Here is a 138964-nt window from a genome sequence, read left to right as displayed (position 1 = left end):
ACCACAGTGTGAGGTCATGACTACAGTGTGGGGTCATGTGTACAATGTGAGGTCATGACTATAGTGTGAGGTCATGACTACAGTGTGAGGTCATGACTACAGTGTGAGGTCATGACTACAGTGTGAGGTCATATGTACAGTGTGAGGTCATGACTACAGTGTGATGTCATGCCTACAGTGTGATGTCATGACTGCAGTGTAAGGTCATGACTGCAGTGTGAGATCACCATGTGTACAGTGTGAGGTCATGACTTCAGTGTGAGGTCATGACTTCAGTGTGAGGTCATGACTTCAGTGTGAGGTCATGCCTACAGTGTGAGGTCATGACTGAAGTGTGAGGTCGTGACTGCAGTGTGAGGTCATGACTTCAGTGTGAGGTCATGCCTACAGTGTGAGGTCATGACTACAGTGTGAGGTCATGACTACAATGGCCATGTCATGCCAAGAAGACAGCATTTCAAAGCCTTGCTCCCAATATTCTTTTTTTTCCTGTTGCCTAAGCACTGGTAACTTCTTTTTTAAATCTTCTCTTATACAACAGATCCAACCACAGTCTCCCTCCCTTCATTCCTCCCAGTCCTCCCTCCCACCTTCCCTCTCTCCCGGATCCACTCACCTCCATTTCTACTTTTTTTATTCTGATTTTGCAAGTTCTTTTTTTTAACATCTTGACTTCAGTTTCCTCTCCCTCCTCTCCTCCTAGTCCCTCCCCCTCACCTCCCTTTTCCCATCCACTCTTCCTCCTCTGTTTCTCTTCAGATAAGAGCAGGCCTCCAATGGAAAGCAACCAAACATGACATATTAAGTTGCAGTAAGACTAGGCACCTCCCCTCGTATTAAGGATGGACTAGGAAACCTAGTAGAAGGAAAAGGTCCCAAAGGCAGTCAACAGAGTCAGAGACAGCCCCTGCTACCACTGTTAGGAGTCCTACAAGAAAACCAAGCTACATATCTGTCACATATATGCAGAGGGCCTAGGTCAGTCTCACACAGGCTCCCTGTTTCAGTCTCTGTGAGCCCCCATGAACCCCGGTTAGTTGGTTCTGTGAGTTTTCTTGTGGTGCCCTTGATCCCTCTGGCTCCTACAATCCTTCCTCCTCCTTCTTTTGCAGGATTCCCCAAGTTCCATCTAATGTTCGGCTGTGGGTCTCTGCGTTTGTTTCCTTCAGTTGCTGGATGAAGCCTCTCTGAGGACAATTGAGTAAGACACCAATCTATGATTATAGCAGAATATCGTTAGGAATCATTTCAGTGACTTTTTTTTGCCAGTTGTGTTTGGTTCTAGACCTCTGCGCTATCTCATCTCTGGGTCCTGACCCTCCAGGCAGTGTCAGGGTGGGACTCCTCTCTTGGCATAGGTCTCAAGCTGGACCAGTCATTGGTTGGCCACTCCCTCAATTTCTGCACCACATTTACCCCAGCACATCTTGTAGGCAGGACAAATTGTAGGTCTAAGGTTTGTGATTGGGTTGGTGTCCCTATCCCTCCGCTGGGAGTCTTGCCTGGTTACAGGAGATGGCCAGTTGTGGTGATATATTGCGTATTTCAATAAAGTTTGCCAGAGAATCAGAGGACAGAGCCAGCCACTAGATTAGACACAGAGACCAGTCAGTGGTGGCACACACCTTTAATCCCAGTACTGAGAAGTACACATGCCTTTAATCCCAGGAAGTGATGACAGGGTAGAGCAGGGGTCTTTGGCCCAAGTTGTGGGGAGGAGTATGGAGCCCAGGGGAGGGGGTGCTGTTGGGAACTGCTAGGCAGGCTTTAAGGAGTGTTAGCAGGCAATGGGCAGTGTCTTACCTGAGGCTTCTAGTACCAGCATGGTCTCTGGTACAGCAGGGCATTGTGGGCCAGGATATGAAGCCCTGGGGAAGGGTCCTGCCAATATTCTTGCTCTTAAATTCTTTATCTTCTGGAATGTTCCCTGAACCTCCCAGGGGGAGGTGGTGGGAGTGTTAGATGATGCAGGAACTGTGGGAAACTGCTTGGCAGTTTCTTTGTAACATTAAGCACTGACTGTAACAGAACATGTTGTATGAATTTCTTTTTTCAATTAAAAATAAATAAATAAAAACAGGATTGCTGGGGAAAGAGAGATGGTTCAGCGGATAACAGCACTTGCTGGGAAGGCACAAAGACCTGAGTTCAAGTCCCCAGCACCCACATAAATAGTGGCATATTCACCTGTGTCTCAATCCCCAGCCCTATGGGGGTGGGGACATGGAGGAATCACTGGGAATCTCTGGCCTCTAGTCCAGCTCTAGGCTTAGAACCTACCTCAAAGTAACAAAATAGAAAGTGATAGAGCAGGGAACTCAATGTCATCCTCTGGCCTCCACACACATGAGCACAGATGTGTGCACAAACACCACACACACACACATACACATGTCTGCACACAGAAACAAGATTGCTTACAGTTTTTTTTATAATGTAAAAATTCCCAGCAACCCTGACACTAAGCCAGCCAGGAAGATGGCTCTGTGGGTGAAGTACTTGTCTTGCAAGCATCGGGATCTAAGTTCAATCCCCAGCACCTGTATTTAAAAACTGAGTGTGGTGTGGTGTGGTTGTAGCCCCAATGCTGGCAGATGGAGACAGGAGGACCCCTGGAGCTTGCTGTCAGCCAGCCTAGCCTAATCAATGAGTTCCAGGTCTGGGAGAAACAATGTCTCAAAAACCAAAGCAGATGACTTCTGAAGAACAACACCTGAGGTTGACCTCTGACCTCCACACACAAACTCACATGTACATTGTGACAGTTACTTTTTGTCAACTTAACACAAAACAGAGTCTCCTCCAAGAGAGAACCTCAATTGAGGAGTTATTTTCCATCAAACTGGTCTCTGGGCATGTCTGTAGGACATTTTCTTGACTGATGGTTGACGTGGGATGGCTTAGCACACCGTCGGTGGTACTTCCCTGGGCTGGTGGTCCTGGGGTCTATAAGGAAGCAGGATGAGCAAGCCTTGTAGAGCAAGCCAGTGAGCAGCACTCCTCTATGGTCTCTACTTCAGTTTGTGCTTCAAGCTCCTGCCTTGTGCCCCTACCCTGACTTCCCTCAGTGGTGAGTTGTAAACTCTTTCCTGCTCCAGGCTGATCTCGGCCAGTGTTTTGTCACTGCAACAGATAAATAAACTGGAACATGCACCCACTCACACATATGAGCCCACGTGAACATATACTCACGCACACCACACAAACACACTCTGCATACATTGAATATATTACATGTACACACCGAACCATACAGGACAGATGATCTATTGTCTCTAGGCCTTTCAGCATGTTTTTGAGCTTCACCCATTCGATGACATTAATCAATGTTTGGCCCTTTTTGTTGCTGAGTCTTATTCCATTGAGTGACTGAACCACAACTGAATTATCTAAGTACCTATTGATGGACGTTTGGATTGCTTATGGTGTGGATTAATATAAATTAAGCTTCTGTGAGTGTTCTTTTACAGTTTTCTGTTGCTATAACAAAATATTTGAGACTGGATCATTTATAAAGAACACAAATTTACTTGGTTCTGGGACCTGGGAAATCCAAAACCATGGTGACAATATTTAATAAGGGCTTTTATTAGAGTTATTTATTCATTTCTATTTGGGGGTTGTATGCAAGTTTTGTATACATATTTGCATTAATTAGGGTGTCCGTGGAGGCCAGAAGAGGGCATCAGAGTCACATGTGGTTGTGAACCACCTACTGTGTGTGCTGAGAACTGAACTCTGGTCCTCTGAAAGAGCAGAAAGTGATCTTAACCACTAAGCCATCTCTCTAGCCACATTTAAGGGCCTTTTTGATTCATGTATTCATCTGTTTTTTCATTACTCAAAATACCTAAGGCTGGACACATTCTAGAGAAAGGAAAAGGGCTGAGGTGATGTTCAACGAGTACAGCGTTCACTGTGTAAGCGTGAGGACCTGTGCTGAGATCCCCTGGGCCCACATGAAAACTAGGCACATCAGCGAACATCTGTATCCCCAGTGTTGGGAAAAGAGGATGGATCCTGGTGGTTTGCAGCCAGCCAGTCTAGGCAGAATGGCAAGATTCAGTTCAGTAAGAGACCCGGTCTCAAAAACTAAGGTGGAGAGGGGGTGAAGAGAACATCTGACATTGACCTCTGGCTTCCATATGCACCTGTGTGGAGAAGTGTGCCCATGTACACATCCAAACACATGTGTTCACTCACACATATACACTACCAAAAGGATAAGTAAATAGATACTAAAAATTGAAATTTTAAAATTTCCCCCAAAACAAAGAAGTTTGTTGGGCACATTTTGGGAAAATTAAAAGTCCAAAGAGCATGATTCAGCTCTGGTCAAAGTCCCATATCACATCATGGCAGATAGCATCATAATGGGATGTATACATTAGTTATTTTCCCATCGTTGTGACAACATACCCAACAAGCAGCTAAAGGAAGGATCTATTCTGGCTCACAGTTCAAGAGTTCAGTACATCATGATGGGAACACCATGGCGACAGTTCAGGCAGCGGGGACCACCAGCGATCAGCTCACTATGTTTTATTCAGTTCAAGACGCACTCCATGGAATGGTTCCACCCATATTCACAGTAGGTCTTCCTACCTCAGTTAACCTGATCTAGAAACCTTCTCACAGACATGCCCAGTGCCTTGTCTCTTGAGTGTTTCTAGATCCTTTCAACATTCAATGGCAACCATTATAGTCAGTGCTTGACTTTATAAAAAAAACTGCCAAACAGTTTCCCAAAGTTTCTTCATCATTCAACACTACCACAACCTCCCTCTTGGAGGTTCAGGGAACATTCCAGAAGATGAAGAATTTAAGAGCAAAATATTGGAAAGAAGGCTGTGAAATGCTGTCTTCTTGGCATGACACGGCCATTGTAGTCATGACCTCACACTGCAATCATGACCTAACACTGTAGGCATGACCTCACACTGTAGTCATGACCTCACACTGTACACATGACCTCACACTGTAGTCATGACCTCACACTGAAGTCATGACCTCACACTGTACACATGACCTCATGCTGTGGGATGTATGGCAAATGTGTTGCTGATTAATCAATAAAACACTGATTGGCCGTTGGCTAGGCAGGAAGTATAGGCGGGGCAAGGAGGAGAATAAAGCTGGGAAGTGGAAGGCTGAGTCAGAGAGACACTGCCAGCCACCACGATGACAAACAGCATATGAAGATGCCGGTAAGCCACAAGCCATGTGGCAAGGTATAGATTAATGGAAGTGGATTAATTTAAGCTGTAAGAACAGTTAGCAAGAAGCCTGCCACGGCCATACAGTTTGTAACCAATATAAGTCTCTGTGTTTACTTGGTTGGGTCTGAGTGGTTGTGGGACTGGCGGGTGACAGAGATTTGTCCTGACTGTGGGCCAGGCAGGAAAACTATAGCTACAACCTCACACTGTAGTCATGACCTCACACTGCAGTCATGACCTCACACTGCAGTCATGACCTCACACTGTGGTCATGACCTCACACTGTAGTCATGACCTTACACTGTAGGAATGAACTCACATTGTAGTCATGACCTCACACTGAAGTCATGACCTCACACTGTAGGCATGACCTCACACTGTAGGTATGACCTCATACAGTAGTCATGACCTCACACTGTAGGCATGACCTCACACTGTACACATGACTTCACACTTTAGTCATGACCTCACACTGTAGTCATGACCTTACACTGTAGGCATGACCTCACACTGTAATCATGACCTCACACTGTAGGCATGACTTCACACTGTACTCATGATCTCACACTGCAGTCATGACCTCACACTGTAGGCATGACCTCACACTGTAATCATGACCTCACACTGTAGGCATGACCTCACACTGTAGACATGACCTCACACTGTAGTCATGACCTCACACTGTAATCATGACCTCACAGTGTAGGCATGACCTCACACTGTAGGCATGACCTCACACTGTAGGCATGACCTTACAATGTAGGCATGAACTCACAATCTAGGCATGACTTCATAGCAACAGAAGTTATCTGCACTGAGTCTACATAAGACTTGGCCTGTCAATAGTCAATCATGAATCAAGGGGACACTCACAGAGCCCTACCACTCCCTGCTGAATTATTGGCTATTGTCCAGTTCTGGGAAAGAGGAAGACATCATCTTCCATGACATAACCACCTCTGAGGTCATCAGGCCCCAGCAATTAACAGTTCTGAACCTATGGGCCACGCAGATGGTCCTGGTTAAACTCAGCAGGTCACAAAATAAAACAAAAGCCACGCATGGGGGAAAGGGACTTGCAGGGAGGAGAGGGGGCTAAAGAGACTTAAGGAATTCAGAGACAAGTGACCAAAACACACCTGTACATGTTTGAAACTGTCAAAGAACAAAATCGATCTTTTATTATTTATTTATCCTGAGGGGGGGCACACCTTAGGAGGTTGGAGGACAACTCTGGGGAGTCCATTCTCTCCTTCCCCTATGCAGGACCCAAGGCTCAAACTCAGGTCATCGGGCTTGGTGGCAAGCACCTTTATCTGCTGAGGCATCTTGTCAGCCTTAAAGAACAAATGTAATGAAAGTAAAAGAAAAAATGAGGGAGAGGCAAACAAACCCTCCCACTGGCAGAGCATGGGCACCCCTGTTGTTCCAGGAGGAATTTTCTTTTATCCCAGAGTTAGTGTAATTCTGCAGCCCGGTGGAGTTGGAGTTGTTTGGTTTGAGACAAGAAGAAAGGCAGGAAGTGAAACCAGAAGTTGAAGCAGATAATGGGGAGAGACAGCAAGCAGTGGTAACGTGTGTTTGGGTTTGTTTGGGGTTTTGGTTTGGGGGAGGAGTAGGGGGTGTTGTTTGTTTTTGGTTTTCTTTTTTTGTTTTATTTTGTTTTTCTTTTGGTTGTTGATTTTGGGGGGGTTGATTTTTGTTGTTGTTGTTTTATTTGTTTGGTTTGGTTTGATTTGGTTTAGTTTGGTTTTTGGAGACAGGGTTTCCCTTTGTAGCACTGGCTGTCCTGGAACTTACTCTGCAGACTAGGCTGATCTCAAACTCACAGAGATCTGTCTGCCTCTGCCTCCCAAGTGCTGGGATTAAAGGTGTGCTTGACTATGCCCGGTCCAATAACATGTGTTTGATTGCATGTGTTTTTGTGGATTGCAGTTCCTTCTGCAGTTTTGGTTTTGTTATATTTTGCTTTTTTATTTCTGTAAGACAGGGTCTCATCTAAGCCCTGTGATGACCTCATACTATGTAGTCTGCCTTCAAACCCACAAATGTCCTGCCTTTGCCTCTGGAGTGCTGAGATTATGAGTGTACACCACCATTCTGCAGCTCAGAGCCCCTTAGAAAGAGATCAAAAGGTGTTAAGGACACTTAGCAGGTTACCTCCTTGCTTGTGTGAAGAGAGCAGCTGTTAACATGGACCGCAAGTGTCTCTGTAGTAGGATACAGAATCTTCTGGGTACATGCCCAGGAGTGGTTCCACTGGATCCTGTGGTAGATTGTACAAGTTTGCTTCTTTGCTGTGATAAAACACTTAGCAAAAGCAACTTGAGAAAGAAAGCGTCTATTTGGCTTGCAGATCTCAATCAGTTGACCATTGAGGAAAGTTGGGCAGGAACTCAAGCAGGAGCAAAGGCAGAAACCACGGAGGAATGTTGCTTACTGGTTTGTTCTCAGGTTCATGTTCAGCTACCTTTTTTATACCTCCCAAGACCAGATGTCCAGTAGTCTGTGTCCTCTTGTATCAATAAAAAAAATCAGGAAAATGCCACATATACATGCCAAAGGCCAATCTGATAGAGACAATTCCTCAAGTGAGGTTCTCTCTTCCCAGGTGACTCTAGTTTGTCAGGTTGATAAAAACTAGCTAGCACAACTGACCTCCTGTCAACCTGACACATAAACATAACACTGATAAACCATAACCTTTCCTTTCTTATTTATCCCCAAGATCTCATGTTAATATCACAATATAACAATTAATATAACTTTAAAAGTCCCATAGTATTTAAATTTTTTCAACTTAAAAGTCCAAAGTCTCTTTTAAAATCCAAGGGTTCTTAACTGTGGGATCCTGTAAAGTCCAAAATAGATTAAATACTGTCTTAGTCCAAGAGGGAAGAACCAGGTCACAATTACAGTATGATCAAAGAGGGTCAGTGCCCAATGTTTGGTAATCATGATCATCTGGGCTCCACAGGACTTGGATTGCCCCACTTCTCCACTTCTACCATCTGCAACATCCATAGCTTGTCTTGTAGGCTCAGGCCAACTCAGCTCCACACCTGCCACTGTCCTAGTTATTTATCCCACAGTTCTGACATTTCCAATATGTTGGGGTTGCACCTTCCTCAATGGCCTTTCTGGCTTCTCACAGTGCCAAGCTCCAGCCATTCTCCATAACTCTTCAGTCTTACTGCTTTTATACCATCAAAGCCAATATACATAAGAAATTCTTACACATTACCAAGTTCAGCTGCCTGCTTGAGATACAACCCTGGCCCTCTCTGGACCACAGCTTCTGTGTGCTGACCCTGAAGAAATGCTCCCCAAAGATTTCAGCTCAATGATGTTGGTCTCTTGTTAGTTACTCAGCCACAGCTAACAAGCAATAGAGTAAAGCCAACATTTCACTTCAGTGTTTCTGGTCTCCCCAGCTGACCAGAAATCACAGATTCTTAAAAGCATCACACAAACAGCCCAAACAGAGTCTTGGAAGACTCAAATGTCCTTCTAAAACTTCACTGCCAGGCCTCCATCATCTGCATTTCTCTGAGCATTCCCATCTTCCAGTCTCCAACAGGACAGCCCTTTAGATTCGGAGCACTCGATGGCCTTTCCAGTCCAGAATTCCAGAGTGCCCCCAAAAGAACAGCATGGTCAGACCCATTGCAGCAGGACCCCATTTTCTGGTGTCCATTTCCTTCCTAGCTTGATTTCTGTCGTTGTGATAAAAATGCTTACCAAAGCAACTTGGGCAGAAGAGTGTTACTTGACTTGCACGTTCTGATCACAGTTGACCATTGAGGAATTCGGGCAGGAGCTCAGGTAGGAGCAGAGGCAGGAACCACGAAAGAATGCTGCTTACTGGCTTGCTCTTGGGCCCATATCCAGCTACCTTTCTTATACTTTTCAGGCCCACCTCCCTCAAAGGGCTGGGTCCTCACACATCAACCAGCATTCAAGAAAAATGCCATACAGACATTCCGACGAGCCAATCTGGTAGAGGTAATTCATCAGCTGAGGTTCCCTCTTCCCAAGTGACTCTGGCTTGCATCAAATTGTAAAAACTAATGAGCACACAGATCTAATTTTAAGTTTTTCAGAAACATCCACATTGATTTTCATAATGGCTGAACAAGATCACATTTTTCCTCGCATCCCAGCAAGCATTTGTTGTCAGAACTCTTAAGTTTTTACATCACATTTATTTGTTTATTATTTAGCAGCAGGGAGGCACAGGCCACAATGGGCTTGTGGAGGTCAGAGGACAACTTGCAGGAGTTGGTTTTCTCGTTCTGCCACATAAGGCCTGTGGCTGGAATTCAGGTTGTCAGACGCAGCAGCTGATGCCTTTGCCCACAGAGCCTTTGCCAATGCCCTTGGTAGTCTTTCTGACCAGGATGAGATGTCATTCAACAGATGGATGAATAATGAAAATGTGATACATATACACAATGGAAATGTATTCAGCTGTAAGGAAATATAAAATCCTGAAGTTTGCAGGAAAAAAAAATGGAGGGATCTGGAAAGTGTAGCAAGTAAGGTGAGCCAGACTAGAGAGACAGAAACTGCATGTTCTGTCTAACGTGCAGATCCCAGCTTACAGTGTTTCTATGTATTCATACAAACAAGGTTGAGTGTGGGTGCAGGCTACAAAACAAGAGTGGAAACCATGAGGGGGAGGAGAGATTTCCAGGAATGGAGAGCGTGGTAGGACACATGACCCATGAAATAGGAAAAGAGGGGGTGGTAGGTCAGTCAGACAGGAGACAGAGGAGGAGGAGAATCAGCAAAACCAGCTCTAGTGTGGGGACCAAAATAATGGTTTCCAGGGAACAGAGGTTCAAAATGTCATGATGAAAACCAGAAATTCATGTGCTCATTTAAAAAAGGACGACCTGCGGGGGAATGGCTTGGCTGTGCAAGCCAGGGGACCTGAATTTGGATCCCCAGAATCTAGTGAGCACCTGGTGGGCAAGGCAGCCTGCCTGTAGTTCTAGTCTGGGAAGGAAGTCAGGAAATCCCTGTACAAGCAGGTGGTGAGGCTTGCATTGTGCAGGATGGTTCCCAGGAAGGGCCAAGAAATAGCTTCCTAGGGTGTCGTTTTGTGTGTTAATAAGTTTGGGTTACGTGATTCACAACTGGAAGAAATTTTGTTTGTGTGTTTCATTCTTGGTAATTTTTTAAACTTTTTATTTAACACATAATTTGTATTTCAAGTATTTACAAGTTTGGGAGATGGCTTAGCAGATAAAAGTCTTTGCTGCACTAGCATGAGGAGCAAATAGATAAATTTGTGGTAAGATAAATTCAGAAGCTATGAACTGCAGAATCTAGCAAAAGGCTGCTCATTGCAAAATTTAGAATTTCTGAAGGCTTGAAGGTGGTGTCCTAATGAAATGTTGGGGTTCTGGTAATGAGTGCTGCTCTTCCTTGGAAGGCAGGCCACAGTCCAGTAGACGAGGAGGGAGCAAAGATTCCTAGAAATGGTGTGCTTGTGTGCTGAGTTTGCAAATGGAAATTTCTAGAAAAGCAGATTCCCTTTGCCAGCATTTCTGACTGAGGGCAAAGAGGTATTGGAGAGTGAGGAGGGAGAGCAGAGTCAAGGAGACCACCTGCAGTTACCCCACCCCGTGCAGAAAGCGATCCCACAGCAGTCCCCAGAGTGCCACATGACCACCTTCTCTGGGGCTGAGTTAGTGAATCCTGGAGCCCTTGGAAGCCAGAAAGAGCTTCCTGCATGTGCCATCATAACACTGTCCTGGGAACGGCCTTGAGATAGGGCGGCACGACATTTCTAGTCTCTTAGCTCTGTCCTCTTGATCACAGGAAACCCCCTTGCATCCCAGTTTATTCTTCCCGGGAAGGCTGAAGCACCCGGGGAGGCTCCCAGGGGCTTTCCAAATGGAGCACTGGCTGCTCTCTTCAAGCTCTTGGTAGCCCCTTCCCTCATCAGACACATCCCTCTGTCCCCCACGAAGCCCAGATTCTTGCCACTCCAGAGCCCTGGCACAGACGTCTTGGATAAATGGATTCACAGAAAGCTAGGAGTCGGGAACCTGTGCTGGCTGCTGGCTGTGTGAGCTTGGACTCATGGCTTTGTCTCTCTGAGGCGCTTTTCTCCTATTCACCAGGGAGTATAACAGTAGCATTAACCTCCCAATGTGACCTAAAGGATACCCCTCTTCCTCCTCCCTGGAGCCTGTGACTGCTAGCTCATGGGGGGTGGGGGGAGATGGCCAATGACTGTTGCTGGGAGAGGAGCTGGTGGGGCCCTGCTCCATGGGCAGTGTTGCTCCAAGGAAGGAGAGCCACTTTCTTTAGTGGTGTGGCCATCGGTAAGATGCCGGAGCTCCTGGAAATAACCCTCATCCATGCTCCTGTAAGAACCCCAGTGAAACACACTGGGTCACCAAAAAATGAGTGCAAGTAGATAGAAGGGGGATTAGTCTGGAAGAAGAAGAGGATGAGAGGGAGCAGGGGTGAGAGGAGAGGGCTGTGGGGTAACTATGATCAAAATACACCCATACATTATGGAATGCCATAACGAAACCCTTTATCATATAGAATTAGCATGTACTAATAAAAACCTCATAAAGGCCTGGGGATGTAGCTCAGTTGGTAAAGTGCTGTCCCAGAATTTGCAAAGTCCTGGATTCTATCCCCAGCACCACATAAACCAAACATGGCAGCCCATGGCTCTCACTCTAGCACTGGGGAGATGGAGTAGGAGGATCAGAAGTTTGAGGCCAGCCTGGCCTGCGTAAGATCTTATCTTTAAAAATAAAATAAAACAAAACCTCTTAAGGAAAAATACATAGAACAAATTCATAAAGTACACTTTTGTGTACATGTGAAGTGCTTCAAATAATGTAACTTTTGTGTGTCTGTCTAAGCGGAATAAAAAGAAGAAGGTGAGCTGAGAACCAGCCGTCCTCTCTCTCTGCTTTGTGACGGTGGATACAATGTAACAGCTGCCTCAGGCTCCTGCTTGGGAGGGGGGACGACTTCCCACCTGTGTGTGTGTATGTGTGTGTGTGTGTGTGTGTGTGTGTGTGTGTGTGTGTGTGTGTGTGTGTACTCACAACTCCAGCTCCAGAGGATATGAGGTCCCTCTCTGGCCTCCAGAGTCACTTGCATGCGCACACACACACACAGAGAAAGAGTCTCTGGAAGTAAGCTAGGCTGAATACAGGGATGCAGGAAATCGGAGGAGATTTAGGGTGGCTGAAAGCAAGGGGTAATGAAGAGAAGGGATGAAAATGAAGCCTACAAAGCAGGGGGAGAGCTGGATGGAGCCAGAAAGTCCTCCATCACCTCCTCCTCCGAAACAGTTCTGCAGGCAGCCAGCAGAGGGCACACGAGTTTCGGTAACCGCTTGTCCTCGCTTGTGTCTGTGGCAGTGATAGGTGTTGTGTCTGCACATCTCTGAGTTTTGTGCATGTGTTCGTGTGTGCTCACACACATATGGCATGTATGTTTATCTGTTCATGCATTGTGTGTACGTGTCTGCCAGTACACTGCGTCAGTTTGGTTGTGACAAACTAACATAGTGCTATAATTGATCATGGTTGTGTACAATTGTGTGCCTCTGCTGTGGTGTGTGTGTGTGTGTGTGTGTGTGTGTGTGTGTGTGTGTGTACGTGCTCTGTGTGTACGTGGTTATACCATGATGTCTGTGTGTGGAAGTACACTGTGGTTCTGTTGTGTTGAATGAGTGTTGTGTAGATATCTGTGCATCACATCTGTGTATTCCTTAGCTATTGCTACAAGACACCCGACAAGAGCCACCTAAGGAGGGAAGGGTCTAAAATGGCTCACAGTTCGGAGTACTGTCCTCATGGTGGGGAAGTCCCCCCAGCAGGAGCCTGAGACGGTTGGCACATTGTACCCGCCGTCAGAAAGCACAGAGAAAAACTCTGGTGCTCAGCGCACCTCCTTTTTATTTAGTCCAGAACCCCAGCTTTTGAATGGTGACACCCACATTTAGAACAGGTCTTCCCACCTCAATTAACTTAATCTAGAAAATTTCTCACAGACATGTCAAGGTGTTTGTTTTCATGACCATTCATGTTGAGAGTCAAGACAACTATCACAATCTGTATATGTGAGAGTATTTGCACTGTGATAAAAAGAAATATACTTTTTTTAGTGTGAAATATGCTTGACTTGGTTGGGTCACATTTCTATGTATTTGCCTTTCTCTGTGTGTCTGTACGTATGAGTTATTTACCTCTAGGATCCTGCATGTAGACTTTTTTTATTGTGTGGTGTCTATGATTTGTGTTGTGTGGCCTCTGTCTTCATTCATATCCGGATAGATAGATAGATAGATAGATAGATAGATAGATAGATAGATAGATAGATAGATAGATAGACAGATAGTGCATGTGCCTCTCTGTGAAGTCTTAGTGTGCTGTGTCAAATCTATGGTTGGATTAGATTGTTCATCTGTATGCATTTATCCTTTTATACATGTAATGTGTCCCTTTGTGATTTTATTATGTGATGTCTGTGTATGTCAAATATGTCTGTAGTTTGGTAATACATTGTGGTTCCTGTAAGTCTCTCTCTCTCTCTCTCTCTCTCTCTCTCTCTCTCTCTCTCTCTCTCTCTCTCTCTGTGTGTGTGTGTGTGTGTGTGTGTGTGTGTGTGTGTGTGTGTGTGTGTGTTGGGGACCCTACACTTCACATTCCACATTCCTCACCCTGCGGATCATAGCAGCCCTCATGTGTGCCCCACATTAACTCCTCAGATTTTGCCTTTTCCCCAGGGAGTTCCCTAAGAGGTTATAAGTGTTTGGACCCTTCCTGGGTTAAGCCAACCAGCACACTTGGATATCTACAGGAAGAACTCCAGTGTCCTCCTCTGTGTGGAGACATAAATCTCGGGGGCACAGATAATGCTTGAACCACACCTGTAAGTTTGGGATAGAGTACACAGCCAGTAGCTTTTGATGTGGAGTATATGGTATCAGTGGAGGTGGAAGATACCTCATTTGTGGAGATCAGACATACCAAGTGTCTTTGTTGGGGTTTATACACTGTGATAAAACATCATGACCAAAAGCAACTTTTAAAAAATAGAATTTATTTCAGTTTTACAACTCTCAGGTCACACTACATCATTGAGGGAAGTTAGAGCAGGAACTCAAGACAGGAAGCTGGAAGCAGAAACTGAAGAAGAGGCCATGAAGGAGGCTGTCTACTGGCTTGCTCCTCAAGGCATATTCAGACCACTTTCTTATGTAAGTCGGGACCCCCTGCTTAGGGACGGTTCTGCCCACAGTGCCTTCCCACATCAATCATTAATCCAGAGAATGCCTGACAAACATGCCCACAGGCCAGTCATTGGAGGCATTTTGTCAGTTGAGAATCCCTCTTCCCGAATGACTCTAGGTTGTGTCAAGTTGACATAAAGCCAGCCAGCACACCACGTTCGTGGAAATGGGAGATATCATGTTTGTCGAGATTGGAAACTCCACAGCCATGGACCTGGGAGGGCCCATGTTCATAGATGTGGATGTCATGTTCATGGACCTGGGAGGTTCCGTGTTCATAGATGTGGATGTCATGTTCATGGACCTGGGAGGTTCCATGTTCATGGAGGTGGGAGGTACCATGTTAATGAACTCTAAGGGGGGCCTATGGTGACACAAAACGTTTAGGACAAGTCAGGATCCAGGACATGATGAGTGAGGCCTCCCTTCTGTAATTCCAAATAGGAAAGGAGAACCAGTATTCCCTGATCTGAGGCCAATGTCTGTACAACTTCTTGTTTTCTCCCGTACTGTTTGAGAGAGTAAGACCACAGAGGGGAGGGGATGAGGGCTGTCATGTGACTGTATCCCCTCCCAAAGTGTTCCCTTCTCTGAGGCAAGTCTTGGTAGGTACACAACTGTCTATCTGAAAAAGGATGGTATGGAGTCAATGGACACAAGAATAGCCTTGGGCTAAGATATCTGGTTCCAAAGAGCTCTGAGAAGCTAAGACACCAAACTCCCTCTGGCTCCACCCTGGATTAGGATTTCATCTTGTGTCCCCCACAAAGACCCATGAACTTATTAATAAGCTTCTTTTTCCTTTCTGGGTCCCCATCAGTACAGATGTGTCCCTGGGCCCCATGAGCCCCAGAACAGCTGTGAACATAGCCCAACACAAAACCATAAATTTACTTCAAACATCATGAGAGAGAAACAGAGAGGCTCAGTTGCGCAATTTTGAGAAAGAACTTTGTAGATGACCTCTGTTGTAATGTCAGAAGGCTATTGTGTTATGATGCTCTAGGGGAGACTGGACCTATCTACTTCTAGAACCCCGTATCCACATCTCATCTACCCTCAGGGAGAGTCTGTCCTTCTCATATCTGCTTGCCTTTCTCCTTCCTTCAACCACTCTCCAGGAGGCCTTCTCTACACCTAGCCAGGTGGCATTCCCCTCCTAGGCTCCTCCTGCCTGCAGACCCTGAGGACAGCCTCTTCCTTGGCCCCCATCACAGCCTCTGGCAGGGAGGACAACTCTCCTTAGAGTCCCCAAAAGCTCCCTAGATCCCTCACCCCACCTGACCTCCCACTGTCCCACCCAGCAGCCCCTGGCAATTGAAAACTGAAACACACATCCATAATCAAGAGCAGATAAATGACTGCATGCATGCTAGCACTCAGCTCCTTTTCTCTACTCCAATTTGACTTAGGGGCCAAAAGTAGAGGATGATGCTGGTCTCTACACCTAGCCAGGTGGGTCTTCCCACAGCATTAAGACCATCAGAACACTCTTCCACAGACATTCTACAGGCCAATCTGGTCTAGAAAATTCCCCATTAAGACTCTCTTCCCAGGTGATTCTAGGTTGTGTCAAATTGACACTAAAAACTAGCCATTACAGGGTCCTTGGATCTCCAAAGCCAGTCAGCCAACAGAGAGAGACTGAGAATAGCCTCATTCAGAGTGACTATGGTGGCAGTATGATCTCTGATTCCTGGAACATATCATTTGGGAGACAATTCATCCCAGTCCTTCCAAACATGGTGGATACAAAAGTTCAAGTGTTAGTGAATGGCCCGGCCTGACCCTGTGAGGAGGTGGGACATGGGGATGTCTGCAGGCATCTTCTGCAGCAAGAAGCATGGAGTAGCCTGAGCAAGGATGGGGAATGGAGAAAGAAACATTCCTCAACCAAGAATCAAGGGGCATTTAAAAAATACATTTATTTGTTTAACGTCATGTATATGTGTGAGAGAGAGTGTGTGTATATGTGAATCATGTGTTTGCAGGAGCCAGTGGAGGTCAGAAGAGGGCATAGGAGTTCCTAGAACTGGACTTACAGATGGTTGTGGGCTGCTGTAGGGGTGCTGGAAACCGAACCCAGGTCCTCAAGAACAGTAAGCCCTCTTCACGGCTGAGCTGTCTCTCCAGCCCTAAGGGACATGTTTTGGACAAGTACTCTAGCTTCATTTCTGTTGCTGTGATAAAATATGTTGGCAAGGCCTGACGACTTCTCTTTGTGAGGGTGCTGCCTATCACCATTCCTTTCTGTCAGCTGCTAGTCCCAGAAACATTTTCTACTTAGGATCCCCAGTGACTCCAAAGGACTGAGATTCTCAGAAAGCTTCCTGTCCCCCTTACACTGTGTCAGCACTTAGTGCTGCAGCAGCCTGTTTACAGGAACCCCCCACCCACCCAGCTCCGTCCACTTGACACTCCACCTCTTGGTGCAGACTCCACCCCTTTCATCCCTATCTCTCCAGACTTATTCATTATCTGACTTCAGGCTACTGGCAAGAGCCCCTCCCCCACCACACCTCCACTCTCTGGGAACTCCACCATTTGATATGGACCCAAGTCATCCACAGCCCCTCAAAGTCTTTTCTCCCAGCCCATCTCCACTCTTTTCTGCCACCCACAACCTGAAGAAGCACTCTCCACCAGGGACCTCACAGCCCCAGCACTTGCCAGGATCCAGAGATAGTAAGCGCAATCAAAGAAAGGAACACATCCCCAACAAAGACAAGACCCAGATGTCAACACCAGGAACACCTCAATCGTCATAACCATAATCAGATGCCTAGACACCAGCACAAAAAGACAGATATGAGCAGGCTAGACATCAAGACTCCACCAGAAGCCAGTAACCCTACTCCAGTAGCCCCTGAATAATGCAATCCAGATGAAGAATAAGATAAGAACTTCAAAATAGCAATATTGATTGTGAATATGTTCAAGGGCCTTAGAGCAGACTTCAGTAAGTTTTTTAATGAAATCCATGAAAACACAAAGAACAGTTGAATGAATAATAAAAACAGTTCAAGACATGAAAGTAGGGGGCTAGAGAGATGGTTCAGCGGTTATTGGAAAAAGTACAGAGACAACTAGCCAAACTAGTGGAAACATATGAACTGTGGACCAATAGCTGAGGAGCCCCCATGGTACTGGACTAGACCCTGTGGATAAGTGAGATAGTTGTTTAGCTTGAACTGTTTAGGGGGCCCCCAGGCAGTGGGACCAGGACCTGTCCCTAGTGCATGAGCTGGCTTTTTGGAACATAGTGCCTTGGTGTAGAGAGGAGAGGGGCTTGGACCTGCCTCAACTGAATGTACCAGGCTCTGCTGACTCCCCATGGGAGACCTTGCCTTGGAGGAGGTGGGAATGGGGAGTAGGTTGGGGGGAAGGCTGGGGGGGTGGGAAGAAGGAAGACAGGGGAACCTGTGGTTAGTATGTAAAGTGAATAGAAAATCTCTTAATTTAAAAAAAAAAAAAAAAGGAACACTGACTGCTCTTCCAGAGGACCCAGCTTCAAATCCCAGCACCCACATCGCAGCTCACACCCATCTGTAACTCCAGTTTCAGGGGACCTGACACCAATGCATGTAAAATAATAATAATAAATATAATAATAATAATAATTTTTAAAAGGTCAGGTGGCAGTGGCACACACCTTTAATTCCAGTACTTGGGAGGCAGAGCCAGGCAGATCTCTGTGAGTTCAAGACCAGCCTGGTCTACAGAGTGAAATCCAAGATAGGCACCAAAGCTACACAGAGAAACTCTGTCTTGAAAAACCCAAAAAAAAAAAAAAAAAAAAAAAAAGACATGAAATTAGAAATAAAATCATGAAATAAACCCAAACTGGGAGAAAAGTGGAAATGGAAAATCAAACAAAAAGCCTCACCAACAGGGTACAAGACATGCAATAGAGAATATCCGGCATTGAAGACTAGATAGGAAAAAAATAGATACATCAGTCAAGGAAAATGTTAAATCCATATTTAAAAAAAAAAGAAAAAAAGGAAATCTGGGGACAGTGTACAAAAATACATCTACAAATTATATGGAGAGAAAGGAGAAGAAACTTGGGTCTGTGGTAATATATTATGGACCCTAATAAAGCTTGCCTGAGCATCAGAGGACAGAGTCAGTCACTAGATTAGACATAGAAGCCAGACAGTGATGGCACACACCCTTAATCTTATCATTCGGGAGGCAGAGATCGGTCTGGATCTCTGTGAGTTCAAGGCCACACTGGAAACAGAGCCAGGCAGTGGTGGCACACACCTTTAATCCCAGTACTGGGAGGCACACACAGCATTTAATCCCAGGAAGTGAGGGCACGGCGGAGAAAGGTATGTAAGGCGTGAGGAAACAGGAACTAAAGCAGTTCAGCTGAGACCCTTTCTGGTGAGGACTCAGGCTTTCAGTCTGAGGAAACAGGATCAGCTGAGGAGTTGGTGAGGTGAGGTTGGCTGTGCCTTGCTCTGCTTCTCTGATCTTTCAGCTTTCACCTCAATATCTGGCTCTGGGTTTTTTATTAAAAAAAAACACCTAAAATTCGAACAACATGGGTCAGCAGCACAGAAAATATTTTCTTCAAAATCATAGGAGAAAATCTCCCTAACCTAAAAAGGAGATGCTTATCAAGGTACAAGAAGCATACAGAACACCAAAGAGACGGGACCAGGAAAGAAAGTCCCCTTGGTACATAATAACCAAACACTAAACATACAGAACAAAGAAAGACTATTAAAAACTGCAAGGAAAAAAGACCAAATAACATGTAAAAGCAGACCCATTAGAATAACATCTGCAATCTCAGTGGAGACCCTAAAATCCAGAAGGGCCTGGATAGATGTCCTACAAACTCTGAAAGAACACAGCAAAACTACCAACCCCAATAGGTCAATGATAAAAGCAAATTTAAGAAAGTTCTACCTACCAATCCAGCTCTACAGAAGGCATTAAAAGAGAACCTTTAGTTGCAAGAAGTTAACCACACCCAAGAAGACACAGGTAATAAATAGTCCCAGAACAGTAAATCAAAAAGGGGGGCCCACACCATAACAAGAAAATAACAGGAATCAATAAGTACTGTTAATTGATAACTCTCAATATTACTGGCCTTAATTCCCCCAACAAAAAGACAGAGACTTAGGCGGGCAGTGGCAGTACACATCCCAGCACTCGGGAGGCAGAGGCAGGCAAATCTCTGAATTCAAGGCCAACCTGGCCTACAGAGTGATTACAAGGACAGCCAGGGCTACACAAAGAAACCCTGTCTAAAAAAAAAAAAAGACACAGACTAATGAATTGGATATGAAAACAGGATCCATCCTTCTTCTTCACCCAATCAATATACCTTAACATCAAAGATAGACATCATCTCAGGGCAAAAAGGATGGGAAAAGACATCCCAAGCAAAAAGACCCAAAAATCAAGCCAGAGCAGCCATTTTAATATCTGACAAAATAGACTTCAAAACAAAACTAATCAGAAGAGATAGAGAAGGACACTCATCAAAGGAGAAATCCATCAAGAGGATACTGAAATTCTAAACATTTGTGCCCCCAACACAAGGCACCTAAGTTCATAAAGAAACACTGATACAGCTAAAATCATATACTAACCCTCACACAGTGAGAGTGTGTGACTTCAGTACCTCACCCTCACCAACAGACAGGCCATCCAGACAAAAACTAAACAGAGAAATGCTGGAATTAAATTATGTCATAAATCAAATGGATCTAGCAAATATCTACAGAACATGTCATGCAAACACAAAAGCATATACCTTCTTCTCAGCTATGTGTGGACTTTCCCCAAAATTAACCACGTACTTGGATACAAAACAAGTCTCAACAGACACAAGAAAACTGAAATAACACCCTGCATCCTTTCAGACTATTGTGGAGAAAAGCTGGATAGTAACAACAGAGACAACCGAAAGTTTACAAACTCATGGAGACTGAACAATGCTCTACTGAATGAAAAATGCAGGGATGATGAAATACACATGAACCTGTAAACACGATCCACCATATAAACAGACAAAAACCACATGAGCATCTCACTAGATGCACAAAAGGCCTTTGAAAAAATCCAACACCCCTTCATGACAAAAGTCCTAGAGATACTAGGGATACAAGGGACATTCCTCAACTTAATAACAGCAATATACAGCAAGCCGATAGCCAGCATCAACTTAAATGGAGAGAAATTCAAAGTAATTCTACTAAAAACAGGAGCAAGCCGGGCGGTGGTGGCGCACGCCTTTAATCCCAGCACTCAGGAGGCAGAGGCAGGCGGATCTCTGTGAGTTCGAGGCCAGCCTGGGCTACCAAGTGAGTCCCAGGAAAGGCGCAAAGCTACACAGAGAAACCCTGTCTCGAAAAACCAAAAAAAAAAAAAAAAAACAGGAGCAAAACAAGGTTGTCCACTCTTTCCATACGTATTCAATATAGTACCTGAAGTCTTCGCTAGAGCAGTAGACAGCTGAAGGAGATCAAGGGGATACACACAGGAAGGGAAGAAGTCGGAGTATCTTTATTAGCAGATGATATAATTTTATGCATAAAAGAGTCTAAAAACTCCATCAGGGAACCTATACAGCTGATAAACACTTTCAGCGAAGTAGCAGAATACAAAATTACCACGCACTGACCTTTCTGAAAGATATGCTGGTGCAATGGTGGTACAAAGTTCGTAGGAGTAACTAACCACTCTGTGGACTTAAGGCCAAGGCACACTGCATGAGATGGAACCCATGCCTGACATGGTTTGTGTGACCAAGAACCTGAGACCGGATAGGCCAGGGACCTAGGGGAAAACCAAATAATGTTCTACTAAAGGAATGCGGCCATAGTAGGACTCCTGAAAACATTCTGCTGTGCTCACAGACCAGTGCCTTGCTCTGTGTCTTCAGAGACGCTTCTTGCAGCGGACTGGAGTGAATACAGAGATTCACCACTGCAGTGTGCAGAGCACGAGAGACCTTGAAGCACTCTGTCTGAAATGGAATGTCTTCCTCAAACCTCTCCCCGCTGTGCAGAAGAGGAGGAGAAAGACTGTAAGAGCAAGAGGGGATGACCGACTACAGACACTGTCCTCCAGACACCACAGGACCGATGCACATAGGAACTCACAGAGACCGTGGCAGCACACACAGGGCCTGTGCGGGTTCAAGCCGGCTGGGGGTCTTGGCACTGAGAGTGGGAAGTGGGCATGGGCTCCCACCCCTAACGAGGAAGCTACCCGCAACTGATGCTCACTGGCAAAGGAAAATTTTGTTTTCTCCAATGGAGTCTCACTGGGTACATTACCCACACTTCAGGGCAGGCCCCGTGCCTGGGAGCAGTTGACCAACACACAACACACTCAATGGTATTTCTGTAGCCTTTTCATCTCATATTGCTTTGTTGGGACACTTGTGTTGGGCTTTTGCTTGTATGTTTTGGTTTCCATTTTTGTGGTTTTGTGGGGTGTGGTTTGTGAGTGTCTGTGTGCATGTGTTTTCTTGTGTCTGGTTTTCAGGAGAGAGAAAGGGCGTGGAGTTGGGTGATGGGAGGATCTGGGAGATGCTGGAGGATGGGAGAAGCATGATCACAATAGTTTCAATTTAGAAAAAATATATTGACAAAAATAAAACAGGGCTGAGCACTGTGACACACACCTTTAATCCCAGCACTCGGGCAAAGGCAGGTGGATCTCTGTGAGTTTGAAGCCAGGCTGGTCTACGTAGCAAGTTTCAGGACAACCACGGATACATAAAAGCCTCTGTCTCAAAAAAGAAGAAAGAAAAAAAGAAAGAAAGAAAGAAAGAAAGAAAGAAAGAAAGAAAGAAAGAAAGAAAGAAAGAAAGAAAAGGATCACAACTCCATCACTGTAGGGAAGTCCATCAAGGCAGGAGCTTCTTAGTCACAGGGTGCTCACAGAGGAGAGCAGAGAGAAACAAATGCGTTCAGGATTGTTTGCTTGTCGTCAGCTCCCTCTCTCCACGGTTCTACTGCTCAAGACTCTACCTAGAGCGTGACGCTGCCCACAGTGGGCTGAACCTTCCCACGTCAAGTAACAATCGACACAATCCCCCACAGACATTCCCACAGGCCAATCTGATCTAAATAATTTCTCATTAAGACTCTCTTCCCAATTGATTCTAGGTTGTGTCAAAAGACTAACAATCACAGCAAGAATAACAGGCTGGATGAAGTACCTCACAGTACGTGTTAGTGGGAGGCTGGGTAGGAAGTGCCAAGGTTAGGGATGTAGTATTCCATGCACACTGCCTGTGTTCAAATGCCAGCTCTGCCATCTAGGAGCTGTGCAAACTTGGGCAAGTTACTTATCTATGGACTTCCATTAGACAGCATTGATTTCCAAAGCATTGAGTTCCTGCAGTGGTTGTGAAAATTTAAAAAATTTAATATATAAGACACTAGGAATTTTTCCAGTCCTGTGTTGCTTCTAAATTAAGTGGTGTCACATGATTGTCAATATTTGAGTGTTTTATTATTTTAACTTGGAGTTTTCATTTGTTCTGTGATAAGTTCTTTCTGTGTAGCCTAGGCTGGCCTCAGACTCACTGTGTAGCCCAGGCTAGCCTTAAACTCACAATCCTTCTGCCTCAACCTCCAAGTGCTCGGATTACAGACCTTCATAAACATACCTCTGTGTATGTGTGTGTGTGTGTGTGTGTGTGTGTGAGAGAGAGAGAGAGAGAGAGAGAGTCACACCTCCTCCTGTCTCAGTGTCATGGTGTCCCCCCCTCCCCCTCACTCTCTCTTTCTCCTCTCTCTATCACATGCCCCTCTTCTACCCTGTCCCTTCTCTCTGTCCCTTTCTTCTGTCTCCTCTCCTCCTGTCCTGTGTCTTTCTCACTTCTCTCTCCCTCGCTGTCCACTTTCTCTTTCTTTATGTCTCCTTTGTATCTTTGTCTCTCACATCCTCTCTTCCTCTTTCCTCCTCTGTCTCTCTCCTCTTTCTTGCTCTGCCCTCTTGTATCTCTCGCACACTCCTTTCTATCTCCCTCTCTTCCCATCTCCTCCTTTTCTCTCTCTCATGTATCTTTCTCACATACTCCTCTCTTCCTCCCTCCCTCCCCTTCTCCTTCTCCATCTCTTATCCCTCCTCCTTCTCTCTCTCTCTCTCTCTCTCTCTCTCTCTCTCTCTCTCTCTCTCTCTCCCCCTCCCTTCACATAGTGATTCAGTCCACCATAGCTTTGGTCCAGATCTAGGTTACACCACTTCCTTCCTTCTGTATTTCAAGAGTGCTGGTTGGCATCACTGCATCTCCTACAGTTCATTTACCTGAGAAATAAAGGTAATAATAGCCTGGACTTCCCCGGGTTCTGGGGAGCACCCAAAAAAGGCATTGTGTGTGCTGTGGTTGCCCAGGTGGTGAGCCTATAATTAGGTCTGTGGAAATAGAAGCCCTTAGTGAGCTGCTCACAAAGGAGAAGTGTCCCCACCAGGCTGGCCTTGCTGCCCTCTCCAATTGGCTCCCACACACCTAGAGGACAAGGACAGACTCCAAGTTCAAGTGAGTTTGTGTCTATGTGTGGATTTTGTGTGTGGGTTTGTCTGTGTGTCTATGTGTAGTGTCTGTTTGTCTCTTTGTATCAGGAACTAGCTATGGGTACTGGACAGCAAAGGCTCCTTGAAAGAAACTACCTTGGACTAAGCCTTGAACAAACGACTGGAGAGCCCAGTTGCCAAGCAGGGGCAACAGTGTAGACAGAATCAAGAAGTGCATAGGCCTCAGCGTAGGAGAAGAGCCTCTGCCCCAGGGGTCAGGACCTGGGCTGAACCTGGCTTCTCCCTGGAAGAGTGACTTGGTTTATTCATTTACAAGAGCAGCGAGCAGCAATTTGACTGTTTGTGTGAAGGGGAGAAAGAACGTATTAGGTGCTCAGTGCACCACTGATTGATACTCGGAGAATACGGGGTGGGTGGGTAAACCAGAGGCTGATCAGTAAAAGCTATAGAAAGCCAGAGAAGGTCCTATCCAAGGGAGCGGCAGGGATACAATGTTCCAGACTCATCCCTGTGTGGGGTGGGCAGATGACTTGATTCAGTGAGAGAGGATGAACTCTCCAGGTATCAATCAGTGGGGTACTTAGCACTTCACACGCACTTTGCATACAAATAGAGTCAAATTGCTGCTCACTGCTTTTATAAAAGAGTAAACCAAGTCACTCTCCCTATGCCTAGGCTGATCCAGCTGCCAAGGAGTAAGTAGTGTACCTCTGGCCTCTTCCTCTAATGGCAGAATCAGTTTAGGATGCTCCCAGGCAGAGGATAGCTGCCCTACACCATCATGTTCCTAAGGCCCAGAGAGGGCATGTAACTTGCCCATAGTCACACAGCAAAGAGAGAACAGTTGTTGACAGCCAGGCTTCCTTGTGGTACGTGCTGCTTTAAAGTCCAAGTGGAAAGGGCTAGGGCTAAAGCTCAGTCAGTCGATGCCTGCCCAGCATGAAGCCTGGATTCCATCTCTAGTGCTGCATCAGCTGGACATGGTGGTACACGCCAGTGCTCCCAGCACTTGAGAAGTGGAGGCAGGAAGATCAGAGGTTCATTGGTCTGGGCCTCACAAGACATTCAAAAAGGAAAAAAACAAAAACAAAAAAACACTGCCAGCAAGAATTGAATGCAAAACGTGTTTTAAATGTAACAGTCAAAAAGTAGGGAGAAGAGCTGGAAATGCTGTCTCTGAGCGCCACACAGATGGAGCCCTTAACCGAGACTACAGTCAGATCCAGTGGCTCACGGTGGATGTTGTACATGTTCAAATGGGGCTGCCGCACTCCACAGCATTGCTAAGTGGCTCAGTGGGTAAAGCGCATGCCGGGCAAGCACGAGAAGCTGAGTGCAGATCCCCAGCACTTACACACACCCAGGCCTAGTGGTGCACTCCTGGAGTCTCAATGCTGGGGAAAAGAACATAAGAGGAACCCTGGGACTCGCTGGCCTTTCTGCCTCGCCATTTCCACAAACTCCAAGCCACTGAAATAAATAATAAATAAGGCAGGCCTGGTCACATACGAGCATGAAAGCATGCCTGTAATCCTAGCACTGGTGTCAGGAAGTGGAGACAGGAGGATCAATGGAGCTTGCTGGCTGCTAACCCAGCTCCAGGTTCAGTGAGCAACCTGTCTCAAGAGAATAAAGTAGGACGTGATAGAGCTGGACCATGATGTCTTCCTCGGGCCCCTGCACACATGTGTACAGGTGTGTACACTAACACACGTGCACAAGCTTACAGCACACACACGCATGAGCCACATGTACACACATACATGTACACCTGCACACACATGTACCTGAATGCATACACACGTATACACAAATGCTAAACATCCCATTTTTACAGATAAAAAAGACATTTCTAACTTAAACCAGTAGCCAACATTGCTCGTGTACTGAGCACCTGCTGGGTGCCTCCTGTTCCGGATGCTTGACTCATGGTGCCAGGCTTCTGAGGCTGCATTAGCCGTATCTCCCAAGCTCACTATGATATTCACTTTTAACTTCTGGACTAAACAAAATCAGCCTACACTCCTGGGATCTCCAAGTCTCAGATGCTGTCCTACACTTTCAGAGAGATTTTGACAGTTATCCTAACATCCATTGAAACCAAGTCACTTCCAGGGCTGTGACGAACTGTGTGGAGTGAAACCCACTTTTCAGACGGTGTGTGTACCATCCCTGAAAGGATCTAAGCGGGACTGCCATGGAGGAGCATGAATACTCAGGTAAGGAGTTTCCCGGGTGCCAATGCTGGCACTTATTCTGCCCAGGAGAGGTGGGGGCCTCGTCAGTCCTCTTTACCCAAGAGGGTGAATTTCCAGGAAAGGCCAGGAGGTAGGGTAAAGTGGGGAAGCACTGACTGATGCCAGGGGCACACAGCCAGGTGGAACAGGGAAACTCAGGGCCCTTCCCTTCTGTGACTCAACACCCTCTCAACAAAACTCGGTCCCAGCTGGGCGGCTCAGGGTCACAGAGTTGAAGGCCAATTTGAACAGGAACTTGGAATTCAGAATGAGTTCTGAAAACCCGGGTAAGGAAGAGCTGGGGGTGCTGCATGGAGAACATCAAGACAGGGTTGGGGAGCTCGGGTACTGGGGTGAAGCCTGGAGAGTGTGGTATCTGGGGACTGGAGTTCCATATGAGGCAAGAATTGGGACGAGGTGTCTTGCAACTAGGGAAGGGGCTCAGGATTGGGGGTAAACCCCAGAGTAGCTAGGATCTGAGGATCGAGGTACAAGCATGGAGAGTTGGGGGTCAGAACAGACTAGAAAAAGAAGTGCCAGCCCTCTAGAGGTGAGGCTGGGGGACCCAGCATTGCAACAGGGAAGGCTTAGATGCCCCTGGCTCTGTCTGTCTGTCTGGAAATGCCCTGGACTGGAGTCAGACTCGTTGCTTGCTGGAGTGTGGACAGACTGGCTGGACAGCCAAAACCCAGAGAGGCACACGGAGGAGAGACAGATAGACCGAGCTCAGGAGGACCTATGGACATGCACCACACAGATAGACACAGTGGTGGGCAGTTTGTACATCGAGAAAATTGAGAAAGAAGGAGCCTGCGGTCCCCTGAGACCCTCTGCTTTGGTAGGGTTTTAGATGAGCTCTTTGAGACTCTGAGTGATGGGAGACAGTTGGAAATGGAGCCCTCACTCTGCTGTACCCTTCAATACTCCGCACTCCCAACAGGATACTGGGAACCTCCTCCGAAGCGTTGCTGCTGTGCCCGACGGGGACCACAGCTCGTCCTGGTGGGGCTGCTGAGCACAGCAATGTGGGCCGGCATGCTGACCCTGCTTCTTCTGTGGCGTACGGACATCCCCAGCCCCCATAGCTCCCTGACCACTGAGGGTTCTGCTCCCATCCCAATGCCTGGGAAGCCCAGCACCCTCTTTGGAACCTGATCTCCCCATCTTCTGTTCCCTCTTAACATCCCTGTCCCCCAGAACCCCTGGTTCTACTTGTATTCCCAACCCCAGCTGCCAGATGTGGGGAGACAAGTAACTATCCTCTTGTCTGCTCCTCTTTCCACTGCCCCCCTAGACTGGGAAACCGAGAAGAATCTGAAGCAGCTGGGAGACACCGCCATACAGAACGGTATGAAGGGCTCAAGGTGGGCTAGCAGAAGTGAAGGTTGGGATGGCCAGGTATAGCCACCTTCCTGCCACTGGCCACTGTGGGGGCTGCATCAATGTCACCCTCTCTCGAGGGAATGAATGGACAGTCTAAAGAAAGCCTCAGGGGCTAGGGATGTAGTTCCGTTGATGAGTGCTTGCCCTGGGTTCCACTCCCAGCGCTGCATTAACTGGGCACTGTAGTGCATGCCTGTGATCCCAGTGGAGGCAGGAGCATCAGGAGTTTAAGCTCATCCTTGGCTACATATTGAGTTCCAGAGCATCCTGAGCTACATGAAACCCTGTCTCAAAACAATAAAGAAAAAGGAAGAAAGGAAGGAAGGAGGAAGGCCCTCAGAAAACATGGCTACTGCTTTCATATTTAATCCTAGAGGGAAAGGAGGACACAGCTGATTATTCCAGTTCTAGCCGGTACCTCATATGTCCTACCTCTCCCTTGCTCCATCCAAACTATGAAAAAAGCTGCAGCTAGTGTGATGACGTGAAGGAGCCCCTGCACTGAGGACCAGGCTGAAGGACGATGATACGCCTTAACTGGGTGTGGGGTGCATGCTTGTCTGTGATGTCAGGAGGTTGAGGCAGGAGGACTACAAATGAGCGAGCAGTATGAGCCGCACAGTGGGAAAGGAGCAGGGGAGGGAGGGAGGGGAAGAGAGAGCGGAAGGAAAGAGGGGAAGCGGGAAGGGATGGATAGAGGGTGGGTCTTGGCGGGTCTTAAAAACACCTCTCTTCTTCCTCCCTCTGTCCCAGTCTCTCATGTTTCCAAGGACTTACAAAGATACCAGAGTAATCAGTTGGCCCAGAAATCCCAGGGTGAGCCAATCACTTCCTGTCAGACTGGGATGGGAAAGTGGGGAGAGGCTGGGATGGCCTTGGATAGTCAGTGTGACCATGCCCGCTGCAAACCACACAGCAGCGAGCAGGCAGTCCTAAGGGCTATGGAGCAAGAGGCGGGTGGGGGTACAGGTGAGGAGTCTCCAGGCACCTTCTCATCACTGGGTTCTTCTGCTCTGTGGGCAGCTGCTCGGATGTCACAAAGCGTGCAAGAGCTCCAAGCTGAACAGAAGCAGATGAAAGTTCAGGGTAAGACAGGATGAGAGAAAGCCCCCCCCCACCCCTCCGCCCTGAGAACCATAGAGGCACAGGAGGCTGGAGGCCAAGATCAGGGTGTGGGGTGGGGACAAAAGGGAGGGAAAGAGTGGGGAGGGGGAGAGATGGTCCACATGCACCATCTCTGAGGCCAGCAACACACCTTTCAGACTCTGAGCTCTCCCAGAACCTGAACAGACTCCAAGAGAATTTCATTAACGTCAAATCCCAGAGTGAGACTTGGAACACCCAGGAGAAAGGGGCAAACTGATGGGAAGGGGGTGGGGCTGGGGGCTGCCGGTCAGCCTCTGAATGCTGCACCCATCCCTGTACCTTTCAGACTCTGAGTTCTCCCAGAGCCTGAACAGTCTCCAAGAGGATCTAATCAACATCAGATCTCAGGGTGAGACTTGGGATGGCCAGGGGAAGCAGGCACACTGGGTGTGAAGCGGGTGGTGCTGGGGCCTGTCAGTCAGTCTCTGAATGCTGCACCTGTCCCTGGTCCCCCAGGCTTGAATGAGAAGCGCACAGCCTCAGATTCTCTGGAGAAACTCCAGGAAGAGGTGGCAAAGCTGTGGATGGAGATGCTAATATCAAAGGGTGAGTCTCCCACCCGTGGTGGCCTGTAACCACGGACTGTGACATCCTGTTTGTGTCATGTGAGGAGGCTGTGCAGATACAACTGTGTGGCATGGTGTGACTGCCGGGTTTGTGTGATGTGGTTTGTGTGATGTGCCCGGATCTAAGTTTATGTTGGGACCAGAACAGATGGGGACACCCTCTGCTGATGGGGTGGGGTCCACACTGCTTTCCTCCTCCAGGGTGAAGCTAACCACCACTGGCTTCCCTCTGTTCCTGTAGTCTGCCTGGCAAGGCTTAGTGGGGGAATGTGGTCGTCAGCGGCTTGGGGGGGGGGGGGCAGGGACAGAGGGACAGCTCCGAAGCCTGAGGCATCTCCTTAATCCTCTAGGGACCTCAACTCAGGTAAAACAGGATCTTTGTCTTTGATTCAGAGAATTTCAGGACAAGCCGTGTGAAGGGGAATTGGAGTTTATCCAGAGAGATTTCAATGTGGATTTTTAAATTATTTTTACATTTTATTTATTTTATATGCCCGTAAGAGCAGAGGGAGTACACACCATGGCACATATTTGGAGGTCAGAGGACAACTTTCAGGGGTTGGTTCTCTCCTGCCACATGGGTTCTGGGAACTGAACTCAGGTCTTCAGACTTGGCAGCAAGCTCCTTTACCCACTGAGCCCTCTCATTAGCCCTAACACAGATTTAGCACTAGAGTTAAGAGAAAGAATGTGTCCTGGGAAGAAAAGACAGAGCCGGTGTGGGCTTCTCAAGCAGCTGCCTCTCGCTCTCTCCAATCATCTCAGGTGGGATTTAGTGAGTTTTGAGGTCATCTTCAAAGGCCTGCTGAAGATTTTATTAAGTGTGTGTGTGCGTGTGCACGCGCACGTGTGTGTGTGTGTGTGTGTGTGTGTGTGTTGTAGGTGTGGCGGGATGTGCACATGTACCATGGTGCATGTGTAGAAGTCAGCAGACAACCTCAGGTGTAAGCCCTTGACTTCCATCTCATCTGAGACAGGATCTCTCTTTGGCCACGGCATAGGCCAGGCTAGCTGTGAGCATCCAGGGGTTCCCTTGTTTCTGCCTCCCACCTCGCCACAGGGGTGCATGCTGCCAGGTCCAGCTTTAATCAGGTCTGGACATCGAAACTGAGGTCTTCATGCTTGCTCAGCCCAGAGAATGTAAATGAGGTCCCAGGGCAGTTCCCAAGATGGTTACAATTGATGAGGTGGAAGACCACAGGGGTGCAGGATGATAGGACATTCTTACTGTAACAGAACCAATAGTCTTGTCTGAGAGTCCTAGAATTTAGCTGGCAGAGGAATGAAGGCCCACCTGAGATCATACACCCTGGTCAGACCTTGAGCCTGGTTCATTGTTTTAATATAAAGTATCCACATATGGAAAGAATACAGAGCTATCCATGTCATTGTCTCTACTCCGGCAGCCTTCAAAGCACATGCTAACTGTGCTGAAACTCGCTTCTCTGCAGTTGAGAGGCTCCCGCCAGACTCCAGCATGAGGGGCTCCTTTCCTGTCTCCTGTTCCCATAATGTTCTCTCTCCTTCTGCCCACCTCGTCCTCACCATAGCAGCCTCCATAAACTGACCCACTCAGTGCTGAGGGACATCTCCACCAGGGAAGGTGCAGATGAGGCCACCAAGCTTGCCCACGAGCCGTTGCAGAGCCTGTAAGGTGGCCTGAGAATGAGGTTGTAGCGCTGCACTCCACTGCTTCCTTGCCCTTGACTTTCCTTCCACTTCTGGAAAGTCCCAGCCACCCCAGAGGAGCAAGAGAAGAGGAAGGAACTTTGCTTGGTTGGAAGGAGTCCCCATCCCTTGGGACATGTGGCTCTGGGGATCCCAACAGAAAACCCCTGTGGTTTCTTGTGGCTGAGGATGAAGAGACTCTAGGCCATGTTCATTGCTCACAGATTTCTCACCTCTTATCCTTTCTCTGAGTACACACATGCATACACACCACACATACCACATACACACACCACACACCTCACATATACACATATACACAACACGCAAACACAAAACAACACATACTTCACATATACACACATACACAAACACATCACATTACACACACATACCTCACAAACACACATACTATATACACTCACCACATACACACACCTACACAGATACACCAAATATACATACCACATACACCACATACACACACACCACATACACATATTACCACATACATACTAGAATTACAGGTGCATTCGTCCACAGGATCCAAACTCAGGCCTTGTGCTAGTCCAGCACTTCATCCACTGAGACATCTCCCACATACAAATCTGCTCCTGCACCCCGGGGTCTGAGCTCAGCTCTGGTGGTGTCCGTAGTGTGACAGCCAGGAAACTTTCCAGTCTCAGTCTATCCATCCATCTATCCATCCATCCATCTATCCATCCATCCATCTATCATCTGTCTGTCTATCTATCCATCCATCCATGCATGCATCCATGCTTCCATCCATCCATCTATTATGTATCTATCATCTATCTATCTATCTATCAATCATCTATCATCTATCAATCATCTATCTCTCCCTCCCTCTTTCCCCTACTCTGCTTTCATTTCTTTCCTTTTAAATATACTTTTGATATGTATTTTATTTTTAATGGGGTAATGTGCACTGAGTTTAAGGTGCCTGCAGAGTCCAGTCCATAGAGCTGGAAATATTAAAAACTGGATAACACCAAATATTTCATAATAAATGGCTTACCTCTAGAAAAATACCTTGAAATTTCTAGGTATAGCTTTAATAATAATATATATTCTTGCGGCCTGCAAGATTTAATGTGGGTGCTAGGAACAGAATTTAGGTCCTCTGCAAGAGTCATACATGCTCTTAATCACTCAGCTATCTCTGCTTTGACTGGGGTGTCTGGGGGATGGAGAGGTAGCTGAGGTGTCTGTGGGGTGTGCTGTGGCTGAGGTAGGGGTGGGGGTAGCTGAGGGGTATATGGGGTTGTGGCGTGGCTGAGGTGTCTGTGGGGTTGTGGTGTGGCTGAGGTATATGTGGGGTTGTGGTGTGGCTGAGGTATATGTGGGGTTGTGGTGTGGCTGAGGTGTCTGTGGTGATAGTGCTGGTAGTTGAGGTATTGCTAGCCATGGAGGTGTTAGTAACTTTGGAACTGGAAATGTTTCATAATGCTGGTTGAGTTGTGGCTGGCCCTGGCTGTTGCTGGTCCCACTGGGTATTTATGGTGAGGTTGGTGACAATGGCCATTCTGCTAACCACTGAAGTGAGACAGCCTCACCAAAGAATTGGCCAGTTTCGGAGATCCCATGAAGAAAGCAATCTGCAGACCGGCTGTTAGGCTCTCAGCTTGGAGGGACAGATCCCTGGGCGACTGTAGGAGAGACATTACCGTGTACATGCATACGCTGCCCATGGGGGCCAGGGGCAGCCACCACATGCTCCTGAGTCTCTCTTCCATATGCAACCCAGGAGCTGCATGCAGCTGAGCCTCTCTTCAGTGTGTGGCCCCAGGAGCTGCATGCAGCTCAGTCTCTCTTCAGTGTGGCCCCAGGAGCTGCATGCAGCTGAGTCTCTCTTCCATGTGTGGCCCCAGGAGCTGCATGCAGCTCAGTCTCTCTTCAGTGTGGCCCCAGGAGCTGCATGCAGCTGAGTCTCTCTTCCATGTGTGGCCCCAGGAGCTGCATGCAGCTCAGTCTCTCTTCAGTGTGGCCCCAGGAGCTGCATGCAGCTCAGTCTCTCTTCAGTGTGGCCCCAGGAGCTGCATGCAGCTCAGTCTCTCTTCAGTGTGGCCCCAGGAGCTGCATGTAGCTGAGCCTCTCTTCAGTGTGGCCCCAGGAGCTGCATGCAGCTGAGTCTCTCTTCAGTGTGGCCCCAGGAGCTGCATGCAGCTGAGTCTCTCTTCCATGTGTAGCCCCAGGAGCTGCATGCAGCTGAGTCTCTCTTCAGTGTGGCCCCAGGAGCTGCATGCAGCTGAGTCTCTCTTCAGTGTGGCCCCAGGAGCTGCATGCAGCTGAGTCTCTCTTCAGTGTGGCCCCAGGAGCTGCATGCAGCTGAGTCTCTCTTCCATGTGTGGCCCCAGGAGCTGCATGCAGCTGAGCCTCTCTTTTATGTGTGACCCCAGGAGTAGCATGCAGCACATGTCCCGAGAACTGGCTCAATTTCCAACAGAAGTGCTACTATTTTGGCAAGGGCTCCAAGCAGTGGATCCAGGCCCGATTCACCTGCAGTGACCTCGAAGGGCGGCTGGTCAGCATCCACAGCCAGGAGGAGCAGGTGGCTTGGATGACAGGAGGGGCGGGGGTAGGATCCCACCCTGGCCTTCTGGAATGGACAGGAAGGACCGTAAGCATCTCCTCCTAGGACTTCCTGATGAGACACACCAACAAGCAGGATTCCTGGATTGGCCTCCGGGATCTCGATGTGGAGGGAGAGTTCGTATGGATGGACGGAAGCCCTGTGGGTTACAGGTAAAGGGGCCAAGGAGGGAGCAGAACCCTGGACGAGCACCTCATGGCGGAGTCCAGCGCCCAGAGAAAGGGTCCTACAGGCTACACGAAGGAGAGCGGGCCCTGGGGTCTGGACTTCTTAGATCGCTTAGCCGTAGGGAAAGGATGAAGGGCCGAGGAAGCGAGCAGCAAGCAGATTGGAAAGGGGGATCTTGGGCGCATGCGTAGGAGTACATTGATGGGGGAGGCCCAGGTACAGATCACCTGCATGGGGTAAACTTAGCTGTGAGGGGCGTAAAATGGGGAAGGGCTGACTCCGACGGCCTGCAGAGAAGGGACCCCTCCCTCATCATAGCCTACGTCTGGAGGTGTTTCTTGTTCCAGCAACTGGAATCCAGGGGAGCCCAACAACGCGGGGCAGGGTGAGGACTGCGTGATGATGAGGGGATCCGGCCAGTGGAACGATGCCTACTGCCGCAGCTACCTGGATGCCTGGGTGTGTGAGCAGCTGGCCACATGTGAGGAGGCATCTGCCCCTGTAGCCTCTGTGAGTCCAACAGGACCCACTCCAAAAAATGGATCCTGACAAACCCCTGCCCACCCTCTTCTGGATTTCTCATCCACTTTCATCATGGAAACAGCCAGGCCCTCAGGATCCCCTATCAAGGCCTGGGCCTCCGTGATTATGCTCCCAACCGTACTGAAGCAGCTGGTAGATGCCAGCTCCCCAAATAGCCTCTACTGCTCTCCAACTAAGCTGACCATCCCATTCCCTCTGCCCTCCTGAAACCAGAGCCCCAGCCATGCAGCAAGCTCCCTCCTACCTGCACGCACGTACGTGGGCAGCTGAGCCATCCGGGGAGCTGAGAAGACTCCTCCGATCTAGTTTGCCCTTCCTCCCACTCTCTGCATCACACAGAGGTTCCCTCTCCCCGGGGCCTGGGAGCAAATCCTCCCACCAAGTTTGCATGTATCAGTGACAAGGGACCATGGCTGGTCCCCAGCATTCCTCCCCTCCTTGGAGGCCACACCAGGTGCGCTCCAGGTGTGGCAGGTAGAAGCTGACAGTTTCAGAGACTTGGTGCCCAAGACCCTCTTTGAGAATGCAGCGCAACTGATACGGAATTGTACACCTTGTCTATCTCAGTTATTTCTTTTCCCGCGTTATTACAGTAACAGGCTAGGGAGGGGTGGGGCTGAGGCTCAGGAGCATGTGATCCCTAGCCACGTGTGTTGGTACTTGGAACCGTGGCTTTGGGCCAGCCCGGCCCAATCAGTGAGACCCAAATAAAACTGAGAGGCGGGCAGCGATGACCTGAGTCTCGTGCAGTGGAAGGAAACAAGTCCTGGAAGTTAATCTCCACACTACCCTGTGGCATGTGCAACCCACACACTTAAAATACATAAACACATTGTTTAAGATGTTTAAGGTAGAGTGCAGCTGAGGAAGACATCTCACATCTCTGGCTCTACATGTACACACAAAATAAATAATAATTTTAAAAACAAGGTAGAGGGCTAGAGACACGCCTCAGCAGTTAAAAACGCACTGCTCTTCCTAACGATGGAGTTCAGATTGCAACACTCACATCAAATGACTCACAACCACCTTCAACAGCTCTAGGGGGTCTGATGCCCGCTTCTGGCCTCCAGTCACCTGCATTCATGTTCATAAACCTACACACATACACATAGTTTAAAAAAAAAAAAAAAGCCAGGGGTGGTGGTGCACAACTTTAATCTCAGCACTAGGGAGGAGGTGGGCAGACCTCTGTGAGTTTGAGGCCAGCAAGATCTCATAGTGAGTTCCAGGCCAGCCAGGACAACATAGTTAAAACTTCCTAAAATAGTAACAATGTAACAAGCCACTAAGTTAAAAGCCCAACCTCAGGTAAAGTTAGACGGGTTGGGAATTCATGGTCATCATGAAACATATAGCAAGTTCAAAGCCAGCCTGAGCTGACAACAACTTGTCTTAGAATAAATTTTAAAAATATTAACCTTAAGCTGGGCGGTGGTAGCCCATGCCTTTAATCCCAGCACTTGGGAGGCAGAGGCAGGTGGATCTCTGTGAGTTCAAGGCCAGCCCGGTCTACAAAGAGAGTTCCAAGACAGCCAGGACTATTACACAGAGAAACCCGGTCTTGAAAAAACAAAGTGCGTGCGTGCGTGCGTGCGTGCCTCTGTGTGTGTGTGTGTGTGTGTGTGTGTGTGTGTGTGTGTGTGTGGTGTTTTAACCTTGAAACCTTTCATTTTCCAGCTGATCCTGGGCTCTTCCCCCTTTGAGAGGCTGGTGTGCCACTGTTCTCAGTGTAATCCCTGGGGCACCCAGCAGCTCTCCAGAATGTACCAGAAACAAATTCTTAGGCACACCTCAAAACCGCAGAATCTGACTGTAGGGGTAGGGCCCAACCACTTGAGTTTTAAAAAGTCCTCCAGGTGATTCTGATGCCCTGAAGCACTGCTTCTCAAATTAAGAGACCCAAGGATACCTCTGGGAATGCGGCCAGAATGCAAATTCTGGTCCAGTAAGTCTGGTGGACCAGTGATTCTGCATGTGGGACAGTGATGCTGATGCTGCCTTAGATGCTGGTGCTGATGCTGATAACTGACGCTGATATTGGTGCTGATGCCGGCAGTCCACAAGCCACTTTGAGTAGCAAAGGTCTAAAGGGAGAATCGCCACTCTCCACATATTTTTAGGCACAGCCACCCTCTCCTTCACTATCTATTTTTTTTCTTTAGAGCAAAGGTAGATTAAGGAAAAGTGAGTTTCAAGAGAAGAGTACCCCTCCCTGAAACTTGTTTAAGAAAGAGTCCCGTGCTGCCAAAGCTGGTCTCAGACTTGCTAAGTAGCAGAGGATGGCCTTGAACTTCTGATCCTTCTCCCTCTACCTTCCTAGTGCTGGGATGAGACAATTTGCACCACTATGCCCGGTTTATGTGGTATAAGAAATCAAACCCAGGGCACTCTACCATCTGGGCTATAGCACCGGCAGTTTGCCAGGCCTTGGTCCCTCTTACCCTCATATCCCTGCCCCCACCTCTCCAGCCTGCAGCCCCCTATGATAATTCCACAGGTGCCCTATCTCCCCAGTACACCCAACCCTCCAACACCATCTGAAAGCCAGAAGCTGGGTCAGCCCGTTGTCCACTTCTTCACTCTCCACCTGTGCCTGACACACTTGCCTCCAGACTCCCTCAGCCTGGGACTCAGGACCCGGATCAGGGTGTGGGCAGATCTGGCGCCCCTACACAAGACACAACACAAGCTTGGGAACAGGATCTGCTCATCCTTTATCTCCTGTGGGGTCAGCGTCCCTCCAGGGCCCGATCTCGGGCGATAACGGCCTCTTCGAACTTGATCATGAGTGTGGTCCCCTTGTGCCAGTGTGCTGTAACCTTGGCGGGGAAGCCGCTGTGCGTAAGCACGGCCTCCACGATGCCCGCCGTGAAGCTGGCACAGTTCAGCGTGCTGTTCTCCTTGGGCACTGAGATGTAGGTGTTGATAAGCGGCTCCCTCTCAATGATGTAGAACGTGCGAGCGTCATCATTGGCCTGCTCCAGCTTGTCGGCCTCCTTGCCGAAGAGCGCCTTCCACACCGCACCCTTGACGAACAGCAGCGCACCCAGCACCTTGGTCTCCCGCCGGGCACCCTTTTCGCGGGCCACCAGGGCATCCAAGACGCGGGCACCCACCTGGCGGCCTAGCGCGGCCAGGCGTGCCTGAAGCTCAGCCACCGAGAAGACCCGGCTCTGGCAGTGCTGCACCAGCTCGGAGAAGAGAAGGGCAAAGGCGCTCAGGCTCACCTCGGTGCGTGGCCGCACCAGCGCGCGCTCCAGCAGCGCCGACTTCCCGCGCGTGAATCGCGCCTCCATGCCACCACCCTGCAGGGAGACCAAAAGTCAGTGTGATGATGGACGAGGCCTGGCACCAAGGGCCAGAGGGAGAACCAGGAGGGGCTCCGGGACATCCACATAACCCATCTGCACCAGCACTGGGCACTACCGTGCCAAACATGAGAAGGAAAGCCAGCACTCAGACCGCTGCAAAAATGCACCCCATGAGGTTTAGCAAGTAAAGCATAAACATCAGAGAGCTTTATAATCTTTTTTTTTTTTTTTTTTTTGGTTTTTCGAGACAGGGTTTCTCTATGTAGTTTTGTGCCTGTCCTGGAACTCACTTGGTAGCCCAGGGTGTCCTCGAACTCACAGAGATCCGCCTGGCTCTGCCTCCCGAGTGCTGGGATTAAAGGCGTGCGCCACCACCGCCCGGCTAAGAGAGAGCTTTATAATCTTGCCAGCCAGTGAGGAAAGGAGGAGGACGAGATGGAGAAATGGCCAGCACCAACGCGCATGTACTGATCTTGCAAAGCACTGGAGTTCAGTTCCCAGCACCCAATTCGGGTGGCTCACAACCACCTAGAACTCTAGCTCCAGGGAGTCCACGCCTCTCTGCCTATGCTGGCACTGCACTCACGCGCAGAAACCCACACTCAGACACATGGGCATATACATAATTAAAAATAAAAATTAAAAAGGAATCCTTACACGGGACTAATGGGGGGCAATGGAAACGATCCCAAAGTTGGAGACTCAAGAGATTTCTTATGGCTGGCTGGTGGTGGCGCACGCCTTTAATCCCAGCACTCGGGAGGCAGAGCCAGGCGGATCTCTGTGAGTTCGAGGACACCCTGGGCTACCAAGTGAGTTTCAGGAGAGGCGCAAAGCTACACAGAGAAACCCTGTCTCGAAAAACCAAAAAAAAAAAAAAAGAAGTCAGCACAGAGCAGGAGAATGAAACTGGGTGTGGAGGTGCACACCTGTGACCCCAGCACTCAGGGGCTGAGGCAGTAAGAGGCCAGCCCGGGTGAGTTCCAGGACTACCTAGGTCACAGTGAGACCCTGCGTGATGGCTCTTCATCTTCACTACCTAGAGTTAGAATCACCATGAAAACACGCCTCCGGATTTCCAGGTAAGTTTAACTCAGGTTAGACCCACTCTGAATGTGGGTACCCCCCCACCCAGGGCTGACTAAAAAGGATGAAGTCATCTGAGCGCATCACTCATCTCTCTGCTTTCTGACTGTGGACGGAATGAGACCAGCTGCCTCACACTCCTGCCACGTCCTGTCGACGGCCAAATAAACAGACCTTTCTTCTTTTAGTTGCTTTTATCAGGTATTTGACTACAGCCCAGTGCGGGTTGAGGAACGGAGAGGAGACAGAGGACAGTCAATGATGTTTTCCCTAGCTGGCGTGTGCTCCAGCCCTGACTACCCTGCAGACCTTCCTGCTCAACCCATCCAGGAAAGCAAGTGACTGACAGAAAGGGGCAGGGGTGAGTCAAGGCCACGCCAGAAGAGTGCAGGAAAATCCTCAACCCTATATCCTAGCGGGGGTGGGGGGCGGCGATGAAGGTGTCTATTTGTCAGAAAGGACGTCGCCTCCACGGCGACCCTTAACTACAGAAGAGATCCCCGCTGGGAGGTCGCACTTCCCCAAACTCTCTAGAAAGCTGCACGGACGGTGGGGGAACTGGTGGGGGAGCCGGAGGGGGCGGGGGAGGCGCCGGGAGCCCCAGCTGTGAATGGAGACCGGAATGGAATCCGGAGGTGGAAGGAAAGACTCCCCAGCGGAGCGGGGCCCTGTCGCGTCTCCAGGTGAAGCCTTCGTCACTCCTGGATTGGAGCCGACAGCCCGCCCTACACGGCGGTCCTAGGGACCGGGTCTCGGATCGGGATGGACCGTCCTGCTCCCCAGCCAGGGAGGAGACCGTGCAGAGCGCGCCACACGGCCGCTCGGCTGAGCTGTCCAAGAGCCGGGACCCCGAAACCCGCATCACCCCGGAAACCCAAAGCAGACTGACCCGGGAACGCTGCTCGGGACGCACGGAGAGAAGACCGGGCCCCTGGGCGCGGAAGCAGGGTCTTGAGCCCGGCAGGGTCTCAACCGGAACTGGGTTGCCGTAGGTTCAGCCGAACTTCTTGACGGCGTCGTAAAAGGCCCCGAGTGCGCAGGCGTCTGCGGGCTGGACTCAGTGCACGGAGGGCGGGGTGGTGGGTGACCGAGAGCGGCCGCCAGGGGGCGCGCGTGTCCTCCCGGGCCATCAGCCTCAGCAGCAGGCAGTTCTGCGGAGCCATCGGACCGTGTTTGTATTTCCTTTGTGTGTCTGTGTCCGGTGTGCCCACACTCCTGTGTGGAGAGGCCAGAGGTTGACACTGAGGCTGTCTCTATTGCTCTGGGGCTTGTTTTTAAGACAGGGTCTATCTTACTGAACCTGGGGTAACCATTTCCGCCAGCTGGCCAGCGTCTCAGAGAATCCTGTCTGCCACACAAACACCATTGGCAGCAGTTCTGGGGTTACAGGTGTGCGCCAACACACCCGGCTTTTTTCTTGTAGGCATTGGGGATCAAACCCAGGTCGACATGCTTGTACTTTATCCACTGAGACTCCTCCTCAGCCCCTTAATCTTTTTGTTCTGTTTGGTGATTGGCTGTTGGTTGTTTGAAAGAGCCTTGCTGTGTAGTCCAAACTGACCACAAAATCTAGATACCCTGCCTTGGCTTCCTGGACACTGGGATCACATATGTGTCCAGCTCTTCCTGTGTTTAGCTGACCTTGATAAGAGGAAATGCAAAAGGCAGAAAGAATGTAGGTCATTGTCTCCTGAAGTCTATTCATATCTCCAACAGTCTTGTGTCAGCTGCATGTTTAATTGATTTATTTTACATGCTGGAGATGAAACCCAGGCCCCCCCCCCCCACATGCTAGATAAGTGCTTTACATCTGAACCATGCCCCAGCCCCACATGTTTAATTTAAAACCTCCTAGCAGCCACATTTTAAAAGGTATAAAACAGTAAGCGAAGTTGTTTTTTCTGTGCTAGGTATGGAACTCAGGGCCACACACCCTCAACTCTAAGCTCATGTTAATTGTGTGTGTGTGTGTGTGTGTGTGTGTGTGTGTTCATGAGTGCAGAAATGTGCATGTAACCAGGCATAGGGGCACACACCTTTAATAAATACCAGTGTTCAATAGGCAGAGGCTGGTGGATCTCCATGAGTTCGAGGGCAGCCTGATCTACATAGGGAGTTCCAGGCCAGCCAGGACCACATAATGAGACACTGTCTCAAAGGAGAGGAGAAGGAAGAGGAAGTGGTCATGTGCCCGTGAGGTCAGAGATCAACTTTAGGTGTGTAGACCAGGCTGGCTTCAAACTCCACCTTCCTTTGCCTCCTGATTGCTGGGATTAAAGATGTGCACCACCACACCTGGCTTTGGTTTCATTTTTGAAATAGGGTCTCTTGCTGGTACTTGCAGCTCCCCAGATCAGCCAGGGTGGCTGACCATGAGCCCTGGGGATCCCGTCTCTGTCTCCTCAGCACCAAGATTACAGTTGTGCACCAACATATGGATTCTGGGAATTGAAATCAGGCCCTCATCCTGTGCAGTGAGCAACCCAAAGAGTGGATTATTCCTAGAGGGACCCTTGTACTGCGGGGTGCTCCCCTCTGGACCCCGGATTAGGTACAGACCACACCCAAACACGAATTTCCAAGCACAAACCAAACACAAAGAGATCCTTTCTTAAGCAAGGCAAAGAGACAAGAAACAGCAGCAAACAGCTTTGCAACTGTTAATTTTAGGAGGGAAAAGGGGGAGGTCTGTGTTTGAATGAGCTAGGATGTGTTGGTGAGTTCTGATTGGGTATAGTTAGCCAAACAATAATTTTGATTGCTGGACCTTGATGTTTTGATAGTTGGATCTCTGTGATCAGCCTCAGGAATGAGTTAGTGGCCAAATAAGGGAATAGACCTTGGAGGCTGCTTCAGGGATGTCATCTAACGGTTTAGCAAGGGAGAGAGAAGGGCAAAGGACAAAGCTTGCTGGTGCCATGTTTGCCGTGCTCAGGCGTGTGTTTGCCGTGCTCGGGCATGTGTTTGCCGTGCTCAGGCGTGTGTTTGCCATGCTCAGGCGTGTGTTTGCCATGCTCAGGCATGTGTTTGCCGTGCTCAGGCGTGTGTTTGCAGTGCTCAGGCATGTGTTTGCCGTGGTCAGGTCTACTAGAGCCCTTCAATCCCCTGGCCTAAAATACCATTTTTTAAATGTTTTATTACGTTTGGGGGCTGGAGAGACGGCACAGTGGTTAAGAGTGAAGAGGACTCCCACACAGTAGAGGCTCCCTCCAGACCGGGATTAGCCACAAACCACATCCAAACGCCAGTGTCCAGAAGGAGATCCTTTATTAAGTGGGGAAGAAAAGTTAAGTGGCTGCTTCTGACTCTGGCCAAAAACAGCAGCCAATGACCTCGCAGGTGTCATTCTTCAGAGAAAACGGGAGGTCTGTGTTAGAATGGGCTAGGGTGCCGTGGGAAAGGAGATAGGGGGTGAGGGAGAAGGGGACGGGAACCAGGGAGAGGGGCAGGGATATTTGTCTCAGAGGGACAGAGGACTGCCTCTGGATAGAGAGGACACAGATGTGGCCCATAGGAAAATGGTGGTTTATATAGGTAAAAGGGGAAACCCCACGTTAGATGAGGTGTTTAATTTTAATTGGGCATGTTAATTAGGTGAGCCAAAGGAGGCTTCTGATTGCTGGACTTTGGTAGTCAGCCTCAGAAGGAGGAAGTGGCCAAATAAGGGACTAGACCTTGGTGGCTAGCTTTAGCTTTGGGTAAACTAATGGTTTTTAGCAAGGCAGAGAGAATGGGGGAGAAAGGTAAGCCCTGCCAGAGCCACATGCTCAAGTGAGCTAGTGTCCCTTCAAAGAGCACTAGCTGCTCCTGCAGAAGACCAGGGTTCAATTCCCAGCAGCCACATGGTGGTTCACAGTCATTCCAGGGATTCAATGCTCCCTTCTGACCTCTACAGGCACGAGGCATGCATGTGGATATACACACATGCAGTCAAAGCACCCATAGTTTAAAATGAATAAATCTAATTTTTAATAAATTTATTACATTTTTATTAATTTTGTATACATGTATGTGTGTTTGTATGTGTGTGTGCCATGGTGTGAGTAGAGGTCAGAAGACAACTTTTGTGATTTGTATTTGAGTCCTGGGATAGAATTCAGGTTAACAGCCCCAATACAGTTTTTAATTAGCAATATCTCCCATATTGTCCTGGTGGGTTTTTATCAACTTGACACAAACCTAGACATACTTAGGAAGAGAAACCTTGATTGAGACAATGCCTCCATCAGATTCCCTAAGACAAGCCTGTGGGGCACTATCTCAACTGGCGATTGGTGTGGGAGGACCCAGTTCACTGTGGCAGGTGATCCTGGATTGTATAAGAAAATGGGCTGAGCAAGCCAAGAGGAGCAAGCCAGTAACTAGCGATCCTCCATGCCTTCTGCTTCACTTCCTGCCTCAAGTTCCTGCCCTGACTTCCTTAGAGGATGAGTTGTGATGTGAACATGTAAGCCAAATAGACCCTTTCCTCTCCAAGTTGCTTTTGGTTGTAGTATTTTATCATAGCAATAGAAACTCTAACTAAGACACAAAATATTATCCTTTCATCACAAAAATGCTATTTTAAAATCATTAAAGGAACTGGGCATGAGCTGAACAGTAGTGGTGCACACCTTTAATCCCAATACTTGGGAGGCAGAGGCAGGTGGATCTCTGTGAGTTTGAGGCCAGCCTGGTCTACAGAGCAAATTCCAGGACAATCAGGGCTACACAGAGAAACCCTGTCTCAAAAACAAAAAAAAAAAAAAAAAAAAAAAAAAAGAAAGAAAGAAAGAAGAAAGAAACTGGGCATGATAGTATATACCTGTAATCCCAGATACTCAGAAGGCTGAGGCAGGAGAATTGCTTGAATCCAGCCTAAGCAACACTACCAAGACTCTCCCTATAAATAAACACTATAATAGATACTGAGATCACATTCTTTGTTTTCCTTCCCCTCCTTTTCCATTTCTGTTTCCTCTTGTCTTTGTTGCTGCCATTTCTTCCCAGTATTAAAAATCAAGAGTGACCAGGGCAGAGAGAAGACAGCCACAGGCCTGCCTGGTGCAGGGTGGACAGAAGACAGCCACAGGCGTGCCGGGCGCCCTCAGCCTGGGCAGACGGGCACCACCATAATGAATAGGTATGTGGTGGAGAAATGGGAGAGAAGGAGAAGTGGAGTGGTTTATGAACTGTGGAGAAAATCGAAACTGAATCGCAATGGTGGTGAGGAATGGGCTGCCACCTGTGGCCGTGTGATATCCAGACTTGTGCTGCTGCTGAGGGCCATGTCTGGGTCCGTGACCCTATTGCAGGTGGGTTCTGTGGAACAATCCTTTTCTACACTATGAATGTGTATTACTCTCATTGGTTAATAAAGAGCTGACAGGCTGGTAGCTGGGCAGGAAGTTAGGTGGGAAAGCAAAACTGAGAAGGATGGGAAGAAGGAGGCTAGAGTGAAGAGAGATTCCAGCCAGCCACTGAGCAAGCAGGAAGGGTAAAAAATGAAGTAAAAAGCCATGAGCCAAATGGCAAAGCATAAATAGAAATATGGGTTAATTTAAGTGTAAGAATTAGCTAGTAACAAGCCTGAGCTATTGGCTGAGCATTTATAATTCATATTCAGCCTTTGAGTCGGCTATTTGGAACTGGGGTTGAGATAGGAAATGTCCATTTGCAGGTGGGGTCTGTGATAATGTCTGTGGCCCATGTTACCACTGAAGGCTGTGGGAGTGCTCAGGGTCTAGGCCACCAACTGAGGCCATGTTGATATCAGAGGGCCATGCTACCCATGCACTAAACTAAGCTACACAGGTGTTGGCTGACGTAGCAGTTTAAGACTTGTCTCATGTGATCAAAAAACAATACAGATGCTCAGTAAAAACAGATCCAGATGGAAAAAAAAACCTCTAAATGGGTCACAATGTGTTTTAAAATATATCTAGGTTTGGGAGAGAAAAAAGAAAGGATAGAGACAGTCATAGATTAAAAAATAATTTAAAAATATAAAGTCCTTTAAAAGGTATAAAGTAAAAAAATATAGTAAGCCATGTAAAGATGGAAAATACACAGAGAATCTGGATTCTGTATGTTATTGTGTTGTCTTTAGATTTTTCTGATTGCTAATAAAGAAAGGACAGCTGCTAAGCCACATTGGATTATGAAAACTACTAGATTAAATCAACCTATATATTTTAAAAAATGTCTTGACTTCAAAATGGAAGTCAAAAGATGTGTTGCTGTGGGAGAGAGGTTATGCTTTTATTTCCACAGGAAATGAGAGGCTGTGGATTTATTCCAGATTAAAGATGATCGGGTTTGATCAAGGAACACCCCTGAAAATCCTTACTACAGACATAAGGAAATAAGCCTTAAAAAAACTACAAAACATGTAATGTATATTTTACCTGCTCAAACATAAAACAAAAAATCATCTTTGGGGCTGGAGAGGTGGCTCAGAGGTTAAGAGCACTGGCTGCTCTTCCAAAGGTCCTGAGTTCAATTCCCAGCAACCACATGGTGGCTCACAACCATCTATAATGAGATCTGGTGCCCTCTTCTGGCCTGCAGGCATACATGCAGGCAGAACACTGTATACATAATAAATAAATAAATCTTAAAAAAATCATCTTTGGCTAATTTGTGTATAACATACAAACTATACTTGTACTAATACAGATATATATGTTGCCTTTTAAAAGTTTATGTATTTTCAGAGCAAGGGAACTTACATCAATGAAAACAAATGGCCCAGGTGATTCAGCATCTCAGAGTGCCTCTGTTGCAGTTTCCTGAGAGTTCTGCATCAAATCAGCTTCAAGGCTGCTGGCTGAGATGGTCCAGCCTCACAAACTACTCCAGCCAAGACTTAACCGTTATCCTGAATTTACTCAGGGTTTCCCAAAGTTTCCAATGCCCCCAAACATCAGGAAATAGTCTAGAGAACAATGCCCACATTCCCAAGAAATGGGTTATGGATATTTATTATCATCTAAGTGGGGGGGGGGGGTTTACAAATTGTTATTGGTCTTAGTTTCTTGTATAATATTAGAGGAACCAGCCTTAGTATTATACATCCCAGGGGCTCAGGAGACAGAACTACTAACGGCGAGGACTATTTTCAGGAAATAGAATCTCAGCACACCGAGCTCCATAGTCCACTTGCTTTAATTCCTCTGGCATAACATCCTTTATACCCAGCTTCAGTTCTGTTCTCATGTCTAGCTTCTTTCTTGGCTAATTTCTCTCTATATTTATCTACTGCTTCCTCTAAGTTCTATCTTAATTCTCTCGTCTTAACTCTGCCTCATCTAGGTCCTTTTCATCTTGTTCTTACCCAACTAGTACTTCCCCATCTGACTCTTCCTCATCTTCCATCTCGTTCCTCTGGTGCTCTCCTCTAGCCCTTCAATCTAATTCTTCCCCATCTCAGTTTGTTCCTCTCAAGTTCTTACCCGTCTAGTTCTTCCATTCTCTTTTCTCTTCTCTGTCCCCTGTGCCCTGGAAGTCCTGGTATATAAAGCCAGGCTTCCAGGGTCAAACGGAGGGGTGATAAGAATCACATAGGGAGGCAATAACCGTTAATTATCATTTGCAACCCCAAAGGGAAGTGACCAATGGGCAAATGAATTAACTAAAGGCTAAATTCGGGTAATATCTAAGAAGAGGGATCTTATGTGCTCAACTATAGTCTTAAACATGATTGGTAGAAAATGTTAAGAGTCTATAAGTTGCTAGGTCAATGGGAGAAAATAAAACTGCCTTCTTTTTTTCCTGTGGCTCCTATCTGTCCGAGCTATCTGCCATTTTTCTGCAGGGTGGGGGAAAGTGTGCTCAGTCGCTAGGCAACCTGTGTACAGCTAGATGCCTCTGGTGATAGTTAAAGGGAGATCTGGAACCAGAGGTAAGGTTTGGGAAAGGAGGAAGTAAAGCTTAATTGGCATATCTGCCAGGCCTTCTCAAATGGGTAGCCTGGATGCTTAAGTCTGTTCTTAGAAAGCACGGAGGTATCTTTGATAAGGTACTTTCCTCCATCTGGGGATGGACCTGGCCGGATGCTGCCAATGATGATAATTAGAGGGAGGCTTGAACTGGGGTTCTGGCTGAGCATAGCTGTCAGTGCAGAAGGTTATCTAAATATTCCTAGAAGTGGTTAGGTAAGGAGTTAGCAGTCTATAAAGTTAGTAAGGCTGTAAGAAAGGAGGGTCCAGTTACCTTGTTTTTTTGTTTTTGTTTTTTTTTTTTGGTCTTTTTTGTTTTTTTGTCTTCATGATCTATGTATATGTTAATATTTGCCTTCTCATTCTTGATTTTTTTTATCTTTCTAAATCTAGAAAAATAAAACAATTTTGCTAAATTATGGAAATAAACAAGTTCTTATTCCATAAGTTTCACTTGAAAAAAAAGAAAAGAAAAGAAAGAAAGGAGGGTCCGAGCTGAATTGTGTAAAGCTATTACTTAACGTCCACCTGACCTAGGTGGTGTCTCCTTGTGGAATTTACCTTAAATCAGGAGACTTGCATGTGGACTGTTATTACTGCTAGTCCTTGAAAGTGGCCAAGGGATATGTCTGATTCCAGAGAAAGCCTTTCCTGAGGCTGTTCTCCAAATACCTGGAATGTGTATGTCCAGAGAGTGATCAGTCCACACTGTTAACCCTTCTTGGGGAAAAGTCAATTGGGAAAACTATGAAGGCACACATGACTTTCATAACAGAATACAGCTGATATATAACAAGCCAAGTAACACCAAAAATTCCTTGGGATTTGGCTTCCTCTGGAGGAATTCCCTGATTCCTTATGTAGTGACTTTGCCATAACTAGCTGAGTTCTTATAATATATTCCTGCGGCCCACAGCATTAGTTGAAAAAAAAAGACTAAACAATAATTAAATTAAAAAATATCTAAAGGAAAAAAGAGGTATATGATAAGGAATGATAGGAAAAAAGGGTAGATTATTGAATCTCCTTTAATCCAAAAAACAACTATTAATCTCAAAATATTTTACATTGGTGGGGATTTTGGTTTATTGATACAAATTTAAAGTTATTTTTTATACTATATGTATGTTTCTACTCTTGTTTGGTGTATTGTGCTTATACAGCTCATTTAAAAATACAATGTATAATTAAGAAATACAGGTTAGTAGTTCATCATCTATAATAATCAAACTTGTAGTCATGTTAGATGTTTTCAAGGTCAAACAAATATATTTTAGATAAACAGGTTGTCTTCAAACACTTCATAGATCTAAAGAGTATGGCATTTAAAATGTTTTAATAACATAAGGCTTTTTATGACAATGAGACATGTCTGCTCCTGGCAGCACCAATATACTTCAGTGAAGATGATGGGCATTGAAGAAACTCCATATGGAGTTTGCTTTCTTTGTGACAAAAGTTAGCCACTGGGCAAGAAACTGCCCTTGCCTGGACTGCTGACAGTGTGCTGTCCAAATTGGACACAAAAAGCAGGACACAAAAGAAAGCAGCTGTTGAACTTTGCCAAGACAAGGTGGGACAGTCCTTCAAAATTCCTACTTGACAGAAAAGTCTGTCAGATATGCTAGGCCTGTAGGCCAAAGATGGATGCCCTAACATTGCAGAGGAACCTTAGGTGACTGTCCAGGCAGCCAGCTCTTTCTGTCATTTCTTAGTTTTGTAAGTTGTTTGCTCTGTACTTCCTGTTTACTCAGGTAATATTACACCCTTCTGGGGTCTTTGATGGAATTAACAAAGACTTAGTAATTAAGCTTATAGTTTTCCTTAGTTATGATAAAAAGTAAATTAGGTATAAAACTTTGGACTCACAAAGATAAGATAAATAATAGAGTGTTTTCTCTAATTTTTCCAAATACAAATGGACTGGATGTTGTTATTCTTACTTGATAACTGTCTTTGTTGTATATAGTCTTACTATGTTAAAGTTAAAACCTTCTCTTTTAATTAGACCAAAAGGGGGAAATGTTATGGAATAATCTTTTTGTAAACTGTGAAGATGTGTCTTTGCCAAGGCACCTTCTGATTAGTTTAATAAAGAGCTGACTGGCCAGTAGCTAGGCAGGAGGTATAGGCAGAACAGCAAGACACAGAGGATGCTGGGAAGAAGAGGAGCAAAGTCTGAGGAGTCAAGAGGGACACAGAAAGAAGCAAGATGAGCGTGCTATGTTGAAAGAAGGTACCACCATGTGGCATAGGGGAGATAAAAAAAATATGGGTAATTATTTGAGAGCAACTACTGGGACACAGAGAAACTCCACCTACAGAGCTCAGATCCCCTGAACTCACCTAAAAGCCAGGCAGGCATGTGTGGGGTCACCTATAATCCCAGCATCTAGGACTCAGACAGAGTTAGGGTCCCCAGAACAAGCTGGCTAGACTACCCTAAGCCCACAAGCCCTGCTGGTACCCGCAGCACACTGGAGGCTGTGAGCAAAGGAATTTGCACCTTTTATGGAACCTTCTGCAAGGCTGATCCACTGATAGAGATTCAGTGATTGTGGAGAGGTTGGAATGTTACAGGTCCAGAACCTAACTACAATTTATGTTGGGTTCTCTTTGTCTGACCTTTTGGAATGTATCAACTGGCAGAATACTAGGGTCCAGGAACTAAAACGCTGTCCTCATATGACACTTGAGACCCGTAGCAGAGATTTCTCCACTTCCTCTCCTGCCTACCTGAAGTTTCTGCCAGTGTACTTGACAAGCATTTTGCATCCACCGCCATCTAATAATCCCCCCCCCAAATAACCATAATTACATTTTTTAGTGTGGCTATATATATCCCAGGATGGTTTTGAACTTGCAGCAATCCTCCTGCCTCTGCCCTATCAATGCAAACTCTCACTTCAAAAGAGATCAGAGATAATTTATTCTGGAGGCAAATTATCAATGGCCGTGGCCCAGGGAACACAGATTTATGTCACCCCTAATTCTATTTGGGATACAAGTCTATAAAGTCTCCATAGCTCCAGAACGAAAAGTCAGAATCAAGACACTGAGGCGGGAAGAGTTGACTCAAACGGAGTCTAGAGGGCAATGTATTCGAGTTTAAAATGAAAAGCCCGGGGAGGGCAAACTCAGGCGAGGTCCCCAGAGGAGAACGGACACAATAAGCTGTCGTGGAGGTCACACGTGGTGGGGACTGGAGCTTTAGAAAAAAGACGAAGGACGCCCTAGCCAGACGACTGTTGGGGAATTTAAAGACATACTCAGACTATAGCCATCACCCTAAAAGAAAAGGCGGGGGGATGGGGGGGGCGGGTAGCTTATAGACTCGGCAGATAGAATGGGAGACACGGCTGAGATGCAGAGAAAGGACGACGCCGGTGCAGGGCGGGGGTCTCACCGAAACTGCACCGGGTGATTCACCGGCGCTTTGAGTGGTAAAAAGGGTGCCAGGCGGGCTCATGCACGGGGAGGGGCGGGGAGAGGCACAGCCAGGCTGTGCGGGAGAACAGCCGCAAGGGGGCGCGCGTGTCTACCCGGCTCAGCTGCCTGCTGAAATCTACCCTGAGCATTTTGCTATTTTGAATTAGCTTACTTTATGACATTTTCATAGGTATCTAGTTTGTGTTGATTCTCCCCTCAATTCTCTGCTCCTCCATCTTCCTGGCTCCCAATCCCACTAGGACCCTACCGCCCCAGTATCCTTCCTTCCACTCTGTGTGTGTGTGTGTGTGTGTGTGTGTGTGTGTGTGTGTGTGTGCGCGCGCGCGCGCGCGCGCGCGCGCAGCTAGACTCCACATATAAGAGGTAACATATAGTCTTTGTCTTTCTCGGTCTGGCTTATCTCACTTAACACAATGATTTCCAGTTCCATCCATTTTCCTGCAGATTTAATTTTTCTTTTGTGCTGAATAAATTCCATCGTGTATACGTGCACCACATTTTCATAACCGTCAGTTGATGGACATCTATGCTGTTTCCATTTCCTGGCTATTGTGAATAGAGCAGCAATAAGCTCTATTCTATCATCCATTGCATGGGTGAGCAAATGTTTCTGTGGTACACTATAGTGCATATGCCACGGTATGCGTGTGCGGGTCAGAGGTGGTTCTCTTCTCCTACTGTGGGGGTCCCAGGGATGGAACTCAGGTAAGGCTTGGCCAAGTGCCTTTTACATTCTGCGCCAGCTCACTACCCACCCCAATTCATCTTTTGTAGCCAGAGCTGGCCCTGAACCCATGATCCTCCTACCTCAGCATCTCAAGTAATGGAATTAAAGCCCAGCTGCATCATGCCTGGCTTACAGGGCTGAGTGTTTTGTCTCATCCCCAAATCCAAGTCCTAAATCCAGTGTCCCCTCCAGGTCCTGAAGTTCTGTCCCACAGACGACCCAATAACAGCTCTAGAGTCATCATTTCTCTTGGCATTTATCTTGATGAATCATAAAATACAAGTGCAGAAATTAATGGGTGCATTTGTGCACATGCTCTGAACACACAAGGTGACACAGCCAGGAACACCAGGAATGATCTGCACCACAGTACATCCCCAGAGTGGACATCACCCACCACTGCAGTCAACACACACAAACAATAGCCAGATGCACACATGCGTGCTCAAGCTAATGGGGAGGCACATCTCACATGTTACCTACACTCACAATGACGTACTTGGGGGATTCACAGGAACAGCTGTCTTCCAGGACAGGCCTATCCTCATATATGTCTGGCCACACACCCATAAAGAGTAACACATGCGGTGACTTCCATGTTCTCTTTCCACCATAACTTAACCTTCTCCTTGGATGCATGGAAACTCCATATGCCACAAAATGTTCACTTTCACAGGCACACTCTTCAACACCCATCCCCCCGGATGGATAATTTTCTCTGTGAGGATGAATGGCAGACTCACTCCAGCCATCTTCACTAGCAGGTGCAATCCCGAGGCCTTCCAGGTGTGGCTGCGATGTCCTCTTATTTACTGGGCTCTGTCAGAGAGGAGAGACGTGAGGTCAGGCAGACCAGCACTAGGTCTGGAACTCCACCCCAGCCCACCTCTGGCTCTGGCTTACGAGCAGGTGTTTTCTTCTCTAGCCTCTCAAGGATTTTCTTGATTTCCGTTATATCTGGTGGGAGGAGAGAAGACAGCCACATCTGGGGTGGGACCGCAGGCAAAACCCTGATATCATTAGCAGTTTCCAGTTTGAGTGAAGCAGATTCGGGTGTTGGAGGTTCACAGTAGTGGAATGGTGTGTGTGTGTGTGTGTGTGTGTGTGTGTGTGTGTGTGTGTGTAGTGTGTGCATGTGTGTTTGCACTTGTATATGCAAATACATGAAGAGGTCAGAAGCTGATGTCAGCCAGCTGTTTTCCTTTAGGACTATCTACCTTATTTTTTGAAATAGGATCTCTCATTGAACCTGGGGTTTCACCCATTTGGCTAGACTGGTTGACCAGTAAGCCACATATATCTGCCTATCTCTACCACTACCACCCTTGCCCAACCACTGGGCTTATGGACCCATGCCACCATGCCCAGCTCCTACCTGAGTCCTGGGAATATAAACTCAGGTCCTCATGTTGTACTTTACTGACTGGGCCACATCCATAGCCTCACTAGTGTTTAAACACCCTCTCCTTGAACTCAGAGGAAACATCTATTGCCCCCTTCCAAGTCCGGAGAGCAGGACCCACCCATCTTGCCTGAGTAACCAGCACCCTGTTTGTCCAAACACGTTCACCCAAGAGGGCAGGCCTGCAAGGAGTACCTGCTGGCACCGTCTTCAGATTGTCGTTTCCACTCTGCACTTTGCTCAAGACCACACCAATATTGTTCTTGGCCTCCTGGATGCCCTGCTGGACCACTTTCCAATGATTCCTTTGCTGGTCCTGGCAGTTCAGCACTGTGTTTGAGACTAAGGGCGTGGAGTTTGAGATGTTCAGATGGCCACGGCTCCTGTCCCCGCCAGCACCACGGTGGGCCTCCTCTGCACCTCCCACTCACCATTCGAAAGCTCCCCTCTCAGGCTCCACAGCTCCCTCGACATTTCCGAATCTGTTTAGGAGAGGATAGGAAAGCTTTGAAGTCCCCATGCCCCCCTTTAGCCTTCTTGGAAACGGGGTTGAGAGCAGGGAGAAGAACCGGTGGAAATCCCGGAATCCCAGCTCCCAAGATCACTTACTTTTGACCAGGACCAAAGCAGAGAGGATGATGCATGACAAAAAGATCAGAGCGAGGAGGACATACAAGATCATGATGGTTCTGTGCAACCAAGGGGGGACCTGGGGTGTGTCCAGTGACGGCTTGGGCTGGGCTGGGACAGAAGCACAGGACACATGAGCTGCGGAGCCCAACCCCCCCCCCCCACCAGCCAGTTACTGTCTGTAACACCTGTCACCAGCATTGAGACCACCCAGGACATCCCCAGTCAGTCAGCATCAGTACTACCAATTTGTATTCCTTACATTTTGACCATCACATCCCTCTCAACCAATTCTGTCACTCAAAGACAAAAGCAGAGCCAACAGCACTGCCAGAAGCGTTTTCAGAAACCCCACCTCCATCATCTCAGCAGCAATGCTACCCCCACCGGAGTACCATCACTGCAGTGTGTGTGTGTGTGTGTGTGTGTGTGTGTGTGTGTGTGTGTGTGTAAGAGACAGAGAGACAGAGACAGAGAGAGAAGGAGAAGCATAGGGTATCCTCCTCGGTCACTCTCCACCTATTTCTTTGAGGCCGAGACTGTCCTGTCTGTTCAGTGAGGCCCCAGTGACCCTCATCTCCACTCCTCGGTGCTGGGGTGACAGGCATGCACAGGACACCTGGTTTGCTCTGAGGGTACTGGAATCTGAACTGGTCCTCATCCTTGTGCGGCATTACTTTTAATCACTGAGTTATCCACCTCCCCAGTTCCACAGTCTAGTTAGTCAGATAAGGTTTCCCGTATCCCAGGCTAGCCTCCACCTGTCTATATAGCCTAGGATGACCTTTAACTTCTACTTTGACCTCCCAAATGCTGGCATAATAGGTGTGCACCCACACCCAGTTTATACAGAGCTGGGGATTGAACCCAGGGCTTTGTGCATACTGGGCAATCTCCCTACCAACTGAGCCAAAACCACAGCTGTATCACCATCTCTAATGCCACCAATACCACACTCCCCAGCACTCACCCTCTCCACATACTCCTTAAGTTTGGGGTTGGGGTGGGCAAGCAGGTGTCCACTCACCTTGTTTCCTTGGTGCTGATTCACTGAGTTTGAGCTGGTCCTTGTTTCTGAAGGGCAAGGTTATATTCTCATAGTTAGGATCGTGAGTACCTGTGTATGATTTGGCGAGAGGAGATGTTGAGACTCATCCAGATATTTGGGGAGTTGGTGGTTATAATAAAGCAGGCATGAAAGACAAAAGTCAGCTTTATAATTAAGCAGTGCAGGTGTTGTGAGCCCCCCGAGGAAGGAGCTCTTCTCTCCTGACCGCTCCCACTTCTAACTTCTTCATTTCCTATTCCCACCCAAGTGTCCTGACCTTCATTGTGGCCTGGCTTCCTCCTGTTCTTATCCTGGAAGGCTGATGCCTGCATTCTGCTTGGTTGATTCAAGCAGATTACCACAGCCTTGGGCCCTGGACCTCCAAGTGTCCACACATCCCCACCTACCGGAAGAAATGGGGAAATCTGAGGGTGGAGGGGAGGGAAGAAGGGTTCATCTCCTTTCAGGGATCCACACCAGATCTCCTACTCAGAGGTGTCTTCAGCTTCCACATCGAGTCTTTAGAGCAACGGAAGTTTCTTGGATGGCCAAGAAGGGACCCTACATGTAGGGACAGAAGAGAGGTTTTTAAGGAAGCCAGGGGGTCTGGGTGGAAGACAGACAGATGGAACAGACAGATAGAATGTGCCTGACTTCATCTCCCTGACTTTTGTGTATGGTGGAGGGGGGTGTGCAGAGGACAACCCCAGCTATTGATCCTCAGGCAGTGGCACCTTGTTTTTAAGGCAGCATCTCTCACTAGCCTGGAGCTCACCAAGTAGGCAAGGCTGGCTGGCCACAAGCCCTAAGGATCCCTCTTTCCACCTCCACAGCTGGGATTACAGTTGTGCCGCACATGACCAGCTTTTCTGCTGTTTTCTGTCTCCACAAAAAAAGCTGTATCAACTCAGAATCGGACTTTTAGAACAATGGCTGAGTTTCCTCTCCCCACAACACCTTCCTCTCAGCCCCACTCCATAGTTCAACCCCACCCCATCCAAGTTCTACTTCTCATATAAGTACCACGTGTTAACTGATTGCGCCACGGGAGCCAAGGTCGCGCTCTCTGAGGCACCACAGAGAGCAAAGCGGATGTGAGGCAAGGAGGGAAAACCACTTTAACCCCCCCACACTTACATCCAAGACTAAGGGCAGACCCATATCCTGAAAAATTGCTCTGATGGAATCTCCAGGGTATTCTCCCCTCCATGTGGACACACCAGAAGAAAAAGGCACTCACTCCATCTATCTGCTCCGCTACCTGGCTCACACACAGGCATGCACATACATGCACATGCCAACCTCCAAATGCCTTCAGTCACAGTTCACCTATGTATGCCACATGTTCATTTGCATTCTTTTGTAATATGATGCCCACATGAATATGCATGCACATTTGCATGGAGTATCTATATTCTGTCTAAGTGATGTCTTAAATTTTTTGAGACTTTATTTATTTAAAGAACTGTTGGAAGTATCACCATCACTGACCTCAAATTGTACTACAGAGCTATAGTAATAAAAACAGCATGGTATTGGCACAAAAGCAGACATGTTGATCAATAGAATTTAATTGAAGATCCAGACATAAATCTACATGTCTATGGACACCCGATTTTCCACAAAGAAACCAAAAATACAAACTGGAACAAAGATAGCATCTTCAACAAGTAGTGCTGGTCGAATGTGATGGCTGCATGAAGAAGTGCGATAATGTTCTATTCGTGCTCTAACAAACAAAGCTGGCCTGGGGGATCAGAGGACAAAGCCAGCCACTGTATTAAACATAGAGGTCAGGCAGTGGTAACACATGCCTTTAATCCTAGCATTCGAAAGGCAGAGATTCATCGGGGCGTGGTGGCACACGCCTTTAATCCCACCACTAGAGGTCTGGAGGTCTGTACAGATAGACAGGAAGTGATAGAGCTGGGCAGAAAGAGGAAGTGATGTAGCTGGGCAGAGAGAGGAAGTAAGATGGCAGGGCACAGAAAGGTATATAGGCATGAGTATACAGGAAGTAGCTTTCTCTTGGGCTGAGGATTTCCTAGCTGTAAGAACTTGTGGCTGGCTTGTTCTATTCCTCTGATCTCTCAGCTTCATCCCAATATCTGGCTCCAGGTTTTTTATTAATAATACCTTTATAGATTCATGTTACAAAGAAGAATGCAAATAGATCCATATTTATCACCTGGCATAAAACTCAACTACAAAAGGATCAAGAACATCAACGTAAAGCCAGATCCACTGACTCTGAGAGAAAAAGAAAGTGGGGAATAGCCTTGAACTCATGGGCACAGGAAAAGACTTTCTGAACAGAACACAGGCACTAAGATCAACAATTAATAAAAGGGACCTCATGAAACGGAAAAGCATCTGTAAGGCAAAGGACACCATCATTCGGACAAAGCAGCTGCCTACAGAATGGGAAAAGATTTTTACCAAGTACGCATCTAACAGAGGGCTAATATCCAATATATATAAAGAACTTTAAAAACTGGACAGCAAGAAAACAAATGACCCAATTTAAAATAGGATACAGAACTAACAGAATTCTCAAAAGAGGGGACTGGAGGGATAGCTCGGTGGTTAAGAGCACTGGCTGCTCTTCCAGAGGACCTGGGTTCAATTCCCAGCACCCACATGGTAGTTCATAACTGTCTGTAATCCAGCTCCAAGTGATTTGACACCCTCATATAGACATAAAATGCAGCAATAACACCAATGTTCATAAAATAAAAATAAAAAAAAATTCTCCAAAGAGAAAACTCAAATGGCTCAAAAACACTTAAAGAAATGTTCAATACACTTAGCCTTCAGGGAAATGCAAATTAAAACCACTTTGATATTTCATCTTACACCTATCAGAACAATCAAGATCAATACAACAAATGACAGCTCATGCTGGGAAAGGGGAACACTCATTCATTGCTAGTGGGGCTGTAAATTTGTATAACCACTATAGAAATCAGTGTGGCAGTTCCTTGGGAAACTGGTAATAAATCTACCTCAAGAACAAGCTATACCACACTTGGGCATATACCCAAAGGACTACTAAAGCATAGATGTCCATCAACAAATGAATAATCAGAATCTGGTACATTCACACGATGGAATATTATTTAGCCATTAAAAGAAGTGAAATCATGCCAGGCAGGGGTGGTGCCTTTAATCCCAGCACTTGGGAGGCAAAGTCAAGCGATCTCTGTGAGTTTGAGGTCAGCCTGGGCTAGAAAGCAAATTCTAGGACAGCCAGGGCTGTACAGAGAAACACTGTCTCAAAGGGGGAAAAAAGTGAAATCATGAAATTTGCAAGTAAATGGATAAAGCTAGAAAAAAAAATCATCCTGAATGAGATAACCCAGACCCCAAAAGACAGATACGGTATGTGTTCTCTATGTGTAGATGTTAGCTTTTAAACCTTCAGCATATATACTACAATCTGTAAAACCACAGAGGTTAGGTATAGAGTAAGAGACTGGGGGAGGGGCAATCTTCAAGGAAGAGGAAATAGAAGACGTAGTTATGGGGAGACCAGAGTGGGAGGATTAAGTGGGAAGGTGGAAGGAAGAGAGGGTAAGGGAGGGGATACAGGGGGGAAGAGCTAACAGTAAGAGCCATTTGAGGGGTCATATACAAACCTGCTCCTCTTGAAGCTTCCATGTATATATATATAATATATATAATATATGTGTGTGTGTGTGTGTAATATATATATATATAAGAAATCTAAATAGCGTCACCAAATAAGAGGGCGACAGTGCCCCAGCTCGACATCTTTCACCACCAAGTGAACCCTCCAGTGCCAGGAATGATTTACGTCTACTTGAATTGTCGGGAAAAGGGACCCCCATGGGAACCCCCAAACAACCCCAGCTACTGCCAAGGCTATTGGTTGCTCTCCACAAACTGATAGTAAGGCCCTGTTGCTGAAGACAACACCTACATAACTCACTGAACACGGAGAATTGGAGCTGGTGCCTACCTAGAACTTTCACCCCTGCTGACTAGTGTTCATGGTACTGGAAGGGCAACCACTAACCCAGCCACAAGCCCTGTGACCCACAGCACTGCCCTTCCTGAAAGACATGCTGATGTAATAGTGGCACAACATGGTGGGAGTAACCAACCTCTATCTGATTGGATTTGAGGCCCACTCCATGAGATGATACCCTCGTCTGACACTGCTACAGTGCCCAGGAACCTGAGACTGGACAGGCCATGGGCCTATGGGAAAACTGAATACTATTGTTATGCTAAAGGAATACAGCAATAACATGTCTCCAAACAACATTCTGCAATACCCAGAGATCAGTGTCTTGCTCAGCCGTCATCAGAGGAGCCTCTTCTTGTAGTAGATGGGAGCTAACAAAGAGACCCCAAACTGGACAGTGTGCAGAGAGAGATTTTGGAACACTCAGTCCTAAATGGACTGTGTTCGTCAAACCCTTCCCCTTCAGGACTCAGGGAGCCATGCAGGAGAGGAGAGAAAAGATTGTGAGAGCTAGAGGAAACAGTGCCTTCCAGACCAAGCAGGACTCAGACGGAGTCCCAGCATAGAGAGGGGGAAGTGGGCGTGGCTCCCACCCCTAACCGAGAAACCATCTCCGCTTGATAATTGCTTGCAAAGGAAATTTTGTTTTTCTCAAATTGAGTCTCGCTGGTTTAATGAACCATATTTAGGGGCAGGCCCCATGCACAGAAAGAACTCAGTGGTGTTTTTGTAGACTTTTTGTTTCATAATTTTTTTTCATCTTACTGGCCTTTTGCTTGTACATTATACTTTCCAATTTTGTGTTTCTATGGACTTGGGGTTTTTTTATTTTTTGTTCTTTTTTTTGGTTTGTTTGGTTTTGGGGTGTGTGTGTGTGTGTGTGTGCACATGTGCACATGTGCACATGCATGCACACAGGCATGTTTCTTGTGGTTTTTCTTTATTATTATTATTATTATTAGTTTATTCTGAGGGTTTTTTTGGTTTTGGTTTCTTAAGATATGGTTTCTCTTTTCAAGAGAAAGAGAGAGAGACAGACAGACAGAAAGAAAGACAGACAGACAGAGAAGGTATGGAGTTTGAGGGGTGGGAAGGTGGAGAGGAGATGGAAAGGGGAAGCCCTTATAGAATATATTGCATGAAACAACTTTCAAAATCAAAGACACTATATAATATTTTATTCATTCATTCACTGTGACAGGGTCTTACTATGTAGCACTGGCTAGCATGGAACTCACCAGATAGACCAGGATGGCCTCAAACTAACAGTCCTGTCTCTACTTTCCAAGTACTGGGATTAAAGGTATGAGGCCACCACACCCAGCCTGATTTGTTTTATTTTTAATTCTGTGTACTTATGTGTGGGTGTGTGCACATGAGTGCAGGTGCCTTCAGAAACCAGAAGGCCTCAGACATCCCTGGAGCTGGAGTAACAGGTTTTTGTGCTGGGAATTGAACTCAGCTCCTCTAAAAAAGCAAGGCATGCTCTTAACCATTGATCCATCTTTCTCCAGCCCCCAATTTTTTATAATTTATTTTTATTTTATGTGCATTGGTGTTTTGTCTGCATGTGTGTCTGTGTGAGGGTATCAGAAGCCCTGAACTGGAATTACAGACAGGTGTGAGCTGCCATGTGCTGGGAATTAAACCTGGGTCCTCTGGAAAAGCAGCCAGTGCTATTAACTACTGAGCCATCTCTCTAGCATCCAGCCCCCAATTTTTTTTACATTTTATTTACTTATGTATTTAATTATTTTGTTTTGTTTTTGAGACAGGGTTTCTCTGTGTAGCCCTGGTTGTTCTGGAACTGGCTCTGTAGACCAGGCTGGTCATAAACTCAGAAATCCACCTGCCTCTACCTCCCAGATTAAAGGTGTGTGTGCCACCACCACCTGGCTCTCCTAAGTTTCTTATTCGTGTAGGCTTGTTGTTACTGTTATTCCTTTTTCTTAATTCTGTTTTTTTTCCCCAAAATAGGCTCTCACTATGTAGCTCTGAATGTCCTGGAACTCACTACATAGACTAGGTTGGAATCAAACTCACAGAGATCTGCCTGCCTCTGCATCCAGGGTGTTGGGATTAAAGACATGTGCCACTACACTTGGCTTATCTTTGTTATTTTTGATTATGGGTAGGGATGTGTGTTTCTAAATGTGGATATTTGCACATGAGTACAGGTGCATGCACAGATCAGAGTTAGTTGTCAAATCTCCTGGAGCTGGAGTTACAGATGGTCGTGGGCCATCTCATGTGGGTGCTGGGAAATGAACTTGGGTCTTCTGGAAGAACAGCAAGTGCTCTTACCCTCTGAGTCATCTCTGCAGGCCCCATTGCTGGTGTGTGTGTGTGTGTGTGTGTGTGTGCACACATGAATTAGAGGTGGTTGTCAGCTGCCCAACACAGGCACAGGGAAACTGACTTGGGTCCTCTGAGGGAGCAGCAAGTGCTCTTAGCCTCTGAACTCTCTCCAGCTCCCACTCTCTCCTTTCTGTTCAATCAGGACCTCGACAGTGAAATGGTAGCACCTTCAGGTTCTTCACACCTTGATTAACTCAGTTTCCCAACCCCCTCACAGACATGCCCAGATGTGTGTCTTCTAGGTAAGCCTCAGTCCTGTCAAGCTGACAATCAACCATCATAGAATTATTAATTCAACAAATATTTTTATTGCGCGTATTTATTATTTATGTATCGTGTGTGAACACATGGTGCACAAGTGCCCCAGTGCACACGTAGAAATGAGAAGACAACTTGCGGGGTCGGCTCTCTCTCTCCACCATGTAGGTTCCAGGAATCAGATCATCAACCCTGGCGGCAAGCATGTTTGCCCACGGAATCGTTCAATAGCTCAAGATAGAAGGAAAGAGATATCCTCTGCTCTGGGCTTTTGTATTCTAGTGTTCATGGGGGTGTAAGTGTCCTGGGTGCCTCTGACACTGCATCCACAGAGGTGGAAAATGGACTTGAGAGCTATGGATCCCAGTCTTGACAAGGTCCAGGGTCATCTGTGAGGGTGAGGATTGTTTAAGGCTAGCCTGGATTACATGAGACCCTGTCAGAAAGGTGGAGTAGGAGGAAGAAAAAAAAAAAAACAGAGTGACAGACAGGGAAAAAAACTTTCATAAAATTGCCATACAGCAATTCCCATACACCTCCTTCTCCACTAAAGAAACCACACAAGGCTCATGGCCACTTCACCATGCATCTTTATCATCACTATCAGCAGCAACATCACCATCACCTCATTCCGTATTTCCAGCCCCTCATCTTGGACCTGCTCCCTGCCCTCTCACCATCCCCATCCCCATCCCTCTGCTCCAGCACATGATCAGCTCTCAAGACCTCAGGCACCAAGCCCCAGGGCACAGCAACGGGCTGCCGTCCAGTCTATGCCTGCACACTGGCAGTGACATATTGTTCCCTCTCGAACATCCCACGAGCCACAGGCAGAACCACAGGAGCAGCTGGTGACTGCTAAGCCTGCAAGAAGAGAAGCCCTTGAGAAGCTGGGAGACCTGCAGGAGTGGGAGGTGGAGATGGGCTGAGGAGGCTGGAGGCTGTTGCCCAGGAAGCAGAGTGCAGGATGACTGGATGAGGAACTAATGGAGACCTGGAGCAGGGCTGGGAGGCAAGAAGTTGGGAAGGCTGGGGCAGAGCCCTAAGGAAGTTGATATTGAGGACTGAGACGAAGAAAGCAGAGGAGTCTCGGGGGATTTCCGGAAAGTCTGAGCAACAGTGTGCACTCACCCTCTGGACAGGAGGCCAGCTCCCCTCTGGAAGAGACTGTCCGGCACTGTATGCCAATGTTCTTTACTGCTTCGGACACTGCAGAAAGGAGGATGGAAGGCGTGATACAACCAGGCTGTCCCAACTGCATCCTTGCACGGGGACATCACTGGGCTTGGCACTAACAAAGGAGTCCAATGCTTCCCAGCAGAGTGTGAGGACGAGAGTTCAGATCCCCTGAACCTACCTAAAAGCCAGGCGGGCATGTGTGGGGCCACCTATAATCCCAGCATCCAGGACACAGACAGAGTTAGGGCCCCCAGAACAAGCTGGCTAGACTATCCCAAGCTCACAAGCCCTGGGCTCAACTGAGAGACCCTGCCTCAACAAAGTAGAGAGTGATCTGAGATGATGGTGCTACACCAACTTCAGACCTCCGTGTGCCTATGCACACACATGACCTTCACACTTGTGCGCCACATATGTACACACACATGCACAGCACACACAAATACAGTAAAATATTTTGGCCCCAGAGAGTCCAGCATGGTGGCTCACACCTGGACTCCAAACACAGAATGAGAAGACTTTTGGGGTGAGGGGAGGTTTGGGGGTGATGGTGGGAAGAAGTTAGGTTGTGGGTTGGAGCTGTGGTTGAAGGTAGGACAGGGTGAGGTTGGGTCGGAACTTGTGAACAGGGTGAGTTTGAGGCTGAGTCTGGCAGCTGGGTGGGTCTGTGTCCCCATCAGGGATGAGAGAAGCCTGGGAGGCCCTCAGCAAGGCTGGGGGGAGGGCTCCTCACACAGGAAGCTGAAGCCTTGCTTCATCTTCTCGTCCATGGCTTCATCCATCGAACACAGCAACCCCGGGACAGGGAAGAGGAGGAAGAGGAGGAAGAGCGAGAGGTTTTCCATCCTGAGGTACTGCAAGAGACAACCAAGAGCCCCACCTTAGACCAGACCTGCCCCATGCTGGAGAGAGTCAGACCATGATGTCCTTCCATCCCTGCGGGACACAGGGATGGACATTCAGTGGCCCTAGGTCCCCCACATCGGAGCTCTGACTAGGGGAGGGCTGTCACTTACTGTGGCAGTGGACTTAGCAGGACACAAATCAAGTCTGGACAGGAGCTCCTGTCCCACTGCTCCTTCTTGTAGACCTCTGGATGTGGCCCATCCTGCCTTGGGTAATAAGTCCCTTGGCCACTTGCCCTCCATTGCCACATCTGAGTCAAGAGAAGCAGACTCTAGAGGCACCAGAGGAGGGGCTTCCCTCCTGCACAGCCCTTCCTGCATCAGGTACTGCTCAGAGGTGATGTCTGGGGATAACTCCAGGGACCATAGTGGGAGAGGCCGGAATTCAGGGAGGGGCTGGAGATGCAAACTGAAACACTGTCCCTGTATGACCACAGCTCCATGTACATACATTTCTTTGGTTGCGGATATACACTGTGGTCAAGCCCTACCACCTAAAATCTAGGCAGGTGCTCAGTTGCTGAGTCACACCCCCAGTCCCTCACTAGGGGATTCTAGGCAGGCCCTTACCTCTGAACCATGTCCCCAGGCCCTCACTGGAAGATTCTGGGCAGGTGATTTCCCTCTGAGCTACACCCCAGCCCTTCAGTGGTGTACTCTATGCACATGGTCTACTATGGAGCTCCAGTCCCAGTCCCTCACTGGGGGAGTCTAAGCAAGAGCTCTACCAAGGAGCCAGGCCCTCAGCCCCTTCCTGGGAGATGCCTCTCAGCCATCACCAGAAGCACCCCAGTTGGGGATTCTAGACAAGAGCTCTACTCTCTGGTGTAAGGAGCAAGGGACCCAACCCTCTGGATCCTTTGGAAATCCCTCTTTCTCACATGTAATTTAAATGGTAAACAGTGGATGGTCATAGTTGCAGCCTGAATACAGAATATTCATGTGTGTAAATGACTCAGTGGAACCTGGTTTACCTTCTCTGCCTTTAAAAGTATTATTCAGTTGTTCTTATTACATGCATGTGATGTGTGTGGGTCACACACTGTGCCTATGTGGAGGTCAGAGGATGACTGAATTCAGGTTGGCAGGCTTGTGAGCTGTTACGCTACCATTTTTCCATCTTTCTCTTTCTCTTTTTTGTTTTTATTTGGGGGGAGGGGTTCCAGGCAGGGTTTCTCTGTAACAGTCTTGGCTGTCCTGGAACTTGATTGGTAGACCAGGCTGGCCTTGAACTCACTGAGATCCACCAGCCTCTGCCTCCCGAGTGCTGGAATTAAAGGCGTGTGCTACCACCACCCAGCTCTCTCCATCTTTTAATTAGATAGTGGCTGATGCAAAATTGAGATCAGCAGAGGAAATTATAAGTTGGACAAATGAAAAGACTTTAATATGCCAGCAGTAATGGCACACACCTTTAATTCCACATCTCTATGAGTTCAAGGCCAGCCTGGTCTATAGAGCAAGTTCCAGGATAGCCAGAGCTACACAAAGAAACTCTGTCTCAAAAAAAAAAAAAAAAAAAAAAAAAAAAAAAAAAAAAAAAAAAAAAAAAAGGAGGAGGAAAGAAAGAAAGAAAGAAAGAAAAAAAGAAAGGGAGAAAAGAAGATACTTTAATATTTATTGATTTAGTGCAAGATCTTATATAGCCCAAGCTTAGCCTACATAACAAGCAGGAGGACCTGAATTCTTATCCCCAGCCACCACATGAAAAGCCTTTTGCATGCCAGGCATAGTGGCACATGCCTCTAATCCCAGCACTTGGGAGACAGAGGCAGGTGATCTCTGTCAAGTTAACCTGGTCTACATAGAAAGTTTCTGGCTAACTAGGGTTACATAGAGAAATCTTTCCACAAAAAGAAAAAAAAAAAGTGAAAAACTGATTAAGGAAGATGCCCAGTGTTAACCTCTAGACTTCATATGCACAGGCGAGCTTGTGTGTGTGTGTGTGTGTGTGTGTGTGTGTGTGTGTGTGTGTGTGTGTGTCCACGGTGCATGTGTGGATATCAGAGGACAATATTCAGGAGTTGGTTCTCTCCTAGCATGTTGGTCCCAGGGATTGAACTTAGATCCTCAGGTTTGGATGCAAATTCCTTTACCCAGTGAGCCATCTCGTCATCCACAGTACAGCATTATTAAGCAGGGCAAGGCACACACTTATAATCATAACACTTTAGAAGTAGAGGCCTGAGGCGTGGGAGTTTAAACTTATCCTTGGCTACACGGTGAATTCCTGGCCTGCCTGAGTTCATGAGACCCTGTCTCAAAGGCTTGATGTTGGAGTGAGGTCCATTATGACCATAGCTGTTTTTCTATGAGGACTGCTACATTACTACAATGCAGCTATCAGTTAAAATGTTAGCTGAGGTCAGAGATGGCTCAGCGGTTAAGAGTGCTTACTGCTCTGGTGATATTCAGTTCGAGCAGCCACATCACGTGGCTCACAAACACCTATAAACTCCAGTTCCAGGAGATCTAACACCCACTTCTGGCCTGTGTGGGCACCTGCACTCACGTGCACATAAATGACACAGAGGCATGTCACAGAGGTATAAATGGAAAAGAAAAACCCTTAACTGGTAAGCCCATCACCCTAGCGGTTGAGCCCAGTGACATCATCATGTCAACGCCAAGACCCAAGGCAAGGACAGTGTCTCCCCAGCCCCAATCAGCACAGGCTGATCTTTGCCAGCAAGAAGCTAGAAGATGGCCATGCCCAGTGTGACTATAACATCCCAGAGGAGTCTACCCTGTGCCTGCTTCATCTCGAAGGTGGGGTGCAGATCCTTGTAGAGAACCTCACAGGCAAGCCCATCACTCTGGAGGGGGAGCCCAGTGGTCTTCAAAGGGCAGCAAGATGAACACATCTTTCTCAGTACACGCAGAGAGTCCTCTGTGCACTTCCCTTGGCCTGAAGGGAAGGGAACCTTTTTCCCCCTCTTTAGTGTTTAACAGTTTTGTTCTTTGTACTTGAAACAAAATGCTTGCATTCCCCCGCCTCTGAATTATTACCTATAGCCCCTATGCTGCTGTTGGTTTTAAAGATTCTTTTTTTAAATAATGAAAGGCAGAAAAGAAAGATTTATTTAATGTGGCCACATTGGGGAAAGGGACAAAGAGACCCAGTGCTGTTTTTGTTTTATCTTCTAGTTATGTATCTGTATGTCTGCTACATGAGTACCGTGCCCATGGGAGCCAGCAGAGAGCACCAGGGTCCTTTGCACTGGAGTTACAGGTGCCTGTGAGCCACCATGTAGGTGCTGGGAACCAAACTTGGATCCTCTGCAAGAGCAGCCAGTGCCCATTTTTGGATTGTTTGTTTGTTTGTTTGTTTGTTTATACAAGGCCTCATGAATCCCAACCTGTCCTTGAACTCCCCATGTAGCCAAGGGTAGGAGGAGAGTAACCATGAGCTAATTTTCTTTCTTTCTTTCTTTCTTTCTTTCTTTTTTTTTTTTTTTTTTGGTTTTTCGAGACAGGGTTTCTCTGTGTAGCTTTGTGCCTTTCCTGGAACTCACTTGGTAGCCCAGGCTGGCCTCGAACTCACAGAGATCCGCCTGGCTCTGCCTCCCGAGTGCTGGGATTAAAGGTGTGCGCCACCACTGCCCAGCTGAGCTAATTTTCTTTTAATTTATTTTTTGTTATGTGTATTTATATTTTATTTATATGTATAGGGGGCTGTGGCCTCAGAGGCTAGAAGAGGGTGTCAAATTCCCCAGACCTGGAGTTACAGGTCGTTTATGAGCCACCTGACATGGGTGCTGGGACCCAAACACAGGTCTTCTAGAGTAGCAAGCATTCTTAACCACTGAGCCGTCTCCCCAGCCCCAGCCTTGAACTAATAACCTTGCTGCTTCCACCTCTCAAATGCTAGGATTCCAGGCTCCTTCCCCCAAGCTCCATTATGCTGCACCGTGTTACGCCTGACACCTTGTATTCTCCAAGCTACATTTCCACCTCCTCTTCACCTTAGTTAACAAAATATGCCAATGTTAAAAGGAACCCCCAAATACACAACTTTATGAAACACTCCCTTAAACATACCTTGTGTGTGTGTTGTATGTGCAGGATTGTGTGTGATGTATGTGCATGTGTGTGTACACAGGTACATAGATGCAGAAGCCAGAGAAGGATGTCAGGTGCCCAGATCCATCACCCTCAACCTGATTCCCTTGACACATGATCTCTCATTGGACCTGGACCTAGACTGATAGCCGGCAAGGCCTGCAAACCTCCCGTCTCTGCCACACTTACTGCTGAGGCTAGGGGCAAGCACACAGTAAGTGGGCGCTAGAGGTTCACACTCAGGTCCTCATGTTGAGCAGCAAGAGCTCTTACCCACTGGGCCAACTCCCCAGCTACCTTCCTTGCATTTCTACTGCCAGGAGTAACCAAAAAAAAAAAAAAAAAAAAAAAAAAAAAGGCCATGGACTTATGGAGCAACTCAAAACTTCCTCCGAAAGAAGACGTGTTGAGGAAGGGGAGGAGTGGGCCAGGACCGTCTGGTCACCATTCCGGGAACAAAGTTGAGCCATCCTCCTCCCATCTTCTGCCTCTACCATTAACCCCGTGTCTCCACACTACCACAGCGCTCCCTCTCAATTCTCGCAACAGTCCTGTGCAATCTCACAGATGTCATAACTGATGTCACGTGGGGTGGACGCACACTCAGAAGGTCACTGGGACAGCTGGGGAGGTGGCTCAGTCAGCAAAGTGCTTGTTCTGCAAGCATGAGGACCTGAATTCGAATTCCTACCACCCACATAAAAACAACTGTACGCCTGTCATCCCAGTGATGGGGAGGCAGAAACAGAAGGATCCCTAGGGCTGGCGAGCCACAGAGTCTAGCTTGAATCAGCAAGCTCCAAGATCAATAAAAAGACCACCCTGCCTCAAAAAATAAAGAAGGTAGAGAGCTAGGACTGTGGCTCAGGGGAAGAGGCCCTGCCTAGCATCCCCCAGTGAGGAGCTGGGGTGTGGCCCAGGGGTAGACCTCCTGCCTAGAATCCCCCAGTGAGGGGCTGGGGTGTGGCCCAGGGGTAGACCTCCTGCCTAGAATCCCCCAGTGAGGGGCTGGGGTGTGGCCCAGGGGTAGACCTCCTGCCTAGAATCCCCCAGTGAGGGGCTGGGGTGTGGCCCAGGGGTAGACCCCCTGCCTAGAATGCCCCAGTGAGGGGCTAGGGTGGGCCCAGGGATAGAGCACCTGCCTATCCCCCAGTGAGGGGCTGGTGTGGCCCAGGGGTAGAGCACTTGCCTAGAATCCCCCAGTGAGGGGCTGGGGTGGCCCCAGGGGTGTGCCAAGACCTTGGGTTCCATCCCAAGCACCACACACAAATACAAAATAGAACTGCAGACAGCCAATCACCAGGCGTTGCTAACACTAAACTCAGGGAATGTCATCCTTGCCCCAGAGAGAACACCCTTTCCCCTAGCAGGCCACTCCCTCACCCCAGACACATTTTCACAATGTTTTTGGCAGCCAGGAGCTGTTGGTCAACTAACTTGTGTTTCCAGGTTTGAGCAACTTCACACAACACAAAAATGTTCTGGATGGAGAATTTGATGGCTACTTTTCCTTTAATTTTTTTCTTTTTTTTTTTTTTTTAAATTTGTGCAGTATCGAGGATTGGATCTAGGGCCTTAAACGTGCTGCTAGGCCAATGCTATACTGCTGTGGAATAATCTTTTTGTACACTGTGAATATGTATTTCTCTCATTGGTTTAATAAAGAGCCAAATGGCCAATAGCTAGGCAGGAAGGAGTTAGGCAGGAGAATCAGACTGAGAGAAAGCTGGGAAGAAGAAGGACAGAGTGCCTAGCCAGATACAGAGGAAGCAGGACATGTAGAAAATGAGGTATTAAGCCATGAACCACATGGCAGCATGTAGATTAATAAATATGTGTTAATTTTAAGTTGAAAGAGCCTAAGCAGTTCACGTGGTTATTTGGAAGTTGGCAGGACAGAGAAAGTCTGCCAACACTATACTGCTGAGGCACACTCCCACGCTCACTATTGGACTCTAGGCAGGGGCTCTACCCCTGAGCCATGTCCCAAGCCCCTTTCTGGGAAATTGTAAGCAAGCACTCTACCACTAGGTCATGCCTATAGCCCCACCTAACATGTTACCTGGAGAGTTACTGAGGGCTAAGGACATCCCGAGACAACAGCACAGGCCCCTGATGTGAGGCAGCAGGAAGGATCCAGCAAGCTCAGCATTCTTCTGGCTACTGACCGCTAAATCAAATTAAAATGGATGCTGTTTGCTTAGGGAAGATGGGAAGGCAGGGGCGGGAGTCCAAAGATGCTGGGGAACCCATTATGGATGGTGCCAAGGAAGCCACCAAGCAAACCCAGAATGTGGGACATTCCACAAGACAGGACAATAAGCACAAAGAACAAGCAACGATGCTGTGGTAACACTGACCTAAGGGGAGGCAGCAGGTGGAGAGCTGCAGGCGCAAGGACACTGTGGCGAGAACAGTGTCACTGGCCAGAGGAAGGTCCGAAGTCCCCTGAGGGGTGTACCCACATAACACAGAGAGCAAGAGCAGACATTCTATTCTCAGAGAGGGTTCTAAATATTCTTTGTAACGTGGGAGGTTTGCCAAGATATCACATGATGACATTAGCCATGGGGGCCAATAAATACTCGCACAATCAATATTTGTGTTTTGGTACAGACACTGTGCTGGCTGGTTTTATGTAAACTTGATACAAGCTACAGTCATCCGAGGAAGGAGCCTCAACTGAGAAAACGCCTCTACTAGGCTGGAGGCAAGCCTGCAGGGCATTTTCTTAATCAGTGATTGATGGGGAAGGGCCCCGCCCATTGTGGGTGGTACCACCCTGGGCTGGTGGTCCTGGGTTCTATAATCAAACAGCCTGAACAAACCATGAGGAGCAAGTCAGTAAATAGCACCCCATCATGGCCTCTGCATCAGCTCCTGCCTCCAGGTTCCTGCCCTCACTGCTTTTGATGATGAACTGCTATATAGAACTGTGAATGAAATAAACCCTTTCCTCCCCAAATTGCTTTTGGTCATGTTTCATCACAGCAGTAGTAACCCTAAAACCGACAGGTCATTTGTTGTATCATTAGAAGTAAAGGTGGCCAGGGGTATTTAATCACAGCACTGGCCCCCACCCCGGTCCACACGGTCCCACAGCCAGGACTACAGAGGGTGACTTATTTATTTATTTATTTAGGAGAGTCGAGAGTAGTTTAAGCAACAGTTTTGTTTCTGATGAGCACCACCGAATAATCCTTAGCCCACTTTCCAGGCTTCTCTTATAATTAAGGTCTACCCAAGCCCTGGTTACAATCTGGAATGAGCAAAGAAACCGGAAAATTGAGCCGCAGCGTCCCCTGGCGCTCGCCTTGCTTAACTATGCAAATATATTCCAGGAAAGAAACCGCAGTTTTCCGCCAGGGATCATAGAGTTTACATTTAAAACTTTAGGTTACCTCCCATGCCAGACAACCCCAACACTTCAGAACCTGAGGCAAGAGCATAGCGAGTTCCAGGCCAGCCTGAGCTATAGAGCAGGAAAAACACCCTTCATCCACTTAGCCACGATCCCTTCAGCACTGAATCCAGGACAGCCCGTCTCGCGGATGGGGTGGGTCCGCCACGACCCACGTCCTCCCACACACTATTATTCATCCTGCGAGATTTCATGATGTTTCTGTCCTGAGTTGGGGCGCTCAGTACAATCTGGTTAGAATCCTAGGGGCTTGTGTTCTCAACTGTTCTGGGAAATGTCTTTAGGTTCCCTCGAGACTTACATGAACTCAAAATCAAGAGGGTCCTCCTTGCTGTCGGCAATTCTGCAAGCATGGTTCACATTCCCACAAGGGACCCAAGAGAAGTAAACACCGCACCGCCAGGGGGCGCTACGTTCGGCGCCAGCCCAGGCCACTATCAAACCTGGATCACGTTTCTTGGGTCTCCCTGCTCAGGAGCAATCAAGGTATCCAATTGCCCATCAGTAACCAAAATCTTCGACAAGCCTACAAAGTTCATGTAGTTCTTACCTTATGCTAAGGATGGAACCCAGGGCTTCCGGTAATGCTAGGCAAGCTCTATAGCCCCGGAGCTCTTCTCATGGTCAAGAGCTCACCATGTGGCATCCTTTCACTTCCTGCTTTGAAGCCTTGAGCCTCCCTATGCCCTTCTTATATCACCTCCAGATGAAACACTTTGGGGTGCCTCCCACCCCCGTGGGCCCTTTGCCTGTGACACCTGCCTGGCTATGTGCCCAGAGAGAAGGACCCTTCCAAACTATTTACAGTGAAACACACCTCCTGTCACCCAAACTAAACTGTATCTGTTCCCCATAGTTCATGCTCATGTCCCAAACCTTAGTATCTCAAAATGACTATATTTAGAAACAAGGTCTTTTAAAAGATAATTAAAAAAAAAAAAATGAGGCCACAGGGTGGGCTCTAATCCAATATGTGCTGTCATAAGAGGAAATTGGGACACCTGTCAGGGGCTATGTGAGGACACAGGGAGATGGCTGGAGATGTGGCCTGGAGAACTGTGTGCATTCCCTGCACTGCATAACCCGCACGGTGGTGCTTGGCTGTAACCCCAAAACTCAGGAGAGCCAGGCAGAGTCAGTTCAAAGTCATCCTTGGTATCCTGGGGTACAGGATACCGTTTCTTGAAACAAAACAAAAGATAGCTATCTACAAACCAACCAAGCCAACAACCTGGATAAAGATCCAGCTTCCAGAGCTGTGGAACAACAAATTCCTGTTAAGTTATGCAGAGTGCATTTATTTATTTGTGTGTGCACGTGTATGCGTGTGGCACACACATGCATGTATCCGGGTTCCCACTGAGGCCAAGAGACAGCACTGAATCCCCTGGAGCTGGAGTTACAGGCAGCTGTGAGCCACCCAGTATGTGTGTTGGGAACCAAACTCTAGTCCTCTGTAAGCATCAAGCACTCTTCAGCTCTGAGCCATCCAGGCCCTGGGGATACTTAAGTTGGCCCTAATGAACAAATATTATCTCCACTAAAAGCTCTGATAAGTCCTGCAATTAGAGTTCTACAGGCATACCTTGGGGCTGGGGTTAGGGGGTGGGGTGAGTTTGCTGTGTGTTTTGGATGCTGGCTCTGATACCTAGGATTGTGGCTGCAAGTTCCACTTGCAGCAGCTTCTGGAAGGTTGCAGGGGAAGAGTCAGGATTCAGACCTACTCTACCTGCTATTTCTGGGGCTGGAGAGATGCCTGTGCTTAAGAGTACTGGCTACTCTTGCAGAGGACCCAGTTGTGATTGTTAGCACCCACATGGCAGCTCACCACCATCTATAACTCTGGTCCCAAGAGATCCAATACCCTTCTTCTGACCTCTGCAGGCCCTGCATGCATATGCACAGGCATACATGCAAGCAAAACACCCATACACATAACATAAAAATAACGTTTAAAAACTGTTCCACAGCTCTGAAGAATTCTAGTAACAGTGGAGGTCCCAGCCCAGCCATCCTCCCATCTGTACCTGTCTGCTCTCTCCTCTGCAATCTGTCTGCTAAAATCGGGCCCTGGGCTTTGGATGGGGCTGCCAGCAAGATAGCCAGGGCCTTACAAACCTCAAGCCAATAGAGAACCTACAGCCCAGGTTCGGCTTCAGGACAGAGCCGGGGAGAGGTGTGAGCAGGACAGTAAGGTATGGGAGGCCTGCAGCACAGGTCTGGCTCAGCACAGCTCCCTCTGGGAAGCAAATGAGGTGAGCCCTGAAGGAAAGACAGGAGGAGGAGTTTATTTCTCTGGAGCAGGAGGAGGGCACAGAGGCAGGGCTGAGTCAGGGCAGGGCCATGTCCTCCAGCTTCTGATCCAGAGTCTTGAGGTCATCCAGGAAGCGAGTTGGAGTAAGGATGTGCGAAGAGCCTGGGCAGGAAGGGAAGGTTGCGGAGGTAGAGGTCCCGTCTGGGAGTCGCTCCTCCTGGTGAGAACAAATTCCTGCCCCTCTGCAAATCAAGGCCCTGTCTTCTCAATGATTCAGGAGTCTCGAAGCTTAGGAACATGGGTGTCCAGCCCCAGGTGATTACTTCCCTGGGGACTCAAGCCCCAGCCCCTCAGAGACCTCCAACTCCTGTCCCAAGGCCAAAACTTTCCAAGTCTAATCCTAGGCCTTTAGGGACACTCTTGAGTTCAGCCCCAGCCCCTCACAAACTACAGAGTTCAGCCAGACCCCAAGGGGCCTCAGAGTCCAGCCCTAGATTCCAAAAGACTCCAGAGTCCAGCCCCAAGGTTTTAGGGACCCAGAATCTAGCCCCAGGCTCCAAGGAAGCCCAAATCCATCCCCAAGTCTTAAGTGTTCCCATGTCTCAGGCTTTTTGGGATACCAAATCCAACTGTAGACTCCAAGGGACCCCCAAGTCCAGCCCTGAACCCCAAGAATCCTCCGAGTCAAGCTCCCAGGGACCCCGGTTCTGGATACTCACCTATAAGCACCTCCCACTTGCCTTCAGTGGCCCTGGTCACCTCATAGGCAGCCCTCATTTCAGACATAGCCACGCCACCCACAATGTACACGATGAGCCTGGGCCCAGCCCGAGCCTCGACGCCAGCTTTGTTTTTATGCCAGTGGCCAAAGCGAGCACTGATGGGGTGACGGGTAGAGGTCAGTTCAGGCTGGTGGCCCCCGGCCCCCAGCCAGGCCTCTCCAGGACCCTCACCTGACAGCTGCCTGGGAGCTAGACACAGGGGCCGGGTCAGACACGAAGGGCCACAGCTTCCGGTCCAGCCGGTCTTCTACCACATCCTGGGCGGCCAGACAGGAACCGTTAAAGAACCCAGGCCAGTGGAACCCAGGAACTGAAATGGCCGTGGACTACAGCACCGCTGCCTATACCTCCTTGTCTCTTGGGGACCCAGGAGTCCAGGACGCCAAGGTGCAAGGTTGCTGGGCCCCCAAGCAGGAGGTACTAGGACCTCCCAAGGATCCAGAAGAACAGAGCCCCCGATACACTACTATTTGATGTTGAGGCTTTGGGGTGCCAGGGTGGCCAGGGACCAGCATCAGAGAGGCTTCTGGGGTAGCGAGGTAGAGATTAGAGGGGAACACAGTGTACAGAGAAAGCGACAGTCTCTAGCAAGAAGCTCCTCTGCAGCCCCAATTCCTGGAGTGCAGTTTGTGTGCCCCCCCTCCCCACAGAGCAGACAGGGTGCCAGGGGTATGCTGATAATGAAGGATTTTCCACTAAGCCCCAAGGCTTAGCACTGAGAGCCTGGAAGGGTGGGGTGGAGGGCTTAGTGGCTAATGGGATCAGTAGAGAGGAACAGGGGCCCCCAACATGTGTACCTCCATCACATCTTTGATGACTGGGGACCAGCGCGACAGCTGGTAGGTGGGCTCCAGGCGCTCCCTCCGCTCCAGCCGGCTGGAGGTCCCTGAGCCCTACAGAGGGGGCCAGGTGGGGACGGAATGGGGTTGGGAAGGGAAGGGAGCCCATCACCGATGGGAAGGGGCTATATGGGTGCACAGAAAGACGGAGGAATAGAGCCAAAAGATACAGGGAAGCAGTAGCAAAAAGACAGAAAAACAGAGATGTGGAGATACAGAAAGACAGGGGAGCAGACAGACAGACAGAGGATTCGAGAGATACAGACAGGCAGAGGCAGAAACAGAGGTAGACAGAGACCAAGACACACAGAGAAAGATGGGAAGATTGAGGCCGACAGAGATGGGAGATAGAGACAGAAAGATACAAGATGCAGCCAGAGAGAGATAAAAAAGACAGAGGCACAGAGATGCAGAGATGGACAGAGAGGCAGGGAGACAGAGAGGTAGGGATGGAAAAGGAGACAGAAGAAACAGAAACGGGAAGGGAGAAACAGAACAAAGAAAAGAAGGAAGAGGGAAGTCAGGTGAAGGATACGGAAACAGCAAGAGGCACGGGACAAGCCAGGCATGGCAGTTCACATCTACAATCCCAGGTCCTGAGGAGGCTAATGCAAGGGGATGGCTATGAACTTGAGGCCAGTCTGAGTTTAACATCAGCCTTAGCAGCCGGGTGGTGGTGCACGCCTTTAACCCCAGCACTCAGGAGGCAGAGGCAGGTGGATCTCTGTGAGTTCGAGGCCAGCCTGGTCTACAGAGCGAGATCCAGGACAGCCAAGGCTACACAGAGAAACTCTGTCTTAAAAAAAAAAAAAAGACCAGCCTTGGCTACAGAGTGAGTTCAAGGCCAGCCTGAGCTACAAAGTAAAACCTGCCTCAAAACAAAAAGAATGTGTGGGACAGACAGATAAGGATGGGGGGAAGGACAAGGGACAAGGTCACAGGCCTGTGGTACAGCAGAATCAAGCAAAGCTGGACACTTAGGTCAGGGAGAGACAGACTACAGAGTAGAGCATAAGAAACTACCATGTGTGCTGAGTGGCCTCCAGAATCCCTCGTGTGACCCTGTCTCCCATTAATGGTGGCTCACTCTCCCACTTGCCCGAGGGCACAGGCCATAAACCCATACTGTACCAGCACCTAGGGGGCCCATTTCAGCTCCACTGCCCACCATGTTAGGGAACTGGGGAAGGCCTTGGTGCTCTTGGTTCCCAAAAAGCCATGCCATGCTTGTACACCGGGGCTGGGCATGTATCATCCCTAATCCTGCAAGGGCCAAGCTCCAGGCTCATCAGCTCGGCACATACCGCGGAGTTGGTGACGGTGCCCCCCAGCTGCTCCAGATTCCGGATGAGGTTGCTGTAGGCCTGCACATTAGCATGCTGGATCAGCTTGGCCAGGTTTTCCTCACTCACACCTGGGGAGGGCAACAGGGTAGGAGTGAGTGAGTGGTAACGTCCTAGGTGAAGAGATTTGTAAAGAGAGTCTCACAGCTAGGGTGCCTCCAGGACCCAGAAGCCTCTGGGGTTGATAGAGAAGAGGAATTGTAGACAGCTGTCCCTGAAAAGGTAGAATGGGGGATTTTCCAGAATTAGCTGAAGAAAGCTGGAGAGACGGCTGAGTGGGACAGAGTGTCTGCACCACAAGCAAGAGGTCCTGAGTTCAAATCCACAGCACCCACATCGGAAGAAACAGGAAGATCACTGGGAATGTCTGGACCCCAGCCTAGGTCAGGCTCAGGGAGAGACCCTGTTGCTGAGACTTGAGATCTGAGGCCTGACCTGACCAGGCAGTGAGGGAACGAAGAGGCAGACAGTAAAGAAACGATAGGCACATGTACAGAAAAGCGGGGTCACGTGGGCCGTGCACACTCGGATGGAGGGGCACAGTCGCAGGGTTTTGCCCACATTGGTCAGTCGTTTGAAAACACTCATCAGCGGAAGGCTTTGCCATTCCAAGCCTGACCCAAGGAAGGCTTTGCCACCCCACGGGGCTGAGGCATTGGGTCCTTGACATGGCTATGCCCGTGTCAACACACATCCACGCACGACTTCCTCGGCTTCCCCACACCCTGTCTCAAGGGAACAAGGCAGAGAATGTCTTGATATTCAACAGAACACGCAATGTCATACTCTGATCTTCCCACACGCATACAAAAAGACCCGAGTTCAAACCCCCGGCACCCAGGAGTCATGTGTGCCTGTAACCCAGTGCTTCGGGGACGGGGACAGGATGATCAGACTTACTGGACTCCAACTTAACACAATATTCAGGGAGAGACCCTGTCTCAAAGGAGCAAGAGAGGGATTGGCAGAGCAAGGCCCAATGTCCTGCTCTGGTCTCCCACATGAGCACACAGGACACAGAGCTGCACACACGCGTCCCCACACAGAATCAGCTGAGGGAACACCAGCTCTACAGAAGCCACAGATGGGGAGTCTTTTCTTGGCCAACCTTTCTTCTTTTTGTATGTGTACGTTTACGTGTGTGCGTGTGGGTGTTTACCTGTGTGTGTGTGTGTGTGTGTGTGTGTGTGTGCGTGCGTGCATGTGGATATATGTGCATGTAGGTGTTTACCTGTGTGTGTGTGTGTGTGCATGTGGATATATGTGCATGTGGATGTTTACCTGTGTGTGTGTGTGTGCATGTGGATATATGTGCATGTGGGTGTTTACCTGTGTATATGTGTGTGTGCATATGGATATATGTGCATGTGGGTGTTTACCTGTGTGTGTATGTGTGCATGTGGATATATGTGCATGTGGGTGTTTACCTGTGTGTGTATGTGGATATATGTGCATGTGGAAGCTGAAGACCATCACTTTTCACCTTGATTTTTGAGTCTCTCAATTGCTTGCAGCCTGCCAATTCAACTAGACTAGCTAACCAGCCATCTCCAGGGGTCCACCTGTCTCTGCCTCTCCAGACCCAGGATTACAAGTGGGCATCACATGGGCTGGAGAGATGGCTCAGCAGTTAATAACACTGGCTGTCCTTTCAAAAGACCTAGGTTCAGTTCCCAGCACCCATGTGGTGACTCACAACCACCTGAACTCCAGTTCCAGGGGATCCGATACCCTCTTCTGGCCTCCACAGGTACCAGACACACACATGGTGCACAAACATACATATAGGCAAAGCACTCGTTCATATAAATAAAATAAACCTTTAAAAAAATAATTAATTAGAACAGGCTAGCCTGTGGGCATGCCTGTGAAGGGGGAAGGCCTGCCCATTGTGAGCGGCATCATTCCCTGGGGAGGGGATTCTGAACTGTGTAAGAGTAGAGGGATAGGGCCAAGCACATGCAAGCATACATCCACTGCTCCCTGCTCAACTGTGGACATGACCAACTGCTTCAAGCTCCTGCCACTCAATCTCCTCTTGATGGTGACGGCAAGTACACCCTTTCCTCTCTTAAGTTGCTTTGGTCAGGGTTTGTGTTTTTTTTTTTTTTTTTTGGTTTTTTGAGACAGGGTTTCTCTGTGTAGTTTTGGTGCCTGTCCTGGATCTCGCTCTGTAGACCAGGCTGGCCTCGAACTCACAGAGATCCGCCTGGCTCTGCCTCCTGAGTGCTGGGATTAAAGGCGTGCGCCATCACTGCCAGGCTTTATCAGGGTATTTTATCACAGCTACAGGAAACAAAACTAAGGCAGCAGACTAGGGCGATGAGGGCCTTGTACTGCATTGTTTCTAGGACGGAGACCGCCACCCCATCACACACCATTCCGGAGAAGGATGTAGAGCAGCAGAACGCGGATCTTGTCGTAGGGTGGCACCGAGGCATCCAGCAGCACCGGGACGATCAGCTTCATGGCATCCTTGATCTTCTCACCCTCGGCGTCAGAGCCCATGGCCAGGTCCTGCACGGCATGAGAGTTAACTGTCCAGCCAGCTGCTGGGGGAGGCAGTGGGCGGTGGCAGAGCAAGGGCACGTCAGGGACTTGGGTAAGATGTTCCCACCCTGCCTCATCCCAGAAACTGGTCTCCTGAAGCCCATCGAACTGAGCACAGGCCACGCCCTCCCTGTCCTCTCTCTCATTCAGGTCTTGTCTCTAAGCACAACTCTGCCCACCTATCCAAGCCCTTCACCAGGGCCCACACCCCACCAAGACCCCTCCTTCCCAAATCGCCCTCCAAAAGCTGACTATAAAGTTTCCACGCTCTATCTGAGGCCCTGCCCTCCCCAAGTTCTCCCCCCAGAGGGCCCCAGCCCTTGTGTAAGCCCCCCACCTTGCTCCCCAAGCTTTGCCCCCTGAAGGGCCTGTCCACCTCTTTCAGGCTTCACTACTCCCCAAGCTCTACCTCCTGGGGAGCCCCACCCCTCCATAGGTTCTGCCTAGGGCACCCCTCTGTGGCCCCACCTGTTCCACACCGCACAGCTTCTCCACCGAGCCTTTGAAACGTTTCATGCAGTCGTCTGCCAAATGCAGGTGTGTAGAATACTGCGGGGTGGGGACTGAGTTAGGAGAGACGGTCAGACACCCAGACAGAGCCTGGGGGTTGACGGTCCAAGCTTACCTTGTTCAGTTCCTTCTGATACTGAGGCATCTTTTTCAGGATGTGGGACAGGTCTTTGATGTTGGCCTGAAGCAGGGGTAGGAAAGGGTAGAGAGGGAAGGGGTGAGGCCAGGCCCCTGCACTAACTACACCAGGGGAGGTTCCACTCTGGGCTGAGGACACAGGCTGAGGCTCTGTCCCACCATGGACCGCTACCTTGTCTGTGGTCAGCCGCTTGCTCTCACAGAATGTTTTCAGGAGCTCCGTGACCTTCCTAACCATGAGCAAGGGCAGGGGGAGAGAAAGGTTGAGGAGACAGTTGAGGGCCTCTTCCCACCAGCTGGTGGGGGACACCTAGATGCATGTACCAGTCCCAGCCGTGGGGATGCACTGGGGTAAAGTGCGGTCAGCGGCAGGTCACGGGTCCCCCTGAAGGATGTAACTTATATGGGGCAATGGTGAGGAAGGAGGCCTGGGTGCCAGGGCCCCCTCCAGCACCCATGCTACACCCTCACTTGGAAACATCCGCTATGTGCATGTGTCGAAGCTCCACCCAGAGATCGTCATCTTCATCCAGGAGGACAGCCTTCTCCCGGGACTCACTCAGTCCTGTGGTCTCATACCTGGAGGGACAAGACATGTTGGAGGACAGAGGACCGAAGTCGGCACAGGACGGGTAGAAGGCATCTTCCTGGATCTGTCCACCTGTATGTGTCCTGTTCGATGTCCAGAAGATCGTAGGCCATGGCTTGGAATGTGAGCTCGTGTAACAGGGGAGACACGGGGTCTGCTGCCCGGTCCATTATGAGAAGCTGTGAGCGTGTTTTCTCTGGGCCCTGGACAAGGAGAGACAAGGATGAAGACACTCACCGGGACCCTACAAAGCCTCCCTGGCACCGCCCCAGCATCCCCCTCACCTCGCCCAGATTGGGAGTGTCTGCCTTGAAGGCATTCAGCTTGGCCAGGACAGCATGGGCCAGCTGGGCTGTGTCTTCTGGACCCCTGGAGGTGATGCAGTCAGACACAGGGGCATCAGGATGTGGAGGCTGGGAGGACTGCTGGGCACAGACTGGGGACATCGAGGGTAAGGGTGAGGACGGGAGTTAGGGGACAGGGTGGGGATCAAGGCTGGACACAGGAGCCAGGGAGATGGCCAAGTCAGTAAAATGACTGTCATGTTAGCATGAGGGCAGACTTCAATCCCCCAGAATCCATGCTTTAAGGTGTGCTTGAATCTGCAGCTCTGGGAAGGTGGAGACAGGGGGTCCTTGGGCCTGGCCTGCTAGTCTAGTCAAATGCAGAAGCCCTGGGCCCAGGGAGGAACCTTGTCTCAGAAACATGGCTAAGTGGTTAAAGGCTCAAACTGCTCTTCCAGAGGACCTGAGCTCAGCTCCCTGCACCCACATCCAAAGGCTTACAGTCACCTATAACTCTAGCTCCAGGAGGTCGGCCACCCTCTTGTGGACTATGTGAGACCCCACACATGCACACACACAAACATACACATAATTTTTTTAATCTTTAAAAAGAATAAGGTGGATGGTGACTGAGGAAGACACCTGAGGTGGACCCCCGACCTCCATACATACACACGTGCACACACACACATGAACACATACAAACACGGGGAAAATGGACACAGAATGAGAGTGAAGGTCAGAAGGTAGCATTGGGGTGGGGTGGGGATGGGTCCCCACTTGCGGTAGCGAATGGATGGGTATTCCTGAAGGGTGGCACACAGTGTGGCTATCTGCTGGGCCAACGCGTCAAGCTGCCGTGCCCGCTCCCCGGCCCGGAACGGGCAGTAAAGGTTGTAGGTGCTGTGTGGGGCATCCAGAGAGAACACCTGGGAGGACAGAAGTGTCATGACCACGCTATGGGGGTACCCCACTCCCAGCTGCTGTCCCTGCCTCTCCCAGGGGCCTCCACCATCTTCCGGCACCTGTTTTGCCAACTTTGAAGCAGGCTAGGGTAGCCTCGGCTAATGGCGAAAGGGAACAGAGCTAGCTCCTTGTTCCCTCCCACTTCAGGGAATGAGACAAGTGTGCCCTGTGCTCCACGCTGCCTGTGAGGAATGCCCAAAGGCTAGCACTCCAGGCGAGGGCCTGCTAACTGTTCACTCCCTGTTGGTGCTGTCTGTTCCGGAGGCAGCTTGGACCACCTGGTCAAGGACGGCCCACCCCCTCCCCAGCTGGGGCTGCACCTGGGCCTCGTAGGGAAGGAAGGCGAGGTGGATCTCTTTCAGCGTCTTCAACACCTTCGCCAGGCGAGAGCGGCCCAGCTCACTGAACAAGGGCTCGGGGCATGCTGCGGTTGGCAGGGAGGGTCCATCAGACCAATGTTCCGTCAACACACTCCCCACCCCATCACAGCACCCAACACCCCTGGTTCTCCTCACTCACTGTCAGTGAAGAAGACATGGGCAGCTTTGTAGGTGAAGGTCGGTGTCCCCCGGAAGTCTGCAATCAGGGCCTGGACCGACTGGGGAGTGCAGATTACTGTTGGAATCAGACCCTGCACCCGGACCTATCTTCTGCAGGGGATCCTCATCTGATGCATATCCCCTACCTTGTGCAATTGTGGGGGGGCTCACATGCATACATACATTGACATGTGCATGCGTTCTGACATGTACACTCATGCACACATACACACATATACGTTTTGACATGTGAATGCACAAATGCCTGCAATCTGATATGTGCACACATATACACACACAAATTCTGGCATGAGTACACACATATATGTACAAATAGCATTCTGATGTGCACACACTGACATGTGCATGAATGCACACATGCATTCTGACATGTACATATGCATACTCAACATATATATGCACTGGCACATGTATACACATATGCACATATATACACATGCATTGACATATGCATACACACACATGCATTGTGACATGTGTGCATGTATGCATCGTGCATGCACACACATGCATTATGGCATGTGTATGCACACTCAGATACATGCATTGACATGTGCACCATGCAAGTCCACACAAACCCAGGCCCACACAGTCTAACTCCTGTAGGCACCTTCTCCGTGGGGCTCAGCAAATAAATGGCCTCCAAACTGGGAATGGGTTCTCGCCGTTTGTTGATGTCTTCCACAACTAAAAGCAACCGAGGAAGAGACACACATGGGCAGCATGGAGAAAGAGACAGGGGAATCTCGGGTTTGGGGAACTGGACTCATGGTGGGGGTGTTTTAAAGGGCTGTACTACTCCCCTGGATTCCTAAACAGAAATCTATACCTAAGGTCCCCCACTTAAAGAGCTACAGAGTCAGGGTTCTGCACATGTGGAGGAACACAGCCATATTCTTGGGGTCTATATACTCTTGAGAACCCAGAGTCGCTGGGCGGTGGTGGCGCAGGCCTTTAATCCCAGCACTCAGGAGGCTGAGGCAGGTGGATCTCTGTGAGTTCTGGGACACCCTGGGATACACAGAGAAACCCTGTCTCAAGAAACAAATAGAAATAAATAAATAAACAAAATAAGAGAAAGAACCCAGAGTCCACCCACGCTCCTTACAGAGACTGCTGGGATTACAGACATTTGCTACCACGCCCATTTCATGTGGTGCTGGGGATCAAACTCAGGGTTTTGTTCATTCTGGGTGAGCACTCTGTCAATGGAGCTGCACTCTCAGCCCAGGGGTTTGAGCTGGTTACAGTCAATGAGGCTGACCCTCTAGGGGCTGCAATCAGGAAGTCCTACAAGGACTTGAATGCACAGAGGATGCACTTGGCCATACGCTCTGCACTATGTAGGGAGAACTATGTACTGAACCAATCTGAAGGGCTACACCCAGAGGCCCCACATCAAGGGGTCCCACACTCAGGTTCGATCTGGGGAACATGGGCATCCACTCACTGGTGATGCCTTCTGCCAGGATGTCTGACATTTTACAACAGGATGACAAGATCCGCATGCTTGGGTGATCCATGATGAGCACCTGTCCAGATGGATGGACACACAGATGCATAGAAAGGTGAGCCATGCATCTACCCAACCCAACTCCTGTGGACCAACAGATTCTTCGAGGAATTACTGAGGGAACCCTCACATTCTGGGATCCCTGCAGAGACTTGGGTAAAAGACCGCATCTGAGTACCCAGACATTTGTCTCAGCACCTACCTTCCACTCGCCATCCTTCTTAACGCTCCGGATGACACCGCTTAGAATTTCTACAGGGAAGGAAGAAGGGGAGAAGAAAGCTTGTGACACTTGTCCTCTCAGCTGGACCCCAACCCAGATCCTGAGTGGCAGCTCCTGGTATCGCCTCCAATTTACAGAGAGTCAAACTGAGGTTCTGTGAGGTCGGGTAATTTACCCAAGCACCCTCACGTCTAGATGGTCCAATGCTCAGAACACAGGTACATCTTAGAGCACTGAGTGGATGGCAGTGAGGGCCTCCTGGTGTCCCTTAGACTAGAACGCTTGGTTCTCAGCCCTGAGGGTTCTTAACTTCCAAGCCTGTTTCCCCCATCTCCCACTAACCCTTGTGTAGGAGAGGTTCCTTTCTAACACCGAGGTACTGGGCCTTTCCACAAAACCTGTTCTGCCCAGAGGTGGGAGCAGGGGAAAGGGGAGAGAAAGGTAGCCTTGCCCAGAGCCTGGCCAGTGCACCAGAGTGTCCAGTCCACTGTTATCAGAGCGGAAGAAATAGCTGAGGCCGGAACTACTGGAGGTGGGGGAGGGGAATCCTCAAACCCTCTTCTCCCCACCAAGAACTTGAGCCTGAAAGGCGGAAAAGCCAATCCTCGAGCTGCAAGGAGCTCCTAGGCATGATGCAAAAGGGAGAGCGTCCCCTTCTCCACCTCGGTGGGGAATGTGCACACCACCTGAGTGCTCACACAAAACTTGGTGTCGCTGACCAAGGCACTGTAGGACCTCCGGAGTCCAGCCCCTCAACATTCCGGGTTCAGACACTCGACAGGCTGCAGCTGGGGCAGGCCCAGAGGTCTAGACTCGAACCCGTGCCTCCCTCCCCTTGCTCCTTTGAGTCCTCTGCGTCCCAACTCTGTTCCGCGGGCTGCATTTGAGGGGCAGGCAGCCCAGCTGGGCCCGAGTTCCCCGCCCGTCCCCTCGAGAGTCAGGTGCTCTCCCCACCGTCAGGGTCCTGGGGTCCCAGGATCCGTGCACCGCCCTCTCCCGAGGCCTCCAGCCCCCCATGGGACAGCCGAGGGAACGCCCCGCCCTGGGGTGACACTCACTTTCCCCCACCACCGCCTTCAGCCCCGAGGGCGCCATCTTCCCCCAAGGAGTACGGCCGCTTCCGGGTCGGTCCCAAGGTGGGGGCGTGGCCCGGCCCGTCATCCACGTGGGCCCCACCCCGCGGGCTCGGGTCCCGCCCCCTGCGCACCTGGTCCCGCCCCGCGGTCATCGGTTCGCCGCCTCCGGGAAACTGGGTCCCAGCAACAGCAGTTTGTTCCACTTCGAGGGCAAGTGCACTGACAGGGCCCCAGACGGCTATCCCCAGTCGGTGTGCGCCCTCGAGGAGTCCCTCGTGGGAACTGAAGTGCTCTCTTGCTCACACACTTTGAGATCAGTTTGCTCAGCGCGATGGCAGAGCTGTAAAAATACCCGTCTCACCTGGGTACCAGTACCACCGTGTCCAGAAGTTCCTCCCTCCGTGATATAGTGTGCCCACTCAAAGGACAACGGGGCCTTCGAGATCTGGAACTGTTACAGCCGCCCTCTGTCATCCAAAGACTAGTAGCACAAGATTGGGCAACATTTGGTAGACTCCGGAGGCCTGGAGACCCCAGCAGGTACTAGGTACTTTTTCTGTGCAGTTTTCTTACAGTCTTAACCTTCTGTGAGAGACCCGTGCTGAAACAGGAACATAGACTTGAGAACTGTGACCATATATCTGTGCCTGTTCATGAAGAAATGCTTTCCAGTCTTTTTTTACTAGAATATATTAATTGCACACGATAGTGAGTTTCATACATTCATATAATGTATGCTGATCATATTCACCTTTATTCCTCTCTTATGCCCATTCTGGATGGTCCCCTTCCCCTTCCCAACTAGTCCCAGAAGGAGACCCCCCCAGCACAGCAGGGGCTCCCTCCCAGACCTTGGATTAGGCACAAACCACACCCAAACACCTGTTTCCACGTATCCTTCATTAAGCAGGGAAAGAAAATTAAAATGACTGCTTTCTGACTCAGGTGTAAATTTTCAGAAGAGAAAAGGGGGAATCTGTTTTAAAATGGGCTAGGATGCAGTGGCTTATTTTGATTGGGCATGTCAATCAGGTAAACCAAAGGGGCTTTTGATTGCTGGACTTTGGTACTCATCCTCAGGAATGAGTCTGGCATAAGAAAGTGTCCAAATAAGGGAACAGACCTTGGAGGGCTAGCTTTAGGGATGTAACCTAGTGGTTTTTAGCAAGGCAGAGGGAATGGGGGAGAAGAGCCAGGGCCACATCTCAGGTGGGCTGGTGTCCCTTCACTCCCCCTTCTACCTGCACGTGTATGTGTGTCCCGATGGGTTTTAACCGGGGTTGCTTACAGGAGCGTAGGCAATTTACCAGTGGCTACATCACTGAAGAAAATGTCCCCCTCTCCTTCAGTAAATACTAACTTCCATTAGTTCAGAAAAGAATGAGGCTTTCTGAGCCTGTGACAATCATATCCACCCCCAATTCCTCCTCCCACTCCCAGATACCTCCCAATGCCTAGCCCTCCCCACTTCACGTCTTCTCTTGTTTTATTTTGTTTTGTAACCCATTGCGTCAGTTAGTGCTGCCTACTGGAATTTTGACAGATATTGTTGGCCTGATCTTGTGCAGGTAACACCATAGGTGCAGGGAGTTGATGAATCTAATGGCTGCGTCATGCCCAGAAGACAACATTTCATATCACTCCCTCCTCCTTCACATCCCACCCCCTCTTCCACAATGTTTCCTGAGCTTTGAAGAGGCTCCTAGTTCTTTAAAAAGTGTGTGTGTCAGGAGGGGGTGGGAGGTTGGGGGGGTGGGGGGACCCCGGGGACGACTGAGGATCAAACCCAGGATCTCCCATGTACTAGGCAAGCACTTTACCACTGAGCTACAACTCCAGCTGTTTGTTTCACTCTTACTATCTCAAGAACCACACACACAAGGTGACAATTGCATATGTGTGCTGATATATCTGTGTGCAGATTAAATGATTACACACACACAAATGGGGCGATCAAATTAAACTCAGAATTTTGGAACTTGGTTCCGTTGCTTCTCTAAAGAGGAGCTGACACCCTGTGACAGAGGGTGCATCACCCATAAGTGTGAGGTTGCAGATCTAACAAAGATCTAACAAGTGATAGTCGTGGATGTGAGCTTGCTCATCTGAACCAGTTTTTTGATGATGCGTAAGTCTTCCAGGTGGGGCTAGGAATGGAGCTCGGTTGGTAGAGGACAAAGTTATGGATTCCAAACCCAGCACCATATAAACCAAGCATGGTGGCCTACACATGTAATCCTAGCAACTTCTAGAGGCAGGAGGATCAGGAATTCAAGTCCATACTTGGTGGCTACATAGCTGGTTAGTGACCAGGCTAGGATCCATGACACCCTGTCTCCAAAAAAAAAAAAAAAGAAAGAAAGAAAGAAAGAAAAAAAATCCTAAGGGAAAGAAGGGTAAGGGTGTGAGGTAAGGTAAGGGTAAGGTAAGTGTGAGGGTGATTGACAGGAGCAGGAATGGGAAGTGCCAGACTGTGGACAGCGGGGGCAGGAAGTGGATGGCAGGAAGTGGACGGCAGGGGCAGGAAGTGGACGGCAGGAGCCGGAAATGACCAATGACCAGAAGTACTTACAGAAGCAGGAAGAGGCAGTGCCAGACTTCCTAGGGAGGTCAAACTTGAATGAAAATGAGGACATGACTGCTCCAAGGTTGAGGATTTTACTGTAGATATGAGGGAGAGCACCGACAGAGGCCTCTGGAAGAGTCCAGAGCAGGAAGAGAAAGTAGTAGACTAGACATGGCCAGTAGACTGAACCAGGCCATGAGAGGAGAGAGAGACAGGAAGAGCAAGAGAGGAAGAGAAGAGGAGAGGAGAAGGGAGGGGAGGGGAGAGGAGAGGAGAGGAGGAGAGGAGGGGGGAGGAGAATCAGACCAAGAGAGCCAAGAGTGAGTCAAAAGAGAGGGTAGGAATCAGAAGCTGGGGTGGGAGCAGGAAATGAAGTCCCTGGGCTGGAGAGGTTTACTGTAGGGGTGAGGTGAGAAGAACAGGGAGGAGCCAAGCGTGCTGAGAAAGTTTGGCAGGAGAGTGTGCTTTGGTGTGCTAATAGGCACCTGTTAACCGGTTTGGGACCTAACACTGAGTTTCTTTGAGACCTAACAAAACTAAGCCATCCCTCCTTGATGGATTTCTCAGGTCACAAGCCAAGATTACAGCAAGAAAAGTCTTTTTTCTTTCTCTACTGAGCAATATCTCTGGTCCTCTTTTTAATTTGAAACGCCTTGTGAAATCCTCCTGTTGTAGCCTTCTGTAACTGGGGTTACAAACCTGCATCCCCAGGACCAACCCACAAGATCTGACAGTTACAGATGGACAAGGATGGCCAGCCACCCTATGTAGGACTTGGGGACCTTCCTTTCTTTCCTTTCCTTCTTCCTGCTTCCTTCTTAACATCTTTGTTGAAAAGTCATTCACTGGGCCAGGGAGATGGCTTGTCAAGGAAAGACGCTCTCTACCAAGGCTGACAACCTCAGTTCAACCCTGGGACCCACATGCTGGAAGGAGAGAACTGGTTCCTGAAAGCTGTCCTCTCACTGCCACATATGTGCCATGACACTCACCAAAAGTATACAAATTAACGGCTTTTGGAGTATTAAAGGGCATACATCTATTACCATAATCCATTTATTTGTTGTGTTAAACCTGAGAATTACAAGGAGAAGAAACAAGCCCACGATTGTCTGTGCTAGGTTTCAACCCTGCAACAAATGACTGAGGTGCCTATTTAACACATTAAAGTGGACCTGGCCGCCAGGTTCTCCCTGCATCCTTCAGCCCCTACCTGTTACAGGGTCCTCCTGGCTGTCATACCCCACCCCCTACCCAGCACTCTCCAGGCCAGGGGGCTGGGCTGCTCTTCCCTCTATAATCAACCATTTCGGTTACCTGCCCTCTTTGGACCTTTGGACCTCCTGGCTACTGTACCTGGTTCACTTCTCTCCTCTCCCCCTTCCCCTCCACCCTCTCCTCCTCACATGGCAAAGTTCAGTCTGGTCATGTCCACCCTGGACTCTCCCAGACGTCCCTGCCTCTGCCTCTGGCTATGCTCGCCGGCCTATCTACAATAAACCTTCTCCATCATACATAGGAGAGGTCATGTTTCCTTCCTTTTCCTTTTTCTTTCTTTTATTTTTTTTTCATTCAGTCGGATTAAAGCAAGCTGTATTTTGGGGTGCACCGGGGATTGGCTAGTCCAGCTGCTTCTCCCTAAATCAAGATTCTAGAGAGCAACCCTTGCCTGTCTCTTGAAGTAACTTTTACAGGAGAGATAAGGTGTTCACAGGGGTGAGAGTGGCTGTTACACATTGTTAGAAAGATACGATGAAAGGGAAGGAAAGGGGAAGAATATACATCATGTGAACGGGGTCACAAGTTTACTGTAGGTTTAAAAAACATGTTTTGCAGTTTACATCAGATCTAAGAAACAGGAACTTATTCTTAATTATAAATAGAAGGACTTAAACACAGGGCAAACAGAACCCTTAACCTGCAAGGTGTATTTTCCTGTTTGGTTTCACATTAACTTTCTAGGTATACTGTTGCTGTTTTATTCTCACAGTGGTTTGAGGCTGGGTGTCATTATGTAACTCTGGCTGGCCTGGAGCATTCTATAGTCCAAGTTGACCTTGAATTTGAGATCTTCCTTACTCAGCTTCCTGAGTGCTGGGTTGACAGATGCGTGTCTCAAAGGAAGTGGACGTTTCTGAGAATGACAAGGGAGTTGTCCTCTGGCCTGCACACTCATGTATACACACATGCACCCTGCAGATACACACGGTTTTTAAAAATGGCCTTGAGGTGGCAAGATGGCTCAGTGGGAAGCGCTTGTTGCACAATTCTAACAACTTGTGTGAGATCCCTAGAATCCACATGAAGGTGGAAGAGGAGAACTGACTCCAGGAAGTTGTCCTCTGCATATGCATTCACTCTACACAACAGTAAATGCATACAAATTTAAATGGCCTTATAGCCGCTGGGCATGATGGCACCTCAGGTGGCAGAGATAAGTATCAGTGCAAGTTCAAGGTCAGCCTGATCAACAAGCTCTAGGCCCCTGGGGGTGTATTGCAAGATCCTATCTCAAACAAACAAATAAAAACCCAAAGCTGGTAGCTATAAAGATGAGGACACACAGAAAAAGTGCTGTGTGTCTACACAGGCAGGGACCCAAGTACAGCAGCTGCCAGCTAAGGAACCCCAAGACCGAAGGTATGGAGAGGCAAGGCAGAATGCCCAGAATCCTGGGTTTCAGAAGGAATATGGCCTCCCTGACACCGTTATCGATCTAATAAATTCCTGCAGCTTTAAACCACCTTGTGAGAGGCACTCTGTTCCGGGAGCCCTTAGGAAATGTATACATTCTACAACAAATAGGACAGCATACTGTTTACTGAGGATTGGGGCCTGGATGGTCATGTGAGAGCTGGGACAGGTGGCAGGAGTGCTGATTCAACAATATTAGGAGGGTATGAGGACTAGTCTCGGTTGTTGACACAGGTGGAAAAAGAGAACTTCAGTTAAGAATTGCCTCCCATCGGATTGGCCTGTGGGCAGGTCTGTGGGGCATCTTCTTGATTGCTGATTGATGTGGAGTGTTCAGCCCACTGTGGGATGTGCTATCCTTGAGCAGGTGAGCCCGGACTGTAAAAGAAAGAGCTGGTTTCAGGGTGGTAGCATCAGAAGCAAGAGAGAGTTGTGAATTCAAGGCAGTCTGATCTACACAACAAGTTCCAGGACAGCCAGGGCCACATTTCAACATTTCAAAAAGGAGGGAGGGAGGGAGGGAGGGAGGGAGGGAAGGGGAGAGAGAGAGAGAGAGAGAGAGAGAGAGAGAGAGAGAGAGAGAGAGAGAGAGAGGGGCACTGAGGGCTGGAGAGATAGATAGCTCAGTGGTTAAGAGCACTTGCTCCTCTTCCACAGAACCAGGCTCAACTGCCAGCACCCACATGGCGTCTCACAACCATCCATGACTCCAGTTCCAAGGGATCCAGTGTCTTCTTCTGACCTCCATGGGCACATCACACATGTGGTGCACATATATACATGCAATATACATGCAGGAAAAACACTCATACACATAAAATAAATTTAAAGCCAGGATGCTCAATGCCCAGACAGCTTAGCTGAATCCAGGAGCTGGAGGTTTAATTTTTCAGAACGTGTCTCAAAAGAAGGCAGAGCGCAGCAGAGGGAGATACCTGATGTTGACCTCTGGTCTTCACACGAGCGAGCATGCATGCACCACATGTGCACACACACACACCACACACACGTGCATGAACCACAAGGGCACATACACCACATGTACACACATACACTACATATACAAACCCCACCCCACTCACCCCAAAAAGAAAAAAAGTTACTTTTTAACTCTATTTATTTCAACTTTTTAAAGGTTTGTTTTATTTTATGTGTATGGATGTTTTGCCTGTATGTATGTCTGTGAACCATGAGTGTGCCCGGTGCCCAGGAAGGCCAGAAGAGAGCAATATGTCCCCTAGAACTGGAGTTACAGATGGTTGTGAGCTGCCATGTGGGTGTTGGAAATTGAACCTAGTACTCTGGAAAAGCAGCCAGTGCTCTTACCCAGGAGCGGTCTCTCCAGCCCTGGAAAGGAAGCTTAACTGGTTGGTTTCCTGAAGGGCATCTTGGAGACAAGACCAGGCTCTCAGGGCGTGGTCAGAAAGCCACAGCTATTGCTGGGGTGGACAGGGACTTCCTCTCCTCTTCCATGTGGCAACAAGAGACTGAAGACACTCAGCATGGCCTTTGAGGGGCAGATGGACAGGAGCTCCAGAGTTTCTTTCATGGAGGCCCTAGGGGCGCTACAGGGTCACAGGAGTGGTGAGTAGCAGGAGCCAGTTTGGCTTGTGTGTCTGTGGAGGATGCAGGGATTTCAAGGAGTCCTAGACCCCAACTCCCTCCTGGCTATCGCCCTGTAGATGTCACCTGTGCTGCAAGGGGATGAACATATAGACGGGAACTGGATGTCTTGGGGAGGGACATCCTGCAGGCCCTACCCTCTCGTTGGTTGGTCAACATCACACTGGCTTCTTCCTGGCCCCATCTGAGAGTCCTCAAGGCCCTGTGAGCATGGCTGTGCCCAGAGAGGTCAAAACCTGGACTGCCCTGCCCCCTCCACCCACCTCATCATCAGTCTGGATGAACAATTACCTAGAGATCATCTTTCTGGGGCTTAATTGTGGGTGGGAGCAGATGGGATGTGAGCTGGGGATTTGGGGATGGGGAAAGGTATCTGCTCCCCCTTCCCCCACATCCTGGCCTTTTAAAAGGCCCTCTCAGGTGTGGGGGCCCTGTCATAGGCCAGGAGGAAAGTGTGGGAGACACATGATGGATCAGGAAGAAGAAAAGAGCAAGGGGGTCTCAGACCTTCTGGACAAGGTAAGAGGCTCTGCCTGACACCACCACCAGCTTCTTGAAGTCTGTGACTGACAGGATTAATTCATTTGTAGGGCATCTAATTAGCAAGCAAGTCTCTGGGGTCCCCTGACCCAGTTACCATAACACATGGGGGTTTAGGTAGGAGGGTATAAGTGCCCCTCCCCCTGCCCAGGGCAAATGGATGGATTCTTAGCACTGTTCCCCCCAAGAGATAGTAGATGTTATGATTTAGGGGCACTTCTGAGCCCCATTTCTCTGGTAAGTGTCTCAACCCCCAAACCAACCCTTCTGGTCTTGATCTAGGACAGTGGTGGAATAATGTCCCTAGAGGTAGTACCTTGTGAAATTGTGCTGCAGGCTGGGGCCCCAGGCCGGGAGGTGGGGGGTGGGGGAGTGGGGGAGGTCAGGGAAGGAGACTCATGCTTCATTTGGAGAAACTCAACAGACCTGTGAGGACTATGGTGAGAACAGAGATGGGAAGGCAGGCACTGGTTCAGGTGGCAGCTGGCTGGAAGACAGGAACGGTACAGTACCCAACTAAACCAAGCACGTCTGTCCCCAAGGCAGGTTCACCGGACCAAGAAGGCTTCTTCAACCTGCTGAGCCACGTGCAGGGCGATCGGATGGAGGAGCAGCGCTGTTCCTTGCAGGCTGGTCCAGGCCAGACCCCAGAAAGCCGTGAGCTGGGCATGATGCAAGGTTGGGGTGGGGGTTGGGGGTGCTGCCTGAGAAGCATGCAGGCAGGCATGCAGGGGTTCTGGGGTCTTGTGGATCTTGGGACTCAAGGTGGAGAGTACCATGTGAGCTCCTTTGGAGTCTATATTCATGACCACCTGTCCCTGCTCCAAGCAGAGGGTGGCCCTGCTCCTGAGATGGACAATCTCATGGATATGCTGGCTGACACCCAGGGCCGCCGCATGGATGACCAGCGTGTAACCATCAATTCCCTGCCTGGCTTTCAACCTATTGGTCCCAAGGTAGGTGATGTCTAGATAACCTGTGGAGTGTAGCAGTATACCCCTCTAGATCTATGCCCCATCTCCAGCCAGGATAGGACGGGACCCGATCTCTAACTCTGGAAAAGGAAAGTACAGATGGGTGTCAGGGGGACTTAGGATCATGCAGGACTCACGCTGGTGTCAGAACTATGGCTGGAAGTTACGGTTCCTGCCCAACTTCTGCATATCTGGGAGAGGCCACAGGGAGAAAACAGTTTTCCTATGATGATGCTCCTTGGAGGAGGGCATATGAGCTCACACACCCGTGTATTAACGAAGAGCATGGGTTCTGTTTGGGGATGTTTTGTTTTTGAGATAGGGTTTCATGTAGTTCGGTTGGCCTCAAACCCATAGCCAATGACTTTAAACTTAAAATTTTCCTACATGTACCTCCTTGGTGCTGGGATTGCAGGTATGAGCCACCAGGAATGGTCTGTGTGGTTAGGGATGGAATTCAGAGCTTGGATACATTCTGTCAGCTGAGCTACACCCCAGCCCTGTGTCTGTGCACACTAGCACACGTTACAGGGCCGTGTTAGGGATGGAATTCAGAGCTTTTTTTTTTTTTTTTTTTTTTGTTTTTCGAGACAGGGCTTCTCTGTGTAGCTTTGTGCCTTTCCTGGAACTCGCTTTAGAGACCAGGCTGGCCTCAAACTCACAGAGATCCGCCTGCCTCTGCTTCCCGAGTGCTGGGATTAAAGGCGTGCGCCACCACCGCCCGGCGGAATTCAGAGCTTTGACACGTTCTCTGTCAGCTGAGCTACACCCCAGCCCCGTGTCTGTGCACACTAGCACACATGTTACAGGGCCTTGTTAGGGATGGAATTCAGAGCTTTGACACATTCTCTGTCAGCTGAGCTACACCCCAGCCCCGTGTCTGTGCACACTAGCACACATGTTACAGGGCCTTGTTAGGGATGGAATTCAGAGCTTTGACACATTCTCTGTCAGCTGAGCTACACCCCAGCCCCGTGTCTGTGCACACTAGCATACATGTTACAGGGCCATGTGCACACATGCAGGTGGAGGTCAGAAGTCAAGTCCAGATGCTGTTCCTCAGCTGCCATCACCTTGTTATTTGAGAGAGGACCTTTCATTGCCCTGGAACTCACCAAGTAGACCAGGCTCCCTAGCTAGGCAGCCCTATGGATCCTCCTGACTCTCCTCAAGCACCGATATTACAAGTGCATAAGACCACATCTGGCTTTTCACCTCAGTGCTGGGGATTAAACTCAGGTCTTCAAGTGCACACAGCAAGGATTTTAATGACCGAGTTATCTTGTCGGCTCATTTATTTGTTTTTGAGACAGGGTTGTAAGCCTGGAACTTTCTATGTAGACCAGGGTGGCTTTGAACTTGAGATCAATTCTCCTGCCTATGCTTCTTGAGTGCTAGGATTACAGGTGTAAACCAATAGCCCAAGTTCTGATCAAGACCCCACGGAGAGCTGACCATCTCATACCAAATACCACACTGATCGGCAGATGAAGGCAGACAAAAGGAAATGTTGTTTGGAGGCACCTCTGGCTTGCACTTTCCTTGGTCCCCTCTCTGTCTGACCCCTCTTCATCTGCAGGATGGAATGCAGAAACGACCTGGGACCCTCAGCCCTCAACCCCTGCTCACCCCTCAGGACCCTGCTGCACTCGGCTTCCGCAGGAACAGCAGCCCCCAACCCCAGACACAAGCTCCTTGAGAGTTCTAGCCACCCTGGGCCCCCCATCGGCCCCTGAAAACAACAATAAAATGCTTGGCACTAGTAACAAAGAACTGAGTGTGTGTTATTTCTGGGTGGAGGACTTGAAGGTCTCAGGAGCTCTGCTGAGCAGCTTGAAGGAGTCTCTCTTCCCTCTGCTTCCGGATCTTCTGTTTGAACTCTTCTAGCTCCTGGCGCTGCGATGAGGAAGGGTGTGATGGTAAAGGAGGCAGAGCGCACACCTCAGGCCTGACTCACTCCCACCAGCCTCCTTTAGCTTAAGAGTTCAGTATCCATCTTGGGACCCCATGCCAATCACAACCACCATACCAGTGAGTTCAGCTCCACCCTTCAGGGAGAAGGTACTATATGAAACCATTTGTGTCCTCCCACTCCTTAAGACAGGGTCTTCTCACGTATCACAGGCTAGCCTTGAGCTCACTATGCAGCCCAGAATATCCAGAATTCCCGATCCTCCTGCATCCATCTCCTAAACGCTGGAAGGCTGGAATGACAACCCATTCTCTCCGCTTCCTCTCTCCAGCCCTATGCAGCTCAAGCTGGCTTCAATCTGCTACTCCTCCTACCTCTACTTCCAAGAGGTCACAGGTGTATACCATCACGAACAGTAAGAAACTTGTACGGAAACAAGGTCTCTAGCCCAGGATAGCCTGGACTCCTATTTGTTTTTCTGTTTCCAATTTCCTATCTATGGGTGATGGTGAAATTTTCATTCCAAGCCCATCCAGGGTAAGGTGACACAACCCCTTGGAGGAAGAACGGGTTACTTACCTGACCCTCCTTCTCTCGTGGCCACAGCTCCCTCTGTGGAACAAAGTCAACAGGTGAGAACACAAGCCAGGAGAATCCAGAGTCCCACATTCAGAGCAGGGTTGACTCATGGGAGGCAGGCAATGGTCCCCAGCAACAAGTTAGTGCTTCATACCCCGCTTTCCCCATCCACAGGAATGATCCTGAAAACTCTCCTGACACCCACCTTGCGCTGGACAACATAGTCTTCAAACCAGTCTGCCTGATTAGAAATCCAGAACATAACCACGGGGAAAGTGAGGTAGAGTGACATCTGCAAAAGCAAGGGAGGATGGGCAGAGCCCAGAACTTTCACCACCCCAGTACAGGGGGATTGAAAGAGAGCCCAGAAGACAGATCTGTCCTCCTACACAGGCCAGGAGTCCCGCCTCACGGCCTTCGTAGCAGTCCTGTCCAAGTCTCACCTCAAACACACACACACACACACACACACACACACACACACACACACACGCAAACTTACACAAAGGCGCTTTGAGGGTACTAGAGCTCCCACTACAAAGACCGTATTTTATCTCCCAACCTGATCCCCGTAGCATTTCAAATAGAGGGGCCTCATTTCTTTTCAATTATACTCCCCTACATTTAGGAGTCCGCCTATCTGAGACCCATTACGAACCCAGGGCTTCCCTTCTGGAAATCCCATCCTGGATCGGAAGCCTCCCTTCACCCCTGTATGAGACGCTTCCTCAGACCAAATCCAGACTCTCCATTCTAAGGCCCCACATCTAGAGCTCCTTCCGCAGCGGTTCCAATACAAATCTCAGATACTTTCTCCGTGGAACTCCCCGCTCTGCACTTCGCTCACGTCCAAAAGCTATTCTCAAATTCTGAAAGACCCCGGGTCCAGACGTCCAACCCACTCCTGAGCTCACTGACCCGAAACACCTCCAGCTTCACCCCCATCTCTCCTCTCCGGTTCTACGAAGCCACTTCCGCCCAAAGGAGACTCTCCAGCAATGCAAAATCTCATTGGTGCATCTCAAGACCAGACACTGAAGCAGAGTGGCCAATAACCCGGTCGGTGGCGTCATCTTCCAGAGCCCTTGTCCGCTTCCGGCCACAGCCTTGAAAATACAGAATTCAACCGAGCAGGCCCCGCAGTCCGTGAGGCGCAGCAAATAGAGAACGGGTCTGGTCGGAGAGGGCGGGCCTTCTGTGCGTGACGCCACCAGAGCGCGACTCTCGTCTGTACCTGGAGAGCCAGGAAGATGGTGGTGATGGCGCGCGTTCCGCGTCCCGAGCGGCCGGATCTTGTTTTTGTAAGTCTGCGGCGACGCCAAGGGTGGTCCGCGAGGGAAGATCCGAAGCTAGGTTCCTTCTAGGATCGGAATCTGGCTCTCGGGGGGTTTAGGCCCAGACTGTGCATGCCCAATCCGTGGGGACCCTAACGAGCCAGAGGCGACATGCCAAAACACTGACCAGGCGGGAAATAAAGAACCAGCTCCTTCGTGGCCTGAGTGAGGAGCTGCTGTTGAGGTTAAGGTTTTGATGTCTGGGGCCGGGAGAAGTGAGGTCGAGCGGGGAATGGAATAGCAGGGAAACGGCATGGATTTTGATAGGCTTAGTGACCAGGTTAGAGTTCTGGCTTCCGGATAACACCTTGACTTCTGGGGCTACAAGAACCTGGGAATATGAAGAAAAGACTAGTGATGCGGATGGCCCCGGGGATCCTAAAAAGGTGAAAATTTGGTGCCTGAAATAGAGGCCCCATGTTTCTACCGCGTTCACAGTGTTCTGGGTTTAGGGCCATTAACGTGCCTGTGTGTTTTTGAGTTACTGGGGTTTAACCGAGGGTCTCGTGCATGCTAAGCAAGCACTGTACAATTGAGCTATGTCCCTCCACACAATGTAACCCACCTCCTGAGATAAAGCTTGCGGTTTCTGGGGTAGAGTTGATCTAAAGTACAGGTTAATGGGATCCTGAAGGGCCAGAAGTTTGATGGACTAGGTGGCTTAAAGATTTAGTCACCGGGGCTGAGGAGCTGGCTCAATTGGTAAAGTGCTTGCTGTACAAGCCTAGGACCTCAGTTCAGACCCCTGGCACCTACATAAAATGCTAGTGAGAGACCCTGTCTCAAAAACAAGGTGGAGAGCAATTGAGGAGGACCTCTGGCTTCTGCACCAGCTTCCACATATATGCATACATGAATGTATACACACACGGGGAAAAAAAATTATTTTTTTTTATTTTTATTTATTTATTTATTTATTTATTGGTTTTTCGAGACAAGGTTTCTCTGTGTAGCTTTGCGCCTTTCCTGGAACTCACTTGGTAGCCCAGGCTGGCCTCGAACTCACAGAGATCCGCCTGGCTCTGCCTCCCGAGTGCTGGGATTAAAGGCGTGCGCCACCACCGCCCGGCTCCGTCTTACTTTTTAAGAGAAAGTCTTCTCACTGAACCTGAAGCTCACTGGCTAGCTAAAGGCTGGCCAATGAGCTCTAGGATCTACCTGTGTCTGATTGCCCAGCCTTGGGATTATAGATGCACACTGCCATTACATGGGTGTTGGGGATCTGAACTCAGGTAGTCATGCTCGTGCATGCTGACTGGGCCATCTTTCCACTCCCTTTTGGTTTTGTTGTTGTTGTTGTTGTTGTTTATTTTAGCATGTGCAAGAGGTAAGTCCTGTGGTGTGCCACTGTGTGCATGTGGAAAGCAGAGGACAACTGAAGGAATTGAGTTCTCTCCTACCATGTGGGTTGAACTCAGGTCCTCAGGCTTGGTGGCAGGTGCCTCCACCCACTGTGCTTCTCACCAACCTCGAATTTTTTTTATTCTTCGAGGCCTTTTGCCTCTGAAGTGATGGGAGTGCAGGCTTGCACCACTGCCTTTGGCCGGGCGTGGACTTTTAGTAGAAGCCTAGATAGAGTTAGGGGCTAGCCCCAGTATGGGGTGTGACTCCACTGTGTCTAAGGCCTCTTTTCTCCCATTCTCTGGCCCTGGCAGGAGGAAGAGGACCTTCCCTATGAGGAAGAAATCATGCGGAACCAGTTCTCTGTCAAATGCTGGCTCCGCTACATCGAGTTCAAACAGGGGGCCCCAAAACCTCGGCTCAATCAGTTGTATGAGCGGGCGCTCAAGCTGCTTCCCTGCAGGTGCAAATGGCCCTCCCTGTGCTACCCTGCCCACCAGTCCCTACCCCTCCACATACAGTCACATCACAAGTGATAATGCGTCCCAGGTGATCCCTGTATATTCCCTTACTGAAATAGCCCCTGATGGGCCACACCTTCCCTCTTGTCCCAGTCTTACCCTTCCTTGAGCTCTTTTACCCCTCCTCAGTCCCTTTTTTCACCACAGTTGCCTCTAAAGCAAAGAAAGGGTTCTGGGGTTCCAAAGCCCATCATATCTGTCTTTCCTGCTCTCTAGCTACAAACTCTGGTACCGCTATCTGAAGGCACGCCGGGCACAGGTGAAGCATCGCTGTGTGACTGATCCTGCCTATGAAGATGTCAATAACTGCCATGAGAGGGCCTTTGTGTTCATGCACAAGGTGGGGAGCCGGAGAGGGGGGGATGCAGTGTGTTCAAGCACAAGGTGGGGAGCTAGAGATGGTTGTGCAGTGTGTTCATGCACAAGGTGGGGAGCTAGAGATGGTTGTGCAGTGTGTTCATGCACAAGGTGGGGAGCTGGAGAGGGGATGCAGTGTGTTCATGCTCAAGGTGGGGAGCTGGAGAGGGGATGCAGTGTGTTCATGCACAAGGTGGGGAGCTGGAGAGGAGGAGGGGATGCAGTGTGTTCATGCACAAGGTGGGGAGCTGGAGAGGGGATGCAGTGTGTTCATGCTCAAGGTGGGGAGCCGGAGAGGGGATGCAGTGTGTTCATGCACAAGGTGGGGAGCCGGAGAGGGGATGCAGTGTGTTCATGCACAAGGTGGGGAGCCGGAGAGGGGATGCAGTGTGTTCATGCACAAGGTGGGGAGCTGGAGAGGGGATGCAGTGTGTTCATGCCCAAGGTGGGGAGCTGGAGAGGGGTGTGCAGTGGGAACTATTTCCCAAGGGAGATGTGAACAGACGTCTACCCTTATAGTACTCCAACATAAGGATGGGCCCACTAGAATGTTCTGCCAGCTCAAGGAACTAAGTTTGTGGGGCTGACTTACAGAGCCTGGGTGAGGGGTGATGAGACCTATTGCCTCCCTGTTGCCCTTATGTTCTAGATAGGATGGTAAGCAAGCATGGAGCCTGTGGCTCAGACAGACCTAGCCCATCACTCTCCATTATTTCCAGATGCCACGTCTGTGGCTAGACTACTGCCAGTTCCTCATGGACCAGGGGCGAGTAACACACACCCGCCGCACCTTTGATCGGGCTCTCCGGGCACTACCCATCACGCAGCACTCTCGCATCTGGCCCCTGTATCTTCGCTTCCTGCGCTCCCACCCACTGCCTGAGACTGCTGTGAGAGGCTACCGTCGCTTCCTCAAGGTAAGCACTATTGAATAGCCCAGTTCCCAGGTCGGCTTCCAAACCTTGTCTCATTGGGATAAGGGCCTTCATGCAACAGATAGGCTGCAGGAAGAGCCTCCTATGAATAGATACAGTTTATTTGTGATTTCTTTCTACGTGCATGCGTGCGTGTGTGAGTACTTGCAAGGCAAATGCTTTGTACACTGATCCTTCTCCCCACCCACTGTAGTTTATTATCTTTAGTTTTTAAGTAGTTAGCTTTTAGCTTGTACCTGCTCCACAGCAGGTATAGCGATGAGAGCTAGAGACAGCATGCATAAGGCAGTCACCACCAGCTGCACAGGACTTTCAGTAGACATATGGGTGAACCAGCTATGTGAAACAGAGGAAAACCACAGCCGTGGTAAGAGGCAGGATAAGACACATATGCAGTGGGCATCATGGCAGGCGGAGCGTATGTGCTCAGCTTGTGATATCTGTTACAGTAAATCCCTTAGCATGGGACTGCTTGGGTGCAGCTTGTGACAGAAGCAGGTCCTTTCCTGACCATCAGAGTCTAAGTTGGACTGCTTAGAACTGAAGTTGGACAGGGTTGGGGGCAGGGGAAGCTGTCAAGGCTAAAGGAAAAGGCCAAGGCTGGACCACTTAGGGCTGAAGGCCCAGGCTAGATTACTGTCTCAGTTCCTCTTCCTGTGGCTGTGACAAAACACCCTGAAACAATCTGAAGGAGCAGGGTTTGTTTTGGCTCACAGTTCAGGGGTACATAGAAGAGAAGCTAGTCACATCATATCCTAGATCAGAAAACAGCTACGTATGCATGCTTGTGTGCTGCTCACTCTGCACATCATACAGGATCCTGCCCAGGAAATGACCCCGTCCATAAGTAGCATGAGTGTTCTCATATAAATGAACGTAGTCCAGATAATCTCTCACACACATGCTGTAACTACAGGCCCATCTCTGAGGTGATTCTAGAGTCTGCCAGGTTGATAGTTAACACTGGCCATCACAAGTACTGTAGCCAAGCTAGACTCATGGTATTAAGACTGACCCAGAGGAGCCAAGGCCAGACTAGTAAAGTCCGAGGCTGGACTGTTGAGCCCAGGTTGGACCACCAGAGAGCTGAGGCTGGCTTAGTTGGGCTGGCTGTTTGCTAAGAAACTGGTAAAAGAGGGGTGGGAGGCCTAGAGCCACTTAGTCGGGAGTGGAATGTCGTCTGCTGCAGCCCCACTCACCAGTGGGGTGGGTGTTCTCCAGCTCAGTCCTGAGAGTGCCGAGGAGTACATCGAGTACCTCAAGTCCAGCGACCGACTGGACGAGGCTGCACAGCGCCTGGCCACCGTGGTCAATGATGAGCGCTTTGTGTCCAAGGCGGGCAAGTCCAACTACCAGGTAGGTCTCCTGGAGGGGAGGCTGGGTGAGACGTGTCCTCCCTCCTGGACCAAGACTGAGATGTTCCCCTGACACCCTGTGTCCTGCAGCTGTGGCATGAGCTGTGCGACCTTATCTCCCAGAACCCGGACAAGGTACAGTCCCTCAATGTAGATGCCATAATCCGTGGTGGGCTCACCCGCTTCACCGACCAGCTGGGCAAGCTGTGGTGCTCCCTGGCTGACTACTACATCCGCAGTGGCCACTTCGAGAAGGTATGTGGGTGCCTAGGCCTGAGCTGTGGGTCTCTGGAGGTCACTCCGAGTGCATAGGCAGGAAACAATCACAGACATGCTGTGTGTGACACATCACACACACACACACACACACACACACACACACACACACACACACACACACGCCATCCCAGCAGTGAGGGTGGGTGCAGCAGCCTGCAGACAGGGCAGGCTGACTCAGGGTCTGCTTCTCTCACCTCCTGACTGTTTGAAAGCTTGTTTGGAGGAGTGTGGCCACTCGCATACCCTGACTGAAGCCCAGGCTTCTCTATTCTGGGAAGATTGTCCTTTTGACATAGTGACATGGCGTGCAGCTTTGGGAGGGACATACATGGGCAGTGAGGAAGGAAAGGACACCTCCCTAGCCAGTCCAATCAGCTGAATCAACTCTAGCATTCAATGGGTGACAGCTGTCACAGCCAGGCTGCCCTCACAGATGTCCCTGTTTGCAAAATGGGGATGATGGCTGCACTTCACCTGTAAGGAACTGTGCCACAGCACAGGCCGAGTGCTGACCAGCCGCCCAATGGGAAAAAATGCCCCTCAGGTTGACTGTGGCTGCCCCTACCTCCTTGCTTTCCAGTGGCATGCTGGGAACAGAGGGTTTGGTGGGACTCAGAGGGTCTCCAGAGGACTAGCTGGGGCTACTGTGCTCTCAGGAAATTAGGGGTAGGCCTAGAGTGAGTGATGTCAGGGATTAGGATTTGCGGGGGTGGGGGTGGGGTGCTGGGCAAGGCAGGAGGCTCCAGGCAAGACAGTTGCAAAGCTCACAGACAGAGCCCCTTCCCCTAGTGCTTGCATGAGGACATGGGTGGGGAGATGGGACTGTGCATGTAGGTCTGGAAGAACGTGAGCTCGTGGAGGGGTCAGGCAAGCACTGGAGGAGAGTGGGAGCCTCCACAGACAGTCTGCGTTGTGTGACTTTTCCTAGCGAGACATGAACAAATAAATGTCTCTTCTCCACAGATAGGGTACCTGGTGATTTATTTCTTTATTTTACAAATGTGTGCACATAGCAAACCAGTGAATTTATTGGGCTTCCTTACAGGAACATGGGTGAGGGGTTAATTACAGGAACATGGATGACTCAAAGTAGTTGCATCACTGAAAACCCACCTCAGTTTGGGTGACAATTCACAAAAGCTGTATCCTTGGACCTTCCTGCATGACTTGGAGACAGCCTGGGCCTTGGGGGCTGGTTGGAGACTCTCCCCTGCCTAGCAGTTGTTACTGCTTCTATAACTTGGGGAGGGGTCTTGTGAATCTTGCAAGTTTCATTTACTTTTCAAGCCTTAGGAGCCTCCTCCTTCCTCCAGAAAGGAATGTTGCAATTAGGAAGAAATAGCTTCACAGCAAGCTGAGCTCGGGGTTCTGTGGAAGCGGAAGTGTCACTGCTCACCTGTTCTTTTTGGGGGGTTGGGGAGAGGGACAGGGTTTCTCTGTGTAGCTCTGGCTGTCCTGGAATTTGTTCTGTAGACCAGGCTGGCCTCCACTCACAGAGATCCACCTGCCTCTGCCTCCAGAGTGCTGGGATTAAAGGTTTGTGCCACTACCACCCAGCCTCACGTGTTCTTACAGGCTTTATTGAGGTGTCTCACTTGAGTCTTGAGGTGGTGCTGCACAGGGGACTGCCCAGCTTACAGAGGAGGCCCTGCAGCTGTTAAGCAGTGCAGGGCAGGAATGGGCCAGCAAGGCTCCTTTCTGTTCTCAGCACTGATCAGGACATGGTTGCTATGAGTGGGTCCTTGTGGTGGGCTCTCGTGCCTCACCTACAGACTTTTCCTCACGCCATGTCTGAACCCCCAGGCTCGGGACGTGTATGAGGAGGCTGTCCGCACCGTGATGACTGTGCGGGACTTCACCCAGGTGTTCGACAGCTACGCCCAGTTTGAGGAGAGCATGATCGCGGCAAAGATGGAGACTGCCTCTGAGCTGGGGCGCGAGGAGGAGGGTGCGATGTGGGACAGTGGGCTGGGGAGGAGAGGGTTGAATTCCTAGCCATTGTGGTGGAACAGAGGCTGGCAAGGAGAAAGGCTGGGTGGACACTGGAATAGCCATAATTGAGTACAAGCATGGCGGGCAGGAGGGTTGGGGCTAGGTGCAGGGTGGTCAGCCCAGCTCTTCAGGGTCTACAGCACTGGGCTGGGAGGAGAGAAGCTTAGAGACAGAGGCCTGTGCTGTCACCTCCAACCTCCCCAGCTTCATGAACATGTTTGGCTCCCAGATGATGTGGACCTGGAGTTGCGCCTGGCCCGCTTCGAGCAGCTCATTAGCCGGCGGCCCCTACTCCTTAACAGCGTCCTGCTGCGCCAGAACCCACACCATGTCCACGAGTGGCACAAGCGTGTGGCCCTGCATCAGGGCCGCCCCCGGGAGGTATGTGATGGTCCCCAGACCCATCTTGCCCTGCCCCTTAGAGCCCAACCCTGCCCTCACCTGTCTGACCCTCCTGTTCCAGATTATCAACACATACACAGAGGCTGTGCAGACAGTGGACCCCTTCAAGGCCACAGGCAAGCCCCACACACTGTGGGTTGCATTTGCCAAGTTTTATGAAGATAATGGACAGCTGGATGATGTGAGTTACATTTATGCATGCATCTACATACAGGTCTTTTCACCATGGGACTTGGGGGTGGCCACGTGGCAGGGCCTCAATCAGTCTCTGCCCATCACCATAGGCCCGTGTCATCCTAGAGAAGGCCACCAAGGTGAACTTCAAGCAAGTGGATGACCTGGCAAGCGTGTGGTGCCAGTGTGGGGAGTTGGAGCTCCGGCATGAGAATTATGATGAGGCCTTGAAGCTGCTGCGGGTAAGGATGTGAAGACCAGCCAGGGGTGTGTAGTGGGGCCCAGGACAGCCTCTCAGTGTCTCCTTGCCTCTGCCGCTCTCTCTCCACAGAAAGCCACAGCGTTGCCTGCCCGCCGGGCTGAGTACTTTGATGGTTCGGAGCCCGTGCAGAACCGTGTATACAAGTCGCTGAAGGTGTGGTCCATGCTTGCCGACTTGGAGGAAAGTCTGGGCACCTTCCAGGTCAGCTGCCCTGGGCACAGGTGAGGCAGAGCTTGTTCCCAGCCCCAGAGCAGAGCATCCCCTGACCTGTCTGTCCCCACAGTCAACCAAGGCCGTGTACGACCGGATCCTGGACCTGCGCATAGCCACACCGCAGATCGTCATCAACTACGCCATGTTCCTGGAGGAGCACAAGTACTTCGAGGAGAGCTTCAAGGTGAGGCATGCCCTAAGGCTGCATGTCACGGCCAAGGCGCAGTAAGGCGGCTCCTCTGTCAGTGTTTGGACATCTGTGTTTAGACACATCGGGACTGTGGGGTGGTGGCTTGTATTAGTTATTCTTACTGTTGTTGGGACAAACCGTCGGACAAAGGCAAGCTAAGGGAGGAAGAGTTTATTCTGGCTTACGGTCAGGCTCTATTCCATCATGGCAGGCCAGACATGGCCACTGCACCTGCAGTCAGGGAGCAGAAAGGGATGAGTGCTGGTGATTGGCTCAGTTTCTCCTTTGTACGTAGTCTAGGATCGCAGCCCGTGGGATGGTACCCCCCACACATTTAGGATGGGTCTTCCTGCCTCTGTCAACATGAGTTAGGTAATCCTTTAGGTTATTCTAGACTCGTGTTACGCTGACAGCAGTAACTGTCATGGGGCCGTTTTTATTCCTGTTGGCAGAGCTACGTAGGAACACAGGACTTTGGGCATTCAAAGCAGGGGCTCTTAGCACCGAGCAACATCTCAGTCTTTGATCTCTCGTAAAGCCACCAGTCATGACTGGTCAGGCCTACCCTAACAATATCACTCTAAGTCTATTTCCTCATTTCCAAATAAAATGCTTGCATGGTAAAGGACTGGACACCAGGGCCTCAGCATGTGAATGGTATGGGATATGGGCACTTTCCCCATAGCCAGTCCTGACTCTTTCTCCTAGTACTTGGGTGAAATAGAACAAATGTGGGAGCCATGTGTGCAGCACCGTTGGCCACTGTTCAAGTGACAGGGTGTGGGTGGGTACATGGCTGTGTGTGTGCCTGGTGGCCATAGGCACATACCCGGGGAGTTGCATTTATTCACATGTCCCCCATCCTTCTGCCTAGGAGTGTGAACCCTTTCCCAGGACACTGGGTGCCTGTGTCTGTAGAGGTTAGGAGCTACCTCATCCATGAAGTACCACACTGTTAGAAAGTCCCTGTTGTGCCCATACCTTAGGTCCCTATAATTGGTGGAGGGGGACAGGGTGACATACTTAAATGTGCCATGATGGAGGGTAGGCAAGGAAGGGGCCCTGGGCAGGTTTGTGGGAGACATGAGCCAAGGGCATCTGGGTACTGATACCTCCGTGGCTTCCTTGGAAACAGGCATATGAGCGTGGTATCTCACTGTTCAAGTGGCCCAACGTGTCAGACATCTGGAGCACCTACCTGACCAAATTCATTGCCCGCTATGGGGGCCACAAGCTGGAGCGCGCACGGGACCTCTTCGAGCAGGCACTAGATGGCTGCCCACCCAAATATGCCAAGAGTGAGAAGTCTGTGGGCTATCACAGGACATTGGGATGGGTGGTGTGGGCTGAGCTGTGGACTGCTAACTGGACCCTTCCATCCTATACAGCCCTGTACCTGCTTTACGCACAGCTGGAGGAGGAGTGGGGCCTTGCCCGTCATGCTATGGCTGTGTATGACCGCGCTACCCGGGCAGTGGAGCCAGCCCAGCAGTATGACATGTTCAACATCTACATCAAGCGGGCTGCTGAGCTCTATGGCGTCACCCACACTCGTGGCATCTACCAGAAGGCCATTGAGGTACCCACCACTAGTGACCTGGTGTGGGGTTGAGATTCGGGCAGACAGAAGGATCCCAGGAAGCCGGCCTGTGTAGAGGGTGGAAGAAGGCCTTCCTGAAGCCAGATACTGACCCCCTTCCCTCACCCCTGCTCTCCCTGACCACATGGTGCAGGTGCTGTCCGATGAGCATGCCCGTGAGATGTGCCTGCGGTTTGCAGACATGGAGTGCAAGCTTGGTGAAATCGACCGAGCCCGAGCTATCTACAGCTTCTGCTCCCAGTTCTGTGATCCCAGGGTAGGGCTGGGCCTGGGTTCGGGAAGGTAAGGGTGAGCAGTGGAGATCTATCCCAAGCACCTAGCTCACCCGCATACCTGCACCCCACCACAGACAACTGGGGCATTCTGGCAAACATGGAAGGACTTTGAGGTTCGGCATGGCAATGAGGACACCATCAGGGAGATGCTGAGGATACGTCGGAGTGTGCAGGCCACATACAATACTCAGGTCAACTTCATGGCTTCACAGATGCTCAAGGTGTCAGGCAGTGCCACAGGCACCGGTGAGCTGCTGGAACTTCCTTTGCCTTACCATGACCAAGCCATATGGGGCAATGTCCTCCCCATCCCAGAGCACTCACTACCCAGCCTAGGCCTCCTAGGTCTGGCCGCATCTGGAATCAATCCTGGGAACCTCCATCCTGGCCTGGTCTGATGTGCCTTGGAGAGGGCCGGAGGTCTGCCCCTGACCTTTCCTCCTCCCCACCCTGCACCCGCAGTGTCTGACCTGGCTCCTGGGCAGAGCGGCATGGATGACATGAAGCTGCTGGAGCAGCGGGCAGAGCAGCTCGCGGCTGAGGCTGAGCGGGACCAGCCGCCAAGGGCCCAGAGCAAGATCTTCTTTGTGAGGTGAGGGCAGGAGGGACGTGGGCCAGCCCTTCTTAGGGAAGGGGTGTTCCAGGGAGGCTGCAGGGGGGCGTCCACTGAGACCACCTTCCCTCACCAACTCTAGGAGCGATGCATCCAGGGAGGAGCTAGCAGAACTAGCTCAGCAGGCCAACCCCGAGGAGATCCAGCTAGGCGAGGACGAGGACGAGGACGAGATGGACCTGGAGCCCAATGGTCAGTGGCCTGCCCAGGGCGGGGTTAAGGGCAGAGGTGGGCCACTCTCCACCCCCACCCCCAGGAGTAACCACCTTGACCCGTAACCACTTCCCACAGAAGTCCGACTGGAGCAGCAGAGCGTGCCAGCTGCTGTGTTCGGGAGCCTAAAGGAAGACTGACATCCTCCACGCTTCTTTCCCCCGTGGTCCCTCCCCCTAACCCCCCCTGTAATACAGCCCCTCTTTGTACATCACTGTCTCAGCCTCCTTCCTGCTGCCCAGGTGCCTCAGGGCATGCTACCTTAGTGCTGCCTGGTCCTGAGCCCTGATTGGCTGGGACGGGAGGTGGGGCGGTGGCAGGTGGACAGTCTGCCCTCACCCTGTAGAGCCAGTTCTGGACGCTGCAGGGCCAGTTCCCCTGCCCCACCCCAGGCTTCTTGTCAGGCTTGCCCAGTAAGAAGCCTGCTTGAGCCTGAAGCTGAGGGGCAGCCGGCCGCACTTGTGTGGGTGTCACAGCTGTGACTTCACAGACCCATGAGCGAGCCCCATGTAGTCAGCAGGCCCTGGAAACCTAGTAAGGCACTTGAATCACTGGCTCGAGGCCAGGACCAGCCTTGTGCACAGGCCACATCCTGGTGGAGGGTGGAGGCCTACTGCTTAAGTTCTAGGAAGCCATTAGTGGCCTCTAAACCATTAAGGGGCTTTTGGCATCAGGAGACATAATCAGATTTGTGTTTTGAGCAGGTCACGCAGGCTGCCATGTGAACAGGGGGCAGTTGGAGACAGCTGTTGGCTTGGCTCATGGGATAGTCAGAGGGGTGGTTTAGGAGGTGAGCTGTATGATTTGGCAGGGTCTGGGAAGCCAGGCTGTAGTGAGCCTTACACCTGAGCCCTGCACCTGCAGTGGCAACTGGATCCTTGGGTATAGGACTCTGAGGAAGGAACACAGAATCCCAAGCTCAGAGACTGTAACTGAGCCCAGAAATGAAGGCAGGTTGGCAAGAGGAAACGGAGATCGAGTTAGAAGCTGGCTGCACACCAAATGCCAGGAAAGATGAATAACAGCCACATGGAGGAGGAAAATTAGCAGGTGGGGGCAGGGAAGGCCCAGGAGAGGCTGGCTGGTCTGGAACCTCCTGCCAGATCGGTTCAGAGGTGGCCGAGAACATCCCAGGGGAGGGAGTGTCAACAGGAAGGTCACCACAGACCTTGGCAGAGGCTACCGCAGGGCCAGCAAGAAAACAATGGAGACAGGCTGGAGCTGCTGAGAGAATACGAGACACAAACTCGGTCCAGCTCGGGGAGGAGACACAAGTCTCAGCTTCTCTTTTCAATTATTTTATTCAAGAAAGTGGAGGACAGACAAGGGGACTGAACTGAGCCCTGAGTCCCTGAAGCTCCCAGCTCAGCCCCCCACAGCATGACCAGACAGGATCCAGAAATAATGCATTGTCCTCCAAGAGTGCGGTGGCCCAAACACAACAGACCCAGCCTGTGCATCGCCCAAAGTGGCACTATTTGGGGGTGCCACCACCCTTCTTGGGTGTGGTGGGCTTCTTGCTTTGCCAAAGGTGTCCCTGGATAGTGAAGGCATCCACACTCATAGACATGGTCTTGGCAGGGATCTGGGTGAAGCGTTTGCGGTCTGAGTTGTACTTATAGATGCCTTCGACCATGGCTGGAGTGACAGTACGAGGCCCGTAGCCTGCCAGCCTCGACAGCTCCTCTGTCTCCCCAGAAAGAGTGTAGAGTGCCCGAAACTGGCAGCTTGAGTCCCGGAAGAGAATCAGGAAGTGGTTGGCCTTGCTTTTCTCGATTTCCTGAGGGATGGTGTTAAGAAGCCAGTCAGATGGTCAGGCTGGACCACTGACCCACCCGCCAGCCCTACACACCCAGGCAGGTGCAGGGCTCACCTCCAGAATTCGGTTCTTCTGGGGCTCGTTCACCTTGCCTGCCAGGCAGCAGTGTGACAAGGCATTGTGGATGATAAACTTGTTAGACTTGGCGCTGGGTTCTTTGTACAGCCGGGGACCTAGATGGCAGTCAGTCAGCAGGGATGGGGCAGGGAGAGCCTGTGGCTTCTCACATGATCCAAAGCCGCACTTACCTGTGTACTCAGGCACTGATGCTGGGGAGGACGCATTGCTCCCATTCTCCCAGTCCCGCTCTCGACTGCCAGGCAGGCGGCTTGGAGACATGAGGCCTGATGGAGAAGGGGCCCTACAGGGGAGGGGAGGGATGGAAGTGGGGTCCGTAGTGTGGGAAGCCCCCCCAGTGTACAGTGAGATGAGGGAAGAGGCAACACAGCACACCGCAGAGGAGGGGTACATGTATGTTGCATACTCCCACAAGTCCATGCATGCAACACCCTCCCATATACTCAGCCTCTCTGATGCACCTACCTTACATGGGGGCATGTTTTCCAGACCTCTCTGTTAGGTTCCCCAAATCCTATCTGTATATACATGTGCTTCCTTCCATCTATATAATCTATCCATATTCCACCCTAGATTCCAGAGATGTCTATATGATGATAGGCTCTGAGTCCCGGTCTGCTCAGACTCACCGAGATGTGGGCCTCTTCACACCAAGGTTATTGGGAGCCTCATTGGCCACAGTAGACAGGGACAGTGTGGACTGGGAATAGACCTTGCTGAGCCGTGAGCCTAGGAAGAGACAGGACCAGTCAGCCCTACCTAAGGCCCCTTTACCTCCATTAATGTCCAAGGGCCCAGGATCTGCCCTTCCCCAGACCCTTTTGGCCTTTTGTATCCTGACTCCATTTTTTGTGTTTGCTTCATTGGCTTTTTTTTTTTTTTAAAGACAGGGTCCTCTGTAGCCCAGGCTGGCTTTAAACTCTGTTTGCTGAGAATGACCTTGAATTCCCGATTCCCCTGTCTGTACTTCCTGGGTGCTGGGATTATAGGCCTATACCTCCACACCTGGTTTATGTTGGGGACGGAACCCAGAGCTTCCTGTATGCTAGGCAAGCACCCTACCAACTGGGTCACTACCACTCCTCTGAACTTTTCCCTCTGTGTGCGTGTGTGTGTGTGTGTGTGTGTGTGTGTGTGTGCGTGCGTGCGTGCGCGCGCGCGGGTGTTGAGGCAGGATCTCAATGTGTAGCCTGAACTGGCCTGAAACCTGCTCAGTACCCCAGATTGGGATCAACATCAAAATCCTGCTTCAGCCTCCAGAGTGTTGCAATGACAGGCAGGTGCCACCACGACGGGCTTAATATGGCAAGGAAATTTTTTTCTAGTGCTAGGGATTGAACTCGGCATTATACAGTCCAGACTGCAAACACTCTAGCCCTACACTTCACACTCCCATCCACATGCCTACAGAGAAGGGAGTTCCTCACTAATTCAGCCAAGGAGGGAGCCCCCCCCCCACCTCACTGGAAGTCCTGCTCACCCCACACATCTGTCCCCTCACTACACCTCTGCAGATGCTCCCTTTGCTCCACAACCATGGAGCCTCTCCCAGCCACAAAGTAGGCCCTTCCCACAGGGTCCTCACCCAGCAGGCCGCGGGCTGGGCTTCGTGCCAGGGCCGAGTCATCACAGCAACCAGAGCGTGGCCGGGTGGCCCTGCGCCCGCCCCGCCCTGGTCCCCCGGTCCCTGAGGCCCGGGGCCGTAGCACCTTATCAAGGTCATCCATCAGCTTCAGTTGTGCCCGGCGCTCATACTCAAGCCTCGTGAAGTCCCCTCGCCGGGGCCCCACCTCCTCCTCAGCTGGGGCCACAGCTCTCGCAGCAGGAGCCAGGGTGGCAACTGGAGCAGCAGAGGCTATGGGGGCTGCAGAGGCCAGGCCTAGGCCCTCCTCCTGCGCCAGCCTGCAGATTGAACAGAAGGGGACCAAGCAGAGTAGAATATGGGGGCACCGAGGCAGCAACATCAAAGACCATTGTCCCCTCATTCCAGCTACAGGCTCACCTCGCCGCCTCCTCCCGCTTCTGTTCCTTCTCAGCCTCCTGCCACTGTTTGCGCCGCCGGGCCTCCTCTGCCCGCCTCTGCTGCCGCTCAAGCAAGCTGGCTCGCTTTTGAGCCATCTCATCCTCAGGCTTGTCTTCGTCCTGGAGGATGACATTAGAGTCCAGCTGACCACCCCTCCCTGCTAAAGCTGGAGTCTGACTTTTTTCCACTGACCCAGCCTGTGGCTCACCTGACCGTTCTAAAAGTCCTCAGAGTATGTAGTTGGTGCCTACTTTATGCACAGCCCTACAGACCAGGGAGCTGCACACTTAAAGCATTTGACCAAAAGGGTAGACCATCAAGCGATAGGTAGACCTTTAATGCTATGACTATGCCTGGAGTGCTGCCAGGCTGAACTACAGTCTACCCTGCTCTGGGGCACCAAGCGAGGCTTCCCAGAAGGACCCCTGAGGGATAATGAAAGGGACTGACTTAACTGGGAAGAAGTGAGGGGAACCTTCCAGACAGATGGAAGAGAAAGTTCAAAGCCCTTGAGGCCAGAACAAACCAGTATGTCCGGAACACGGATCTGGGGAGAATGATAGTTAAGGTCAGAAGGGAGCAGAGCCCAAAGCAGTGGGCAGGACTCTTGTCCTCAGGGAAAAGGGGGGCAGTCAAAATCCCTAACTGCTCAGGAAAACAAAAAGAACGGGTTTAGACCAGCAGGAACTGAGTATGCATTGTTCAGTTACAACATCACTGTGGCCTAGGCTGCAGGTGGCATGAAGATAGAGGACAGGTCAGGAAAGAGGAGCTCTAGGATCACCCTAGCCCTGTTTGTCCAGCCACCCACACCGGTCCATCTGTCTCACACTCACTCACCCCATCCATCTGCCCAGCAACTATTTGTCTACCAATCAACCTTCCCTCTGTCTGCTCACCCACCTACCCACATATCGATCCATCTTCCATCTATTTGACCAACCTATACACCTACCTATCCATCCACCTTCCCTCTAACTTATCTACCCATCCATCACTCATCCAGCCTATCAACCTACCTACCCATCTTCCTAGCCAACCTATTTATCTACCTACCACTCACTCACCTACCCAACTTATCTATCCATCTAGACACCCACCCACCCATCGACCTACCAAAGCTCTATCCCCAAACACCTATCCACTATCTCCTCTCCCCCTTATTAGCTTATTAGCTCTCTAAGACCCCCACTCCCATCCAACACCTATCCACTACCTCCCACCCCCCTTACCAGCCCCTTAGGACATCTCCACTTCCATCCATTCATACATCCACCTATTAGTTCACCTTTTCCTTTTCTCACCTGCCCAGGTGACTCACCTTATAAAAGAATCCAAGCCCAGACCGGGGCTCTCCCTCAGAAGATGCCTCTTCCTCTAAGGAATCCTCAGCCCCAGGGGGGCTCCCATCTCCCTCCTCATCAGCAGTAGGCTCTCCCAGGCTGGCTAGGGGGATCTCAATGAGGGCAGGCTTGGTGGTGGGCTCCTCAGGAGGTGTCCCCTCCGACAGGAGGATAGAAGAGCGAGTCTGTACAGGCACCTGGCTGGGCGAGAACTTGCGTAGGTGAGGGAGGCTGTCTACATCATGGGGTGGTGTGAGCACCCTTGTTAGGGGTGCAAGCTTCAGCTCTGCCGGCCTTGCATGTTTTGGACTACGGGGTGTTGGGTTGGGGCCTGGCCCTGGGCTGCGCCTGGCAGCTGGGGCACGACGGGCTGGGCTAGGGGATGCCGCTTTAGGCCCAGCGGTGGGTCCCGGGATGACCCAGGCTGCAGGTGGTGGGGCAGGTCCAGGGGCCTCTGGAGGGGCCAGAAGCCGCTGTTGCTGGTCTGTGAGCCTCTGCATGTCCCGTTGCAGAGAGCTCAAAGCGGCACTCAGCTTACTGACCGCTCGATTATAATCCCCCAGTCCCTCTGGGGGCACTGGGCCCAGATCTGGAGAGAAGGTGACTGACTTAGGCCGTGAGGATGGCTCACCCTGGCCCTCACCTGCTGGTCGTTCCCCACCAGGAACTGAGCCCAGCTCAGCCTCCTCCTCAGCCTCCCCTGCAGCCTCCCGAGGCTGCACCTGCAGGAAAGCACTCTTGCCCAGTCTCTGCCTATGCTTGGCAAAGATGGCCTCAATGCGTCGCTTCTGAGCCTCTATGGCTCGGCGCTTCTCCTCCAGCCGGGCTCCCAGCTCGCTCATCTCTGAGCTCAAGGCCTCAGGTGCGGCAGGAGTGGATGTTGGAGACCCCATTCCCGATTCAGCCTCAGCCTTCACCAGCTGTTTCTTGCGTTCAGCAAAACTGGTCATCTTTACTTCTGAGTTGTTGGCCGCTGGGGATGAAGCCACAGCTTTTGGGGACCCCTCAGATGGGGGCGGTGGTTTCAATACCTCCCCTGCTGGGCAGGGAGATGGCTTTGAAGGGGTCTCAGGGTGGGATATATAGATGGGTGCTTTGTTGAGCCCATCAGACAGTGGCTTTGAGGGTCCTTCAGGAGGGTAGGGAGAGGCCAGCGGTGGTTTGGAGAGACCCTCAGGAGAGTGGAGGTAGAAGCTGCCATCGGCAGCCCCATCAGGGAGCAGCCGGGGCTCAGCACTGTGGATGATCTGCAGGGCCTCTTCAATTGTGGGGAGGTCTCCAGATTCCGGGGTTGGCTGAGCAGGGTTCCGGGACGATGACGACACAGGACGAGGGGGACCCAGACTGTCTGAACTGACGGAGCGGAGCAGGACAGGATCTCCCATGACCACGTCCACATCGCTGTCCAGGCCAAAGGGAGTGCTGAACGACACAGCCTGGGAGAGCGGACGGCTGGGCGGCCAGAGGGAGGGGTCAGCCCCTGGGACAGGCCTCTGCCCCTCCCCTGATTAGCCCAATCCCTCCTCCAAGGCCACAGGGCCCCTTAAGGTACACTCACCTAAGCTGGCGGTTCCAGGCCTTGCCAAGAGCTTCCATGTGAGACATGGACGGAGATGACTTCAGGGAGCCTGGGGAGGGACAGTGAACGGTCAGGGTGGAGGGGAAGGTCGCTGATGTGGGGGTTGGCTAGTGTCTGGGCAACCTCTGCAATATCACCAAGTGAGTCACTGATGGGTCATTCTATGTCCGGTTGTGCTAGGTTTCCAAAAATGACTGGCTGGAACTTCTGGGATGGCTCAATGATGTACTAGTTGCCTAGCGTGTGTGAGGCCCTGGATTCAATCTCTAGTACTGCAAAACACAGCAGTTTCTTTTGGACCAATGAGATGGCTCAGCAGATAAGGGCACTCGCCTCCAAGACTGATGAACTGAGTTCAATATTGGGGACCTACACGGTGACGAGAGAGAAACAATTTCTGCAAGTTGTCCTCTCTGGACCTCTACACATTGAGGCACATGTTCACCCCCACACATACACAAATAATAAACACAATTTAAAAATTAAAATGAAACAACCAGATCTTAACAGCTGGAGCTAGTTGGTGGCATGCAAGGCGTCTTCTCTGTTTTGTTGAGCTGGGGTCTCACTATGTAATCCTGGCTGGACTGGAACACTCTGTGTAGGCCAGGCTGGCTGCCAACTCAAGATTTCCCTATATCTACCTCCTCAGTGTTAGGATTAAAGGTGTGAGCCACCACACCAGCTGATGCAAGGTGCCTTGAAGCTACCCAAAAAGGAAGCCAGAAAGCCCCAGCGAGGGCCATTGGAGGACTCAACATGAAGTCAGCTGGGGGATTCTTGGGGTTGAAGTTTCCTGGTAACAGAAGCCATATTCTCTCTTCACCTGTGGATCCTCGGAGCGGGGACTGGGGGCCACCAGGTGACAGTAGCGGGTGACGGAAGTTGAACACAGGAGAACTGCCAAACAGATACACATTAACCTTCAGTCACCTCTCGCGGGTATCCCCAGTCTTGCCCTAGCATCCAGGTAGGCAGGGAGAACCCCCATGAAAGAGGACCTCCATCCACCCCAAGGAGGACCCATACCTGCTACCGCTGTTGTTCTGAGATGGCAAAGTCTCAGTACCCCGCGGGGAGATAGCTACTGGATGGACAAAGAGAGATCAAGCAGGGCAAGGCTCCTCTGCCCTCTTCCAGACCCCAAGGCAAGCCCAGGACCCCAGGGCTCACCATGTCCATCAGGTAAGTCTTTGGCCTGCACAAAATCAGGCTTCAGAACTTCAAAGCACATATACATCTCAGCCAACAGCACCACCAGATTGACCTGCAGGCCAGAAGGAGGTCAGCCGGCTGGTGGAACAGGCCTGGACGTGGACCTCAGGCCCGGAGTCTCACCCCCACACTCCCAAGATGACCTTACCTTGAGGGGTGGTGGGACATACAACAAGTCCTCGAGGGACAGGGGGCAGCCTCGAGGAAGATGGGAGGCACAGAAGTCTTGCACCAGCTGGAGGTTGTACAGGCTGTCTGCCACAGACATGGGGTCCTTGAGGCACACCTCTGTGGGGACAGTATGTCTGGGTCTCCAACTCAATGGAAAGGAAGATGGAGTCCCAGGGAAGCTCTCCTACCAGTCAGGTCTTATACCTTCTGCAAAGTGCACACTATAAAGTGTTGGCCCCCTACGACTCAACTCAAGAGCTCTTCTGTTCTTGTCCTCTGTGTGCATGCGCACGTGTGTGCACAAGTCTGCAGGCTAGAGGTTGACAGTGGGTGCCTTCCTTTCATGTGCTCTCTACCTTAGGATTCTAAGAATCTCTCACGGAAACTGGAGCTTGCTGATTGGACTAGCTGGCCAGTGCGTCCCCAGAATCCTCCTGTCTCCACCTTCCTGGCACTGGACTATAGGTACTCACTGCTATACAGAGACACTTCCATGGGTGCTGAGAATGCAAACCCAGCTTATCAACTGAACCATCTCCTATCCTTCTCAAAACACGTTTTCTGGTGAGAAGGCCTGGCAGTTAAGAGCAGAGGACCTGACTTCAGTTCCCAACACCACATCAGAAGGGTCTAGCTACAGGAGATCCAACACCCTTTTCTAGACTCCGGGGCTACCTGCATTCACATGTGCACAGACCCACACACATATACATATAATTTAAAGCTAAGAAAAATCTTTAAAAAACCAGCTTTTTAAGGGCTGAGAAGAATGCTTGTAGATAATATGCAAAGCCTGGCTTGCACCCCCAAGCGTCCCATAAATTTGGCCTGGGGGATACATGTCTGTAATCCCAATACTTGGAAGGTGGAGGCAGGAGTATCAGGAGTTCAGGGCTATCCTGGGTATACAGTGAGTTTGAGGCCAGCCTGGGCTATATGGGACTCTTGTTTCAATAAAAACAAAACAAAACACTTTTTGCTAGGGAGATATAGAAGCACATACCTGTAATCCCAGCACATGGGAGGCCTCAGGCAGGAAGATAGGAAGCTTGAGGCCAGCTTGGGTTACAGAGAGACCTCTGTCTCAAAACAAGTCTCTTTTTCTTAGCTAACCACTGCCCTTTGGGCACCTCATTTGAACCAAAAGATACTTCCAGATGAATTTATTATCTCTTTTCCTCAATCAGAATGTCCAGAAGTCAGGAGTATGCCTCTGTTTCAGGGCACCTAAAGTGGGGTCTGGAACATGACCTTCCACAAGCATGAACACTTGAAAGTACAGAGAAGCTTAGCCTCTTGTACGGGGTCACAGAGCTAACTAAGGGAAAAGAGAGATGCAAGCCTCAATGTTCTGGTTCTAGAAGCAGACTTCAGAGGCTGGGGAGTGTGCTCGCTGAGCGTGCATCAAGTACTGAATTCTATTCCCAGCACTGCATGAACCAGACATGCTGGTGAACACCTGTCATCCCAGCACTCAGGAGGTGAAGGTAGGAAGATGAGAAGTTCAAAGTGAGGTCAAGGCTAGCCTAGGCTGTGTGAGACCTTGGCTCAATACTGAATCACACCGGTCCTGCAGACCGAGATGCCTTCCCAGATCAGGGCTGACTTATCCACTACTCACCCTCAAGCCGTAATAGCTGGGGACAGTAGCAGTGGATGGTGGCAGCCAGTGCTGCCCCACTGGCCAGGTCCTGAAGGGTAGTCACATTTGGAAAGCAGGGGGCCCGTCGGGCGATGGCACGGTCCTTGCGGTATCGAATCTGTGGACAGGAGCAGAGTGAGGTTAGCAGTCAGGCTGGCCCTCCTCAGGTTGGCAAGCATGCAGGCTGGAATAGGGAAGACCGGGATTTCTGCCATGAAGGGGTGGGAAGCTCGGGATCCCCAGAGCCAGAATGGGAGGGGAGGGGGCCAGCCTGGAGCAAGGGAAGGGAGAGCAGCAAGAGGCAGAAGACTTGTCTGCGAGCAGCCAGGCCAGCAGCAGGGGCTAGGGACAGGGCCTCCTGAGACCCCAGGGAAGGGGCATACATTACCATAGGGGGTTTGTTCCCCGACTCCTTCAAACAGAAGGCAATTGCGTGCTGGGGGGGGGAAGGAGCGGCCGTCAGCAAGGCCTGCTGGACCCCCAAAGCCTCCTCCGGGGAAAGGAGGAGTGCTGACCTCTGTCCTGAGCCTTGGCCATCTAGTTCCCTAATCATACTCTGGCCAGCTTCGGGGACCCCAGCTCCTCCCAGCCCTGAGGAACCCCACAAAAGCAGCCTCCCATGACAAGCCCAGGCCCCGGCTTAGGAAGAAGATGCAGAGGAAGCAGGTAGGCAGAAGAAATAATCAACCCCCCAACCCAGACCCCAGGGTGGGGAGAAGCAGTGAGCAAAGGCGGGGACCCCTATTCAGCCTCCACTTTCCCTTTATTTATATACTGCAGGAATAAATTATATGAAGCAAAGGGAGATTTAGACCATTGTGCAAGATCACATGGCTAATTAGTGGGAGAGAGAGAGAACTTAAAATCTTCTAAACCTCAGGCCCCTACCCCTTAGGAAAGTTGAAGATCTTCTTGGCTAGAAAGATTCCCTCCATGTATCTGCAATTTATGGTCAGTATCTATATATCTGGTAGGCGAAGGACCCCTGCTCCTCAAGCTAAGGACAGGCGCAGAAGGTCCTGCCTTCTTAGTTAATGAAAAGCTTGTCCACTTCGGGTTTTTGTTTTGTTTTGTTTTAGATTTATTTTTATTGTATGTGCATATATATGTGTCTGTGTATGGGTATGTGCATGTGGTGCACATGGAAGCCAGAAGAAGGTGTTGGATCCCCTGGAGCTGGAGTTACAGGCACCTCTCCAGCTTCAACCCTCTGTCTGCTTGTGTTTCTTTAAAGATAGGTTCTCCAAATACACCCTAGGCTAGTCTGAAATTTGCAATACTCCTGCCTCAGTTTCCTAGAAGCTGGGTTACAGATATGCAAAAGCATGCCCACCTCTATCTTTGCTAATGACAGAGATTCCCCACATCTTGGGTTCCAAAAAGTTCTTCCAATCCCCAGGGCCAGGGTGCTACCTCCATTGCTCACAGCTGGGGGTGGGGTAGGATGCAGGCCATCAGGCAGAAACAGACACAGACAAGACAGAAACAAGCAGAACAGGCAGACAAGACAGACAGCCCCACTTACAGGAACCAGCTTCCAGTACCAGCGTGTGGGGCACTATTGCCAGAGGGACAGAGAAGGGGACAGCAGGGGCCGGTGCAAAAAGAGGTGCAGAGAGAGAGAGGAAAAGAGAGTCACCTCCAGGCCCACCCCCAACCTCAGCAACGGCCAGGAGGTGCAGCCCATCCCTTCCCACCTAGACTCACAATCATCCATCCATCCACCCATTCATCCATCCTCCATCCACCCATCCACTCATCCATCCTCCATCCTCCATCCACCCATCCATCCATCCATCCATCCATCCACCCACCCATCCATACACCTATCCATCCACCCATCCACCCATCTATCCTCCCATCCATCCATCCATCCACCCATACACCTATCCATCCATCCACCTATTTATCCATCCATCCACCCATCCATCCACCTATCCATCTATTCACCCATCCATCCATTCACCCACCCACCCACCCATCCATCCATCCACCCACCCATCCATACATACACCTACCCATCCATCCATCCACCTATTTATCCATCCATCCACCCATCCACCCATCCATCCACCTATCCATCCATCCATCCATTCACCCACCCACCCACCCACCCACCCACCCATCCTCTATCCACTCATCCATCCATTCACCCACCCATCCATCCATCCATCCACCCACCCACCGATCCACCCATACACCTATCCATCCATCCACCCATCCATCCACCTATCTATCTATCCACCCATTTATCCATCCATCCATCCACCCATCCACCCATCCATCCATCCATCCACACATTTATCCATCCATCCATCCATCCACCCACCCATTTATCCATCCATCCATCCATCCATCCATCCATCCATCCATCCTTCCATCCATTGCCCTAGCCTCACCGAGGGCTGGGCAGGAGCAGCCCCATCCAAAGGAGCTGCAGGAGATGCACGCTGGGCTGCTTCTTGCTCTGTCTTTTCCTGCAGCCGCCGAACGGTCTAGGGATAAGAGAGAAGTCAGTGCCTGATCCCTTGGCCAACGCCATTGTCTCCACTCATGGCCTGGCCTGACCCTACTTACTGTGTCTACCCAGAAAAGGAGTTTGTGCTCCAAGCTGCTCAGAGCCAAGGGACCGGGCAGTGTCTTTGTCCACTCAAAGGAGAAGGCAACCATGAGGGCATCAATGACAGCCAGGTGGGCACCCTGTGGGGGCAAAGGCTGGAAGATGAGACCAGAAGGCGGGGCGGGGAGCTACTTCTCCACCTCTAGTTCCAAAGAAGAGGAAAAACTTGAAAGTAGGAGGAGCTGGGCCAGGGATTGGTGATGGGGTTAGGGATTGGCAAGTAGGACCTTGAGGGCTAGAGAGAGGCACACAGAATAGGCTAGGCTTTGAAGCTAAACACCACGATTTACAATAGAGTGGCCCATGTATGGAAATCAGGGGCAGAACCAGGCTTGGCTGGAGGAGATTGAAGAGTGGAAGGCTACAGGAACTTGAGGGAGGAGCCATGCATAAAAGTCAGAACTGAGTGTGATGCCCTTAGCTCAATGAGAGAAGCTAGGCTTGGAAAACAGAGATAGGTTTGATAGAAGGAACTAAGCTTGTGGGAGGAGCTATATAATGGGTTGAGCATGGGGGTGTGGCTAGAGAAGAAAAAATTTAGTGGGAGAAACCAGGATTAGTGGGTGGAGCTTGAAAGGAGATGGGTAAAAGGTGAACTCAGGAATGTTAGGGTGGCTAAGGGGAGGAGGCAAGCCTGGTAGGCAGGGCATCACAGGCCAGGAGCAGAGCCTACCATGAGAATTGGCTGGTGTCTCAGGTCAGCCTCGCGCACCGGGTGCTCAGGCAGGGAGGGCACCGTGCCCCTCCTCGCCAGCAAGGCCAGCAGCGCAGAGGGGCTGGGGGGTGGCTCAAGCTGTGGCAGTGCCTGGTGCCAGGCCCGGCAGTAGAGCTCCGCAGAGAGCAGCAGACGCGTCACCGGGGGCTTCACGTGCTCCTGTGCGTACTGGTCTGTGTAGAAAGGTTCCCACAGCTCCGAGGGCACGTGCTCTGCAGTGGGGAGGGACACGGAGGGTGGATCAACACACGGCCCACCGTCTCACCTCCCTACCCTACAAAGACATGATCCCAAGGAAGGGAGGGTCTGGCCTAGGAGTACAGGGCCAGACACACAGGTACAAGCCATTTGCCAGGGTTACTGCAGGGTGCTCCAGGCCACCTGAGCTGGGAAGGGAGTGAGAATTCCGAGTGTTAATTTCATTTTAAGGCTTCAAATCTAGAAAGCAGCCACGACACACGGTACTCCTTTTTCCCCTCCCTGTGTGTGTGTGTGTGTGTGTGTGTGTGTGTGTGTGTGCCTGTGGAAGCCAGAGGCCCCTACTGATTATGTTCCTGTATGGCTCTAAATTTTTAAAAATGTGTATGTGCGCACATGTGCCAAGCACCCTGAACAGGTGCCCTCCGAGGACAGAAGAGGGTGGTGCCAGTCAGACCCTCAGAAGCTAGAGTTACAGGTAGTTGTGAGCCACCAGACACCGAAGCCGGGAAATGAGCTAGGACGGCAGCAAGAACTCTGGACAGCTGAGCACATCTCCAACCTCTACTGGTGTTTCGAGACAGAGTCTCTCACTCAACCTGGGAGTCTCACTGAACCTGGGCCTTGCCATTCCGGCTGAACTAGCTGGCCAGTGAGCCCTCCATGATCCATGTGTCTTCACCTCTCCAGAGCTTAGGTTACAGCCTGTCCAGTCCTTTTTTCTCTGGATGCTAGGGATCTGAACCCAGGTCCTCATGCTTTCCCAGCAAGACACGCTACCCACTGAGCCATCTCTTCAGTGCCTATTTGTCTAGATTTTAGAGGTTGAATCTCATGTATCCCAAGCTAGCTTCAAAACTGCCATGTAGCTAAGAATGACTTGAATTTCTGACCTTCCCATCTTCACTCCCTGAGTCCTACGATCACAGGCATGCACCAGCATGCCCAGTTTATACCCTGCTGGGGACAGAGCGAAGGGCTTCCCACATGCTCCTAAGCACTCTACCCAGCCAGCCCCATCCACAGCCCTGGAAACTCCACTTTACAGATGGCAACTAACTTTACAGAGAATGCACAGGGAAGGAGAGTGACCGGCTAAGGCTACTTGAGTCTCCAATGGCAGGGCTGACACTCAAACCCAGGCCTTACGCAGACCCTGTACCCTCTGTCATCTTGGTGGCTGGGGTGCTTGTGAGGGCTGCCTCCAGGATGTACGTGCCAAAGGCAGGCAGAGAGCAGGTTCCTTGAGGAGACAAAGGGGGTTAAATTTGGACTAAAGAAAAAGAGGAGAGAGAAGATGAGCAGGGCTCCGTGGGGAGGGCGCAGAAACAGGAGAGACAAGAGGCAAAGGTAAAAGCTGGGTGTGCCAGGCCTTGGGGACATAAGGATCAGGGGCTTAGGGGAATACTGAGTCAGCCAGGAAAACCATACTTGAGGGGTACAGAAGAGAGGCAGGCCCAGTGTGCACAGCTGTAATCCTAGCCTTGGGAAACTGAGAAAGAAAAGCTATGAAACAGTAACAAGCCAGTTTGTGCTATGACACCCTGACTCAAAACGCCCACCAAAAGCCCGTGTCTATAATTGCAGCACTTGAGAGGCAAGCAGATTGAGAGATCAAGGCCAGTCGGAGCTACAGTGAGACCTTGTCTTAAAAAAAAAAAGTGGTCAATAATACAGCTCAACATTGCCACAAAGCCTGACAACCTAAGTTCCATCCCCAAGACCCACATGGTGGAAGGAGAACCAACTCCCACAAGTTGCCCTCTGACCTTCATATATACTCCATAGCATGGACACCCCCACACACACACATACACACATAAATAAAAAATCAAGAGAGGGCAAAGGGATGGCTAAGCGGGCAAAGACGCTTGCAGATAAAGTAGCAACCCTAAGGTCACTCTCCAGAACCCACATAAAGGTGGAGAGAACGAACTCCTCAATGTTATCTTCTGACCTCCATGCACGCACCACAGCATCAATACCCACCCACCCACCCCACACACTATATATATCTATAATAAAATCAAGGCAGGAAAACCAGTGAGGTGTGGGAGGTCACTCCTGTAATCTCGGCACTCAAGAGGCTGAGGCAGGAAAACTTCTGCAAGCTCAAGGCCAACATGGGTACATTAACTTGCAGGCCAACCTGGACTATAAAGAGAGGCCCCGTCTTAAAACGACAACAATCAAACAGGGGGAGTCAGGGAGGGGAGCTGACGATGGATGGGATAAAAATACACTGTATACATATGTGTATGAAACTATCAAAGTACAAAGTCTATTTTAAAAAGAGAAAACCAGGAAGAACTCGTGAGGTTAAAGAGGAGGTGACGAATTAAGATCACTTGGTCAGGGACTGACAGCCTCAATCCCTGTTTTAATCACCGCAGCCGGTATATGTGTGTGAAAGAAGTGGGTGAGAGAGCCAGGCATCCCAGCACTTGGGAGGCAGAGGCAGGTGGATCTCTATGAGTTCAAGGCCAGCCTGGTCTACAGTACAAATCCAGGACAACCAAGAATACACAGGGAAACCCTGTCTCGAAAAAAACCAAAGAGAAGAAGAAAAAGAAAAGGAGGAGGAAGAGGAGGAGGAGGAGGAGGAGGAGGAGGAGGAGGAGGAGGAGGAGGAGGAGGAGAAGAAGAGTGAGGGGCTGGGGGCGTGGTCAGGGTGGAGCCCCGCCTAGAATCCCCCAGTGAGGGGCGGGGGCGTGGTCAGGGTGGAGCCCCGCCTAGAATCCCCCAGTGAGGGGCTGAGCGTGTGTAGCTCAGGGGCAGAACCCCTGCCTAGAACCCCCAGTGAGGGCCTGGGGGTATGGCTCAGCACCAGAGGGGGAAACATGTTTGGGAGCCTTTTGGATTTCACAACAAGTGAAGAAGATACATCAACAATGTGAACAAGATACATCAGACCAGACCGTTCATTCTTCAGAGCCAGGCTCCCAAGAGACCGCTTGACCTAAAGACCTGGCATCATTGACAGAAACCCGGTCTTGCCACATCTCCTTCCACACCCCCTAAAGCCACACGTGACCTTCCCAGGAAGGGCTGTACGCCTATGGAGAGTCCTTAGCTTTGCTCCTTGAAAGATGAGGGATTTCAGGTTGGCCAGATGGCCCAGCGGGTAAAGGCACTTGTTGTCCAGCCTCAAAACCTGAGTTGATGCCCAGGATGCACGTGATGGAAGGGGAGGATCCACTTCCAAAAGTTGTTCTCTAGCTTCCACATCTGTGCCGCAAGAGGTGCATGCCCACACATTTTTTTTAAAAACGTAATTTTTAAATTTTTAAAGAAAGATGAAGAATTTAAAGGCTCAACTCCTCCTCTCCCTGGCCCTACTGTCCTATCACTGGCCTTACCTCAACCTCCCTGTCCTGGCTGCCATCCTAGACCCAGCTTCCGTTCTGTTCCTAGCCTCCCCAAGGCCAACAGCAGCCAGCCAAACACACTCACAGGTCCACAGTGCACCTAGGCTCTGTGCCCAGTACCTCCTTCCAGGGCCCTTCCTCCTGCTATCTTACTCCAGAGGAACGAGCCCCACCCCATCTTGTGTAGGCTCTGAGGCCATCTGAATGCCACCTGCTGCAGACCAGGATGTGCCCTACTGTTCCTCCACCCTGCCATCACACACCCCACCCCCAAGTGTACATCCCAGTGACAAATCACCACCCCGCCTTTACCTGCCCCACGCTGCAGCCAATCTCCTGACATCACACAAATCCTGACCCTCCTCATCTCCCCAGTCCCCCCCCCCCCAGGAGCACTTCCTGTTCCCAAGAGCAAAATGTAAGGACTTTCCCTGAGGAAGAAAAGTGACCTAGAACCCCTTATCACTGACTTTTGCTTTATTTTATTTTGAGACAGGGTCTCAAGTAGTCACAAATTTGCTACATAGCCAAGGACGAACTCCAATTTCCAATCTTCCTGCCTCCACCATACCAGTGCTAGGAGTACAGTCATCCAAGTGCCACCACTAGTTTATGCCTTGCTAGGGGTTGAACTCAGAGCCCCGAGCATGCTAGGCAAGCATTCTATCAACTAAGGTACATCCACAGCCCTCATCTCAGATGTATTATCAAGCACTCATTCTACACCAGTGTCCTTCCACTTGACTGACATTTGGGGTGAGGGGACACAAGGTAGGAATGTGTGAAGTTTAGCAAAATTTATGACTGTCCCATCTTCCTCCAGTGTAGAGACAGCCAGCAGGGCATGGTGCCACACTTGGGAAGCAGAGGCAACAGGGTCACAAGTTCAAGGCCATCCTGGACTATATAATAAAATTGTTTCAAAAAGGCAAAATTGACAGATGAGGTAACTCATGCCTGTAACCCCAACACTTGGAAGGCTGAGGCAGGAGGATAGGTTCAAGGCCAATGTGGGCTACACAGTAAGCTCTTTGATAGCCAGAACTATAGAGTATAATACTATCTGAACAAAACAAAACAAAATGGACCAGTGAGATGGCTCAGAGGGTAAAGACCCTTGACACGGAACCCAACAACTTGAGTTTAATCTCTGGTACCCACATGGTGGAAGGAAAGATCAATCCAACCTGCAACACGTACATGGTATGTATGCTTACATGCATGTGCCACACACACACACACACACACACACACTAAATTTTAGTTTAAAAATGAAATAGTGAGAAAATACTAAAAATAAAAAGTTAAAAGTCAAAACAAAGACCATTCATCTGGCGACAGTTTATTCAACCCAATACACATCCTAACAGCCACTTCAATACATAATGAGTATCAAAACATTAATAGGATATTTGATTTTCATTTTGATAGGGTCTTTTCTTTTGTAGCCTAGGTTGGCCTCAAACTCAGCTGAAGATGACCTTGAACTTGTGATCTTCCTGCCTCTACCTCCCAGGTGCTAGGGTGACAGGTGTGCCCCACCATGCCTAGTTTATGTGGTATTGGGCATGGAACCCAGGTTTCCTTCGTGCTAGGCAAAGCACTCTATCAGCTGAGCCACAGCCCCACATTCTGGGTTCTGTTTTGCTGTTATTGGCGTTTTCTTTTGTTTTTCTGAGACAGGGTTTCACTGTGTAGCCCTGGCTATCCTGGAACTCACTCTGTAGACCAGAACTCACAGAGATACGTCTGCCTCTGACTCCTGGGTGCTAGGATTAAAGGTGGGCACCACCATGTCCGGCTGGGTTTTTTTGTTGTTGTTTATTTGTTTTGTTTTTTAAGACAGGGTCCTTGAACCCATGATCTCCTGCTTCTGTCTTCCTAGTATTAGGGTGACAGGTGTGTGGCAACATACTTTGTTCCAGTGTTTATATTACCTGCACATCTGGATTATACTAGCCACATTTCAAGTACTCAATAACCATATGGGGGCTAGTCCCAACCCTACTGGGCAGAACATTTCTATAACACAGCAAGTACTGTCCATTCCATGACCTTCTATGTGTTTAATCCTAAAGCAAACTTTGTTGTTGTCCTGGCAAATAAGGTCTTGTCTTGTGTATGTGACTGAGCTCCACTCCTAGCCCAAGACATTTATTCTAATACCTATACATGTACAGATAAGAAAACCTGGACTCAGAGAGCTGAGCTAACTTGTCCAGGATCATACAGCCAGGAAACGGTGGAGCCCAAATGAAGCCAGTTTCCCTCACATACCTCTCCCATACTCTCAAGGCCTAAAGGAATGGCATTCGGTATTTCTCAGACTGACTTAGAACCCTTCCTTATCTCCAAGTCTGTCTCCTCAGAGCCCACCAGCCTGCATTCCTCACACCCATGCCTTGGGGGACACCAGAACTACCCCTCCCCAGGCCCCAGTTCACTGCCGGTCTGATCTTGTTGGTCCCCAGACACCTTCTCTGACTCCCCAGTGCCCTCAGATCTTGGTCTGAGCGGTCTCCCTTCTGGAGGGCACTCTGCATCCTGCTAGGATCTCCAGCCACTGGGAGGAGCTTCAAGCTCTCCTGAGTTCTTTGCATACACAGGCCCCTGCCCCTTGGTGGCCTTCAAGACTGCTTCTCTGGGGAGAGGCCCCTCTTCTCTCTCTGGAAGATTTTCTCCTCCAGGCCTAGCTGCTTGGACCACACCAGGTCTTACCACTATAGGTATCCAGGATCTAACTTGGTGCCCATCCCCATTCTCCTGGATCTCTCCCAGCATCTCTTCCACACCCTCAGCACCCAGCAATGGCCTGCCTCTTGAAAGGCATTTGTAAAGAATACCAAGTTTGTAGGGCCTTATGGCATAAGCCTATTATCTCAGCAAATCAGGAGGCTGAGGCAGGGGGATCAAAGTTGGGGCCCAGTGAGATGGCTTAACATTGCCAGCCTGGTGACCTGAGTTCTATGCCCAGAACCCACACAGAGATGGATAGAGAGAACCAACTTCCAAAAGTTGTCCTCTGACTTCCACATGCCTTCTGTGGTGCACATGTCCACACACACAATTTTATATATATATATATATATATATATATATATATATATATATATATATATTTTTTTTTTTTTTTTTTTTTTTCAGAAAAGGAAGCCCAAAGCCTGCCTGAGAGAGTATGGGTCAACCTTGGCAACTTAGTGAGGCTGTCTCAAAATAAAAAGTAAAAAGAGGGCTGAGACTGTGGCTCAGCAGCAAAGCACAGGCCTAGAATCCCCCAGCGAGGGGCTGTAAGTGTGGCTCAGTGGTACAGGGCCTCCCTAGAATTCCTCAGTGAGGGGCTGGGTCATAGCTCTTGCTAGCATGTGGGCCCTAGGCTCCAACCCAAGTGTTGATAATTAAAAAAACCAAACCAAAATAAACCAAAACAAACAAAAAACACCAGGAAGAGAGAGACGGTTTGGCTGGTAAAGGTGCCTGCCACCAAGCCTGACAAACTGAGTTCAATCCCTGACACCTATACCAGGTAACACCCCAAGCCGTCTTCTGACTCCACACGCACCAGAAGCGCACGATAGATAGATAGATAGATAGACAGACAGACAGACAGACAGACAGATAGATAGACAGACAGACAGATAGAATATTTTTAGGGATTGATCTAGCCTAGTTCTGTTCCTCATTATTTCCTCCAGCCCCCCCCCCCTTGTTTGGGAGAGACAGGTAGATGACAATTTGAATTTGATCCCCAGGGCAGCTGTAGCCACTGAGCAGTGCTACACTGTTCAGTGGAAGTGGAAGGGGCTGGATCAATAGGAAGAGGAATGGTTAATCTGAACTTGCGGGGCTCGTTCAAGGGGCTCGTTCAAGGGGCTTTCCTTCCCGTCTGTAAAATGATACAGTAACTTCTGCACTGTGCTCTGGCTAAGGGACAGTGAAAGGCGTTACCAAAACACCACTCTCTCCAGTCCCGGCAGCAGCCACTGTGTCCTGTGCCACATAGTACAATGAATTTACCTCTCAGCAACTTGGCCCCAAAAGTACCGGGGGTCTTAGGCTAGCAGGATGGCTCAGCAGATAAAGGTGCTTGCCACCAAGTCTGACAATCTAAGTTTGATGCCCAGGACCCATGTTGTTCTCTGACCTCCACATATGTGCCCCCCCACACACACAAATAAGTAAATATAAATTTTTAAAAAGTACTGAGGTCTACAGGCTGTGGTGGCGCACGCCTTTAATCCCAGCACTCAGGAGGCAGAGGCAGGAGGATCTCTGTGAGTTCAAGGCCAGCTTGGTCTACAGAGTGAGTTCCAGGACAGCCAGGGCTACACAGAGGAACCCTGTCTTGAAGAAGAAAAAAAAGTACTGGGTGGAAAACCACCACACGTGCCACGCGGAAGCGACTTCTTTTCGCAGCACGGACACAGAAGCGGACAAACACCTTTTTGTTATACAAAAAGAAAGAGAAGTTCAAAGAATCTGAATTATTCTTCCACACTGCAGAGGGGCTGGGACTCAAACCTGATTATGACTTAACACAGTTGTGCTCTTGGGCCAGCCAGACTGTTCAGTGGGTATAGGTGCCTACTCCCAAAGCCAGCCGACCTCAGGGGTCCAGAACCCACATAAAGGTGGAAGGAGAAAACTGACTCCACCGATGCTGACCTCCATGTACATGCCGTGGTGCACACCCACACTAATATACACGCATAATAAAAAAAATTAATTAAAAAGCCTACAGAGCCAGTCTTTCTAATCGAATTCTTTCAGCATGTGAGGGACTTGGACATAGGTCCCAACTCCCAAATCTTTTCTTTCTCTAGCAAACTCCTAGCGGGTGGGCAGGTGTCGGAGCTAGCTGGCCATCCGGGGACAGTGCAGAAAGAGAGACTAAGAGAAAGTGGGAAAGACAGGGCTGGGCAGAAGCAAATGATGGACAGCTCTCACAGGAGACCCACACCCAGAACAGGTCGGTCTGGGAAGGCAACAGAGTCAGGGGAGGGGCTGTACCCAGTTAGTGCCAAGATCAGTGGGAGGGCAGGGCATCTCCCACCACACTCACACACACACACACACACACACACACACACACACACACACACACACACACACGCACACACTGTTGCTGCTGCTCCCAGGAAGGCCTAGACCTTAATTAACCCCTGTTTTTCCCAAGACGAAGCCTGGCCTCCCAGCTCCGGCCGGCGGTGGCTGAAGCTGCCCAAAGCCAGGACGCGGAAGAGCCTTCCCGGGTCTGATAACTCACCCCCACTCTCCCCAGTAGGGATAGCCCTAATCCCTCAGGCCTGTGTGCATGAGGAAGGAGCAGAGAGAGGGTCGGCTTCAATTAAGAGAAGGCCTGCCAGCCAGGGCTGCCACCCCAGGACACCTGGTGGATGAGCCATTTATGCCCGCCTGAATCCTCAGGAAAATGGGGCAATAAGTCACAGCTGCCATCCTGTAGCAAGAGCCATCGAGACGAAGGGGGGGGGGCGGGGGAGGGTTCCCAGAGTCCCCCGACACACTCTGGTCACCCGCAACGCAGACAGAGCCAATGCAGGGTGTGTGTCCCAGGCACAGAGCTGTAGATCTGTATATCTGAGCTCTTAAAACGCTCCTCGGGGAGTCCAAGCTAGGGTATGTGTTGTGCGGTGGGGATTGGGGTGGGGTTGGGGGAATCCTTATAGGCTTTTAATGTGTGTAAAAGGGGAGTTGGCCATGCAGGGAGGCCCTGGGGTCTGAGGAGTGGGGGTGGAGGCGGGAAGCAGAGGACCGTAGCAGGAGACCCTTCCCCCACACACCCAAAATTGGTCTGCAGACCCCGCCCCTGCTCACCTGGGGGCTCTGATCCCAGGGTCCCCCGGCGCACAGCTGCTTGGCGGGCCCCACCCCCCACTGCGTTCCAGCGACCCGGGCGGGCAAAGTCCAAGGGCCCAGGCCGAGCAGGAAGCTTGGAGGCCCAGCTTAGCAGAGACCGAGAGCTCGGGGGACCCTGGGCAGCCCCGATGCTATTGTTCCCACGGCCCCGGCTTGGCGCCCCGCCCCCCGCACCTGCCGCGCCCCAGCCTGGCGCCCCTGTCCCTTCCCCAAAGGCCCTCGGGTTACCTGCTCCCCCGAATGCGGCCCGCAGCACCCACGCCAGACTCGCCGCCGCCTTGGCCCGAGAGAAATCGTACTGGTCCAATGACTTGATCTCGGGGACCAGGAAAGTCCTCCGCAGTGGCCCGGACCCCGCGGGCGCCGCTTCCACCATGGCGACGCCGGGGCTACAGCCGCCCTGATCCGCGCGCTCAGATGGGCTGGGCTGCGCTGCTGCGGGGCCGTCGCCACCACGGTCCCCGCTGCCGCGGCGGCTGCTGCTGCTGTGGCTGCTGCTAACGCTGCTGCTGAGGCGCCGCTGAACCAGGTGCGGCCGATCGCGCTGGCGACGCTGCGTCGACCCCGCCCCGGGGAGGAGCCCAGGTGCGCCCCGCCCCCTGGGTTGGACTCGGTCCTCTTGGGTCCCCTAGGTCCCCACGGGTCCCCACGGGCACCACCAACGCTTCTGTGGGTAGTTCTGCTGCAAAGGGCTGCGGTGATGGCGGAGGAGGGAAGGGCTGCAGAGGAACGCATGTGCGTGTCTGCGTGAGTGTGTGTGTGTGTGTGTGTGTGTGTGTGAGAGAGAGAGAGACAGACAGAGAGACAGCGAGACAGAGAGACAGAGAGAGAGAGACAGAGACAGAGAGAGAAAGAGAGAGACAGAGAGACAGAGACAGAGACAGCGAGACAGAGAGACAGAGAGACAGAGACAGACAGACAGAGAGACACACAGAGAGAGAGAGACAGAGACAGAGAGAGAGAGAGAGAGAGAGAGAGAGAGAGAGAGAGAGAGAGAGAGAGAGAGAGAGAGAGAGAGATCTTGCTCACCCCTGGACCCTGGATGTCCATGCAGGCTCGTGTCCACATTCAGGTCTCTGAGTGAGCACCTGTGTGCGTTTATGCTGCTTAGCCCAGTCAGGGGCGGATAGTGTGTGGTTGTGCCTGTTCTAATTGTGTGGGTACAGGAATGGTGACTGGGGATAGCGAAGACACTGCTCCGTAGGTAAATTAACCTACTGACAAGCCTGAAGACTTGAATTCAATCCCTGGTGCCCTCGTGGTGGGATGCAAAAACTGATTCCTGCCTGTTGTCCCCTTCCGTTAATAGTGATTTTTAAATTAAATAAAATTTGGACTTTAAAAACTGTATAAGAAAAATAATAGTGCCACATGCCCTTGATCCCCCACATAAGCAGGTGGATCTCTATGAGTTTGAGGCTACCCTGGTCTATACAGTGGGTTCTAGGTCAACCAGGACTACAGAGCAAGACCCTGTCTTCGTTTAAAAAGGAAAAGAGCAGCTGTGGACGGATTCAAGCGACGGTCTCTGTCCATAGGTACCTAGCTATGTGATGTCATCTGTGTGGAAAGGTGTCTGTTTCACACATGTATAAGATTTGTAATATGGGGCTGCGGCTGTACCACAGTTGGTAGAGTGCTTGCCTAGCATGCACAAAGCCCTGGGTTCATCCCCAGTACCACATAAACTAGGCCTGGTGGCACATGCCTGTATTCACAGCACTTGGAAGGTGGAGAGAAGAGAATTTTCAGGAGTTCAAGGTCAGCCTTGGCTACATGAGACTTAATAAATGAGTAACATCAAAGATTTGTATCACACAGTTTCTGTGTTCTAAGACTGAAAAGTGTATGTGTGTGTGTGTGTGTGTGTGTGTGTGTGTGTGTGACTATAACCATGTTTGTCTATAATATAGGGGTGTGGTTACTGATTCCATCAAGGCAGGAAGATGGTGGAGATACTGAGTGTGTGTATTTAGGCAGGAGAAAGGCGGTGTAAGAGAGAGTGATTCTGTGTTTATTACTAGGTGTTTTTGCAAATATCCTCATGTGTACCTTTGGTATCTGCAGTATTTGTTGAGGGAGAGCTCTGCTGGGTGTAGGTAAGGATATGCTGGATCTGAGTGGGTTTGTATGTGAGTGTGTGGGTGTGGTTGTATGCATGGGGTTTTGTGTATGTGAGTAATGATTTCTAGGTGTGTAATTTTTGTACACACAGTCTGTCTTTTGTGTTTTCAGGTTCAGCAGCCATGGTTTTAATCAATTGCAGATTGGAAATAACTGACCCAAATGCTGAGGATAAGTGACTGTTAAGTGCTCAGCCCCAAATAATAGACCAACTGTGTCACTCACACACATGCACCAAGATTTGGAGAACAACATGGAACAAGAGACAGAAAGACTGAAGAGTTGGAAGACGGGGAGGAGTGCTCTGAAAAGCAGTCTTTGGACAGGACACGGCCGTTGCACTCACAGCAGCTGTGGCTACTTGCATTAGACCTGCACAAGACCACACCAGCACGACCGGTCAGTATTCAGCAGGCAGCAGCACTAATTGGACCCAGTAGGTTACAAAAAAAAGTGGTACGAAGATGGGAGGGGCCATGTTTGGGGGGCAGTGCCAGGGTGAATTGGGGTGGATAGGATCAATACACACGTCATATATGTGTGAACTTGTCAAAGAATAAGTGATTCAGGAGGCTGGGACCAAAGTATAGTCCATGAGTTCAAGACCAGCCTTGAATATAGAATGAGACTCTGTCTCAAAAATAAAACAAAAGCTGGGTGTGGTCATGTATGCCTTGACTCCCAGCACCCTGGAGGTAGAGGCAGGTGGATCAGTGTGAGTTCTAGGCCAGCCAGTGCTATATAGTGAAACTCTCAAAACAAAGGACCAACAACCAACCAAAACCAAACAGATGATGTCTAAGTCCCAGGTGTTGTACCACACACCGTCATCTTAATACTCAAGAGGCGGAGGCAGAAGATCAGGAATTTAAGATTTAAAAAAAGTACTTTTTAACAATTTAGTGTGTGTGTGTATTTGAGTTTGAGTGTGTGTTTGAGTTTGAATGTGTGTGCACACATGTGTGCATGTGCACATGGAAGCCAGAAGAGGGCATCAAACATTCTGGATCTGGAATTTCTGGTGGTTGTGAGCCTCCCAATGTGAATTATGGGAAATGAATTCCTGTCCTCTGCAAGAGCAGCATGAACTCTCAACCTCTGAGTCATCTCTCAAGTTCCCAAATCTGAGTCCTAACTAAACAATAAATAAAAACTTTAAAAAAATTATTCTCCAAGCAATACAATATGATGACAAAATTGGGCTTGTGGTGTAGGCTTTTAATCCCAGCACTCAGAAAGGAAGAGGCAGGCAGATCTCTGTGAGGTCCAATCCAGGCTGCTCTACATACAAAGTTCAAGGCCAGCCTGGGCAACACGGTGAGACCCTATCTCAAGAAAAAAGCCAAACAAACACTATAAAAATGACAGTATGTATGTATAGATATATATAGATATATATAGTGAGTACTAACCATGTCATGTAGAGATGATTGAAAGGATATGAGGGCTGGGGCTGTAGCTCTATTGGCTGAGTGCTTTTCTACTATGTATGAAGACCTGGGTTCCATCCTTATCATCACACATGTTGGTATACACTTCTGATCCCAGCACTTAGGAGGCAGGGATAGGAGGATTAGAGGTTTAAAGCCAGCCTGAGCTACATGAAACCCCTCCTGAAGAAAGAGTCCATGCCCACGCTTGGCACTTGGGTATGTCTTACTTTCTGCAACTCTCCAAGAAGTGCACACCCATGCTCTCCTGTGTCTTTTCTTCTGAGCTCCTCTCTTTCTCAATTCTCCTGCTTAAGCCTATGTTAAAATATCCTTACTAAACCCCAACTCTGCTTCATTAAAAAAGAGACAGTACATGTAAACATGAAATGCTCATACTCAGAAACCTGAAACAGGAGGATTGCTGTGAGTTTAAGGCAAAGCCAACTTGGACTTCATGATGGAACCCTCTCTGTGTCTCTGTCTGTCGCTGTCCCTCTCTCCATGTATATAGTAGGGGCTGGAGAGATGGCTCAGTAGGATAGAAACATTTGCTGTGCATGCATGAAGATCTGAGTTCAAATCCCTAGAATCCTCCTGAAAAGACATGTATGACTTTGTGTACCTATAATCCCAGCATCAAGGGTCAGAGACAGGCAGATTCTGGGAGCTCCTTGGTTGTACAGGAGTTCCTGAAGTGGTGAGTTTTCCATTTAGTGAGAGACCATGTCTTAAAGGAGCATGGCAAACAGTGGTGGGGGAAGATATCCAACATCTTCTGGCTTCCAAATGTTCGAACACCCACACAGCCATGTGCATGTACCACATGCTGTGCACACACATGCATACACTATAAAAAGTGCATGAGAATATTGCATAAATTTAATGCAAATATTATGCTATTTTCTTTATTTTTAAGGCTTTTTATTTTTATTATTATTATTATTATTTGGTTTTTCAAGACAGGTTTTCTCTATGTAACAGCTATGGGCTGTCTTGGAACTCACTCTGTGGACTAGACTGGCCTTGAACTCAGATATCCACCTGCCTCTACCTTCCCAGTGCTAGGATTAAAGGTGTGCAACACTACTGCCCCGTTAGATTTATTTATTTTTATTTGTATGTGTATGAATGTTTTACCTGCACATATGTGTGTGCACCACATTCATGCCTGGTGCCAGTGGAAGCTGGAAAAGGGCATTAGATCACCTGGATCTGGAGTTATCATTATCATCATCATCATCATCATCATCATCATCATCATCAATAAATTCAGGTCCTCAAGCTCTCCATCCCCAGGGCCGACTCTTTGTTAAAAGTTCAATGTCCTGCTGCACATCACACAAACACCTACTTAGGCTTAGGTCTCACGGTGGAGAGCATAGCATGTGACTGGGCAGAGGGGTGGGTGTGCCCGAGGGAGGGGAGCTGGGGCATGTGTCCTCCTGTCTGGATGTGCCTAAGCAGGAGTGGGTGTGGGTGCACAAAGCGGCCAGTGTGTGTAGTGTGTTGGCGTACACGTGCACCTTCACATCAGGATGTCTTGGCTCCTGGCCCAGTCTCTTAAAGCATGCATACCAGGTAACGTCTGTACTGAGCCTCAGTTTCCTTATCTGCTGTATTCGAGGGGTTGGGAACACCGGAGGAGACTCCCTAGCAAGGAAGGGTGTTCCCTTTACCACCCTGTCACCACTGTGAGCCTGGCATGTCCCACCCGGCTCACTCACTTGTTTGCTTTTCCTGAGAAGGTTCTCATGACCTCTGTGGACCCCAAGGACAAGCCTAGGTGAGCCACAGCACCTGTAGCTTGCTGCAAACACTCGAGAGACACAAGGCGGACATGTAGGTACTTGTTTTCATCCCAGGAGAGGGCTGCAGGCTCTCATCCACACTGGGCTGGAAGGGCAGGGGGCATCTGAAAAGTGTCCTAGCAGAAGCCAGGCTAAGTGCCCTAACCCCAGGGCCCTGGGGCACTCATGGGGCCCAGCCCCCACACCTGGCAGACCTGTAAGCCTGGCTGGGCTAGACCGCCCCACCCACACACTGGCCAGGCAGGCTGGAATGGAGGTCCCACCTGCCCCTGGGGGCCTGTTCCTGCAGCCAGGGCAGCCTCAGACACACTAGTTCTTCTGTGTACACAACACAGGCAGCCCCCCAACCCGCAGCCTCCCTCCCGCTCCCAGCAAATTCCTGCCTCCTTCCTCCTCCCTCACCTGGATCCTTATTCTCTCTCACGCCTCCTACCTCATGAGACAGAAAGGCCCTGATTATTAAGCTTGGGGGTGGGGATGACTTAGAAGGTTTATAGGTCAGGGGTGTTCAGGATTAAGTTTGGGAGAGCCAGTGAATTCCCACAAAAGTCATCTGCAAGATTTTTGCTTGTGTGTGCATTTTTTCTCATTTAATCCTCCCTCAAAAATCTTAGCATAATAATTTAACCCTTGAAACAGGCTAATAGAATGATTTTTGCCGGGCAGTGGTGGCGCACTCAGGAGACAGAGGCAGGCAGATCTCTGTGAGTTCGAGGCCAGCCTGGGCTACAGAGTGAGTTCCAGGAAAGGCTCCAAAGCTACACAGAGAAACCCTGTCTCAAAAAAACAAAAACAAAATAGAATGATATTCTCCCTTGAGGTGGAGGGTCTCTGGGCTGGGGATGTTGTTCAGTGGGTAGAGTAACTGCCTAGCACGCAGGAAGCCCTGCATTCTATCCTCTACACCCCATAAATGGGCATGGTGGGGTGTACCTGTTATCCCAGATCTTGGGAGGCAGAGGCAGGAAGATCACAAGTTCAAGGTCATCTTTGGCTATATAAATTTGTGGGGAGCTGGAGAGATGGCTCGGCTGTTGAGAGCACCGGCTGCTCTTGCAGAGGACCTGGGTTCAATTCCCAGCACCCATCTGGCAGCTCACAACTGTCTGTAATTCCAGTTCCAGGGGATCTGACACCTTCACACCAGACACACATGCGGGCAGAACACCAATGTACATAAAATAAAAAAGTTTTAAAAATGTGGCCAACCTGGGCTCCATGAAGCCCTGCCTCAAAAACAAAACCACAGTCCAGGGTGGTGGTGCACACCTTTAATCCCAGTACTTAGGCTCGAGAGACAGAAGCAGATAAATTTCTGAGTTCCAGGCTAGCTTGGACAACACAGAGTTCCAGGCCAGCCAAAGCTGCATAGCAAGACCCTAATCTCAAAATCAAAACAAAACTAAACTAACCATGGAGCTGCTAAGGTGGCCCAGTGCTAAATGGGCTTGTCACCAAGTCTGACAACTTGAGCTTGGTACCCAGAACCCACATAGTAAAGTTGTCTTCCAACCTCTACACACATTATGGCACAAGTGTGTCCACAAATACACACATACACAATAAATAAAGAGTAGTTTTAAATATTTTTTTGTTTTCTTTATTTTTGATTATGTGTGTGTGCATGCATGCAGGTGCCCACAGAACTCTAACCCAGGCCCTCTGCATGAAAGAGTGTATACTGCCTGGTGAAGGTTACCTCTGCTGGGACATTGTCAGGGGAAGGATTTCTGGAGGAATGAAGGTAGAGTAGATGCTGGGATGATGGATGATAGGAGATAACTTCACAAAGAACATTCCAAACACAGGGACCTGTAAGGGCAGAGCCCCTGGGGCAGAATGAGCAGGGATGCACGTGCCCTATGGAATAAGGAATTTAAAAGGAGCGCCTAGGCCAGGTGCATGTCTTTAATCCCAGTCCTTGGGAGGCAGAGGCAGGTGGATCTCTGAGTCTGAGGCTAGCCTGGTCTACAGAGAGAGTTCCAGGACAACCAAGGCTACACAGAGAGACCCTGTTTCAAACTCCCTCTCCCCCAAAAAGGAGCTCCTGCATTTGCTATCTTTGATATCTCACACTGTCTCCAATGCCTGGCTCAGCCTTTCTCTAAGCCATGAGACAGAAGCAATGCACCTGCCAGGCATGGTTGGGGAACTGAGGCAGGGGATCCAGACAAGCTTGAGCAACATGACACCTGTCTGTAAAAAGGGTAAAAAAAAAAAAAAAAAAAAACCTAGGTGACTAGGTGCAGTATGCACCAGTAATCTCAACCTAAGGTTGTTGAGGCAGGAGCATTGCTAAGAGTTGGAAACTAGTCTGGAATACATAGTGATAGTCTGTCTCAAGAAAATGGAGAGAGAAAGAGATGAGAAAGATTATGTATATATGGAAGAGAGACAAAATTTGCCTGTCATTAGGGAATCCCTGGATCCCATCCATCTCAGGACCCCCAAACTGGGGTATGGTGGTGAAATAGAGGCTAGAGGGTCTGGAGTTCAAGGTTATCCTTGGTTACTTAGTAGACTAGAGGCCAGCTTTTAAGACATAAGATCCTGTTGGCAGGAGGGAGGAGGAGGAGGAGGAGGACAGAGAGAGACAGACAGAAAGACAGAGGAGTTCCGACACACACCCTAGCCTTCCTGAGATCCGCCAGGAGTATCTGAGAAACTATCCCAGTCAAAAAGAATCTGAAAAAACTTGAGAACTATGTGACATATGGTCCTGTGAGTGTGGCTCAGAGAACTGGCCTAGCATGTTTGTGGCCCTGGGTTTCACCCAGAAAACACAAAATCCAGTGTTATTTGGGATCCAAGGTAGGCCCTGAAATAGAAAAGAGGCATTTTGGGAGAACTGAGGCACTCAAAGCAGTGAGTGGACTTGAGTTACTAATGGTTGTAGTTGTTTTTTTCTACTGTTTGGGTTCTTTTGGGTCTTTAGGGGGCCGACACCCAGCTCCCAAGTAAATACACAGAGGCTTATTCTTAATTATAAATGCCTGGCCTTAGCTAGGCTTGTTTCTAACCAGCTTCTCTTAAATTATCCTGTCTATCTTTTGCCTCTGGGCTTTTTCCTTTCTCTATTTCTGTATACCTTTCTTTACTTCTTACTCTGTGGCTTGTTGTGTAGCTGGATGGCTGGATGACTGGCCCCTGGTGTCTTCCTCCTTCTTTTCTCGCTCCTCAGTCTTCTTTCTTTTTCTCTTCTCTTTATTCTCTCTGCCTGGCAGCCCCACCTATTTCTCTCTCCAGCCTTGCTATTGGCCGCTCATCTCTTTATTAGACCAATCAAGTGTTTTAGACAGGCAAAGTAACACAGCTTCACAGAGTTAAACAAATGCAACATAAAAGAATATAACACATCTTTGCATCATTAAACAAATATTCCACAGCATAAACAAATGTAACACATCTTAAAGTAATATTCCACAACAAATGGTGAGTTAAAATTAAAATTAATATAATGCTTCCTTAATGTTTAAAATTTATGTTTTTATTTGTTCAGCATGTGTGTTCCAAAGGACAACTTGGAGAAGCCAGTTCTCTCCTTCCAACATGTGGCTTCTGGGGATCAAACAGAAGTCATCAGGACTGGGGACAAGTCCTGCAAGCTGTTCTCTTACCTCCTCTGACCTCCACACCTATATGGCAGCATACACACCCGCACTCACGAATACAAGCACCCTAACAATAAATAAAAATCTTAAAATAAAGTAGTCTATAGTGCAAGGGGGTGTGCTTTGTTGGGAGGGCCTAGAAACTGCTAGTGAGGGGCGGCTGGGGTGGGGCTCAGAAGATGAGCATCTGCCTAGAATCCACCAGTGAGATACCGGGGGAGGGGGGTGGGAGTGGGGGGCTCAGCAGTTGAAACCTGACCTAGCCTGTATGAGGCCCTAAATTCAATCCTTTAGTACGACGAAGGGAGGCAGGGAAGAGGTGTGGTGACCAAGGATGTGTGCAAGTAACAGAGCCTAGCTGAACACCTGGTCCGGGAGAACTCACACACATATGTGAGCTTCAGATTGGCCCTGAGGGACCCACCATTTCTAAGACATTCCTGCTGGTACCCGGTGGACCACACACACTCCGTTAAAGAGGCCAACCTTAGGGTGTGGTTTTAGGGCCGGGAAGAATGCAGGGACTCAGAACATGTTTTGGAGACAGAATTGACAGAACTTGCCAATGAATGTGCCCAGGAAGGCAGGAGTGGGGGGGCGGGGGCGGGGGCCGGGCCTTGAAAAGGCTCAGATGTCTCTGCCTTTCTCAGCTAGGAAGCTTATGCTCCCAGGTACAGAG

The 138964-nt window shown here is 49.8% G+C and overlaps 9 protein-coding genes across 26 annotated transcripts; 3 read left to right on the top strand and 6 right to left on the bottom strand.

Annotated features, from left to right (window-relative positions):
* The first annotated feature begins 26215 nt into the window (after window positions 1-26215).
* On the top strand, window positions 26216-34793 carry Fcer2 (Fc epsilon receptor II). 6 transcript variants are annotated; one of them, XM_059249541.1, is made up of 11 exons: window positions 26216-26237; window positions 27277-27315; window positions 27550-27603; window positions 28392-28454; window positions 28662-28724; window positions 28901-28963; window positions 29071-29133; window positions 29241-29330; window positions 33439-33590; window positions 33678-33784; window positions 34148-34793. In XM_059249541.1, the coding sequence occupies exons 1-11, from the start codon at window positions 26216-26218 to the stop codon at window positions 34347-34349; spliced, it is 918 nt and encodes a 305-aa protein (XP_059105524.1). In that variant the 3' UTR covers window positions 34350-34793. The 6 variants fall into 6 exon arrangements, with proteins under 6 accessions (XP_059105524.1, XP_059105520.1, XP_059105525.1 ...); XM_059249537.1 differs by having other exon boundaries at window positions 27196-27315; XM_059249538.1 differs by lacking the exon at window positions 26216-26237 and adding an exon at window positions 26524-26542 and having other exon boundaries at window positions 27196-27315.
* Window positions 34794-37041: 2248 nt separating this feature from the next.
* Window positions 37042-39753, bottom strand: Trappc5 (trafficking protein particle complex subunit 5). The gene is made up of 2 exons (XM_059249543.1): window positions 39633-39753; window positions 37042-37651 (listed from the first exon to the last, which is right to left on the bottom strand). The coding sequence occupies exon 2, from the start codon at window positions 37640-37642 to the stop codon at window positions 37076-37078; it is 567 nt and encodes a 188-aa protein (XP_059105526.1). The 5' UTR covers window positions 37643-37651; window positions 39633-39753; the 3' UTR covers window positions 37042-37075.
* On the bottom strand, window positions 39712-54339 carry Mcemp1 (mast cell expressed membrane protein 1). Its single transcript, XM_059248985.1, has 8 exons — window positions 54197-54339; window positions 53899-53988; window positions 52851-52982; window positions 52673-52723; window positions 52437-52583; window positions 51726-51796; window positions 40039-40091; window positions 39712-39958 (listed from the first exon to the last, which is right to left on the bottom strand). Exons 1-8 carry the CDS (start codon window positions 54249-54251, stop codon window positions 39712-39714), a joined length of 846 nt encoding a protein of 281 aa, XP_059104968.1. The 5' UTR covers window positions 54252-54339.
* Window positions 54340-61012: 6673 nt separating this feature from the next.
* On the bottom strand, window positions 61013-62573 carry Retn (resistin). The gene is made up of 3 exons (XM_059249434.1): window positions 62439-62573; window positions 61658-61735; window positions 61013-61390 (listed from the first exon to the last, which is right to left on the bottom strand). The coding sequence occupies exons 1-3, from the start codon at window positions 62548-62550 to the stop codon at window positions 61254-61256; spliced, it is 327 nt and encodes a 108-aa protein (XP_059105417.1). The 5' UTR covers window positions 62551-62573; the 3' UTR covers window positions 61013-61253.
* Window positions 62574-72361: 9788 nt separating this feature from the next.
* On the bottom strand, window positions 72362-83789 carry Stxbp2 (syntaxin binding protein 2). 2 transcript variants are annotated; one of them, XM_059249443.1, is made up of 19 exons: window positions 83703-83789; window positions 82624-82673; window positions 82359-82440; window positions 81519-81595; window positions 80868-80946; window positions 80669-80772; window positions 80163-80311; window positions 79383-79467; window positions 79171-79301; window positions 78981-79088; window positions 78682-78739; window positions 78487-78552; window positions 78330-78410; window positions 77690-77828; window positions 75273-75382; window positions 73927-74022; window positions 73301-73386; window positions 73067-73224; window positions 72362-72509 (listed from the first exon to the last, which is right to left on the bottom strand). In XM_059249443.1, exons 1-19 carry the CDS (start codon window positions 83737-83739, stop codon window positions 72424-72426), a joined length of 1782 nt encoding a protein of 593 aa, XP_059105426.1. In that variant the 5' UTR covers window positions 83740-83789; the 3' UTR covers window positions 72362-72423. The 2 variants fall into 2 exon arrangements, with proteins under 2 accessions (XP_059105426.1, XP_059105427.1); XM_059249444.1 differs by lacking the exon at window positions 73067-73224.
* Window positions 83652-93874, top strand: Pcp2 (Purkinje cell protein 2). Of its 6 annotated transcripts, none has more exons than XM_059249449.1 (6): window positions 83652-84267; window positions 90465-90564; window positions 91014-91122; window positions 91686-91800; window positions 91975-92099; window positions 93697-93874. In XM_059249449.1, exons 3-6 carry the CDS (start codon window positions 91069-91071, stop codon window positions 93814-93816), a joined length of 414 nt encoding a protein of 137 aa, XP_059105432.1. In that variant the 5' UTR covers window positions 83652-84267; window positions 90465-90564; window positions 91014-91068; the 3' UTR covers window positions 93817-93874. The 6 variants fall into 6 exon arrangements, with proteins under 6 accessions (XP_059105432.1, XP_059105430.1, XP_059105429.1 ...); XM_059249447.1 differs by having other exon boundaries at window positions 83655-84267; window positions 91044-91122; XM_059249446.1 differs by having other exon boundaries at window positions 83656-84260; window positions 90465-91122.
* On the bottom strand, window positions 89089-95660 carry LOC131898319 (protein PET100 homolog, mitochondrial). 5 transcript variants are annotated; one of them, XM_059249454.1, is made up of 5 exons: window positions 95527-95660; window positions 94814-94900; window positions 94609-94641; window positions 93921-94013; window positions 89089-89358 (listed from the first exon to the last, which is right to left on the bottom strand). In XM_059249454.1, the coding sequence occupies exons 1-4, from the start codon at window positions 95551-95553 to the stop codon at window positions 93930-93932; spliced, it is 231 nt and encodes a 76-aa protein (XP_059105437.1). In that variant the 5' UTR covers window positions 95554-95660; the 3' UTR covers window positions 89089-89358; window positions 93921-93929. The 5 variants fall into 5 exon arrangements, with proteins under 5 accessions (XP_059105437.1, XP_059105439.1, XP_059105436.1 ...); XM_059249453.1 differs by lacking the exon at window positions 89089-89358 and adding an exon at window positions 93395-93690; XM_059249456.1 differs by lacking the exon at window positions 93921-94013.
* Window positions 95661-95777: 117 nt separating this feature from the next.
* Window positions 95778-106878, top strand: Xab2 (XPA binding protein 2). 2 transcript variants are annotated; one of them, XM_059249441.1, is made up of 19 exons: window positions 95778-95909; window positions 97598-97746; window positions 98021-98144; window positions 98881-99078; window positions 100318-100452; window positions 100542-100706; window positions 102534-102678; window positions 102952-103103; window positions 103186-103305; window positions 103409-103540; window positions 103630-103761; window positions 103844-103957; window positions 105099-105261; window positions 105352-105542; window positions 105697-105819; window positions 105913-106084; window positions 106301-106430; window positions 106534-106643; window positions 106743-106878. In XM_059249441.1, the coding sequence occupies exons 1-19, from the start codon at window positions 95859-95861 to the stop codon at window positions 106802-106804; spliced, it is 2568 nt and encodes an 855-aa protein (XP_059105424.1). In that variant the 5' UTR covers window positions 95778-95858; the 3' UTR covers window positions 106805-106878. The 2 variants fall into 2 exon arrangements, with proteins under 2 accessions (XP_059105424.1, XP_059105425.1); XM_059249442.1 differs by lacking the exon at window positions 95778-95909 and adding an exon at window positions 95960-96126.
* A 1033-nt stretch (window positions 106879-107911) lies between these two features.
* On the bottom strand, window positions 107912-129713 carry Camsap3 (calmodulin regulated spectrin associated protein family member 3). 2 transcript variants are annotated; one of them, XM_059249237.1, is made up of 18 exons: window positions 129538-129713; window positions 119828-120081; window positions 119112-119234; window positions 118934-119029; window positions 116923-116970; window positions 116514-116652; window positions 114870-115009; window positions 114680-114773; window positions 114536-114590; window positions 114333-114406; window positions 113486-113555; window positions 111906-113379; window positions 110564-110703; window positions 110147-110463; window positions 109191-109290; window positions 108732-108844; window positions 108538-108656; window positions 107912-108444 (listed from the first exon to the last, which is right to left on the bottom strand). In XM_059249237.1, exons 1-18 carry the CDS (start codon window positions 129683-129685, stop codon window positions 108139-108141), a joined length of 3810 nt encoding a protein of 1269 aa, XP_059105220.1. In that variant the 5' UTR covers window positions 129686-129713; the 3' UTR covers window positions 107912-108138. The 2 variants fall into 2 exon arrangements, with proteins under 2 accessions (XP_059105220.1, XP_059105221.1); XM_059249238.1 differs by lacking the exon at window positions 116923-116970.
* Window positions 129714-138964: the final 9251 nt, after the last annotated feature.

Source organism: Peromyscus eremicus, chromosome 23 (genome assembly GCF_949786415.1).
Source record: "Peromyscus eremicus chromosome 23, PerEre_H2_v1, whole genome shotgun sequence".
Lineage (NCBI taxonomy): Eukaryota > Metazoa > Chordata > Mammalia > Rodentia > Cricetidae > Peromyscus > Peromyscus eremicus.
The sequence above is the reverse complement of the archived record's forward strand: the minus strand, read 5'-3'. Positions and strand labels throughout refer to the sequence as shown.

Bases quoted from the DNA above. Each gene is read 5' to 3' on its own strand.
- Xab2 (XM_059249441.1), top strand. From the start codon at position 95,859: ATGGTGGTGATGGCGCGCGTTCCGCGTCCCGAGCGGCCGGATCTTGTT. The intron at 100,453-100,541 runs GTAGGTCTCCTG...TGTGTCCTGCAG, and splicing joins CGGGCAAGTCCAACTACCAG to CTGTGGCATGAGCTGTGCGA. The intron at 103,958-105,098 runs GTGAGGCATGCC...CCTTGGAAACAG, and splicing joins ACTTCGAGGAGAGCTTCAAG to GCATATGAGCGTGGTATCTC.
- Fcer2 (XM_059249537.1), top strand. From the start codon at position 26,216: ATGGAGGAGCATGAATACTCAG. The intron at 29,134-29,240 runs GTGAGACTTGGG...CTGGTCCCCCAG, and splicing joins AATCAACATCAGATCTCAGG to GCTTGAATGAGAAGCGCACA. The intron at 33,591-33,677 runs GTGGCTTGGATG...ATCTCCTCCTAG, and splicing joins TCCACAGCCAGGAGGAGCAG to GACTTCCTGATGAGACACAC.
- Pcp2 (XM_059249446.1), top strand. From the start codon at position 90,814: ATGGCTGTGCCCAGAGAGGTCAAAACCTGGACTGCCCTGCCCCCTCCA. The intron at 91,123-91,685 runs GTAAGAGGCTCT...TCTGTCCCCAAG, and splicing joins TCTCAGACCTTCTGGACAAG to GCAGGTTCACCGGACCAAGA. The intron at 92,100-93,696 runs GTAGGTGATGTC...CTTCATCTGCAG, and splicing joins TTCAACCTATTGGTCCCAAG to GATGGAATGCAGAAACGACC.
- Stxbp2 (XM_059249443.1), bottom strand. From the start codon at position 83,739: ATGGCGCCCTCGGGGCTGAAGGCGGTGGTGGGGGAAA. The intron at 78,553-78,681 runs GTAGCGGTCCAT...CCCCTGCTTCAG, and splicing joins AGCGGCTGACCACAGACAAG to GCCAACATCAAAGACCTGTC. The intron at 78,411-78,486 runs GTAAGCTTGGAC...CCCACCCCGCAG, and splicing joins ATCAGAAGGAACTGAACAAG to TATTCTACACACCTGCATTT.
- LOC131898319 (XM_059249454.1), bottom strand. From the start codon at position 95,553: ATGGGGGTGAAGCTGGAGGTGTTTCGG. The intron at 94,901-95,526 runs GTCAGTGAGCTC...TTGCTTTTGCAG, and splicing joins TGAAGCTGGAGGTGTTTCGG to ATGTCACTCTACCTCACTTT. The intron at 94,014-94,608 runs GTAAGTAACCCG...TCCTCATCGCAG, and splicing joins CACGAGAGAAGGAGGGTCAG to CGCCAGGAGCTAGAAGAGTT.
- Retn (XM_059249434.1), bottom strand. From the start codon at position 62,550: ATGGAAAACCTCTCGCTCTTCCTCCTCTTCCTCCTCTTCCCTGTCCCG. The intron at 61,736-62,438 runs GTGAGGAGCCCT...TCCTTTCTGCAG, and splicing joins GCAAGGCTTCAGCTTCCTGT to TGTCCGAAGCAGTAAAGAAC. The intron at 61,391-61,657 runs GTGAGTGCACAC...CTCTTCTTGCAG, and splicing joins GCTGGCCTCCTGTCCAGAGG to GCTTAGCAGTCACCAGCTGC.
- Trappc5 (XM_059249543.1), bottom strand. From the start codon at position 37,642: ATGGAGGCGCGATTCACGCGCGGGAAGTCGGCGCTGCTGGAGCGCGCG.
- Camsap3 (XM_059249237.1), bottom strand. From the start codon at position 129,685: ATGGTGGAAGCGGCGCCCGCGGGGTCCGGGCCACTGCGGAGGACTTTC. The intron at 120,082-129,537 runs GTAACCCGAGGG...TCCCCACTGCAG, and splicing joins GGCCGCATTCGGGGGAGCAG to AGCACGTGCCCTCGGAGCTG. The intron at 119,030-119,111 runs GTAAGTAGGGTC...TCTTATCCCTAG, and splicing joins TCCTTTTCTGGGTAGACACA to ACCGTTCGGCGGCTGCAGGA.
- Mcemp1 (XM_059248985.1), bottom strand. From the start codon at position 54,251: ATGCAGGCATCAGCCTTCCAGGATAAGAACAGGAGGAAGCCAGGCCAC. The intron at 53,989-54,196 runs GTCAGGACACTT...AATCATACACAG, and splicing joins GAAGCCAGGCCACAATGAAG to GTACTCACGATCCTAACTAT. The intron at 39,959-40,038 runs GTAAGATAGACC...CTCTCCACACAG, and splicing joins AAATGGTTACCCCAGGTTCA to GAGTGTGGGCACACCGGACA.